Below are 144,179 nucleotides of genomic sequence, written 5' to 3' on the forward strand. Positions count from 1 at the left end.
TACCATTTCCCTGGATCAAGTAGTCTGGTACACACGAGTTCATAGCTGAAATACCAAAAGCACATACACGAGAGTCTAGTGCTAATTATTACATCATAAGCCCGCAGGCATTCTCTTAAATCATCGAACCAAGCGGTCCGGAATACATCCAAAAGCAGAAATAGATGAGGCAGCGGAATTCAGGCAGCGGCATGCCATTGCCACAGGCAACGACCGTAACTAAGACCTACTGAGCGCCATCGTCTTCATCTCCCTCCTGGTAGTAGGCATAGGGATCCTCCGAAGCTTCATCTCCCACTTCTGATTAATTTTATATTTGCAAGGGTGAGTACCAACCGTACTCAGCAAGCCACCACAGCAAGAAATGCACATGATAGGGGTATTCAAAGGATAGCTATGGTTCCTTTGCGCAAAGCCAGTTTTGTAATTCTTTTCGCAAGCCTAAGACCTAGCACAGACTAACCAAATTTTAGTACCAGCGTTCATATTAAACAATGACGGTTCTGTCCACCATCCATTGTGATCCCAAGGATAGCTTCCCGCCATCGAGTCGTTATGGTTTTCTGAGGACGTCCACATTCCCACCTCTCAGGAAGTGGCTCCATCAGCATAAAAATCATCATGCAATATCCCATCCCACACAGGTTAAGAATTTAGAGTCTAGCCAAGTGTAATACATGTCCCGGTGCTCAATAACCGCGAGCACGGCTATTCGAATAGATTTGGTTTACTCACACTGCAGTGGATGTACACTTTACCCGCACTCCGCAACTGCCCAACACATGAGCCTCGTCCCAACACATGAGACGCGTCACGGCAAAGCTTTTCGATAACCTCGCATTGGCAGTACCCGCTCCATGAACTTAAATCCTCATGCACTCTAGGCGTCCATGTTTCTAGCAGCGAGAGGAGTTCTGGCGCTCCCGGGAAAGAGAAGTCTCACACACATATTAAATTATAGTTCAAGTTAAGTTCTCTCTCTCACACACTCATGGCAGTCCTACCAATGGCGACACCGATGTAGGGCACGCCTCTCGGCCCTACCTCAACGGCTGTCCCATCGTAGCGCACCTGCCTCACTCAGGGGTGAACCATCTATGCAGGGATACTGCCTCCGCTCGGCTATCTAATCCGCTAGGTCTATACCCATTCGAGAAGTACGGTTGTACGGGGGTCGTTTCATGCTTAACTTCATGGCTCGGTCCTTAATTGACCGGGGACGGTACTAGCCTTTTCCAGATACCACCCAAATCCTCCGTCCGCCCCAGTCGAAAATAGTTGTTTTAGTTTTATTTTTTTTTCCTTTCACAAATCATGTCATCAATATCATGGCAATGTGGCGCTCATGTCTCCACATGCCGCATCTCAATTACCTTCCCAAAGGTAATTGCCCAAGCATATAGCATTTGATAAATATGAGTATGCATAATTCTAGAATAGCATTTCTAAGCAATTGTCATAATTGACGACTAGGGACTCATACGTAAACATGGTTACGAAGGAATAAGGGCAAACAATAATCAAGGCATGGCATAATCACAAGTAGGATGTTCATCATTGCATGCAATTTTATTTGTAAACAAAATAATTTCGCAATTGGGATCAACATGTTCAAGGAATAGTGATGACTTGCCTTGCTCAATGTTTTGCGGGTCTTGACCTTCGCTTGGATCCGCAACTCCCTCGGGCTCTATAGTTACGTGCGAAAATTGATTTGAATTCGGTTAGAATTCAAATTAAAATCCAAATAAATCCAAATAAAGGTCGAATGCGAAAGTCGATTTCTTTATATTAACTTTATTATTCGTGAACTAAGGCAAGCCCAATTTCGATTCAAACTATTTTGCGGGTATAAATATTTTGTTGTCATAAGTTTTTAATTTAATCTAACCGAGCATTATATCCATATAATAGGTTAGACATTTCTATTGCGAGCTAAACATCGGACGGAATCCTAAAATTATCTTATAATATTATACGATTTAATTTAGTCTATGGCTAAATGATTAAATATAATATACGTCTAAAATTCCTAGTGATTAAATCCGAATTTCTATCGTGAATCGATTTCTTATAGAGATTACCCAAATATAATTTATAATAGCCTATAAGAATTCATCTAATTAATTATATCTAAATTACTACCGCGAATTGATCATTTGTAGAGATCATTAAAAACAATCTACAATAATCTATATAATTCACCTAATTGTTTAGTTTTTAAATACATCTATGATTATAGCATTATTTTGCAAATACTATATTTTCGTTAATCCTATACTTAAATTCTAATATTTTTTTTTTTAAGTGTCCTAAATTTCTCCTAATTTTTCCTACTTATTTCCTTCTCTTTCCCCCTTTTTCTTTTCCTTTTCTTTTCTTTTCTTTTTCTCTTCCTTCTTTTCTTTTCTCCCTCTCTCTTCTCTCTTTTCCTTCCTTCTTCCTCTCTCTTCTCTCTTTTCTTTTCTTCTTCCTCCACCCGGCTCCTCCCTGTCTCTCTCTCTCTCGGCTCCCTCTCTCCCTACCCGAGCGGCGACGGCGGTGGACGCGAAGGGGGAAAGGCGGCTCACCGGCGGCGGCGGTGGCGGCGACGACGGCGACGGCGGCGCAAGGCGGCGACGCACGGCGCGGCGGCTCCGGGGCGACGGCGCGGCGGCTTCGAAGGTGGCGGCGCGGCGGCACGACAACGGCGGCGCGGCGGCGTGACGACGGCGGTGCGTGGAGAAGGGGAAGAGGGAGAGGAGGAGGGAATGGAGTGGGGTGGAGGAGAGGATGGAGTTTTATAGGGGAGAGGAGGGGAAGGAAAGAGAATGGAAGGGGCGACGCGACGGCGGCGCGGCGGCGCGGGGCGCGAGGCGGCGACGGGACGCACGGCGACGGGACGTCGACGGCGGCGGCGACAGCGGCGGCGCGCGGCTCGGGGCGGGACGCGACGGGCGGTGACGCGACGGTAGCGCGGCGCGGCGGCGACGGGGCGAGACGACGGGCGAGCGGCGATGGGACGGGCGGGCGGCTCGGGGCGCGAGGCAGCACGGCACGGGGCGGCGATGGGACGGCGCGACGGAATGGCGGCGAGCGACGCGTGACGGCACGGGCGCGGGGCGCGAGGCGGCGGCACGGTCCTCGGGATGACGCGACGGGCGGCAGCGGCGACGCGACGGCGGCGGCACGAGGCGCGGGACGATGGCGACCCACGGCGATGGCGACGGCGCGCGGCGCGACAGCGGCGACGCGATGGACGGGCGGCGATGGCGACGGCGCGACGACGTTGGCGCGGCACGGCAGGGGCGGCACGGCGCTCGAGGCGGCGCGCGGCGTGAGGCGGCGACGCGACACCAGCGCGGCGCGGCAGCGGCGACGCGACGGCGATGGGACGCGCGGGCGCGGGGCGCGAGGCCGACGGCGACGCGACGGCGACGATGGCGACGGCGGCGCGGCGGGCGGGCAGCGCGCGGGCGAGCAGCGCGAGCGGCAGGGGAGGGGTTAGGGCTAGGGACGCGATCGAACACCTTCGCCATAATGAACAGTGCATTTTCTTATTTATTCCACTTTTAGTCTATTTCCCCTATAAATTTGATTCTATAATTTCTAATCTTTGTATTCATGAATTTTACTCAACATTTGTGTTATTCCGACTAATGGATTCACTTAAAATTAATATTACCCATTTTTATTTTTATATGATTTATTTGAGTTTTTTTAATTAGGGTTAACTCTTATTCCATCGTATTTTAATTGATCCAAATACGGTCGCGATAATATTTTATTTATTCCTATCCACACCTAATCTTTATTTTAGTTTATATTTATTTTACCAACTTGTTTTTATGGTTTATTCCTAATTAACTATTCTTTACTCACGGTTAGTAAACTTCGAGATCAAATCCAAATAAAATAAGCGAATAGGATCGGCATGATGCAATTAATTTTTAAAGTTTTTGAAAATCCGTATTTTTAGAGTTTAGATTTTTGTCGGTCGAATTTTCAGGGTGTTACAAACCTACCCCCCTTAAATAAATCTCGTCCCGAGATTTCTTACCAGTTTTCGAATAGATGCGGGTATTCTGTCCTCAAGAATTCTTCGCTTTCCCAGGTGGCTTCGTCCTCGGTGTGATTACTCCATTGTACCTTGTACATACGCCACACTTTGCTCCTAGTCCTCTTTTCGGCTTCATCCAATATCCGGACCGGGTGTTCTGGATACGTAAGATCATTGCTAATGTGAATCTCTTCCAGCGGAGCTTGTTTTTCCGGCACTCGTAAGCATTTCTTTAATTGAGACACATGGAAGACTGGGTGCACATCAGCGATATTCTCTGGTAACTGTAACTGATAGGCAACTTCTCCTCGTCTTGCGACGATCTGAAAAGGTCCCACATATCTTGGTGCTAGTTTTCCTTTGACCTTAAACCTTTTTGTTCCCCTCATCGGAGAAACCTTTAAATAAACGTAATCTCCTTCCTTAAATTCCAGGTTTCTTCTTCGGGTGTCGGCATAACTCTTTTGTCGTGATTGTGCTACCTTTAAACGGTCACGGATCAAGCGAACCTTTTCTTCGGCTTCTTGGATAATGTCAGGTCCAAATACCGCCCGTTCTCCAGTCTCGGACCACATTAGCGGGGTACGACATCGTCGACCAAACAATGCCTCATTGGGTGACATCTTTAGGCTTGCTTGAAAGCTGTTGTTGTAGGAGAATTCGGCGTAGGGCAAACATCTCTCCCAGTCCTTGCTAAAATCCAGCGCACAAGCTCTCAGCATGTCCTCCAGGACCTGATTGGTTCTCTCCGTCTGGCCATCTGTCTGTGGATGATAAGCTATGCTAAACGCAAGGTAACTTCCTAGGGCTTCATGGACTTTCTCCCAGAATTGCGAGGTAAACTGTGTGCCTCGATCAGATATAATCCTCTTAGGTACACCATGAAGACATACTACCCTGGTCATGTATAACTCGGCTAGCTTGGCACTGCTGTAATTCGTCTTAACGGGGATGAACCTCGCCGTCTTGGTGAGTCGATCCACGATCACCCAAATGGAATCATATCCTGTTGCGGTCTTGGGCAATCCAACAATAAAATCCATACCTATCTCATCCCATTTCCACTCGGGAATCCTAAGGGGTTGCAGCAAGCCTGCCGGTCGCTGATGCTCAGCCTTCACCTTTTGGCACACGTCACAGAGTGCTACGTATTCCGCCACATCTCTCTTCATGTTGGGCCACCAGTATCCTTCCTTCAGATCTTGATACATCTTCGTACTTCCGGGGTGCAATGAATATGCCAATTCGTGAGCCTCCTTTAAAATTAATCCCCTCAGTTCACCCTGTTCGGGTACGTAAATTCTCTTTTTATACCATAGGATATCTTTTTCGTCGGTTGAAAATTCCTTTGCACGTCCTGCAGCTAAGCGTTCCTTCACCTCTCGGATTTCCTCGTTGTCCTTCTGAGATTCTTCTATTTGGGTTCTCAAAAGAGGTTGAATGTCCAGGGTGTTTATCTGTCCACGAGGTACTATATGTAGGTTCAGCTGAGCTATTTCCTCCCTAAGCTCAGGGACCATCCCTTCCATTCTCAGATGATTGCAATGGCTCTTACGACTCAGAGCGTCGGCCACAACGTTTGCTTTGCCTGGGTGATAGTGAACCTCTAGATCATAGTCCTTGATTAATTCTAACCATCGCCTTTGCCTCAAGTTGAGATCTGACTGGGTGAAGATATACTTCAGACTCTTGTGGTCAGTGTAGATATCGCAATGGTTTCCAATCAGATAATGTCTCCAAATCTTTAGCGCATGAACCACAGCTGCGAGTTCTAGGTCATGAGTAGGGTAGTTTTCCTCATGTGGTCGCAATTGTCGTGACGCATAGGCCACAACCTTTCCGTCCTGCATCAGTACTCCTCCTAGTCCTTGTCTCGATGCATCACAATATATAACAAAGTCTTTCCTATTGTCGGGAAGAACTAAAATAGGCGCCGAGGTCAGCTTTTCTTTGAGCTGCTCAAAGCTTTCCTGACACTGTTCTGACCACGCAAACTTCTTTTCCTTCTTGAGTAGTTGTGTCATTGGTCGGGCTATCTTAGAGAACCCTTCAATGAACCTTCGGTAGTATCCAGCCAAGCCTAGAAAACTTCGAATTTCAGTCCCAGATTTGGGTGCTTTCCATTCCGTAACAGCCTCCACTTTAGCAGGATCCACTGCTACTCCACTGGCCGAGATTACGTGGCCTAGAAAAGCGACTTCTTTTAACCAGAACTCACACTTGCTGAATTTTGCATATAACTTATGCTTCCGAAGTTTCTCGAGTACCAATCGCAAGTGTTCCGCATGTTCTTCCTCATCTTTGGAGTAGATTAGAATATCATCGATGAATACCACCACAAATTTGTCCAAGCAGTCCATGAACACTTTGTTCATAAGATTCATAAAGTATGCCGGGGCGTTGGTTAATCCAAACGACATTACGGTGAACTCGTATAATCCATAGCGTGTTGAGAACGCGGTTTTGGGTATATCCCCGGTCCTAATTTTCAATTGGTGGTATCCTGACCGAAGGTCAATCTTAGAGAACACCTTAGCTCCTTTGAGTTGATCAAAAAGATCATCAATCCGTGGTAATGGATACTTGTTTTTGATAGTTACTTCGTTCAGTGAGCGGTAGTCCACACACATTCTCATGCTACCATCTTTCTTCTTGACGAATAGCACTGGGGCTCCCCAAGGTGACGAACTGGGGCGTACAAAACCCTTTTCTTGCAACTCCCTGATTTGCCTTTTAAGTTCTTCTAACTCATTGACCGGCATCCGATATGGTCTCTTGGATATGGGGGCAGTTCCGGGTATCAGGTCAATAATGAACTCTATGTCACGATCTGGTGGCATTCCAGGTAAATCTTCTGGGAACACATCAGGAAATCGCTGCACTACGGGCATTCCCTTTAGGGGTAGCATGGTAAATATACCTCCAGCACGTTCGGTTAGCCTAGGATCTTGATCCATGGTTGCTCTCATATCTGATCCCCAGGGTGTGGTCAGGGTAACTTCTCTACGTCTACAGTCAATTACTCCTCTATGCTTTGCTAGCCAATCCATACCCAATATAACATCAAGGGTCTGTGGTATCAAAACCATAAGGTTGGAAGGAAACACCACATCCCTAAGGCGAATAGGTACGTCAATGCAAGCTGTGTCCACGGCTATTTCACCCCCAGGTGAATGTACTAACATTGGTTGCCTTAGTTTAACTCTGGTTAAATTGTGTTGTTGACTTGCTTTCAAAGATATAAATGAATGCGATGCTCCCGAATCGAAGAGAACTTTAACTGGAGTGGAGTTGAGTGAAAACATACCCATCAGTACGCCTTGGTCTTCCTGGGCCTCTTCAGCTCGAACGTGGTTCACTTGCCCGCGTCCAAATCCGGTAGCGGTCCTGTTAGTCTGCGGAGTCCTGAATAGACCTCGTCCAGCAGCAGGGGTAGCAGTCCCGTGAATAGCCGTTGCATTAGCTCCGGTGCGAATGGGTGTCTTGTTTGGATGAGGACATTTATTGGCGAAATGCCCATACTCTCCACAGTTGAAACAGCTTCCTGGCCTTACTGATCCAGTGGCGGCCTGATTCGGTGTAGGAGCTCGGTTCTGAATGGTAACCGGCCTATGGAAATTGCTGGAGGCGGCAGGTCGACTGGTTGTCACCACTGTTGGTCTCCATGCTGAGGAGGTTGTCCCTTTAGGACGCTGGGGTGCGGTCTGAGGCGGGCGGTTCATGGCAAGCCTCCTTTTACGATTGTGCTCCACGACCTTCCGGTCGTTTTCCAGCCTAACGACCTTATTAATTAAACTCTGGAAACTATCGTGGTCTTGTCCAATCATGGGCCCACGCAACTCGTCATTCAAGCCTTCAATGAATTTGTCGATCTTTTCCTCTTCGTCGGCAAGATCTCCAGTCGCGTAGCGTGCCAACTGAGTGAAACGGTTCAGGTACTCTTGTACTGTGGTATTCCCTTGCCGTAGTCTCCTGAACTCATTCTTCTTCATTCGCATCACTGCGGCAGGCACGAAGTTGTCGCGGAAGGCTGTGGTAAATTCTTCCCAGTTTGGTTCTCCAGCATCTTCTTCCCGAGCTTCTTTGTATGTGTCCCACCAGTCTCCGGCTGGTCCTTCCAATTGGTTTGCCGCAAAGATCACTTTATCGGCCTCCCGTACTCGAACAAGAGTTAGCTTCTTCTCAATGACCCTTAACCAATCTTCAGCATCCATAGGTTCTTCAGCTGTGGCGAATGTGGGTGGCTTGGTCCTCATAAATTCTCCAAAGCTTGATCCGCCGCGGTTGCCTTGGTTATTTGCGATGGCTTGCAGAAGTTGGGTTTGGGTGGCCATAATTCCGGCCAGAGTGGTTAAGTCAGGTGTCTGAGTTTCATCATTGCTAGTTGTTGCCCGACGTCGGCTTGCCATCTGTGCAGGTTGATTGATTGAGTAAGTATCCTAATTCTCTAGCTATCTTTTAAGGCTTTATCCCATTAAGGGGGGGGATTGTTTTGATGTGAACTTTGTTTTGCCAGCATGGTGGAATAAACTCATTTATAACACAACAACAATAGATATCATAAATAACATCACAGAGTTTCACAAATAGTACATAAATCATGATGCAATCGACTGCATACATACGCAGTCCAAATAAGATTCATCCAAAGATACATTGAACTATTCATCAAACTACTCGTCCATCTAGGTAGGGAGGGGGGGTGTCTCGCATACTATCCAAAAACTAACTGAGGCGAGATCGTAGCTGCAATAATCCTCCAGTCTAGTCTTCCAGCCATCCGCAGGATCCTGGGGCAGGTAGAGGGTGGTCGCTGGCACGCGCAAACCTGAGTCCCTACGGCTCAGAAGTAGTGGCCTCTGGATCTGGCTTGGGCCTCTTGCCCGGAGGTCGTGTGCTCTTGCGAGCAGTGCTGAGGGTGCGAGGGCCTCCGAGGAAGGTGATGCGGGGAACAGGGGTCTCATCCTCTGAAGGATCAGTGATGTCTGGCTCGATCTCTGGCTCGGTGTCGGTCCCCTCTGTCTTGAAGTCGACCTGGATCGGAGTCTCCAAACTAGAACCCAGCTGCGGAGAAGGTGTAGGGATCAGTGGAGTGTGCACAATCTCCGGGGCAGGTGGCTGTGTCACTGTCGGGTCCACCAGGTAAGGTGCTGACTCGGTAGCTAGCATACTAGCCTCTCCCAGAAGAGCGTGGAACGCTGGTGGGTATGGCGGGGTGAGGAAGAAGTAGCGGTCACGGCCTACTGCTGTGGAAGTAGAAGCCCCTGTGGTGCTGATCGTGGCTGCTCGAAGCTGCTCCTCCAGCTGGCTGACGTGCTCCTGACTCTCTCTCAGCTGCTCCTCCAGTGTATCCATCATCCCGCGGCGGTCGTTGTACTGGTCAGATAACTGCTGGAACTGGTCGCCGTGGACCTGGAGCTGTGCCTTCAGTGAGTCTATCTCACTGCCCCAAGCCTGGTGCTCCTCCTCCAGCTGAAGCTGCTGCACTGTGAGGTCGGTCACCTCAGTCACTAACTCTCCCATACGTCTCTGGTGGTCGTCAATCTCCAACAGAGCCTCCTCGTAGTAGTCATCTACTGCCTCAGCCCATCGTGACAACCGAGTCACCATTGGGTTGTAGCAGCAGGGCGTGTCCTGAACTGTGCAAACTGAGTTGCCCTCCTCCCGGAACGGGTGATGAGCAAACTCGGTACTCGCTAACTCAGCTCGGTGGATAGAGCTGAGTCGGAGGAAGGCCTCCCGGGCTGCATCCTGCATCGCGGTCTCTGGCAAGTCTCGGTAGTGACGTGTCTGAAAACTATAATCCAACTCGGAGGGGACTCGGGGGTGAACCTCGACCTGAGCCTCCCAAACTGAACCACACTGTCTCACTCGGTATGACGGGAACCCAGAGTATCGCAGACGCCTCAACATCCGATGCAGCTCAATGACATACCCCTCTGATTGAGGTAAGCTCAACTCCCAGGTAGCGGGTGAATCCTGGTCTGCCATCTAAGTTTTAAGAAAAATCCAAAGTCAGCTAAGAGTAAAACTTGTTTTATGAAGAAAATAGTTAAGAGTAAGATGAAAATCGTTCCGAGTTTTGTAAACATAGCGTTTTTATTTTTGAAAGTATTACTAAATGGGAATTTCTCCCTTGGCCAACTTAAAAAAAAAAGGGGTGGGGCGCTTTTTTGGTCTTTCCTACAGTCGTATGGCTCTGATACCAGCTCTGTGGACCCCCGTTTCTATAACAGGAATCATTCGTGTAAACAGTACCATTTCCCTGGATCAAGTAGTCTGGTACACACGAGTTCATAGCTGAAATACCAAAAGCACATACACGAGAGTCTAGTGCTAATTATTACATCGTAAGCCCGCAGGCATTCTCTTAAATCATCGAACCAAGCGGTCCGGAATACATCCAAAAGCAGAAATAGATGAGGCAGCGGAATTCAGGCAGCGGCATGCCATTGCCACAGGCAACGACCGTAACTAAGACCTACTGAGCGCCATCGTCTTCATCTCCCTCCTGGTAGTAGGCATAGGGATCCTCCGAAGCTTCATCTCCCACTTCTGATTAATTTTATATTTGCAAGGGTGAGTACCAACCGTACTCAGCAAGCCACCACAGCAAGAAATGCACATGATAGGGGTATTCAAAGGATAGCTATGGTTCCTTTGCGCAAAGCCAGTTTTGTAATTCTTTTCGCAAGCCTAAGACCTAGCACAGACTAACCAAATTTTAGTACCAGCGTTCATATTAAACAATGACGGTTCTGTCCACCATCCATTGTGATCCCAAGGATAGCTTCCCGCCATCGAGTCGTTATGGTTTTCTGAGGACGTCCACATTCCCACCTCTCAGGAAGTGGCTCCATCAGCATAAAAATCATCATGCAATATCCCATCCCACACAGGTTAAGAATTTAGAGTCTAGCCAAGTGTAATACATGTCCCGGTGCTCAATAACCGCGAGCACGGCTATTCGAATAGATTTGGTTTACTCACACTGCAGTGGATGTACACTTTACCCGCACTCCGCAACTGCCCAACACATGAGCCTCGTCCCAACACATGAGACGCGTCACGGCAAAGCTTTTCGATAACCTCGCATTGGCAGTACCCGCTCCATGAACTTAAATCCTCATGCACTCTAGGCGTCCATGTTTCTAGCAGCGAGAGGAGTTCTGGCGCTCCCGGGAAAGAGAAGTCTCACACACATATTAAATTATAGTTCAAGTTAAGTTCTCTCTCTCACACACTCATGGCAGTCCTACCAATGGCGACACCGATGTAGGGCACGCCTCTCGGCCCTACCTCAACGGCTGTCCCATCGTAGCGCACCTGCCTCACTCAGGGGTGAACCATCTATGCAGGGATACTGCCTCCGCTCGGCTATCTAATCCGCTAGGTCTATACCCATTCGAGAAGTACGGTTGTACGGGGGTCGTTTCATGCTTAACTTCATGGCTCGGTCCTTAATTGACCGGGGACGGTACTAGCCTTTTCCAGATACCACCCAAATCCTCCGTCCGCCCCAGTCGAAAATAGTTGTTTTAGTTTTATTTTTTTTTCCTTTCACAAATCATGTCATCAATATCATGGCAATGTGGCGCTCATGTCTCCACATGCCGCATCTCAATTACCTTCCCAAAGGTAATTGCCCAAGCATATAGCATTTGATAAATATGAGTATGCATAATTCTAGAATAGCATTTCTAAGCAATTGTCATAATTGACGACTAGGGACTCATACGTAAACATGGTTACGAAGGAATAAGGGCAAACAATAATCAAGGCATGGCATAATCACAAGTAGGATGTTCATCATTGCATGCAATTTTATTTGTAAACAAAATAATTTCGCAATTGGGATCAACATGTTCAAGGAATAGTGATGACTTGCCTTGCTCAATGTTTTGCGGGTCTTGACCTTCGCTTGGATCCGCAACTCCCTCGGGCTCTATAGTTACGTGCGAAAATTGATTTGAATTCGGTTAGAATTCAAATTAAAATCCAAATAAATCCAAATAAAGGTCGAATGCGAAAGTCGATTTCTTTATATTAACTTTATTATTCGTGAACTAAGGCAAGCCCAATTTCGATTCAAACTATTTTGCGGGTATAAATATTTTGTTGTCATAAGTTTTTAATTTAATCTAACCGAGCATTATATCCATATAATAGGTTAGACATTTCTATTGCGAGCTAAACATCGGACGGAATCCTAAAATTATCTTATAATATTATACGATTTAATTTAGTCTATGGCTAAATGATTAAATATAATATACGTCTAAAATTCCTAGTGATTAAATCCGAATTTCTATCGTGAATCGATTTCTTATAGAGATTACCCAAATATAATTTATAATAGCCTATAAGAATTCATCTAATTAATTATATCTAAATTACTACCGCGAATTGATCATTTGTAGAGATCATTAAAAACAATCTACAATAATCTATATAATTCACCTAATTGTTTAGTTTTTAAATACATCTATGATTATAGCATTATTTTGCAAATACTATATTTTCGTTAATCCTATACTTAAATTCTAATATTTTTTTTTTAAGTGTCCTAAATTTCTCCTAATTTTTCCTACTTATTTCCTTCTCTTTCCCCCTTTTTCTTTTCCTTTTCTTTTCTTTTCTTTTTCTCTTCCTTCTTTTCTTTTCTCCCTCTCTCTTCTCTCTTTTCCTTCCTTCTTCCTCTCTCTTCTCTCTTTTCTTTTCTTCTTCCTCCACCCGGCTCCTCCCTGTCTCTCTCTCTCTCGGCTCCCTCTCTCCCTACCCGAGCGGCGACGGCGGTGGACGCGAAGGGGGAAAGGCGGCTCACCGGCGGCGGCGGTGGCGGCGACGACGGCGACGGCGGCGCAAGGCGGCGACGCACGGCGCGGCGGCTCCGGGGCGACGGCGCGGCGGCTTCGAAGGTGGCGGCGCGGCGGCACGACAACGGCGGCGCGGCGGCGTGACGACGGCGGTGCGTGGAGAAGGGGAAGAGGGAGAGGAGGAGGGAATGGAGTGGGGTGGAGGAGAGGATGGAGTTTTATAGGGGAGAGGAGGGGAAGGAAAGAGAATGGAAGGGGCGACGCGACGGCGGCGCGGCGGCGCGGGGCGCGAGGCGGCGACGGGACGCACGGCGACGGGACGTCGACGGCGGCGGCGACAGCGGCGGCGCGCGGCTCGGGGCGGGACGCGACGGGCGGTGACGCGACGGTAGCGCGGCGCGGCGGCGACGGGGCGAGACGACGGGCGAGCGGCGATGGGACGGGCGGGCGGCTCGGGGCGCGAGGCAGCACGGCACGGGGCGGCGATGGGACGGCGCGACGGAATGGCGGCGAGCGACGCGTGACGGCACGGGCGCGGGGCGCGAGGCGGCGGCACGGTCCTCGGGATGACGCGACGGGCGGCAGCGGCGACGCGACGGCGGCGGCACGAGGCGCGGGACGATGGCGACCCATGGCGATGGCGACGGCGCGCGGCGCGACAGCGGCGACGCGATGGACGGGCGGCGATGGCGACGGCGCGGCGACGTTGGCGCGGCACGGCAGGGGCGGCACGGCGCTCGAGGCGGCGCGCGGCGTGAGGCGGCGACGCGACACCAGCGCGGCGCGGCAGCGGCGACGCGACGGCGATGGGACGCGCGGGCGCGGGGCGCGAGGCCGACGGCGACGCGACGGCGACGATGGCGACGGCGGCGCGGCGGGCGGGCAGCGCGCGGGCGAGCAGCGCGAGCGGCAGGGGAGGGGTTAGGGCTAGGGACGCGATCGAACACCTTCGCCATAATGAACAGTGCATTTTCTTATTTATTCCACTTTTAGTCTATTTCCCCTATAAATTTGATTCTATAATTTCTAATCTTTGTATTCATGAATTTTACTCAACATTTGTGTTATTCCGACTAATGGATTCACTTAAAATTAATATTACCCATTTTTATTTTTATATGATTTATTTGAGTTTTTTTAATTAGGGTTAACTCTTATTCCATCGTATTTTAATTGATCCAAATACGGTCGCGATAATATTTTATTTATTCCTATCCACACCTAATCTTTATTTTAGTTTATATTTATTTTACCAACTTGTTTTTATGGTTTATTCCTAATTAACTATTCTTTACTCACGGTTAGTAAACTTCGAGATCAAATCCAAATAAAATAAGCGAATAGGATCGGCATGATGCAATTAATTTTTAAAGTTTTTGAAAATCCGTATTTTTAGAGTTTAGATTTTTGTCGGTCGAATTTTCAGGGTGTTACAATGGGCCACATGCCAAAATGAATCTATTTTTGCTGGCCTCTTAAGTGATCCCTGTGCGAAAATACCCCTCTCCTTCACATATTTTTTTTCTCCCCTCCTTTCTCTTTTCCCTCTAGGCCACTTCATATTTTTTTTGTCACCTCCCATCCTCTCTCTCTTCCACTGCTCTCACCTCTTCTCTCTTTCTTTCTCCTCTCTCTCTCTCCCTCTCCTCTCCTCTCCTCTGCTCCAAGCGGCCAGGAGTAGGTGGCGGCTCAGGACCACTAACGACGATTGGCAGATCATATCCTATGATAAATCTATTATATAATTAAAGGAATAGAAAAAGGTGCCTCCACGTTCGCTCTCATGGCCTAGAAATTCTCACATTAATCGGAGAAAAAGAAAAGGCAGAGTCCATATAGAAATACAATTTAGAAATAGCTGAAATTCGAAATTAAAAAATAAGGAATATTAGAAGAGTAGACTAGAGTTCATATAGAAATACAATTTAGAAATAGTTGAAATTCGGAATTAAAAAATAAGCAATATTAGAAGAGGAGACTAGAGTCCATATAGAAATACAATTAGGAAATAACTAAAATTCAGAATTAAAAAATAAGGAATATTAGAAGAGGAGACTAGAGTCCATATAAAAATACAATTAGGAAATAACTGAAATTCGGAATTAAAAATAAGGAATATTAGAAGTAGAGTATAGAGTCCATATAGAAATACAATTAGGAAATAACTGAAATTCGTAACTAAAAATAAGGAATATTATAAGTAGAGTATAGAGTCCATATTGAAATACAATTAGAAAATAACTGAAATTTGGAATTGAAAAAAAGGAATATTAGAAGTAGAGTATAGAGTCCATATAGAAATACAATTAAGAAAAAAAAAGAAATTCGGAATTAAAAAATAAGGAATATTAAAAGTAAAGTATAGAGTCTATATAGGAATTTAAAACTAACTAAAATTTAGAATAAACATAATAAAATTAAAAGTAGAGTTTAGAGTACGTATAAAAATACAATTTACAAATAACTAAAATTCGAAATTAAGAAAAACATGGGAAGAAGAGTTTAAGGTCAATATAGGAATACAATTTAGAAGTAACTGAAATTCGAAATTAAAAATTAAAGGATATTGAAAAATGAGTTTAGAGTCCACGGAGAAATACAATTAGAAATAATAAAAATTCAGAAATAAAAATAAATAATATTGGAAGAAGAGCATAGAGTCTATATAGAAATACAATTTACAGAAAATTCAGAATTAAAAAAATATATTAAAAGACGAGTCTATAGTCCATATAGGAATATATATAATTTACAAATAACTAAAATTTGATATTAAAGATAATTAAAAACTAACATGTATATAAAATATAATATGAAAATTCAGAAATTAAAATAAATAATATTGGAAGAAGAGCATAGAGTTTATATAGAAATACAATTTACAGAAAATTCGGAATTAAAAAAAGAGTAAAATACACCAGCGGTCCTTAAACTTGTTGTGAGGTTTCACTTAGATCCACGAACTTGCAAAGCGCATATCGAGTTCCCTAAATTTGGTTTATTGTATCATCCCGGTCAAAAGTCGCGTTTAACTGTAGTCTTGCCTACGTGGCACGCCACGTGGACAATGACATGGAATTTTTTTTATTTTTTTCTCCCTTCTTCATTCTTTTCTCTCTTTCTTCCTTCTTTTTTCTCGGTTGTGAGAGGCGGCACGAGGGGAGGGGTTGTCGCAGTGGTGAAAAAAGAAGGAAGAAGGGAGAAAAAAATAAATAAATAAATCCATATCATCGTTCACATGGCGTGCCACGTAGGCAAGACCACGGTCAAACGTGGATTTGGACCGGAATGATACAATAAACTAAGTTTAGAGATCTCGATGTGTGCTTTGCAAGTTCGTGGACCTAAGTGAAACCTCACGGCAAGTTTAAGAACCGCTGGTGCATTTTACTCTTAAAAAAATATTAAAATATGAGTCTAGAGTCCATATAGGAATATATATATAATTTATAACTAACACGCATATAAAATATAATATGAATATTACACATTAGTAGTTTTCTAAAGTTATTGCAAAATTTAAAATTATGTTCTCATTTTAATATATTTGAATAATATAATGAGAAAACATATATACTATTATATGAGAGAAAATATAATGATGCTAGCCGCGCAATCTGCGCGGGCCACCATGCTAGTTTTTAAATATTACATAATACAACAACGAGTTTTTAACTATTTACTTGAATAGAAAATTTCACCCACCCAAAACTGATAGATCCATGCTTGGCTTGTCGACCTGGACACAAGTGGCACGAGCTAGTGCAGAAGATTTTTAAAAGATGGGCTCAATTCATTTCGATAGACAAGTTTAACAAAAACTGATAGATGCATTCTCAATCTCATTTGCCAAGCAAACACTTGCATAATGATTAATGAAATACTTAGTGGTTGACCTTGTGCAGTACGGCTTAATATAAGGCAATGGGGTGTAAAATGCTGCGTAGTGAAAAGCGATCCTCAAACTAAGCATGATACGTGTGGATGCCTGCAGTGCCATGGCTGCCGCCGTTGTCGAGGCCGGCGACGAAGCGATGCACGTCGCGTTGTTCCCGTTCCTTGCCTTCGGCCACATCAGCCCGTTCGCGCAGCTGGCCCGTAGCCTCGTCGCCGTCGGCGGGGTGCGCGTCACGTTCCTGTCGGCGGCGGCCAACGTGGCCCGCGTCGAGGCCATGCTGCCCGCGGACGGCACGGCCGTCGTCGCGGCGCTGCATCTGCCGCGCGTGCCGGGGCTCCCCGTGGGCGCCGAGAGCACGGCGGAGGTCGACGCGGACGGCGCCGAGCTGCTCAAGCTCGCCCTCGACGGCACACGGCCTCAGGTGGAGGCGCTGCTCGCGAGGCTCCGCCCGGACGTCGTGCTCTTCGACTTCGCCACGCCGTGGGTCGCCGACGTCGCCAGGCAGCTCGGCGCTAGGGCGGCGCACTTCTCCGTCTTCACCGCGGTCACCAGCGCGTACCTGACGGTCCCCGCGCGCCGTCGTCTCCACCACGGGGCGGCGTCGTGCCCGACAGTCGACGACCTCGCCACGGCGCCCGTGGGGTTCCCGCCGTCGTCGTCGCTCGCCACCGTGCCGACCTACCAGGCCGCCGACTTCACCTACATGTTCACGAGCTTCCACGGCATGCCCAGCGCGTACGACCGCGTCGCCGCCTGCGACAAGGCCAGCGACGTCCTCGTCTTCAAGACCTGCGCCGAGATGGAAGGCCCCTACATCGAATACATCGCCACGCAATACGACAAGCCCATTCTTGTCACGGGTCCCCTCGTGCCGGAGCCGCCGCATGGCGAGCTGGAGGAGCGGTGGGCGACATGGCTCTCCTCCTTCCCGGACAACGCCGTCGTCTTCGCCTCCTTCGGCAGCGAGACGTTCCTTCCAACCGCCGCCGCGACAGAGCTCCTCCTCGGACTGGAGGCCACCGGCCGGCCGTTCGTCGCCGTGCTCAACTTCCCTAGGAGCGTGGACGCCGAGGCGGAGCTGAAGAAGTGCATGGCGCCGGGGTTCGAGGAGAGGGTGAAGGGGAGGGGTGTCGTCCACTCGGGGTGGGTGCAGCAGCAGCACATCCTGCGGCACCGCAGCGTCGGCTGCTACGTCAACCACGCCGGTTTCAGCTCCGTCGTGGAGGGGCTCGTCGCCGGCTGCCGGCTGGTTCTGCTGCCGATGAAGAGCGACCAGTTCTTCAACGCCGCGCTGCTCGCGCGCGAGCTCCGCGTGGGTACCGAGGTTGCGCGGCGAGATGGCGACGGATGGTTTGGCCATGACGCGGTGCGTGACGCGGTGAACGCGGCGTTCGCCGGCGCCGGTGGAGGGGACGACGACGAGAGGAAGTGGCGGGAGTTCTTGACGGATGACGCCGTGCAAAGGAGATTCGTGGAGGAGTTCGTCAGGGAGCTGAGAAAACTCGTCCTCTGAAGAAAATCAACTTCTTACAAACTTTTTTTTAAACTTGTAACTTTCTATCAAATCAAAACTTTTCTACACACAAATTTTTAACTTTTCCATCGCATCATTCTAATTTTAACGTGAACTAAACACACCCAAAAGTCTATCGTGAAATAAGGTGTTGTTGTACCTCGCTGTAAAAATATGGTGTCATGTTATTGTTTGATTTTAGTCTCTTTTTTTTAAAAGTCTTTGTTGATACTTCGTATCAAAGTACTACTTGTCCTAAAATATAAGTATATTTAGTTATAAATATGGACACACAGCTTAAAACGTAAGTATTTTTAGCTATAAATCTTCATATAAAAAATATAAATATTTTTATATTTATAAGGTGAGTTCTGGTGTGGTGGCGGCGTGGCGTTCATGGGCGAGCCCTCGAGCACGGCCTTCAGTCGTGTATGTCAATGACCAGTGGTAGTGGTCCCAACGTGGAGTGGAGAAGAAGATAAGTCGTGTCATCACTTAAACGCGACGCGACGTGGCGCCACTTGTGCCGAAGGACACGGTGTCGATCGAGCAGGTTAATTATGGGCACGGGAGCAACGGGGGTGCAACGTGCACGCGTGGGCTGATTGACGATGGAAGGAAGCGGCGTCCACGGCTTTGGTCGCGCGCGTGAAGGATCGTCGGGAGAGCTCGGCATGTCCGTTAGGTACCGCATGGTAAACGGGGAATTTAACTATTTACCACTTTTAGGTTGGGCAATTATCCAAATGCTCCTTTTAGATTTGCACATAATTTTTTGCCACTTTTACGAGATGCCTTCTTAACTATTTGCCACTTTTGCCCACGTGGCATGCCAACATGGCAACGGAGGGTAGAAACCGGTGTGGGACCCACTAGTCAGCCTCTCCTCTCTCTCCTTCCTCTCTCCCTTCGGTCCGATGTGGCAACGGATGAGGCAGAGTGGCAGTGCCGGCGGAGGTCGAAGCAGAGCGGCGACGGACAGGCTCCTCGCGGAGGCGAGCGGCGGCGGCGGAAGAGGAGGTGTAGCGACGATGAACGGGCTTCTCGCGGAAACGGAGAAGGCGGAACGGCGGCGTCGGTGGAGAAGGAGTAGTAGCAGCGGCATTGGTGGAGGAGAAGGCATAGCGGCGGCGGACGGGCTCCTCACGACGGCCTAGGAGGCGTAGCGGCGGCGCCGACGGAGGAGCGCTGACGGAGGAGCGCCGCCGGAGGAGGAGGCGTGGTGGCGGCGCCGACGGAGGAGGAGGTGTGGCGGCGGTTAAATTTCCCCCACCACGGTGCTCGCCGACCATGCCCTCCATGACATCCTCTGCCGCCTCCCTCCGCCCAACCTCATCTGCGCCGCCCTCGTCTGCAACCGCAGGCGCTGTGCGCTGCTGCCTCCTCCTCCGCTCGCCCCCACTGCCCGTCCACGCCGCCGTCACACGCTCCCACCTCGTCGACGTCTTCACTCCCATGACGACCGGCGCATCTCGCCGGGGGCTCATCCTAGCTGGCGACTGCGAGGAGCCCGTCCGCCGCCGCTCTGCCTCGTTCTCCACCGGCGCCGTCGCTCTGCCTCGTCCTTCGCCACATCGGACCGGAGGGAGAGAAGAAGGAGAGAGAGGAGAGGCTGACAAGTGGGACCCAAACCGGTTTCTACCTTCCGTTGCTATGTTGGCATGCCACGTGAGTAAAAGTGGCAAATAGTTAAGAAGGCATCTCGTAAAAGTGGCAAAAAAAAATTATGTGCAAACCTAAAAGGGGCATTTGGATAATTGCCCAACCTAAAAGTGACAAATAGTTAAATTCCCCAATGGTAAACGGGCACAGGCGAAGTGGGCGCAAAATAATGTCGTCGGCACGTAAGTCTCCGTGTAGGCACACAGGGCGTGTACTTTTGATTCCCTCGTATTTGCGGTTGTGGCGACCCGGCGCGGTGTGAAGGGGTGATGACCCCTCCTGGCACGCACGATGCGTCGCGCGTGAGGTGCCATTGGAGGTGGTGGTGATGGTGGTGGTGGCCGGCTTGCTTGCTTGCTGAGCCCATCGTTTTGGTGGTATGGCACACGGCTTGCCTAAGTGTAGTGCTGCGGTTTCTTGGGCGGTGCGTGAGGCGTCGATGTGTTACCGCGCGGGAAGTCAAGCGCGGTCGTCGCGAATTGCAGCCACGAGTACGTGAACCCTTTGTTGCGCTGTGCAACGGTACGAGAAGACGATGAAGTCTTTGTGTGCGGCGGCGTCGCTGCAGCTCAGTGGGAGTAGGCAGTTGGGCATCGAGATGTACAGAGCGTTGCATGAAACGATGGCATGATGATCTTGCCGGTCATGTTTCAAGGATTGTGTGAAGCGGAGCGGCACACGAGTTGGCACAGCGCGACTCGCTTTGTCTTGGCGTGCTGGTGCCCGCGGCGTGGCGTGGCTCGCGATTGGGCTGCGCGAGCAGCGGGTGGGAGCAGGCGACGCGCATCGGCGCGTGCGTCCTGCCTGGTGGACTCGACCGCGATATCGGCCGATTGGCTGGTTGGGCCGCCTAGCCGAGGGAAGAAGAGGAGGAAAATTGGAAAAAGTACACCGAAGGTACCTCAACTTGTCATCGAGTTAAAGAATTGTCCCTCAACTGTAAAACCACATACAGCGTATCCCCCAACTTATAAAACCTATGCAAACTAGCTCCCTCAGCGGTTTTCACCTTGATTTTATCCGACGTGACGGCTGAGTCAGCGTGGGACCCACATTGGCCCCGCATGTTAGGATGCCACATCAGCACGCCGGCATATCCCTTCCTCTCCTTTTCTCCTCTCTCTCACACTCTTCTCTCTGGACGTAGGCCGGCCGGCGGTGGGGAGGCAGGGGCGAATCCCATGTGATTCATGGGTATTCACCTGAATACCCATAGAATTTTTTTTAAAAAATAACTATATATAGGTATGTCATGCATATATACATGAGAAATTATATGGAAGTGCAGCATGTATAGCCCAAATGAAAAGAAGCCCATTTATTCGCAGCAGACCATACATTCCTCCCCATCTTGGCCCAACGAATAGGCCCACTGGCCCAAAAACGAACAAAACCCTAGTCCCTATCCCCCGGTCAGCCAGTCCCCACCCCTTCTGTCATCCCAGCCCCAATCCGCCGCGCCCCCACTCATCCCCACCGACGGGCAACGGGGCATCGAGAGCTCGACGCTCGGCGGCGCCGGCCGCCGGCTCGGCGCGTCGCCAGAATCGCCACCAGCCTCATCTCTCTGGACCCTGGTCCCTGGGCCTGCTGCTGCGGAGGCAGCGCGGCCTGCGACGACGCTGCCGCCTCCTCGGGGACGGGCGACGCTGAGCAGCTGAGGTTCGCAAGGACGCGGCGCCGCTGCGGCGCATGGCGGCAGCCGGTTGCGGCGACGCACCCCCGCGTCGGCGCGTCCCCTTGGTCCCTAGACGGCTGGACAGTGGACTGGCACTGGTAAAATAAATCCTCTTGTCAAATTCCCCAAGCGATTGGCCATTGCTTAATTGCTATTGCTTAGAAGTTAAATTAGTCAGAAAATTGAACTGTAGGTCTTGAAATTTGAAAAATGAAGAAGAAGAAGACAATAGACCACAAAGGTCAACCAAGTCTCAGAAAGTAGCTTCCACCTCTGATCCAAAACCATTAACCAATGAGAGTGAAGTTCAGATCCCAGAAAATGCCCTTTCTAGTCCTATTCAGCTACTACTTGAAGCACCCAATGCCCATGATAGTGATATGTCCCCAAGTGTGCATTTGGAGATAGACATCTTGACTATTGTGCTACTATTTGTACCTTTAAGGCTTTAAACATGTCATTATCACTCCTGTATGATTTTCCCAGTCCAATTTTTTGAGTTCTGTATGATTTTTTTTCAACTTTGAATACCCTTTGCTCAAATCCTGGATCCGCCGCTGTGGAGAGGAGGTCACCGGCGTAAGGAGGTCCGACGGTCGGCAGGCGATGTGGCGGCGGCGCGCTCGTACTAGTCGTGCCCGGCGCCCATGAGCCCACCGCACCGCTCCAGGTCCCCAACAGCGAAGCCGCTGCTGTCCACCGCTGCGAGCTCCACGCCAATCGCCGCGTCCGTGCCGACCATCCAGATCCACCCGGTCTCCACGTACAGCGTGTACACGCACTCGTTCTTGTCGTTGTCCCCACCGGCAACCAGCTGGCCACGGCGCGGCAGCGCCGCCATGCCGTCCAGCGATCTCGATCCGGCGGCCTGCGCGCGCGTATGCAATTAACATGGTCAGATCAACTCACAGGTCACAGCAGAGCAGAGAGACGATACGAAAAGAAAATGCACGTACCAAGACCACCATGGAAACGAGCGAGGCGAAGTGCAAGAATCTGTCAGCAGCCATTGTCGTCAAAGACTTGAAGAACTCCATCTATTTGGACTTTTTTGGATTGGATGTGCCCTTTTGTGAGCTAAGCTGAAGAGTGTTGATATATTGGCAGTACCAGATCTAACAGTGACTTGTTAGATTTTCTTATAGAGATAACAGTTCGTGAACCTCAAGCTCCGCGCGCGTACGTGAACCTCGCCGGCAACCCGGGGATGAGGACCTCCTCGTCGTGGCCGTCGTCTTCTTCGCCCTGTTGGTCCTCGCTCACATACGACGCCTGCTGCGACGACAGCATCGGCAGCTTGAACCAGCTGCGGTTGCTGCCCAGCTGCAGCCGTGGCGCCGCCCTCCCCTTCTCCCGTGTCTCTGCCCCGCCGCGTCGCCGCCGCCGTATCGCCGGCTGGCCGTCGGACCTCCTCGCGCCGGCGACCTCCTCCCCACCGCGGGCTGGCCGGCCTGCCTAGTCTAGAGAGAAGAGTGTGTGAGAGAGAGTGGGGAGAAAGGAGAGGAACAGATAGGCCGGTGTGCTGACGTGGCATCCTGACATGTGAGGCCCACGTGGGTCCCATGCTGACTTAGCCATCACGTCGGATAAAACCGGAGTCAAAACCACTGAGGGACTTAGTTTGCATTGGTTTTGTAAGTTGTAGGATGCGCTGTATCGGTTTTATGGTTGGGGGACGATTTTGTAACTCGATGACAAGTTGAGGGACATTCGGTATACTGGGAGGCGATAGAAAATAAAAGAAAGGAATAAGTTTACCAGTAGTCCCTCAACTTTACATCGAGTTTGCATTATATCCCTAATCCCCTATACCAAAATCTTCACCCCTAACCTATATAAAACCGTGCAATTTTGGTCCCATGATAGTATGGATCTCTGCATTTGCTGACGTGGCATCGTAGTTAGTGAAAAAAATAAAAAAGTTGTGGGACCCAAATATAAGTGAAAAGAAAAAATGTGACACCCACATCTCTTCTTTCTTCTCTCCTCTCATCTCTTTTCCTCTTTTCTTCTCCTCTTCTCTTCAGCGATTTCAGAGAGGGGAGAGGCGGCTGGTGATCCCGACCGAGCTCCGCCGTCGCTGCCCTGAGCACATCATGATGGGAGGAGGGAAAGGGGGAGAGGTGGGGCAACCGGCATGAAATGGGGGAGGGGAGAGGCGTGGTGATGTGGACAGTGAGGCAATGGGGGATGTGGTGCGGAGCGGGCGGGCATTGCGAGTGGTGCCCCTGGTGGCGAGCTCCTGCGTGCTATGTACTTGCCGCATGGGTGGTGGCGTGGTAGGGAGCTGTTGATGCGAAAAACACACACTGGCCTTAGAGATTTGCATACTTTAGTGCAGGTCCTAAATCTTACTTTTAGGTTCAAGGCGTGCCAGTTGGTTTGATCCTACAACCAACAAGAAACATCGCAAACAAAGTTAAATCCATAAATGATAGCCGATCGGATGGGTTGCCGATAACGTATAGTTTATACTTTGGCGATGTGATATGGATCAGATCAGCAACGAAGTATGCAGCAAAGGAGGAGTTAAACCTGCTCTATCGGCTGTAGATATCAATAATATGTAATCTACACTTCGGAGTACGATTAAACCAAGTGATTGGGATAGATCAGTCAGGATACCAAGAGACATTATAAACCACTCAAGTTTAGAGATACTTCAAAGCGAAGATTATATATATTCACAGCATAGTCGATAGGCAAATCTGACGTGTAACTGCTAGTGCTCCGATACTACTTTATACTAATATATCAGTATATATCAAATATTCTAATCAAGAGTCAATCCAGTGTTAGGATAGCCTAACAGACTGACATCGAGCTTAATATATTTTATCCAAGTGAGATCCTAATATAAAAGGCAGATTCAGTATATCAAGAAAACAAGACAACTAAACCAAGTAAGATCGGCTGAAACCTCAATGCTATCCCTATTAGCTATCATGGAACAAGCTATATATTATGGTTCTAGATATTACTTAATAGATCAAACTCAACTGATTTAACATTAAGCATAAAGAGAAACACAAGATCTAAATAAGTTAATGAGAGCCTTTTCGGGATGGTAGGTATCCTATATAATCTAATTCAACGATGATATGAGGTCCCGTTGACTGTTTTCGATGATAGAGGCGGCTGACAATGTCACATAGAAAAGTCGATAAGCATACATGATAACTCGACGATTTGTGTAATCAGGACTAGAGTGTCGTAAAGATATAAGCACTAGTCCCGAGAACACAAGCCACCATAACAAGCTTTACCTCTTACCGGAGATCGAAACTAATGCAGCACAACTCGAAAGCAAGAACTCGTCAAAAACAAAGAAAAGAAAAGTAAATGGTGGCGATGCGCCGAGAGTGTACTGAACTTGATGTTTTTTGTTTACAGGGTCTCGGATCATATTTATACCCAAAATACATAGAATGTCCTTGCCGGAGATGACTCCACTTCTATTACAACTTGAAAATACGAACAAGTCCCTTAGGCAGACTCTTACTGAAAATATCTATAAGGAAACTACCAAAATATCCTAATTAATATATACAATTGCCTTCTTCGGACTCAATCCATACTTCGCAATACTTGTACAACACTTCGACCGATACCGACAATGATTCTATGATTATCTTGCCGAAATCGGCTACATCGGCTTCCCCGTATCCAATTCGGTGTCAGCCGATGCAGACAATAGCCGATGCGCACTCTGTTTCCGTGAATAACGATTTCCTCCCAAATCCGCTTTGGTTTTGACTTCAAATCTAATTTATGATTTACCAAACTTGGTCGTTAACAGGAGCCCAGCAAGCTCAAGCTCGCTCCACGTGCGCCACATCACCGGGGGCACGACGATGGGTGGGTGTGGGCGGTCCCGCTGCTGGACGCCAATGATAGCAACGATGGTCGAGATGAACACCTGGAAGCTCGTGGATGGCCGTGTCGCCCTGAGGCGGTCGTACTCGTCGCACATGTGGGCGAGCTCTTGCCGGAGGTGACCGACACTAGCAGGTCCTCGTCTAGGCCCTTGTCGACGAGGAGGTACCTGATCGCGGTGACGGCAATGGCAGAGACACTGGCTTTCTCTGCCTGTCGTGCCCTCAACTCGCGGAAGGGACCTCGTGCGGCACGACGAGGAAGGCGAGGGCGTCGGGAGGCGCCTCGTCGGGGCGGTCCAAGTCGTCATCCGGAGGCGGCAGGAGTGGCGGTGGATGCGCTCCCTATGCCGCAGACGCATAGGCCACGACGCCGATTGCGGCGCCGTCCCACGCCTCTCCCCTCCCCCATCTCCCGCTGGGCGCCTCTCTCCTCCCACTTTCTGTCACGTCCTGATAAATTCATCCCGAAATAAAAATCATTCTCTAAAAGGAATAATAGAATTAATTAAAATTCGAAAAGAAATTGGCAAACATTAACATGCGTACAAGAAAAATTCGAATGTGGCCCGAAGAATTTTTGTTAAATTCTCCTTGGTCTTAAAGGAGCACTCAAATTTTACTTGAATTTTCAGAACACTGGAAATAAATATTAAGCAACAACAACAATTATCAGAGTTTTAAAAAAAAGAAAACTAAAAATAATCCTCCTTCCTTCTTTAGGCCGAGTCTAGCCCAAAGTCTTCCCCTCTCTCTCTCTCCCTTAGCCCGCGGCCGAAGTCCCTCTCTCGTCCCTCCCTTTCCCCTCCTCTCCCGGGCCTCCCCTCCCCTCGGCCCAGCTCCCTCCTCTCCTCCTCCCGCCTGGGCCTGCCCCGGCCCAAGCCGAGCCACAGCCCTCCCGCGCACGCGCGCCGCACGCGCGTTGACCGTGCGCGTCCCGCGTGGGTCCCGCCTGTCAGGCATCCCTGACCTCCAGCCGCCGGCCTCCTTCCTCTCTCTCCTGTGAACCCTAGCACCGTTCCTCCCTCCAATCCGCTCGATTCAAATGGCTAATTCCAAAATTGATTAGGGGGAATTAAACCCCATTGATTCCTCTCTCTCTTTCCCCCTAATTTCCCCCTTGAATAGCACCATTAATCGCCCAGAACAGCCGCGCCATCCCCGGGCACCTTCCATGGCCGCCGGCCGCCATTCTCGGCGCCGTTCCGCCCTCTTCCGTGGCCGGCTCTCTTCCCTCCACTACAAAATGGAACCCCCTCTGTGCGTTCTCTCGTTTTTGCCTCTTCCTGAGCTCCCCCGTGGCCACCCCGCCTCTCCCCGCCGTCCACCTCTCTCTCCCGTGCCGCCGGCCACCTCCAGCCGCCTCTGCCGCCTCGCCCGTGTGCCGGCCGGCCGTGCCGTCGCCACCCGCAGCATCCCAGTCGCCTCCTCTCCCCCGGGCTGTCCTCCATTTAGCGCGGAGAGCACCGGAGGCGCGTTCCCGCTGCGTCCAGTGGCGTTGCCGCCACTGCACCATCTCCGGCCGGCTGCTGTTCATTGCCGGCACGCCGATCAACGTCGCTGTCCCCTTCGTCGACGTCGCAGCGTCGCCCTCCGCCCCGGCCTGCCCTCGGATTCACCGGAACACCGTCGTCCGCGCCGCCCCTCCTTCGGTCATGTCGGCACCCACTCCGGCAGCCCCTTCCGCCGTGCCAGTGCGCCAGCCGACGTCGCCGTCTCCACCTTCGGCATCGCAGCGGCAAGGTCGTCCTCGGCCTCGCCTCCCCTCCATCCGAACCCCGCCGGTCTTCGTCGTCGTCCTCCTGTCGTTCCCGGTAGTCGTGGTGTTCGTCCCTCCATCAAGCCGTGCTGTTCGTCGCCCGCCTTTCGTCAAGGTTGCTGCAGCCCCATCGTCGTCTTCGTCCTCAGCTCCGCATCGTCAAGCGTTGCGCCGGCCGCGTCTCGCCTTCGTCCAAGGATCGCCGCCGAAGTCGTTCCCTCGCCGTTTGCTTCCGTCGTCCCCGAGCCGTCTCCGTTCCCACACCTCGTCGCGTGGTGGTAAGGATCCCTCTCCCTCGCTGCCCCGTCCTCGTCCTTTCGGTGTCGCCCGTGCCCATTGTGCGGTTGTCGGCCCCCGGTACCCGTGTATCGGTGTCGGCAGTCGTTCATGTGTGCGTGTGGTGACCTGTTAGTGTGCCCACTCGGTAGCCGTGTGGTTTCCACGTGTGCAGCCCGCGTGGTGTCTACTGGAGTCCGTTTGTCGGCCACTTGCCTCGGTTGACACACGGGATCCGCTTCCGTCAACCCATGGACCGTCTCTGTGTACTCGGTCTACTGTGGTCCCTTAGGTTGACATGTGGGGTCAGCATGTCAACAGCGCAGCCTTCCTGTCTTTTCCGGGCTAGCGCTTACACATGTTTTATAGTTGCAAAGCCTAATTACAATAATCCGTAAATCTCCATGTAACAACATTAAACTTCGGATGACCATATCTTGGTCATACGAACTCTGAATCGAACCGTTCAAGTCTCTTAATGTTTGTTATAACCTAAAGAACCGTGTGCTTTCTTTTTATGTGTTGTTATTGCTTCTTTTTAGGCTTGTAGCTTTGCTTGTGTGCTTCGCGTAGCTTCTGTCGTTCTGGAGGTTCCCGAAGCGTGCTTCGCAGTCGTCGCCGAAGGTTCGGAAGGCTGTTCTCTCTGAGCAAGGCAAGTCGCATCACCCTTGAGCATATTGAATCCCAGTTTATAAAATTATTTTGATTTAAATTATTGCATTACCGCTTTACTTAAATTCCCGCGTTATCACTGTTTTATTTAGCCATGCCTATTTACCTTTGTTATGACCTTATTATTATTGCTATTGTTATTATTACCTTGTTCACCCTAGGATAAACAAAACCCCAACTAGTGGGTACTCTATTAATGGTTCCACTAGTATGAATTTAGGTAGATGCTTCGCTGATTAATTAGGCAACACTAGGTGGTTTTATAACTTTAGACTTTGGGAGTTCTCATATCATTTGGACACTATGGAATGGTTGGCTTGTGATGGAATTGAACACACACCTTCCCCCCCCCCCCCTCTATTCAAAACTCCCAAAATGATTTTAGGTTGGGCTCGAGGTGCATGGTTCTGCTAGTAGCACCTCGGCCACTATAAGGACCGGTCTTCGGGCCTCTGTTGCAAAGCACTACCGTACTAACCACATGTCTAATGGGTAAGGCTTAACTCAGTGCTAAGTCTAGTCCTGGCAAGAGTACACGGATGGAGATGGACGAAGTCAGGGCTCGATGGACATCTCTAGGGCAAATGAAGGCTACACGGACTGCGGCTCGGTAGTCGAGATGTCATGGCACAGGGCCGGTGTCCTGTTGCTAGGGGCTCAATCTTACCTACCTGTCTCGGGATTTCGGCCATAGGCGAGGTTGGGTCGGTGCTTTTGTCACGGCTAGGATGGGTAAAGGGGTTATATCACATCCTTTATGACGGGTTCCACGGCCGTGGAATGCGGAGTAAAGATATGTCTCGTGGGTAAAGATGTACACCTCTGATCAGAGTATAATCTATTCGAATAGCCGCGCCCTCAGTTGTGGGCAAGCCTAGCAATGTACCCAAGTTAGTGGTTTAATTCTTAAAACTTGCTTAACAACTAAAATGTGGAATGGTTGGCCTGGGTTGGCTTGGGATGAGCTGGGACCCAGGTCGGGTTGCCAGTTCGGTCTGAATCATCGTAGGCCTTGGGTTAAGGCAGGTCCGTGCGAGTTCACGGCCTTAATTAATAATACTGTGTAGCTCCGGATCGTCTTTATAAAATAGCTTTGGGCAACTAAGTGACTTTTAAATGCTGTTTACTGCAAAATTTAACCCCTATATTATTACCCCTTGTACCCCATTGCATTAATCATGCATCTCCCGGTGTGGCTTGCTGAGTACTGTGGTTGTACTCATTCTTGCTCTATCTCTCCCCCCTTCAGTAAGAGAAGCTTTGGAGAAGAAGTCCTAGGTGGAGTCCTGGCTTATACCTCAGTTGAGCGCCTGTGAAGATGGAGCCGTAGGCCCGCTAGTCTGCTGCTGTTTATTTTTGATTGTCAGGCCTGAAGCGCCTTTGTAATAATGTAAATATTATCGATATAATAAAGATGTGTCTTTTATATCATGTTTGTGTGGTGTACCCTGGCTTTTCCTGGGACGGGGATTAATACACTAGCGTTCGGGAAAATGCAAATTTTCTCGGTCGTGACACTTTCCCTCCTCCAGTTGCGAGGCACTCGAGACGGCGGTGGTGGCGGAGGCACTCCGTTTTCTTGTAGTGACCTCGGCCGGGCTTGCGGCCGCCTCTCCCCTCTGTGCCATCGCTAAAGAGAAGAGAAGAGAAGAGAAGAGAAGTAGAAAAGAGAATAGAGGAGAAAACAGGTAGTGGCGGCCTCTCCCCTCATTTGTTTGCCCTCAGGTACAAAATTGGAGTTCTCACAATTAGTTTTTTACACTTCTTCATTATTTTGATAAGGGAGTTTGAGTTCTTTTCCTTCATGTTTCTCTTTCGTTCTTTAGTCCATTTTTTCTCCATCCCTCATGATGTTGCTTCTCTTCCTTTTCCTAATCTTCCTCTAGCTCGCTGCTGCCCATTCCGATGACCATCCTCATGTCCTTCTAAGATGCATGTTTTCAACTGAAAAACATGTAATATCTTTTAGGTAAAGCATGGCACGCTAAATGAATCAATTTTTTTTCGAAACGCTAAATGAACTATAGTAGATTGAAGAGTACCGGAAACGCTAATTAGCGCAGACGCGCTAGCTAGCGATCTAGCGAGCGTTTTTGGCCCATGTTGTTCCGGCCCACCAGCGCACCAGCGAGGAAGCGGGTCTTTTTTTTCGCGGCACGTGCGCATGCATGATGACTAAGAGAAAAAAAATCGTGAAGAGGATTAAGAGAAAACGTGATTAGTTTAATTTTTACTTCCGATAATCACGCATTAGTTAACTTTTTTTCAGGAGGTTTTTTCTTCTTTTACTAAAAGTTTAAAAATCTCTACGTAAAATTTGAAACTTTCAACTTCAGTTTTGAAAACTTTCAACCCGAATTTCGAAAACTTTCAACCCGAATTTTTAAAACTTTCAAGTCAAAACTTTAAACTTTCAACTCAAATTTAAAAACTTCCAACTCAAACATGAAAGTTTTCAAATTTGACGTGAAAGTTTTAAAATTTTATGTTGAAAGTTTTCAAATCTGGGTTGAAAATTTTAAATTTGAATTGAAAGTTTCTATATCTAGGTTGAAAGTTTTCAAATCTGAGTTGAAAGTTTTTAAATCCGAGTTGAAAGTTTTGAAACCCGAGTTAAAAGTTTTCAAAATCTTGAGTTGAAAGTGTTCAAAATCTCGAATTGAAAGTTTTCAAACCCGAGTTAAAAGTTTTCAAAATCTCGAGTTGAAAGTTTTTAAACCATAGTGGAAAGTTTTTTCAAATTTGAGATGAAAAGTTGAAATTTTTCAAATTTTGGCTTCAAAAATTCAATTTTCGAGTTGAAAAGTTTTTAAATCTAGACTGAAAGTTTTCAAATTTTGACTTCACATATAGATTTGTTTTCAATCTGTTACTTAAAAATATGTTCTAGAAAAAAGTCTTATCTTAATTACCGTCGTTATCTAAAACTAACATGTTAGTTACGTTAGATATACTCGTCGAAAAAAATTCCACGGAAAAAAATCCACCGGCATACGCGATAAAAAAACCACGAAAAAAATGAAAATCCAAAAGTGAAAGAAAAGTAATAGAAAGAAAAAAAAAAAAGAAAACCTACCTAGGGCTGCGTGCGTGTTGCCGGCGCGCACGCGCCAACTAGGAAGCCCCGAAGAGTACCTATAGTTCAATCATCATCCGGTAAAGCATGGCACGCTACAGTTGGGACATACCATCAAAATGAGCATAGAGCTGAAGATACTAAAGAACCTGGACATTTTTGTTTACGAAAAATTGTAAAAACCACCCTACAAGTCACTTGAAGTTTCATATTTCATACTATAAGTCATTTTATTGTAAATACCTAGTTATCTACCTCAACTTAGTTTTGTTGAAAAACCGCACACATGCTTAACTGAATCAACCCGTTATCGTTGATGTAGAGTTATACCACTAGCTAAGTTAGTTGAGTTAATTTTGTCCAAGTGCTTGAATTAGATTTATTTTTCATGTTTGGTTGAACTTTATTTTTGCGCATATAGCGAAACTAAGTATCATAATGTTTAAGCTCTCACTGACAAAATGACTTATAAGGTGGAATATGAAACCTCAAGCGACTTATGAGGTGGTTTTCGTTTTTGTATTTTCCCTTGTTTTTTTTTAAAGTTGCAACTAAGCATAGGAAGAACTACAGGAAAAAATGTACAAAATTTTTGACAGGAGCAGAAGGCCTAATGCACATACGGCAAAATAATGAATTTTGACAGGATCTGGACCAAGAATTGTTAGACTACTCTACAGGGGACAAATAGTTAATACTCCTGCTTTTACCACGGTTTGCTATTCTACATTGTTCTATTATACTCCCTCCATCCCAAAAATAGAGCTATTTATGAAGTTCAAGTTTATTTCTCCATCCACCCCTCATCTCAACCAACGAGAGTCATCCACTAGTACAGAAAACATTTTCCTGTGCGATCAAAATCGATTTTTCCGTACGGAGGTAACGCCCGTCTGCACCTATGTGTCTGCGAAAATCAACTTTATTTTCTGCGAAAAATCAACTTTATCTCGTGCGGGCGGCCCAGCCGCGCAGGATCGGTCGGGTTAAGTGGACCACACGAGATATCTCCTATTTAATTCTTCACAGCTTTCTCATCTCAGTCATTCACAATCTTCCACCACCATTCAATTTTACCTGCTTGCTTAGTTCCAATGAAACCATCTAAAATCCATCTAAAATTTCTTACATTTTAGGATAGGGAGAATATGGTTTAAGTTTTTATATAAGACGTAGATAGTTTGTCGGTTGGTTAACAGACAGTCGTACAATCACTAAATGCAAACCTAAAACAAATAATTATACATACAACCTATTGCACTAGTTGTCATATATCATCTCAGAGTCTAATCATGACAAAAAACTATGAGCATCACTACGGTACTTTATTGGTAGTACTCTCTATCCTATATATATTATATTATAGGTCTAGTTATACTCGGCACGGTATCCAAAACTAATGGTTGACTTATAATTTTCCATATATAATAAGTTCTCTAACAACAAAACAACAACCATATGAAAATAAATTTAAATGTCAATCTAACTGATAGTTTTTTTAGCAAATATAAATTCAGCTTATATTATAATAAAATTTCATCAAATGTTTTCAAAGTTAAATCTAAAATACGCGCGTGTGCTACGTTATTGGATTGAGAGAGTATTATATTACCATTATAATCGATCTGAACCGATGTTTTGTAAGGGCATTTATTTTATTCATCTAGTGATTAGTGGTAAGGTTGGTATTTAGGATATTATACATCCTTAAGAAAAAGTTTTTATCTACTTAGATAGTATCGCTTGGGTACTCGCACTAGTAAAAAAATTATTTGTTCAGATGGGCCAAAATTAGTTTTCCCGTGCGGACCTCCGGCCCATCTACGAAAATCCAATTTTTTCATGCAGATGATTATGTCGTCCGCACGCGAAGACAAAAACCCAAAAAGAAATAAAAGTCGCATCCTCGCCACCGGATCCGGGTGACCCTGTCTGTCCGCCGCCGCCAGTCTCCACCCGTCGCAGCGGCCATTCTCCTCCTGCCACCGCCGGATCTGCATGGAGGATGGCTGTCGACTCCCGCCGGATTCGCTGCCGCCCACCTGCCACCGCACGTACGCCGCCGTGCTCCTCCCGCCACCGCCGCTGCCTTTGTTGCTTTCCAGTCGACTGCCGCCACTCGTCTAGGAGAGAGTTTGAGAGAGAGAGAGGAGTATGAGGAGAGGAGAGGAGATGAGATAACTAGATAAGTATGAGGTAAGGTGAGAGGGGATGATTGAAAAAATTGAATTGTTAAAGATGAAAAAAGGAGGAGGTAACTCAGACATCTGGATGGACCTTTAAGAGGCCCGTATGGAAAAATTACCCGGTTTTTGCATACAGCTCCCTAGGACGGCCGTCTGCGAAAATAGATTTTCGCGTGCAGTTCTCTCAAGGAGTCGTATGTGAAAATAGGGGACCGAATTTTTTCAAACGCGGGCACTTATGATCGGTCTGCAATCTATTGCGGCGGCTCCGGTGGTCACGCTCACACGGCCGTTCTTTTTCACTTCTTATCCTCCATTCGTTGCACCGTTTTAAATTGTTGGTCAGCAACTGTAGCCTAGTCGTTGGCTTAGTAAATTTCATGCATAATGTTCAGCCCTGATTCTTTCCGCAGGCAGGAGATTGCCGACCGTAGACATAAGCTACCATCGATAGGTGATCAGCCGCCGCCATCGCCCGCGTCTACGCCAGCATCATGTACGCTCGGACCAAAAATCCCAGGGTTTCTAACTGATATGCAAATTTACAAAATCATCATTCATGTTAATATGATAATAGTGTAAATAGAGAGCACAGTAATGTATGATTAATTGAGTATTAATTATTTCAGATTTTAAAAAGGATTAATATGACTTTTTTAAAAACAAATTTTATATAACATTTTTTTTCAAAAACATACAGTTTAGCAAGTCGGAAAGTGAGTGCGTAGAAAATAAGAAGTTTTTCTCCCAATGAGCTACTGCCGAATGCTAATGTTCGAACAGAACTAAAGTAGAAACTGAATTATCTGAATTTTCCTGGCATTTGAGACAGCAATCAAGCCTGTGTACAAGTCCTTTACACATGCCTGAAATTGTGAGACACTAACAACCCAGCCCATGAAGTCCACCAAAAATATGCATGAGTACTACTAAAACATTTGGACAGCAGTGACAAATATAAGAATTTGAACTTTGTCAGAACATACTACCGATGGCCAAGGCCAAATGTTTCAAGTTTTTCGGCTTTGTCATGTCTAAGGTCAGAATTAAAATCACATTTACAAAAATATAAACGGAGGAATCGCTTTTTAAAGACCACTTAGATAATTTGTACAGTAAGAGCAGAGAAATCGAGTGCACCAAATGCTTAGATCCCATTTGGAAGAGAACATTAAACTCTCACGTGAGCCTGTTGAAGTCCAATTCCAAACAAAACTTTAGTATTTTCATCGCAGTACATAAACAGAAGAGAAACAGACACCTATATATAACAGGAATGCAGAGCTAGCTGGAAACGCTCCGGATAGGCACGGCAAATATCATATGGACCTCTTTCTTCAGTTGGAGACAGTGTGACATATGCAAGTCTTCCCTCAAAACATAGGATTGGTAGGCACCGGGAACTCCTTGAGATCTCAAACACAGAACCTTAGCCATCTAGCTAGTATGATAGCAGCAACGCAGCACACAGTTTCCTGCCTCATGACTGTTTTCAGCTCCAGCGTGTGATCTCCATGGAGCACCTGGAGGAAACTTGGCTGCAGACCTACAATAAAAGACCAGTTAAAATTTAAAAAGTTCAGAGTACAGATAAACCTTTTTAGTCAATGTCATCTCCGTAGTATTTGCGGCGAATATTTGTTTTTTCATTATCTAAAGGAGCTGAAAATGCAACTGCAAGAAACTATTACATGGCCAGCAGCTTCTACAGCACTATGGCCGACATGTATCCGTGGATCCATAGTAAACTCCATTCATTTCATCAGAATCTAATCTCTCTACAAGAAAAATGTTCCTCCTCCTAATAGTAGCCAGGCACAAGAAGACACAGCCTCAACACCCTGATACCATAATTCAACTCTGGCAGCACATGGGCTGTTTGCAGATACCCGATCTCCAGCACAGGGGTGCAGCAATGTGTGGAGTAGTTAAGTAGTTAAATGATCCTACAAAGAGGACAATTTATTTATGTTGTCAAAGTTAGTACAAGAAGTAGCAATATAATGTGTGGAGCAGTTAAATGATCCTACAAAGAAAAAAAATTTATGTACATGTTGTCAACGTTTGAACCAATCATATAATATCCCAGCTACTTTTTCTGTTTTTTAGGAACACATAACAGTAACAGCCCCACTTAACAACTCCATTATGTATTTTTTCATAAATAACGACTCCATTATGTAGTAGTACCCCAAAAACAGTCAACAAATGGTCCCAACACTAATACCTTCATTAAGAAGCAAGAGGCATAGGAATTACGGTGTGACAAATGTTTACCACTGTTACCTAACAAGGACCAGGCTGGTGTTCACAGAACCCAAAGCAGAGCTTGAACAAAGAGCAATAGGTTAAACCAGAAGCATTCAGTGAGAATTCCAAAAAACTGCAAGCAGAGGGATGCAGCCAAGCATGCCCTACCATCTGAAAGTCCATGCACTGCTCACAGAGTCAAAGAAAGGATGATTAAGATCCCAGAATAGAATTTTACTCCATAAAACTTTACCTATACAAGCTAACCACTCCAAAGCAGAGGGTTGCTTAGTGCACATTACCTCTACTGTACCAGTCTACAGAAGCTGGATGCATGACAGACAACCATGCAGTCCTGCAATGCAAAACGCATTATCACAATCCATCTGCTCCCAACAACTCAGAAGATTCTTCATTCTTGTTCTCCTCCCCCTCTCCTAACCCCTGCTTCAGCAAGGAGATGCTCACCTTCTCCACTTCATCCTCATTGCATTCGCAACCACTCCACCATCTCTCGCCGATGGAGCAGGAACGCGTCGGCGCAGCCATGATCTTCCTAATCCTCGCTTTCCTGTCAGAGGTTTCTGCGTCCATGTCACAGCAGCAGCAGCAGCAATGTGGTGGCGCATCGTCTGCTGGAGTGAGAGCTGGCTACTGGCAGCCATCGGGGAGCCACTACTCGCCTCTCGGCAGCATCGACACCTCGCTGTACAGCCATCTCTACTACAGCTCGCTCTCCATCGACGAGACCCGCTGCTCCGTCGCGCTGCCGTCCTCCGGTGAAGAGAGCTCCATTCTCTCCAATTTCTCGAGCAGCATCAAGTCCTCCGGTGGGGGTTTCGTAGTCAAGACCATCCTGTCCATCGGCACGGACGAGTTCAGGGAGGATGTATCCAATGCCGCCTTCTCCAGGATGGCCTCGGAGAAGAACCTTCGGAGAGCGTTCATCAACTCGTCGATCGAATTGGCTCGTGCCAATGGCTTCGATGGCCTCGACCTCGCGTGGAGGTTTCCCGCGACGCAGCTGGACATGGAGAACCTCGGAGCCCTTCTCACGGAGTGGCGAGCCGAAATCATGGAGGATTCGACGAACAGATCGTCCGAGCCTCTCCTGCTGACGGCGACTGTTTACTTCTCGAACCACCTGTTCGACATGGCCGACACTAACCTCAACTACCCGATAGACGACATGTCGAGCAGCCTCGATTGGGTGAACATTATCACGTTCGGCATGCACAAGAACAGCAACGTCACCACGGCTGACGCGCCTCTCTACGACAAGGATTCTCACTTCTCGGCCAGCTATGGTGTCGTCTCGTGGCTGGATGCAGGGCTCCCTCCGTGCAAGCTTGTGATGGGGATACCTCTGTTTGGAAGGTCTTGGTTCCTCAGAAACAAGGACAAGAATGGGCTAGGAGCACCAACTGCAGCTGCTGGAACAAAGCAGAGAAAGAGCAACCAGATAGGCATAATCGCATACGCAGAGATCGAAGAGTACCTGAAGTCTCAGAGTGTTTTTGTTACTCATGACGACCAGTCAGTGGCAGACTACTTCTACAGCGGTGATCTCTGGGTCAGCTTCGACAGTGCCGTGGTTGTGCAGGAGAAGGTGGAGTTTGTGGCGAAGTCTCAGTTGCTTGGGTACTTCCTCTCGACCATCAGCTTTGATGACTCAAACTACACATTGTCCAAGCAAGGTTAGTGATTGTCAAATTCTCATCACAGATGTAATTAAATGCCTCAGCTAATCCTTCCAAATTTTGTAATGCAGCATCACAGTCCTGGAATCAATATCATGTTTCTTCATATGCGCAAGGTAGTTTTGGAATTATGCAAGAAGGAGCTATAATCCAAGATCTGCATGCATCAACAGGGTCACCAAGTAGTTGGTATTCAAAAACTCTCAGCTACTTGTTATTGTCAATAATACTTGTATTGGAGGTTCTATAATACCAAGAACAGCCGTAATTTGTAAACAGGCCAGATTGCACAAATAGTTTCAGATGATAAGGCTTATAACACTACATTTATGAACAGATGCTCTGTTTTATGCCTTCCATGTGGTTCAGAGACATTATCTGAAGTTCAAATAAACAGGTTGCACAGATCATGTACATTACCAGGACTATTCAAGTTTTACCAACAAGTGAGGTTTTGAAAAGAGCTATTTGATTTTACTTTCCTGCTTATGTTGTTGACTTCTTCTCATAAAAGTAAAATCAAAAAGTTTTTTCCCGAAACCCCACTTGTTGGTAAGACTTGAACAGCCCTGTTAATGTACATGTCCTGTGCAACCTGTTTAATGTCCTATGCTTTCATCCCTCATAGGGCGTTGATGGGCATTGATCAAAATTTGCAATACGATTTTTGATGGCTTATGTGGGTGGTCTTCGACAATCACAACCTCTGATCTCCGGAAGCTGAGCCAGCTTGTGTGGAAGAAGACCTTCTGACATTCTCGACTCCTAGTGCTTCAAGGTTGCATGTGAAGTAAATGGTATTAAGCTAGCGAGTTGGTTTAGTTCTCATTAGGAGTTTGGTTATGTGATCTTGTTGGTGGAAAACATCAGGCAACCCCCCCCCCTCTCTCTCTCATTTCTTTTAGGCCCCCTTTGATTCAAAGGAAATTCATATGAATTTTAGAGGATTTCATTCATATAGGAATTTTTCCTACAAAGCTCCTTGAATCAAAAGAATGAACCCTATGGAATTCTTTGAAATTCCTAGGAATGTCTCTTCCCATACAAGTTTTGGAGGAAATTTAACAAGAGGTAGAACCTCATGGAAAAAAATCCTTTGTCTTTATCTCTCCTCAAATTCCTGTGTTTTTCCAGTGGTCTAATCAAACAGTCATTCCTACGTTTTTCATGTCGGAATTCTATGTTTTTTTTATTTCTCTATTTTTTTTTCATTCCTGTGATTCATAGGGGCCCTTAGTGCCCTTGGGGGTGGTTGTGTTCCCCTTTTGGTTTCTCTTCATTGTATTCCCTCGGGTACTCACTCTCTTATTCTCCAAGGCTCCTACGCTTGCGCAGTCGGAGTTTTCCCCTATGTAAGTTCGTTTGATGCAATATATTCAGGTGGGCAATTCGCCCCTAGTGACCCGTCAAAAAAAATATTGTTGACTTTTTAGCAAGCACCAATTCCAAAAAATATATATATCTACAAAGCTATTGAAATGTGCAAGAGATTGTGGTCATAGATAGCCGAGATGGCCTAAAGCAAAAGATCATGGTGTTGATTGGTTAAGAAGATCCTCATCATGACACTGCTACTAGAACTCACCATGTCCCCTACTCTTTTTTCCAGTAGGGAATGAGCTGAAACTAGTAGGGAAACAAGCTCCCTAGGCTTTTTCATAGGGAAAACTTTCATGGGAAATTATTCCCCGGGAATTAGATGTACCCTACGATTTTAGTTGTGAAAGCGCAGGGAAAAAAGGTTCCCTGCGGTTTGAAATGGTAGAGAACTAGGCTTACATGGCATTATATTCAGTATGTAAAGTGATTCTGATTCCCCCAAGGTTTCTAAAACTGTAGGGTTCCAAAATAGAGAGCTTGCAGCTAGCAATATAACACAAAACTATCCAAGAACAAAAGAAGCTGCATTCAACACTTGCATCAAGGTTCACACTTCAGTGCAATTCTTCCAATCATTCTAAGATCAAAATGGGCCAAGCTCTTCCAAAAAATTTCAAAGGACACCTGCAGGCCGTTAGAGTATAAGTGTTTTAGATTATATGTTGAAGGGTATTTTAGTCGTTTCACTTTCTTCTTGTACACAATATATCGCTCTTTAGAGCTAACTCAATGCAAAGATTCATTCTCCAATTCCCTCTAAATTATGACATGGTATAAGAGCCTTACACCTAAATCTAGCCACCAAATCCCCATCGCCGGCGCGGCGGCTCGTCGTCGTCACTGGTCATCATTCGTCATCTTGGTTTCAGTAGCAACAGCAGTCAGTCGTCATCTTTGTCTTCAACCAGCAAAGCCTTTGGCGGCCATCGCCGACCAGCCTCCATTATCAGTCGTCGTCTTCGTATTTGAATCTTCAAGCAACAGCAGCCGCAACCGAATCAGTCGTCCCGCGCGGTCCTTGTCGCGCGCCCGTCGTGGCGCCACATCTCGTCAGTCGTCACTGCCAGTCGCCGTCCATTGCGGAACCCCCTCGAGGCTGCTCCATCATCGCCGGGCCATCCGTGCTGCCCCAAATCTGGGGCACTGCATCATCGATTGCTCATCTCTATGCCTGATCTGTTCCGCATTTGTTGTCGCCGGCTGTAGTCGTCAATCTGGGTCCTCCGTCGCCTGCGGTTTCATCTCGTCACCGCCTTCCTCGGGCTCCTGCGCTGAGCACGTCGGCCGGCCTGGGTACCACTCTGCTCTGCAACCTTTGCTCTTTTGTGTCTTTGTCGTCAGCTAGTCACATTTATCTTCAAGCAGCATCAATAGCAGCAGCCAGCAGGTCGATCCTCTGCTTGCTGTCTACAAGCACAGGCCCTCATCTGGCCATCTCATCTACTACTAGTCTACTACAGCTAGCATTCACAGCACCAGCCCTCATTATGTCATTCTTTGGCTGTGTTTAGATGGTGGGTGAAAAGTTTTAACGTGTCACATCGAATATACGGACACACATTTGAAGTATTAAACATAGACTAGTAATAAAACAAATTACAGATTCCGCTTGTAAACTGCGAGACAAATTTATTAAGTCTAATTAATCCCTCGTTAGCATATGTTTACTGTAGCACCACATTGTCAAATCAAGAAACAATTAGGCTTAAAAGATTCGTCTTGCAATTTACACACAATCTGTGTAATTAGTTATTTTTATTATATTTAATACTCCATGCATGTGTCCAAACATTTGATTTGACACGGTGAAAATTTTTACCAGAGGATCTAAACAGACCCTTCGCTTTAGTTCTTATGCTTGCTTGCCGCTGCTACGAATATGTCTACTAGTATCAGGTGCCTTTTGCTACTATGCTGATGTAATCAATTTCCTATGTGTTGAGGAGTGATCCTCTCTAGCGGGAGGTCGTGAGACCCCCCTTTGTGAGTTCGGCCGGGGAAGCGAGTGAGATCCGAGGTTCCTCGAGACAAAAGAGACATGAGGGATTTATACAGGTTCGGGCCGCTATGAAGCGTAATACCCTACTCCTATGTGTATGATGATTCTTCTATGCTTGCAAAGCCTCTGAATCTCTCATGTACAAGCTGGGTTAGAGAAGCTTTAGTTTGGGGATCCAGAGTCCGATCCCCTCTCTCGCTAGGCATGGTCCTCCTTTTATACTCTAAGCGTGTGTTTGGTTCTGGGACTAGGTGGGATGGGATGAAATCATCCCTGATTTTAGGATTGGGATGATTCCATTCGAGTGTTTGGTTTGTAGAATAGGACGATCCCAGTTTTTTTGTTCGGTTGAAGGAACGAGGGAGGGATGGGATGAGCACCGTTTGCAACCACCGACAACGCCGTTCGCAACAACCATGGTCGACGCCACCTCTGCTCATCTCCGGACGTGGTCGCCGCCGGCCTCCTTGATGGCGTCGATGAGCTTGGTCTGGTCGGGGATATGGGTCGCGCGCACCGTGGACATGACGGCATCGGCATCGCAGACGAGCGGGCGGAGGAGCGCGACGATGACGGACGGGATGACCCAACCGAGCGCTGGCGGCGGTGGTGTTGGCCTTCGCGCAGAGCAGCCGCGGCTCGGCGACGACGACGGCGGCGAGGTCCGCGCGGGAGAGGGAGAGGGAGAGGGAGAGGCCGGTGGAGAGGAGGGTGAGCGCGGCCACCATCACGGTCGGGCGGGTGGAGAAGCGCGACGACGCACGATCGGCCCGCCGCCGAGTTCCCCGGCTCCGGATCCATCGCCACAACCCTCCTCATCACCAGATCCGCTGCCGCCGCTTTCCCCACCACTGGATCCGCCGCCACCGAGCCCCCCGCCACCGCCGTCGCCGAGCCCACCGCCGCCGATGTCGCTCGAGCCCGCCGCCGCCGTTGTCGCCCAAGCCGTCTACCGCCGCTGTCGCCGAGCCTCCCCGCCACCGCTGTCGCCGAGCCTCCCCGCCACCGGATCCATCGCCGCAACCCTCCTCATCACCGGATCCGTCGCCGAGCCTACCGCCACCGACGTCGCCCGAGCCCACTGCCGCCGCTGTCGCCCGAGCCGTCTACCGACGCTGTCGCTGAGCCTCCCCGCCGCCGCCGTCGCCGAGCCCACCGCCGCCGCCGTCTCTCGAGGATGAGCGCGCGAGCAGGGCGGCGAGCGTGCTCGCTCGTTCACGCCGTTCGCTCGTCCCACCTGGGACGAGTTCGTTCGCCAGTTTTGGCCGGATCGGTTGGTCCCGGATCTGAGAGGAATATTCCTCTCTAGGGACCAACCCATCCCACTCACCCCTGAACCAAACACCCCTGAAAATGGGTTCATCCCATCCCAGCAACCAAATACTGATCCCACATATTCTGCGAGTGCTACCTAGGGAGAAGGGAAAATATTCTCTATATTAATTACATGTCTTGTGCCTTAGCCCAGAAGCTATCTGCGCGTCGGCTGCTGTGTGGGGCCCATTAGATCATGCGGGGCGCCCTTGTCATTCGTTGTTTAATCGTTGAGGACTTCCGAGTTCCCGTTCACATCAGGAAAAAGGTACCCGGGTCAGTTCAGAGTGGTTGGACCAGCTTTGATTGGGATAAGAGGCTGTGAAGCCCCTCATCATTATGATGGGACGGGATGGAGCACACCGCACGCCGCCTGACACACTGACAAGGCGAGGGTACACAATCGCTGTCCCATCGGTCATTCGACCGGTCAGATGCGTAGCACGCCGCATTAAATACGGCATGGCGCGGCTGCATAGACCGTTTTAAATGTGGTTAGGTGGGCGTTAGGCGTGCCCACCTAACCCTGTACACGTGGGCTGATACGTGGAGGGGGTCGGGAAAGCTCGACTCCAAGCTGGGACAGGGCAGCCGCCGTCACCCTAGGCTCGACCCCCCTCGGGGGGAGCCACGTGGGTTTGTGGGCGGCCTCCTCCCTCTAGCTGGGAGGGGACAGCCGCTGCTCCACCCCGGGCTCGACCCCCCTCGGGGGGAGCCACGTGGGTTTGTGGGCGGCCTCCTCCCTCTAGCTGGGAGGGGGTAGCCGCCGCTCCACCCCGGGCTCGACCCCCCCTGGGGGCAGTCATGTGGGTTTGAGGGCGGCCTCCTCTCTCTAGCTGGGAGGGGGCAGCCGCCGCTCCACTCCGGGCTCGATTCCCCTCGGGGGGAGCCACGTGGATTTGAGGGCGGCCTCCTCCCTCTAGACATGATACCCCCGGGCCCATATCACCGACACTATGTTTCCTATCTAGTCTACCAAAATCCATTACATCTCGTTGAATTCGTCCCGGAGCATGTTATTAGCAAAATTAATCTTCTTCTTAGCCTGGTTTAATTCTTCTTCTTGGCCTGGTTGCTGTACATGTCAGTATTTATTTTTGCTATATCATCAAGTCCATCAAAGTCCATCGGTTCGTCGAAGGTGGTGTTTGAATCTTTTGAAGATGAAGATGAAGATTAAGTGTTTCACGCAAAACGAGATGGTAGTAACGTGTGATTAATTGAGTTTTAATTATTACAAACTTAAAAAATGGATTAATCTGATATTTTAGAGCAATTTTCATATAGAAAGTCTTCGCACGAAATACACTGTTTAGTAGTTTGAAAAGCGTGCCACGAGAATCTAAAATTTCATCCAAGAATCGTTGGACATTCGAACGCAGCCGAAGTCATGCTTGTCAATCATTATCACTATCTCACTTGCTCCATGTCGGAGTTAGCCTTCTGTCATCATCAGTAGCTCCACGTCGGAGCTGATCTTTGTCATATCACCAGCTCCTAATCGGAGTTGACATCATCGTCAATCATTGAAGGGCCGAAGAACAGTTTGTGAAGGTCATTCATCTTGTCATCATCACCGTCTCTGAATTAGTGAAGAGTTGAAGAATAGTTTGTGAAGGCTTTTGGCACTAAGGGCTGAAGAACAGGTTGTAAAGGCACCGAAGTCCACTTCATTGATGAGGGGATGGATTTTTTCTTCTTCATCATTATTTATGATTTTTATGCTTTGACAACATTATCACGCATAGACTTTGGATTTAGTTTAGTATTTAGTTGTACCTTTCAAATGCAATATTATTACATACACATTGCATTTAATTAGGGGTGTTAGAGTATAAGTGTTTTAGATTACGTTGAAGGGTATTTTAGTCATTTCGCGTTCTTGTACACAATATATTGCTCTTCAGGGCTAACTCAATGCAAAGGTTCATTCTCCAAATTTCCTCCAAATTGTGACAGGGGAAAGTTGCATACATGGTGAAGAATTTCATTCAGCTGACGTTCTTTTCTCAGCAATTGGATTTTTCTCAGCAGTCGTACATTTATATTTTAAATTGATATTTGCTCTAATGCTTATGCTAGAAGATATCAGGGATAAATCCCCAGGTAGTTAATGATAAGGAAATACAGCTTGAATAACAGTAACAACACCCAGTTCATCTGAACCATCTGAACCCTAATTTGTTTACCAAGAGACCCCAATAAATCACCGAGAAAATGGACTAAATACAACTTTGTTCGTTGGGTTTTTGACAAAATGCCACCCTGTACGATTTAGGGTTCGTGTTGTCGAAACCCAACTAACAAAGTGACAAATCGTCCATTTTCTCATGAATCACTACCTCATCCACAAGAATCACGAGCATTAACCAAAACCAAAGCGAAATAATCCAATACTGAACGAAGCAGCAGGGAGGACCAGGCGATCTGATGGCCAATGGCTTAGATAGATGCCTATTAGAGCATATCACAGACGAAGCCCTCGGAACTAAGCACAGCGGATGACGACCGCGCGGAGAGCCGGAGACGGCCAATAACACTGCGGCGGCTATGCCGCCGGTGAACGAACTGCTGCGCCGGCCGGACTCGAGCGCGGCGGACACGGGGGGATAAATTTTCCCCAAATCCACTTTAGGCCTTAGTTCGGTTTGGAGAGAATTGAGGAGGATTGGAGAGGATTAAATTAAAATAAATTCCACGTCATAATAGATGTAGAATAAATTACTTTTAATCATTTTCTTCGGTTTTTACATTTTTACTGGTAGGTTAGATTGTCCGGTTCTTTTAATTTAATTTTGTTGTTTTATTATTTGTTACTCTTGTGAAAAACTTTATGGGCCGACCAGGCCGGCCCATCTCGTGCTCCCATCGAGCCCACTCAAACCCACAAGCCTCCTCGCTGTCCTCCTCTCCGTCGATTATCCTCGTGTCCACCGGAGAGAGAGCGGAGCAAACTGGCGGCGCGGGCGAGAGGCGGAGGGGGCCGTGTCTGTGTCCCGCCGGATCGCGCGCGGGAGCGGCGGAAAGGAGGCGTAGGGCGGCGCAGCACAGCGGCAAGCCGTACGGGCGACGCGGCGGCGGAAGACTGGCAAAGCTCGCTCAGCTTCGTCGTCTCGTCTACTCCTCCGGTAAACTTCTATCCCGGGAAAATTCGTAAAAAATAAACAAACTGATGTCTCTTTGTTCCGTTCGATTCTGCCAGTAATTTCGTTCACAGTGTTTAGAAACCAAATGTGGGGGGGGGGGGGGGGGGGGGATTCGAAACGAACTAACCCAGGATACGGAATTTCACCCCCCGGCTGTAGTAATTAGACGCCCAACCGTGGGTAGCTGCGGGCTCAATAACAACATACTTTGGGTACAATCATTGGATCTATATGGGACATTCAAGAGGTTAATCCATAATTTAGTGCACATTTAGCTGGCCTTCTTGAGGATAGTAGCCCTACATCCTTTTTCCTTTATAATATTGCACAATGGACTACTTACTTATACCTATGCTTTCTATCACATAAATCGTACATTAGTTAAGCAATTGATGGTCAAAGCCTTATCCTAACAAAATAAAATGCACCTTATATTTTTTAACAGAGTGAGTATTTACTTCCACTACTACAGATCCGAGCATCTGTGACGAGCCATTCGTGTCGGGCTAATGTGACTCATTTGGGATGACTCATCCCTAACAAGTTGAAAAGTATCCCGTTTAAGATATGACTATCAGGGATGAACCATCACCAATATGAGGTCATCTTTTTTGGGACGTAGTTGTAACAAGTCACGGATGACCTGTAAGGCTATAACGGGTCACAAAAATGCCCCGTCGTCACGGATAATATGTCATCCGTGATGGGTTTAATGGGATAACCTGTTTAAGATGAGAGCAGTCATCCAGGACAGGTTGTAACTACCACCTTTCACAGATAACGTTATCCGTGAAGGGTATTTACGACCCGTCACGGATGAGGGAAATTCAAAATTTTGAATTTTTTAAAGAACCTCGGATAGAGACATACCTTATATGAAAGTTGTAGATCTTGATGAGATTTATAACTTTAAAATTGACGACATTTGCATTTGACCGAATAAGGACTATAAGTGGTGAGATAAATTTTGGAAAACGTACTTTTGAATTTTTCAAATGATCTCGGATGGAGACATGCCCTATATCAAAGTGCAAGGATTCGATGAGATCTACAACTTTGTGATTGATAATATTTTCTTTTGAGATTGTTTACATCCCTGAATATGCTCTATAAGTGATGTTATCTATTTCTAAAATATTTTTTTGATTTTTCAAATCACCTTGGATGGAGACATGCCCTACGCTGAAGTTGTAGAACTCGATGAGATTTGCAACTTTGTAGTTGAAAGCGTTCTCATTTGAAGTCATCTAGAGTTTCAAATTTTTGTTTCATATTTGGACAAAATAATCAAAAGAATAATTAATATCTAAAGACTCATCAAGATGTGGTCTATAAATGAGATGGTACAATTAGTTTGCATGTGCTGAGAGGTCCTAGGTTCGAATCCAACTGTGGCGTGCATGTAAATGTCACTTGAAAAATCATGAATTTCTAGCTAGTGTTGTGTGACCATAGATGGAATGTCCTAGAGTGAAAGGGCATGTGGCCTAGTGGTTACAGTGACTTGAGTACCACCCCAAGGTCCTAAGGTCAAATCTCCATAGGAGCGAATTTCAGATTGGGTTATTTGAGGGCTAAGTTCCCTGTTTGATAGGCTAACTTACTAATTTAAAAAGGCTACATATATCCGGTTGGATGTAGAGGCCGGGTAAAAAAATACCCTTCTCTAAAATAAATAAATAAATAAATAGATAATGGAATGTCCTAGTAATATATAGAATATTTTTAGCGTTTTTTGTGCATTAAAATTCAAAAATCGTAAATTCTCATGTGTGAATGTTCGTAATTATGAATCGTCACGGATGACGGGTTGTAACTTACCACCCGACAAAGATGAGCTACGAATCGTCATGGATGACTCATCCGTGATGAGTGGTAACTTACCACTCGACAAAGATAAGTCATCGGATGTATGTTGCCACCCGTTATGAAAGAAGGGTTCTTTTGTAGTGTAGGTTACTAGTAATCCCTTATCATCTATCCCTCCTAGCTCATAACCGTGGGGTTGCGGGTTCGATTCCCACTACCCGCTGCATATTCCTTCTTTATGATATATGCATCATACATTTGTATATGTAACATATTCGTAAGGGCAAAGGCTCGTGGAAATCAATAATCACAATTGTCCTCCCAAGTAGGGTTTCACTCTTTATAGAAACAATTTTAACAACCGCTAGGAAATCGACAAATTTATGGATCAATACTGTCATTTGAATATGTAATTGTGATAACACTGAAATACACATGCTTGCTCTACTGATTATAATATGCAGCTAGTGCACAGTGTAGCAAGATATGAGCAGATAATAATGTTGAAACCGAAGTGCAGTCAAATTTGTAATCAACTACAGATTCTTGTATATCTGTACACCACTCTTTTGCTGTAACTTGGAAAGAGTGGTGTCACCATGATGCAGCTTGTGGTGAAGAGCGAGATAGAAAGAGAGTAACTGATGACGACAGTGAGCAGAGCCAGCCCAGAGGATGTTCTCGCTATCTAGCAGAAATGGTGACATTCATCATTCACAGGGTTCAGCTTGCCTGGTGAAGTCCCATTAGTTTTGAAGTATGGTTCAGTATTGCTGCAAGATTCCCTAGAGGTTTGGCCCATGGAACAGAGATCTAAGGTCCTTTCTTGATCTGCCTTTGGACGTCTAAAAACCGGAACCGGCCTTAGGGAGCCGGCAGCCAAAGCCAGTGCTGCAGCATCCTCTGTAGGCTGAGCAACCTCCATATTCTGCATCTGACCAACCTCTCCTGTATTAACAAATGAGACCTTGGGCCGTCTAGGATGGTTCTTCACTGTTTCCTTCCACTTCTTTTTTGTTTCTTCGCTAATTCTTTTGTCAAGAGCAACCTCCTTGAGGCATTCGGGGCCGATGTACTGGATGTTGATGCCACATAGCCCATTTAGATCCTTACAGAGCAGCTGGAATGACTCCAGATTTGGCAGAGCCCCCTGTTGGATTTCTGGCTCGGTCATGGTTTGCACCATGATGCACAAGCGTCGTAGGCTTTTGAGTGGACCCTGTCCTATGACAAACTTTTCCAGATTAGGTGTAATCAGTTTGAGGTAATGCAAACAGCGAACATTGCTTAGGGCAGCAAGAACATCCCTGTTGAGCTTATCAGAGGATGATAGACACAGCTCAGTAAGACCTTTCAGCAAGGTTACAAATGGAGGTAATATGTTTATTTTGCCTTTTAGCTTCAGAGAGCTTAAGTAGCAGGAATCTTCCAGGGAAAACTTCAGCATATTCTCTTGGTCTTGGAAGCACCCCCCAAAATTCAGAGAAAGCGAGCGGACATCGTTCATATTGGTGCCCCTCTGGATGAAAACTTGAATGGCCTTTGAAAGGTGAACAGTGTTGCTGCTAGAATTGGAAGGGGTCTCGCTCTCACACCATATTTTAACCTTGGCCAAGTTTTTCATATGATCAATGAGTTGAGGAAATCCTTGGTCATTATTGGCAAAAAATCCCGCTAGTGTCTCCAGCTTACTTTTCTCAGACAGATACTTCTGTAGCTTGCTAATTTTCTGGCCTACATCTTGAAGTTTGAAATTTCCAAATAGATGTGTCAAGCATGGCAGCTTGATGACTTGTATGGGCAGAACTTTTATCTTTGTTCTTCGTACATCGAGTGTCTCCAAAAATTTCAGTTTTGTGATCTCCTTTGGGAGCATTGTAACAGTGCCCCCAAGGCTTAAATACCTGAGCAGCAACAGCTTGCATATCTTCCTGAGATGTTCATCTTTCAAATTTTCACATTCTTCAAGATCCAAAACTCTCAGTAGTTCATAACTGGAGAATTCTAAAACAGAGTCTTCTGCCTCTCCGAAGATTGTCAAAGACCGAACATGAGATAAATCAATGTCTGAGTTCATTCTGCCCCTTCTGGTGCTGTTATGTTGCACAGTAAGGCAACGTATTTTGTCAGGCAGGCAAGCTTGATCATATAGCAACGTAATGAAGTCATCGCACATGGACTTATGCAGGATGAACTCAAGCATCATGCCGTGAGTTTGGCATGTCTTCACCTCAGTGTTACTGCTCGTAGCAACAGGCTGAATGATGCTCCGGTTGATCAGCTCGTTGAAGTAGTCCGTAGCAACATCCAGAGAACTTCGGAGAGGGTCTGCCTCAACAAGCCCTTCAGCTGACCATCGCCTTATCAGTTTTCCTCTCCTGACCGGATGGCCACTGGGGAAAATACCAAAATAGAGCAAGCAGGCCTTGATAACATGGCCAGGAAGGCTGGTATAGTTGTGAACAAGTACATGCTTCATTCTTTCTAAAGTATCCTCTCTTTCCAGATGCATACCCAGATTGCCACACAACTTTGCATATTCTTGTGGTAGCTGTTGACCTTTACTTTTCAAGAATTGGGCTGTTGATACAAGGGCAAGTGGTAAACCATCACATTTAGTACTCAGCACTGTTTCTGAACCAGGTGGGTAGTCACCCCATGATGCTTCTCTTAAGAATAGTTTTCTTGAGTATTTTTTGTCAAGAGTGCTCATCATATATACATGACCATTACCAGAGCTGCAGGCATTTGCTATGGAATGGATGGCCGTCGTCACCAGCACTATGCTGCTTGATCCTGTATCTACAGGGAAAGCATCTTTTATAGTACTGTTCCAATATTCCCTCTGGATGTCATCAATTACAATGAAGAACCTATAGAGATGTATTGAGAAATAAGGTAAATGGATCAGTGCTTAGTAGACATGGTAATAGCAGTTTTTTTCTTATTATTATTAGTCATGTAAACTTACATAATCCATAGCTTAAACTTACCACACATGTAGGCTGCATTTGCAACTTTTGGTTTGTCCCTTTTCTTTTGTCTTACATGTGTTCATCTAGGTTATTTACTCTAGATGGTTAGGCATATTCTTTTCTATTAGTTCTCGGAACCATGAAATAGTGTTACTAATAATTGTCTAATAAGGCAAGACATTCTTGTGCTGATTGCACCAAATATTCTTACATTGTTAATTTGTCCTTTTCCCTATGCTTAATTATTTAATCTTCACTCTCGATGTGCAATATTCATGTCATCTTAGGTACCTTGGAATTAGTCCATGAGCAGATTCAACTTTAATTTGTTTTTTTGCCATCGATAAGTCATTTCTGCAGATTGCAACCTTAATTTGTGTTTTAGCCACTGATAAGTCATTTCAGCAGATTGCTTCTTAATTTGATTTGTGTTTTGCCATTATGAGTCCCTTTTTTTTTTTTTTTTTTTTTTTTTTTTTGCATACTGGTTTTCAAGCATTGATGTTGTAAGTTGTAACTAGTAGCACAGACAGTGGTCTGAGTAAGATATGCATCGAAAACGGATGCAAGTCACAAAGAAGTGAATAGCCTAATTTGTAGAGCTCTTTACTGCTCTTTAGGAGCTGTGACATTGTCTATTGTTCACAGGGAGATAGTGTTAAAACAATCTCCTTAAGGACCATGAAAACACTCTAATTTTTATGGTTGTCGCTTGATGAAGCTGTGTAAGGGAAACAAATAACAGTAGTTGTAACAATAGAATGAGAAATTTAATATACTGAGCTATATGTATAATATTGGATTGTATATGTTATTCTCAATTCTCTACCAGGATGGGAAAGTGTCCTGAACATTATGGAGTATTTTAGAAACCAAAGAGACGTTTCCGTGTGCAGAATGCTATACACGGGATGGATAGACTTCCCGAGTGTATATTTGTGACATGAAAAGATGGGTGGCAACGGACACACTTCGGCAGGAACATGAACTTTCCCGTGTTTGTCCCATTTACCATTAGTTTTGGGCACTCGGGAAACTTTCCATCTTGTGGTAGTGACTTTTTCATTCCTGTGTAATTTGCAGCAGCATCAGATTATCATATTGAAGAGGTGGTATTTGCCCTATGTTAAAATGCAGACAAACGCTTTGGTAGTAATGTTGAGTCATGTTATAATGACAACATGAGAAGAAAGTGAGCACGTGGATTTTTTGATTATATAGTTAATGGTACTCGTCGAGTAAAATGTAGTCAATTTTTATTTGATTTTTTGGCTATGAATAATTTATCAGATGCCTGGTTTGTAAAGAAACGTTATGCATATATCCGCCTTCAAAAAGTACCATCATAATTAGATTTTATAAATCTGTTCTAGTAAAAATATTATAACCAAAGTTTTAAAGTTTGACTAAATGTTGTCCTAAACCTTCACATATTCATTACAGGAGAGAATACCCTCCCAAGAATATGAATAATGAATTCTCATTTCTTACCTCTTGGAGTGGAGGCATTTTTTCAGACTTGTGATGAGCTTGCTGACATCCCGGTGATCGTCCTCCTGTGCTTGTGATTGGAAGCCAAGCTGGCATAGTATCTCCTTGAGGACGTCCCTCGCACTCTTCCCTGCTGCGGAAACCCAGGCCTGTGGTTCGAATTGTGTGCAAATGGTGGTGTTCTCATAGATTTGCTTGGCGAGGAGGGTTTTACCTAACCCGCCAAACCCGACAAGGGAGATGACCTTGAGCTGATTGGGTTGGCTTTGCGTTTCCATGATCAGCTCAAGAATCTCATCCCTCGGCCCGTCCATTCCCACGGGGACGGTGTCACTTGTGGGGACATGTGTCGTCTCAGATGACGACATGGTCCCGGAGGTGCTTGCTTGGCAGTCACCATTGCCGTTGCCAACAGTTGTGTAGTTTGCTCTCAGCTTAGACAGATCCTCCGATTTCTTCCGGAGCTTCTGGATCACGGTGGCAAACTTGGTGCGGATGGCCATTGTGGCGAGCCTGTGGCCACTTGTCATACGGTGCATGAAGCGGTCGATGCAGTCCTCCATGTCGTAGGCCAGCTCACGCGCACCATGGATCCAAGCCCCCTGCACGGGGCCACCGTGGTTCATCTGCCCGCGTTCGTGCTCATCGATCACCGCGCCGATCATCCGGAGCTCGTTCCGGATGTACCGGATATCGTGTTCCAGGTTCCGCCGCAGCTCATGGTTCTCTTGCAAGAAGGTGTAGAGCTTCGGCCCTAGCATGCTGAGAACAGTGCTCAGCACTGCAGTCTCCATCCCCACACTTCACACCTCTGCTCTGCCTAGCTTGCACTTGATTGATGGATATTGCTAATTCTTCTCATGCTTGATTCTTCTCTCCCCGCTTCTGATTAATTTTTCTCTCCTTGCGGAAATTGGTGGATATGAGAAAGAGAACACAGAAAAATAGCTGGCATGGAACCATGGAGTAGAAGAGATCAGGGTTAGTTCGGGTGATAGATGAACTGTGGAGAGCAGTTATGGTTATTTTTAAGAAAAATAAAAAGAGAAAGAACCATAGATCCCTTTCTTGGCTAGCAAGGGGATATATATATTATTAGCGTTGACTTCGTATTTCGTATTTCAATTTGTCAGCTGGATTAATTACTCGTGGTTAGCTAGGCTTGTTATCAGTGGGCCGTTAGTAGTTTCAAACCAATTGGACCTTTTTAAGTGAGGAAGACTAAATAAATCATTTATAAAAGTCCATTTATAAAAATTACTTGTGGTTATGCAGCTAGCTAGTTATAGGTGGGCCGCTAGTAGTTTCACAGCAATTTGCAATTATTTTTTAGTGTGGAACTGTGGATATCTCGATGAATTGAATCACTTTTTATCCCTTTTTGCAATCTGCTCCCATTAAAATTTTGATCCACCCTAATGCAATAAATATTCTGTAGTGAGACTGTTAGAGCATACGTGCTTGCTTATCAATATTATTGTTCCTATTAACTCTTTTTATGGATTGTTTACGTTAACTTACTTAGCAATATAACGGCTTCCCATTTTGTAAATATATATACATGGTTTATTGAAAAGACGCAGTAAGCTGAAACTATATCCATCAAAAAGTAAGCTGAAAAATTAAATTACATATGGACTACTAGAAAGTTTTCCATGATTTACTCCTTAATTTTAGAGGCATAACTAATGGTTTATATTTGGTAAACTAGAAAATATAATGACCCATAAAAATACATACGCATTCAGATAACTAGATAAATTAATTTTCTGCGTAACTGCACAGAGATAGGTTATAGTTTATTAGATTATTAGAATTGTGTGTACTGCCAACTCTTCTTTCTACTTATAAAAGACTGAAGGCTATATCATAGAATTGGGTATGCACTTGCTATATAGTTTTGTTAGTTCACTATACATTCAAGCAATCTGCACACAGTTATAATCTTGACTCACCAGATAATAGGCATTATAGATTTCCATAAAAAAAATTGGTATAGACAACATGGATGCTTTTTTGCACATATTTAATATATAATGCACTGAGGACTACTTATGCATTTCTTATTTTTGCTGTTATCCTTTTGAAATTGGAGTCCCTATATGCAAAATTTGTAAGGGTTAATCACTATGCATGCAATTGCTCAAGGCGTTACAACTTACAATATAGTACACCAATTCAAAAAATTTATAATAATACAGTACAGATCGAGATTGATGCCAATCAGCATGCGTGTGTTTATACAATAGCTAAATCATCCTTTCACGCATCCATCAGTTAGCTTCGTCTGTCTGACCTACAACAAAACTGTGAGCTTCTATATCTTTACTATTTCAGCTGAAGAAGATAGAACCTTCTGATTCTATTCACAAGCAAAAGTAAATTAAGGATCGATGAAATTGCATATGGTGGTTTGCTGTTAGCTTGGTGAGTAGTGTTCATCCATTTTTTTCCCCCATTCCACATAGCTACCTCTCTTTATGAATTTCACTTCCTTAAATGCCTTTCATCTGTAATTCTGTAGATATTGGAGAAATATTGGCGACAGAACGGTGAGAGGAGATAAGCGATAACTCATCCAAGTAACCAACAATTAATCAACTCAACCAACTGCCGTGTGTGTCAAGAAGGGGATCGATCGAGCATGGAGCTAGCAACCGCGACGATGGGCAGCCTGCTCTCTAGGCTGGCCGAGCTGCTCAGTTTGGAGGAGAACCAGCTGCAGGAGGGCGTAAGGAACCGGGTCAGGCAGTTCTCTAGGGGTCTCAAGACCATGGACACCACCCTACGCTTGGTGGCCAACATTCCACGGGATCAGCTGGACGAGCAGGTCAGGCTCTGGGCTCACAATGTGCGCATGCTGTCCTACGACCTGGAGGACGTCGTTGATACCGTCCTCATCTCCCTGCGTGTCGGCTCTGACCCCGAGCAAGCCGACCTTGAGATGCTGATGCGGCTCGTGGCTAAGATGAACGATCAGCTGTTCAATGGGAGCGTGGAGTACAGTCAGATGTTTTCCGACGCCGTCGCGAAGCAGCAACTCCGATATGTGGCTACCAAGCATGGCGCAGGCAATTACACTGCTGTTGGTCATCCTACCCATGATCCATACACAAAGGCAATGTCAAAAAGGCTTATTGGCATTGACGGACCAAGGGATGAGGTGATAGAGATGCTGTCCATGGGGGATCAGAGCAAGTTGAAGATCGTCTCCATTTTTGGATTGGGAGGATTGGGCAAGACCACTTTAGCCAAAGCAGTATATGACAAGCCTAAACAAGGTTTCCAATGCCGGGCTTTTGTTACTGTTGGTCGGAATCCTGACATGAATAGAGTCTTAAGGAATATTCTCTATTATCTTGACAAGAGAACTTTCACCAACTCAAACACGGTTACTTTAGATGAAAAGCAGCTTATCAACAAACTACAGGAATTACTCCAGAAAAAGAGGTACAACATACGCACGCTTCAGTGCATTAAATATACAGTCATCAATCAGCTTATTAGCGCAATACTAGCGGTTAAGCCATGCATTTCAGTGGGTTATTCATGTCATAGTTTATTGCATAAATTTTAGAATACATTGCAGATCAGATCAGAGATAGTCGTTTTCTAAAAACCCTTATCTGACAACACTCATTAGAGGGGGTCTCTAGTTATCTGAAATGGCGACAGTACTAAACTCCTGCCCCTGATATTCTTTTGTCAGAGACGGGTTATTTTGTGTCTGTTAGCCAATCCACGACCACGATGAACTTCTATGCAATAGTGGTTTATGATACATACTGTATCAAAACAAACTAAACTACTTGGTCTTTTTAATATAGTTGCCACCTTAATTTTAACTTAAGCCTTTTTCTCTTCTAGCCATGTTGTTGATAATGTCACTTTGAATCTCGGTATTGGCATTCTTCCTGGCTTTGCAGACGCTTTCACTGACAATGGCTGTTCTGTTGTCATGCGCACATGTAGGTATTTTATCGTCATTGATGACTTGTGGGATATGAATTCATGGAACATAATAAGATTTGCTTTACCAGACGATGACTATGGAAGCAAAGTGGTCACAACTACCCATCTTTCTAACATTGCCAGAGGTATAGGTGTTGTTTACACTCTGCAACCACTTTCTCGTGGTAACTCTAGAAAATTGTTATTTACAAGACTATTTGACGATGAAGGCAAATGTCTGGAGAGACAATCAGCTGAGGCAACTGAAATGTTTTTGAAAAAATGTGGTGGTGTCCCATTATTTATCATCATGATGGCTAGTTTGTTGGCCACTAAACCTGAAGATGGCTGGTTTGAGATGTACAACTCTTTTGGTTTTGGGAATGGAATTGATGATTACATAGAGAACACAAGAAGGATATTTTCTTTTTGCTACTATAATATGCCTTCTCATCTAAGGATCTGCTTATTGTATCTAAGCATTTTTAAAGAAGGCTATGAGATCAACAAATGTCTTTTGATATGGAAGTGGATAGCTGAAGGCTTCATCCATGAAGAACAACAGATAGGGTTATTTGAGCTTGCTGAGGGGTACTTCAATGAGCTGATAAACAGAAATATGATCCAACCTGTGGAGGATCGAGGCACTGGACATGTAATTGGTTGCCGAGTTCATGAAGTTGTATTGCATCTTGTCCGTTCAATGTCGAGTGAAGAAAACTTTGTCACCATATTATTGGATAGTGGCGAGAAACTTCCATCAACCAATGCAAACAGATTAGCCCTGCAATCCACAATTGTCGAAAAACACCACCCTTGGCTGGCTAATGTGGACATGGAACCAGTGAGGTCATTTGTTGCCATTTTATCCAGCATCCATGTGGTATTTCCAAGCTTTCGAGTTTTGCGTGTACTTGCTCTAGAAGATTGCAAACTCACAGAAGATTACACGAGCAGCGGCCTAGAGCATCTTGGGAAATTGCTGCACCTGAGGTACCTTGGGCTAACAGGGACACGCGGTTTTCATCAGCTCCCAGAAGAAATAGGACAGGACCTAAAGTTTCTGCAAACACTGGACTTGTATGAAACTGACTTAGAAGAGTTGCCATTCAATGTGGGCTTACTGACACAGCTTTTGTGCCTGCGTGTTGATGTGCGTACAAGGGTGCCTACCGGTTTGATCGGGCATCTAACATCACTGCAGGAACTGTGGATTTACCCCGCTGTGAAGGACTACAGTATGGGGGCTGCCACTGCAAAGCAGTTTGTGAAGGATTTGGGTAATCTGAGGGAACTAAGGGTGCTCAGGACAAGGATTATTGGGTGGAATGACAGCATGGAAATAGCTCTGGTGGAATCTCTACAAAATTTTCAGAGGATCCAGCTCTTGGAGCTTGATGGTGAATCGTATTTGGGAAAGGGTATAACATGGGAAGCAGGATTTGCCTCCTCTCACCACCTCAGATACCTGTCTTTAGCATGCATGCAACTAACTAGGCTGCCAGCTTGGATGAACTCGTCACTTCTACCAAACCTCAGCTATTTAGTTGTGAATGTGCAGTTTTGGCAAGAGAAAGACATGGAAACTCTTGGGAGATTGCCAGAACTCTGTAGTCTCAAACTCCAGTCGTGCAACATAAGAGTTGTAAACATTAGGGATGTTCGTGGGGATATAGAATACTTTCCAAAATTGAGATCTCTCACTACATATAATATATTGATCATGTTTGATATCTATAGCGGCAAGCCTAGTAGCAGCAGCGTAGGCATAGATGCCGCTACTATTATGCCAAGCCTTGAATATCTTAATGTTATGGTCCAAGTGAGGTTCCTCAAGGATGGCGACCTTGGTTTCGACAAGCTTGTCTCCGTGAACCTCCCTTCGCTTCAGACAGTCATGGTTCGCATCGACTGTTCAGATGCCTGTCTGGCAGAGGTTAAGGAAGCAGAAGCAGCGTTGACTTACGCAGTGAACTTCCATCCTAATCATCCTACACTTGAAATGATAAGATACAGTGAATATAAGATGGTGTCATCTGATCAAACCCAACAGGTATACCTCTATAGACCTAATACCCATTACCATCCATTAATTGTAGACCTCCTGCTTGACATACAACAAAACTGTCTTACCCGGTTTCCCCAAAAGATGAAAGGAAAAATGTTTTTATGCCTTTATTTGCCTGTGGGTGTTCATCCATTTCCCTTTCACATAGTATCCCTTTTATATTTACAGGTATATGCAATAATACCAATTACCTCTACAACTTCGTGTGTTAGACAATTTGGAGGCGAAGGTAGAGCAATGCACCCAATCAGTTCATCACTGGGCGCTATGCCATCCCTCCTCACAAAGCTAGGCATGCTGCTAGATCAAGGATGCAGGCTGCCGAAGAGGGTCAAGGACAGGATGCAGCTCCTTAAGGGTGATCTTGAAGAAGTAGGCACGTACCTTGAGTACCTCTCCAAGGTGGACAATCCTCATCTGATAGCTAAGTGCTGGATGAAGGAGGTGCGCGAGCTGTCCTTTGATATTGAGGATTACATTTACGATATTGAAGACAAAATTAAATTTGTGAGGCATGTCCATCAGAACAGTAAGACAAAATTTGTCTGCAAAATCAACCCTCTGAAGATTGATGGTGTTCCTAGAAGACTCAAGTGGAACCAACAGATCGCAAACATGATATCAGAATTTAGAATTTATGTCCAGGAGGCAATTGAACGGTACAAACGATATGATCTCCACCTTTGCTCCTCTAGACACAGTTATGTGCCAGGTGGCTGTGTGCTGCCAGCAGCATATGAACTAACTGCCAACCTAGTGATTGATGGGCGGACGAACAAGTTTATCAAATGGCTGGCCAACGACAGGGATCAGAGGCTCAAGGTGGTATCTATTGTTGGATCTGGTGGTGTTGGTAAAACTACAATTGCCAAGCTTTTCTACACCAAATTTGGTGGACAATTTGACTGTCGAGCCTTCATCCAGGTGCCGCAAAGGCCCAATGTGAAGAGGCTTTTCTATGACATAATCTCCCAAGTCCAGCAGAACAACCCCTATGATGATTGTAATGTGCTTGATCTAATTGACAATACCAGGCGGCATTTAAAAGATAAAAGGTACTGTTGTTTTCTCAAATATATACAATATATTGCATTCAAAATTAAATATAATCTTTATTAAATTGTATGCACCAACCAATTCCACCCAAAAACCTAAGTTGATGAGGAAAGACGGGTAATTCACTTTATATTCAAACACTCCCCTCACCCGAGGCCCCCTCAAGCCTCCAACGTGGAATAGAAGTAGGCTGTAATTTTTCATTTAATTGTGTGCCAGTCAAAATTCAAACTCAAGACCTCTTGACAACAATGAAGAAAAGAACCCGAGGTGATCGATTTCTCCTGGGCTGACGAGTTTATGACGATGAGAAGGAAACGATGGCCGCCCATGGAGTGAGATCGCTCCTCCCGAGGGCGATGGATGCAGAAGGTTAGATACGGTGCTAGAATGTAGTACACTCTGATACCATGTTGAATAGTAGAGGAAGAGAGATTATTATAAATATTGGACACAGTCTATTAAGCCTCATGGAACCGGTATATATGAGATATACATAAGTAGAGATAAGTAAGGATTACAGATATGGAATGAGTCAATATAAATCAATCATATCCTAATATGACTCTAACTATATATACTGTAACAATCTTTCACAGAAGTTAGTGTTACAACTTACACACACAAGATACATCAGGTCCGCAGGTCTGCTGGTTACTTAGATTGCCTCATTAGTTCATAAAATAGATGTAGTCCGTAGGTATTACAGGAATTTTTTTGACGGAAACACCGTCGAAGTGATGATTGGATCGGACAATTTGGGAACAGAGAAGTACTTGTTGTTAACATTTGTACAGCTTTTTAGTTGCAGATTCCACTAGTAAATTCCACTCTTAAGTCAGAAGATGTTTATATTATCTTTCTTCCAGTAAAACTTGTTCCTTAAAATTTTTAGTTTAGTTTAGCCCCCTTCTGATCAATTTTATTAGTGGACTGGAAAATGTATTTGACATGGCTATATTATTGGCAGGTATTTAATTATAATTGACAATTTATCTGCTGCATCTGTGTGGGATATTTTAAATCAAGCTTTTCCGGAGTGTACCCAGAGGAGCAGAATAATAACAACTACACGGATTAAAGATGTTGCATTAACTTGTTGCCTTCATCGCTTGGAGTGTATTTTTGAGATGAAACCTCTGGAAGACGATTACTCAAGAAAGCTATTTTTTAACATAATTTTTGGCTCTGAAAGTGGTTGTCCTCATAGATTCAACAAAGTTTCAAATAAAATTGTTCAAATATGTGGTGGTATGCCGCTAGCAATAATCATCATAGCTAGCCTTTTGGCAAGCCAGCCAGTCGTATCGATGGAGCTATGGATAAACATTTGCGATTCTTTAAGCCCAGATTTGTGGACAGAATCTACTTCAGATGGAATGAGACAAGTACTAAACCTCTGCTACGATAATCTTCCTCATTATTTGAAGACATGCTTGCTCTATCTTAATATGTACCCAGAGGGCTACAAAATCTGCAAGGATGCTTTGGTTAAGACATGGGTGGCTGAAGGTTTTATTGATGCACCAAAGGGCATTGACAGGGAGAAAGTTGCAGAAAGCTATTTTGATGAACTTGTTAGTAGAAGGTTCATCCAACCTATAGAGATCATCTACAATGATGTGGTGTCATCCTGTATACTTCATGATTTGGTACGTGATCTTATTGCATACAAGTCTGTAGAGGAGAATTTCATAGTGGTAGTAGATTGTTATCGAAAGAATATGGTGCTCATTGATAAGGTTCGTCGACTTTCTCTCCATTTTTCCGATTCAAAATATATAAAGGTGCCTGGAAATATCAAAAGATCACAAGTTCGGTCACTTAACTTCTTTGGATTGTTTGAGTGCATGCCTTCTATTACAGACTTTAAGCGTCTCCGCGTTCTAAATCTTCAATTATTCGGTCGTCCTGGTGACATCACGTTAGACTTCACTGGGATTTCCAAACTGTTTCAACTGACATATTTGAAGATTGTGTGCGATATCTGCATCGAATTACCACACCAAATGCGAGGGCTGCAAATATTGGAAACACTGGACATGGATACAAAACTTTCTGCTGTTCCATGGGATGTTTTCAACCTCTCAGGTTTGTTACATCTCCATCTTCTCTTAGAGCCAAGTCTGCTGGACTGGATTGGACAGATGAAAACAGCCATTAAACTAGGCAGCCTTAACCCTAGAAGTAACTCATCACAGGGCACTCTGAACAACCTGCAGGATATTCATCTCAGCTGTTCTACATTGCCTCCCAAGAATCTACAAAGAAACATGGAAGCACTGGGATCTTTACTTGGGGCAGTCGGCAATCTGAAAACACTTGCTATTGGTTCCAGTTATCAAAAAGTTGATATGGTTTCTGGAACCTCAGATGCAACTATTGATTGGGATATCTTGGCTCCTCCTCGTTTTCTCCAGAGATTTGAGTGGCTGCTGCATGATTGCATCTTTTCCAAAGTTCCCAAATGGATAGGAGAACTTGATAACCTCTGTATTTTAAATATTGCAGTAAGGGAACTTGTCAAGAATGGCATTGATATTCTCAGGAGATTGCCTGCCCTCACATCTTTGTCACTGAATGTGCATACAGCATCCATTGAAAAAGTCATCTTTGACAAGGGGGGATTCTCAATTCTTGAGTACTTAGAGTTCAGCTGCAGTGCACCTTGGCTGAAATTTGAGTCAGATGCAATACCCAATCTCAGGAAGCTCAAATTAGGCTTTAAGGCCCTCAGTGAAAATATACATGGCACTGTACCTATCATCATCGAACACTTGCCAGGCCTCAAGGAGATCTCTGTAAAAATTAGCGGGGGTGGGGGTGGGGGTGGTGATGGTGGCTGCGCAGAGTTTGCATTAACATCTGCTGTTAGAAATCATCCAAGCAATCCTAAAATTAACGTACAGTTGGTGGATTGGATTTTTTACAGTGACCAAGACAAAGAGCACGCTACTCCGGCCATGGGGATAACGGTAAGCAGCGATAGCCATGAAACGGGAAGGTGTGCGCCACCAAGCCGTGTGCTTGATAACGCATTGCTGGAGAGCATTCTCCAGTACCTCACGACGGCGCGTGATCGGAACACAGCATCACTTGTTTGCCGCTACTGGTACCACGCTGAGGCGGATACACGTCGCAAGCTCTCCATTGGTAACTGTTACGCCATCTCACCAAGCCATGTCATCGAGCGTTTCCAGGGGCTGAGATCCATCACCCTGAAGGGAAAGCCACGCTTAGCGAACTTCATTTACTTGCCAAAAGGCTGGGGTGCATATGCATCGCCTTGGGTGGCCGCTTTTGGGCCTGCATACCCGCACCTTGAGTGCATCTTCCTCAAGAGGATGACAGTCTTGGACAACGACCTCAGGCTTATTGCACAGTCATTCCCGCAGTTGAAGGAGCTCTCACTGATGAACTGCAACAAGTTCACTGCCACCGGCCTCGCTATCATTGCGGAGCAGTGCAAGCATCTCCACGTTCTTGATCTGATTAATGACCAAATTGAGGACACAGCAGACGAGCAAGTGGACTGGATCTCTATGTTTCCCCAGCCCAACACACTACTAGAGTCTCTTGTATTCAGTTGTGTTGACAAGCCCTGCAACTTTGAGTCACTGGAGGCCCTTGTTGCGCGCTCACCGGGTCTATGCCGGCTGCGTGTGAATCATCATGTGACAGTGGAGCAGCTGCGCCGCCTCATAGCAATCGCTCCCAATCTCACGCACCTTGGCACCGGAGTGTTCCGGTCCAAGACTGGTTACCAGACAGGTGAGGCCCCTCCAACGGTGTTTGAACTTGCGACATCTTTCGCAGCATGCAAGTCACTCATCTCCCTCTCGGGTTTCCAGGATGCCAATCCAGAGTACCTACCTGCGATTTACCCAGTTTGTGCCAATCTCACATCCCTCAACTTAGGATCTGTGAACATAACAGAGCAACAGCTCACGCCCATCATTCGCCGGTGCAGGAATCTTCGGACATTTTGTGTTTGCGGCACCGTTGGTGACGATGGCCTTTGTGCTGTGGCTGAGACGTGCTCGGATCTCAGGCAGCTAAAAGTGTATCCTTTGTTTACTGGGAGTGACTCTGATCTCTCAGTATCAGATGTTGGCCTTGAAGCGATCTCGAAAGGCTGCCAGAAGCTTGAAACCCTAATATACTATTGTGGAAGCATGACAAATGAGGCAATGATCATTATGTCCAACAACTGCCCACACCTTAGAGTCTTCCGCCTCTGCATTTTGAGAACCCACCTCCCAGATAGGATCACCGGGGAACCGATGGATGAAGGTTTTGGAGCAATTGTGATGAATTGTAAGAAGCTTTCTAGGCTTTCGACCTCTGGTCTGGTCACTGACAAGGCATTTGCGTACATTGGACAATACGGGAAATCGATCAAAACTCTGTCTGTTGCCTTCTCTGGAAATACTGACATGTCACTCAGATATGTGTTTGAAGGATGCACTCAGTTGCAGAAACTTGAGGTCCAGGAATGCCCTTTTGGTGATGAAGGATTGCTGTCTGGTTTAAGCCATTTTTGCAACATGAGGTTCTTGTGGATGAGCTCTTGCAGAGTAACCATGACAGGCTGTAAATATGTAGCTCAGCAAATGCCAAATTTGGTGGCTGAAGTGATTAGTGGCCATTCCGGTAATGAAGATGTGACTGCCGATACTGTGGACCATCTGTATTTATATCGATCTCTTGCAGGACCAAGGGATGACGCCCCTTCATTTGTCAAAATCTTGTAGAGTATACAACTTTTCGAAGAAGAACCTTTACTTAGTCCATCACCGTATTAATCATTCCATTATTCCTGATCACCCGTGTCTTAAGAGAATTGAATTCCTCTTTGGTCAATCAGGCTGTAAATTATTCTTGGTTGTTTTTTTTTTCTGTAGCATATATGGTAACAGCAGGTTCCTGCTTATCCCATGAGATTGTAAATAAACTTGTAATCTCAAGCTGGTCATAAATACAGGTCCAGAACGGCTGTTTATGGTGCAAAAACTAAAATCATTCTTTGAGAGCTAGAGATAACATATTCTTTGAAGATTTTCAGAATTCCACAGCAATAATTCATGAATGATTATATCAAATGGAGCAAATTCCTTTTCACAAGTTCTGTGATCCTTGTCTGCTGGTAATGGGATGGCCTAAAGAATCAACCACTGATCAACAGTTGTAAGCTGCAATTCCAGTTTTCTACACACGCTCCCTTGGAAAATGATACAAATTGCAGCCTCCATTCATTTTCAGACGAATAATTTCGTTATAGGCAACATATCCTATGCACACAGGCCCTCACGTGTACACACGTGCACACCAACTAAAAAATGTCACCAAAAAATCTAGAAAAAATCATACACATACTTTCAATTGTATTACACCTAGGGTTAAAATCTTAACGTCAAATTAATTATATTTTAGCCATAACAAAAAAAACAAAAAATCTGACAGTTTTAAGGTTGCAATTTTGTCAGAATTTTATCTTTTTTGTTATTCTCTATGTAGAATGAATTTGAATATGCGACTTTGCATGTAGATGTAATACTATTAAAAGTACATGTATGAATTTTCCTAGAATTTTTTGTGAAAATTTTTAGTTGGTGTACACGGTGTGTACACGCGAGGGCCTATGTGCATAGGATACGCTCCCTTCGTTATAAGGTATCTAATGCGAACGAGAATTTTTGGGCAGGGTTTGAAGTCAGCATCGATTTAGATGCGTCACAGAACTTGTCTGGCATACAGACATTTGTTATTGTTGCAAAATAGCTTGAATTTTCTGTGCACTATTATTGCACGGCTCTATTTGAAGTAGAATCGTAGTTTCTATATAGTTTGTTCTTTCTTTCTCTCTCTAAAAATAAAAAACACAATACAATTTTTTTTTCATGTATAACACTATACGAGCAGGTCCAAGCTAACTGTTTCTGAAGTCTGAACAGGAGATGTCAGTTGCTCACCAAATCGAAGTACTTTGGGTTGGGGAAAATTCAAAGGTTTCACTACCGAATAAAGCCGAGCAAACAACTGGCCATGAAATCTAAGTGTTGACGCTTTTTTGCTGTCAACACAAGATCACCTAACAATTTATGGTGTAATCAACGAGGTCGCCAAAATCGATAGATCGAAACCGGCTAGCAACCGATTTTAAGATTAAATCACTTTCGCAGAATCACACAACTAATTTACAAGCAAATTAGTAAAGAAGATAAATATCATACTTACGTGACGACGAACGATTAGTTTCCGAGCAAACTAGCAAAGGATAATCTTCTCGCTTTCGTGGAGAAGCACGACCTTTTTTAACGCAAAACGGCAAAGATTAACTGAATTCTAGGGTTGCCAGAACTCAGCCATCACTACACTGGATCAGGTCAGCACTGACGGGCTCAAACCCTCAACTTTGACGGGTTCAGCTCCCAGTCAGAGATTAGTGGTCACTAATGAGCTCCCAGTCAGAGATTAGTGGTCACTAATGACTTGAGTCACCTGTGACGGGTGAAGACCCATCAAAAATAAGAGCCACCTCAAACGGCCCCCATCTAAAACCCGTCACAGGTGAGAGTCATCTCTGACTGGTCCCAAACAAAAGCCGTCATAGGTGAGAGTAACCTCAAACGGCCCAACTAATTGGGACCGTCATTGGTGTGAAAAAAGGGGAAAAAAAAGAGAAACACCGTGCTCCTAGGTTACCATCACATTCATTTCGACCGATTGCATTTGGCATTCACAAATCAAAAAAATCATCACAATTCTTCTTTATTCCATCGCAGTTGTCCCAATCACAAAACAAAATCACAAGAATCTCAATCACCATAGGACTCAGAATCATCAAACACAGTAGCAACAATTGGAACAATATGAACAGCACAAGACAAAATACATGGGTGAAAGAGGACTTGCTGGCAATGGATCTGAGCTCGTACATGGATGGAGGCGGCGGATCTGGCGTCAAGAAGGTGAAGGAGGCGGCGACCGGCGAAGGAGCTCGGACGGTGAAGGAGGCGGCGACCGGCAACCTTGGTGAAGTGTGAAGGAGGCAGCGGTCGGAGCCCGGGGGTTCCAGATTCGGTGGTCCCCAACCACCTGGAGACTGGATCTGGCACCCACCACCTCGAGGCGACCACCGGCGACCACCACCGATCCTTGGTAGCGCGGAGACCGCCGACGGCGGGAGGGGAGGCGTCGGTGGCGTTGGCGGCCGGGAGGCGGGGGGAGGCGCCAACGGAGGTGGAGGTGTAGGTGGCGGCCGGCTCACGCGGGCGGAGGCGGAGGCGTGGCTGGAGGCGTCGCCGGCAGAGGCGGCAGAGGTGGAGACCGCTGCCGCCGTCGGGCCTCGGCCGCCAACGCGCCACGGCTCCAGATCCATCGTCCGCCACCGCGCCTCCCCTCGTCCCTGCCGGATCTGGCGGCCGGGCCGCCGCCGCCGCCCCCGCCGGCTTGGCACCGCCGCGCCTCCCCTCCCGCCCCTGCCGGATCTGGCGGCCGGGCTGCCACCGCCGCCGCGCCTCCCCTCCCGCCCCTGCCGGATCTAGCGGCCAGGCTGCTGCCGCCACAGCTGGCCCGGTGCCGCCGCACCTCCCCTCGCCACGGCACAGAGAAAGAGAGAAGAGATAGAGAAGAAGTGGAAGAGATAGAGAAGAAGTGGAGAAGAGGGAGCCGGCCTTATCTCCTCATGTGGGCCCCGCTGGGAGACGAGACATATATATACAGTGGCAGAAGTCATCTCAAACGAGCTGGGACTTAAAGCCGTTTGAGGTGAGTAAACCTCACCTCTGACGGGCTGTCCGGCTTAAGTCCTAACCCGTCACAGGTGACTAGTTACCTGTGACGGGTCACAGCCGGACGCCTCACGGATGACGGCATCCCGTATGACCCGTCAGAGGTGACGGTCATCAGTGACCATTTCGTTTGCCCGTCACAGGTATCCCGTCAGAGATGTGAGGATCTGGTGTAGTGCATGAAAGCAAAATAGAAAATAACGAAAAGTAAAGAACAGGAAAAACAGTAGATTGATAATTGTTTGGGGTTTTCTCTAATCATCCGTGACCAGCATATATATGACATCGTACACATAAATTAACCGGTCCCACACACAAAAATAGGAAAGTTGAACCGAAAGGAAACAAACTAATAAAACAGAAAAAATATCTCTATCTTCCCAATCACCCGCGCTAATCATGCCTTGTCATCTGTGAACCGCCGCCTCAGCCGCACACCAACGCAAGCTAACACGGCTCCCGTGCATGAGGAGTAAGAGAGTAATGCATCACACCGAATTTCTTCTCCACTGCATGTATGTGATCAAATCAATCCAGCATGTATACAATGCACAGCAGGAACTCCTCGGTCGTAGCAGCACATGCATCATCATGCCGATCCAAACGCTGCAGCTCCCCCGCAACTCGTACACCTCCAGGTGCATCCTAAATTCCTGCACATATATCAAGCTAACCAATTCTTAAGGGAACCACCTAACAATTGCACCAACTATTCTAAATAATCTGTCCCGCTCAAATGAAGTCAACCATGAGCCAAATTATGGCGTAAACACTAAGCACGCAACAGATCAAGAAAAATTTATCAAATGGTTGACTCGTAGATTGGAGATCAGGAGGGAGCGGTGCGGGAGGTCTCTGACCTTGCAAATGCCGACGGAGATGGCGCGGCGGCGGCTGCACTAGGGCGGTGGGGAGGCCAGCCATGGCCGCGCCCGCGCCGCGCGGAATCACCACGCCGATGCGCCGCCGCGGCCGCGGTGGCGAAATCGCGTAGAGGAGGTGTACTACTAGGCTAGGTTAGAGTAAAACCTTAATGGGCCGAGCAGGCCCGCCCAGTGGCTTAAAAATGTTGCTAGTATTCTTGGAAAGAGATTTTTGATAGTTTAACACTTTTTAAAATGGGCTCGGTATTTCTAGAGAGGAACTTGTAAAATTATGTCCACAAATCGCAACCAAAACATCTAGGAAAAATATAAGTATGTGACCAATCCAAAGTTTACATAACTCCAATCAAACAAGATAAAAATGCAAAAGAAAACTTGTATGCGCAAGCAACTGGCGCTAGGTTCACGACCCATAACTCGTTGGCTTCGATAGCTTCCCACTCTGGCATGGAGGTGGAAAGAAGGTAATATGGTCTCATAATAAATTAACATATTTGAAACGTTTGTGCTCATTTCTCCATGGCATGAATTGGTGTTTTTTCCCAACATTCTGCAAAAGAAAATACACGATCAAGAAAACCCGCCAAAAAGAGTAAATGTACAAAGAAATAAAACAGTGCTACTATGCACACATCATGGTATGAACTCAATGCTAGTACTAATACTGCAAAAGCAAAAAAGTATAACAAACATGTGGTCAACATACAACATGCATAGGTCTAGACAAATTGTGTAGCAAACAATAGAAAATATTTCTGTTAAGTCCAAAACAATTAAACTGTTCTCATTGGGAGAAGTGTGTGCAAGTAAACTCGAAATATGTTAGTCATTACTAGAAGATAGAAGTATGATAATTAGCAACAAGATACTGCACACTTAATTATTTGAACACAACACTTACTAACAATCACAATAATAATAATAGTACGAAGTTACCTCCAACCAGTAGAAAAGCCCGCGCAATAGCGCCAACCGATTGGGATTGCTAGTTTCTTCAACTTGTTCCGCGAGATCTAGAGTCAAAGAAAGCATGCAAATAAGAAAAGTGAGAAAAAACAATAATATTTTTCAAATGCTCCCAAATTTCATTAATTCAAACATTACATTCAAGAAGGATGCCAACTTGGACAATGACATTACCTACAGTGCACATGTTTTATTATTACATTCTCAAACTACAGTTCTATATAAATTAGTAGAGACATAACTATATGAGAGTTTGTTCTTGTCAAATCTAATAATATAAGTTTCACATTTTGAACATTGATATTATTTCATCTATTAATGATTTAACATGTCGCGGTTTGACTAAACTCATTCTAGGACATCATCCTTTTGTGAACGGAGGTAGTACATTTGCGCATACCTGGGTAGCAATCAAAATATGATTTCCCCATCGAATGAGAAGAGTAGTAAGTCTTTGAACCACTGCGTGTCCGGCGTTCCTTCTTTAATGGCTCACGAGTACTAGCCATGCCATAAAGCTTATCATACTCTCCCTGGCAAAATGGTTTGCTAAGAGCTTCAACCAACCCTATCTTGAAATTAGATTCTTTCCTATCATTTATATGTGTAGGCCATATAATACCATGTGACTGCTACAAGAACAAGATAAATGTGTCACAACAAAAAAAAAACTACATTATAACATCTAGTAACTATGATATAGTGATATTAAAAGGACCACATTTTTCAAGATTATGAAAAATAAACAAAATCTAGGACAAGATGAATTAGAAATGGGAGAAACATATATCAGAAAAATAAATGGGAGACACACAAAATATTCATATAATCAAACAAACACAGGAAAAAAACTACAAATGGGAGAAACATTTATCAGAAAAAGAAATGGGAGAAACACAAAATATTCATATAATCAAACAAACACAAGGAAAAAAAACTATGTCATTTGATATAGATTCGACGCAACAAGCAACAAGGAACATAGTGCAAAAAGAGATGGATTGCATGCAAAGTTAATAAGAATGCTACAGAAATATACATGATAATATTTTATGGTTCATTCAAGCACTAACCATCAACCCCGTTCTCACCATATAGTCACAACTACTTCCCCCATCACAAAATATAGCAATCTAGTACTAGATTGGACATAACATAGTATTAAGAATCTAGATAATAGTCCAGTATTCTGATAATAATGTTGTCCAATAAGTGTAATTACAATTCAAATTTTGCCGCATGTCATTAAAGAGGTCCTACGAGCGGTCAAAGGGGCTAGTGGGCATGGGGATGGTTGTAGAAGGGAGAACGATGGCAATATTGCTTACAAGGAAGTGCATGGGAATGTAAGAAAAAATTGCATGAGCCATAATTTATTATGCATGCTGAAAGTAGATGACGATAGCGAATGTGTTTCTATTTTTAACAATAATATACCAATTTCAATTTATTTAGAACTATTTGTCGATGGGTTAGACCGCAAAACGAAGACAAGGATTTATACTTGCTTAGGCCCCTCGTAAGGTAATAGCCCTAATCCAATTTATATGGGATTATATTTAAAATACCTGAAAGATTAATCTGGAATTAGATCAACTACGCTAATCCGCCAAGAATGACTTGGCTAGATCTAGTCGACGAATATGGCTCCAATTTCCTCTAGATGTATCTTGATCTGGCTAGTGGCTATGGTTTGTCTTGGTCTGTTCCTCCTTGATCTAGGGGTCCTTCTATTTATAGTGCAGACTGCCCCCTTCTTCGAGTAGAACTCGGGGTACCACAACTGAACCCAGGATAAGGAGACCTTGTCCCCTCCGAGTTAGACTCTGACACCTTCTACTCAGGGAGATAATTTCCTTTCATACCACCATATTTATTTTTTACTAAATTACCTTCCCGTGCACGTATAGGTATATGGTATCCATATATTACCATAAATCTTCATATAGGAGGTATGTCTTATCCATTTCCCTGACAGTAGGCCTCAACTTCAATGCAAATGAGTTCGTCATGTCCTTGACCAAAACCTCTTCATGGCATTCGATGCCGTACTCATCTTATAGTTCTTGTATCGACAACAAGGTACAGAGTCTACGACCCAGTTCCATGTTAGATCATGTCCGAGAACCATAACACGAATTTGCATTGAAGTCAAAATGCCATGAAACAGCTATAAAAGAATCTGAGGAAATCGCGATGGCAATCTCTCACTTCCTTGAAATTCGAAACGGCGAATGTGACCTATAAAATCCATCTTTGAGATCCATTTGGGTTCTACTTATCCAAATGTTCATGTGCTTGGCCAACTCACTTGAGAACCGGGAATGCTCTCTCCCAAGCACTCAAGTTCTTAGCCAATCCAGAGGTGCTGACCATGTTGCTACCCATGGGGAAATCATTGTCCTTCATCTTTTGTGCAGTGTGGTTTTTTTCATTTCCCCTTCCGAGTTTCGGCTGCTTCTTCTTATCTTTTACGACATCTAGCTCTACACTTGAACCCTAACTCCATTTGCTTCCTTAGTATCTTTGTCCATCTATGCGAGGCGTACCATGGGGTTATGCCTTTCCTAGATATACTTAGACACTTTTATGAGCTTAGATGGATGGAGTCCTCTAGGATCTCTGGATGTTGCGGACTTCGTCTAAGAGATGGGATGAGATTGTGTACATCCCTTTCAACTGCCCGTCCTTGAGAAAGGACCGGAGGTCTAGCTGGTTCCATCTTCTCACTGATAAAACCCCTTCAAACCTCGTCATTCCTGACTAGAAACGAAATCTGCACATTCTCACGCTCGGACCTCCAATCCAGTTTTGGCTCCCAACTTGAAATCCTTGGTCAACAAAATCCGTGAGCTTCGAGAACGTGGTCTGATTGGTTATGAAGTCATCCAAGACTTCATCCGTCATCTGATCACGCCTCTTCAAGCCCTCACTCACCTCGTGTACAAATATACTGGGAAACCGACAAGACACGGATCTCGCCATGGGGTACTGCTCCTTTGAAGTCTTTCCCGAGTTGATATTTTCCTTTGACGTTTTGATGCAATTCTCTGGAAAACAACGATGGATAGGCGCGTCAAGCAAGTGGTGGTCCATTCTGTCTCCACAATCGACGATGCACCTATCCCGGTGTGCGACCGCCTGGCGCAGGAACGGGACAACATCGTGAACGTAAGTGCTCTGTGTGCTTGTCGATCACTAGGTGTCTGTTGCCCTCAAAGAGCAGACGAGGTCGAATCAAGGAGCCGCCAACATCGCTGGGGGTAGCTGCCTGAAGAGGAAATGCTAGCCCCTCCTAGCAAAGACCAGCGGATCCGGGACGTTCGCACAGACCAGCGGCTCTAGGGTGAGTTTTCAGCCTTGGCTCATCCGATTACAGCGTTTGCTCTACTTCTGTTCTCGGCTCTTACTCAGGCAACCTTGGACTTTGTCCTGCCTCCGGCAAAGAAGGTGGCCTTGCCCAAGGGGAAAAGATGAGACGATCATGACTTTGTGAACCTGAAAATAGTGGTGTAGCTTCTGAGATGTCATGACCACAGCGCAGAGCAGCTTTTGGATTTGCGTTATCAGAATTTTTTGTCGTGGAGGCCTCGTTGGCATAGTATGCGAGATGTTGCACTTTGTCCCTCTCGACGATGATTAGTGTGTTAACGGAATAAGGTGTTGTGGCGATATATAGAAAAAGCTATTCGTTAGCTTGTGGGGCAACGAGTACATGTGAGTTGGTTAGGTACCGCTTGAGCACAATGAACGCATTCTCTGCTTCTACTGCCCACTTGAATCTATCTTGCTTCTTGAGCAAACCAAAGAAAGGTTGTCCTTGTTCTCCCATCACGGCAACGAATCGGCTAAGTGCTGCCATACACCATGTGAGCTTATGCACATCCTTAAGCCTTGTCAGAGACTTTATGTTCTCGACGGCCTTGATTTTTCTAGGATTTGCTTCAATACCTCGTCTGGATAAGAGGAATCCGAGCAGTTCTTATGATGGTACTATGAATGTGCTCTTCTCCGGCTTAAGTTTGAGCCAATATCGCCGGAGATTGTCGAACGTTTCTCTCAAGTCATCGATTAGATCGCCCTTCGTCTTTGTCTTGACAACGACGTCATCGACGTAGGCCACCAATATTTTTCCAATATGGGTTTCGAAAGCCCCATGGATCTCTCAAATGAACATGATAAACATCGTTTTCTTGTCCTCTTTGGCCATACTAATCTAGTGGTAGCCAGAGTACGCATTGAGAAATCTCAACAGTTCACATCCAGCTGTGCACTCCACCAATTGGTCAATGCGAGGTTAGGGGAAATGGTCCTTGGGGCACACCTTGTTGAGGATGGTGGAGTCGACGCACGTCCTCCACTTGCTCTTGGCCTTGCGCACCATTACTAGCTTGGCAAGCCATTCAGGTTGAAGGACTTCTCGAATGGAGCCAACCTTGAGAAGTTTGTCGAGTTCTTCTCGGATGGCTTCCTTTCGGTCCTAGGCAAATCGACGCAGCTTTTGCTTGACCGGCTCTGCATCTTGTCACACCATCTGTTTGTGCTCAATCACCTCCCTAGGGACTCCGGGCATGTCGGAGGAAGGTGATGAGCTCGAGTTCCCACTTGATATCAAGTATTGCCCCAATCTTTACTGTCTTGTTGGGGGTATCACTAAATAGTGGGATGACCTTGTTGGCACTACCTGGTTTTGTTGTCATATTGGGCATGTTCAATTTGGTTTGTGGTTCCATAGAGGAGGGTTGGGTGGGAGTTTGCTCGACCATGTCGAGGCTCCGCTTGTCACATTATACCGCTACTTTGGTGTTCCCCAAAATGGTGATTGCCCCTTTTGGGCCAGGTGTCTTGATCAATTGGTACGCGTAGTGTGACGCCACCATGAACTTTGTAAGGGCAGTTCTCCCGAGGATAGCATTGTAGGCTGTGTCAAACTCTACTACGTCGAAAGTGATATGTTATGTTCAAAGTTGGCTGCCTGGCTGAACGTCGCTCCTAATGTGATTTTGCTCAGTGGTCTTCATGATGATTCAGGTATGATTCCGTGGAAGGGTTGTTTAGAGGGTACAAGATCGCTTCGAGGGATACCCGTTGCATCAAGAGTACTGGCGGAGAGAAGGTTAATGGAACGGCCGCCGTCGATGAGTACCCTAGCATTCTTGATGTTCCGAATAGTAGGCTTGACTGCTATCAGGAATCTACCTGGTACGATTATCATCGTCGGGTGATCCGGTGAAGAGAACTCGATGTTGTGATCCGACCACTTTATTCGAGTGCTAGCTCCTCGGGATGTTGAGCGGACTTCGCGTTCTATCCTCTTGTATTCCCTTTTCGAGGAATATGTGGCCGATCCTCCGAATATGTGCACTACGTGCTAGTTGAATGCTGGGAAGATGAATTCGTTATTTGATGAGAGGTCATCGGAGCCCTTCTCGACCACATAAACTCGTTTTTCTTTTTCAAGGGCTAGCTATTTTGTCAAGGCTTGTTGGCAGACTTGGCACTCCTCCAACATGCGGGTGGTGGTATTATGTATTGGACACCATTGACGCATAGGTTCATCGCCTTGTGGAGCAGCACATCTTGGCGGTGGGTTCACTTGTTCGGCAACAAGGACCTTCTTACGATTCTGGCCCCACTTCTTGCCAGATTCTGATGCATCCTTCTTCGTTTGCTGCTTCTCGGCCAACACCTTGGCATTTCCTTCTTTCCTTCTCAGGGCATCGTCTGCGTGTGCATATCTATCGATGATCTCGAGCAGTTTTCTAGTAGAAGTAATGTGCCCCGTTGCCAATTCCTGAGTAGTGTATCAATCTCGAACTCCTGACTTGAACGTGTGTATCATGGAGGCATAGGTGATTTCAGGGATCGTATATTGTCCCTTATAGATTCACCCGGATTCTACCTGATGGCATGCAAGTCATCCTTGACCGCGTGCCTCTTGTATGTGCCTTGGAAGTCAGCAATGGACCGTTGCCACAAGTCAGCCCAAGAGGAGATTGAACGCTGGGGGAAGATGCATCATCCATGATCGAGCCAATCCTTTTAGCACCGCTAACACATAGTTTGCCAAGACGTTGTCTTTGGCACCGACTGCATAGAGTACTGTGGAGTAGATATGTAGGAACTCCTTTGGATCCGTGTTGCCGTCATACATCTCGACCGGAGTAGGGCGGAATTTGTTTGGCCATCGGACCTCTTGAAAACGGACGTGTTCGCCCTCATGGTCTACATGATCCGCCTTGGAACAATGAAGACGAGAATGAAGGGTCTCCATAGTCGGGGGTGCGATCCTTCATTCTGCGAGTCCCGACTTCGGTTCCTCCTTGAAGTAGAGGATCGTGATTTCCATCGCCTGTTGTCGTCTCGAGCTCCTCGGCTGCGATCGTTGTCGTCCCAAGCTCTTCGTCCGCGATCATTGTCGTCCTGATGGTTTTGGCAATCCTGTTGATCTTGGTAGTTATCACGATCTCTATGATTGTGACAGTCGCCCCATCGTCTGTTCTCGGCACGGTTTGCGCGAGGCTAATGGTTGTCGATGTTGGCATCTTCTTGCGCTTGGCGCTCATTCCTTCGATCGTTCAGATGGTTGCCAACATCTTGGCCATCGGGACGAGGAGGTGTTCGTAGAGCGGCCCTTCTCAGTGATGCGTTATGATGGTGACGTCAACCGTCATCACTAGGACGAGGACTAGGAACCTCGTCAACCGCTGGGACTTCATCGTTCTACTGGGGGTCTTGAGGGGGCGGCTCCGTGGCTGCCGTGAAAGTCGAGTTCAGATTTGCGACCATGGACTCAATTCGCCTTAACCACGTGTCCGCATACGGATGGGTTACTGGGTCGAACAGAGCGTGTCGCAACAGATTGCCTACCGCGGCTAAATGCTCGGCTGGGTTGCGAGTCATCTTGTGATTTTGAGGAGGTTCACGAGGTTCATCTTCGGACCGGACCTCGTCATCTTCTCTTATGTCCTCGACAACTCCCTCGATAACGTTCACCTCCCATGTGAATGCCTATTCATGTCGTAGGCGACGAGTGGTTCGAGGGGGTCCCTTCTGATATAGCTGACCATCCGGTCCTGAGATTCCGAGGAGCTATCATGCATTGATGGAGTGCGAGGCCGATCTCGCCATCTGTGAATTGGATAGCAGGTAACATGAACCATGGATTTGGTGGTATCCAAGAATATTTTACAAGCTACAAGGGGTGAATGTTTCGATCTGTGGACTGGGCACCATGCCTTAATAGGGGAAGTATGATCCGGCATCCAATCAATGAGTGCGCAGATGTCTTGTGGATCGGGCACTAGGATGTGAAGTCCTTTCGTCGAGTTGCTCTTGTCAGCGTCTGATCCTTGGAGGTTGATTGAGAGTTCGCCGCTCTGGGAGGTCCTCAGGAAGTTCATCTCGTCATTGTCTCTCTCTTAGATTGATCGTGAGAGGCAATTGACGAAGTGTTGCTTTCTGCTTGCCTGGTCACGGCAATCTCGGATCCCGAAGTTGTTTGGGAAGGCGAGATCGGCATGACTGTGTAGACGGGAAAGACAATGGATTGGACTTGCATCCATGTGAACGCCTATCGAGTTGGATCTCCCAAGCTTGGGCGGTTGCGGATGCTCTCGCCGGAAGATCATGAGGTTGAAGTCATCTTGTAAGAACCTTTTGCACCAAAGCCCCCTTCCTAGTGCACCACTGTCGACGAGTTAGACCGTGACTACGATATTTGGAAGTATCGGGGTACAATGGTTGCTAAGGCTATACGAAACTGCATCAAGCAAAACAAAGACAAGGATTTAAACTGGTTCGGGCCGCTCGTAAGTTAATAGCCCTAATCCAGTTTATATGGGATTATATGTGGAATACCAAAAAGATTACACTAGGATTAGATTGACTACCCTAATCCACCTACTAGGATCCGCCAAGAAAGACTTGGCTAGATCTAGTCGACGAATATGGCTCCGACTTGCTCTGGATGTATCTCGTTTAGGCTAGTGACTACGGTTTGTACTGGTGTGTCCCTCCTTGATCCAGGGGTCCTTGTATTTATAGTGCAAACTGCCCCCCTTCTTCAAGCAGAACTCAGGGAACCATAATTGAACCTAAGATAAGGAGACCTTGCCCCTCTAAGTTGGACTCTGACACTTTCTATTCAGGGAGATAATTTCCTTTATTACAAAGTCACCTTCCCTTATATGGTATCTGTATATTACCATAAACCTTCGTTTATGAAGGTATACCTTATACATTACCATGACACTATCAAGGTCAAGTATTATTTTCAATCACCTTGTAGAAGACATATACGGGGGTTTCTAGTTAGCGCATTTGTGCTAACGATGCAAGTCACACAAGGCCGTGCTCACAGTGATGGTTTTGATTTTTCTTTCATGAGGCATCTTGTGCTAGCACCAAGGAGCCAGCCTTTGACTCAAGGATCGCCATGTATTCAAAACTTTCGATTTGCCTCAAACTTCCATCTCAAAAATCACAAAACTTTCATTTGAAACATATGAAAACATTTATCTAAAAATCATAAAACTTTCAATTCGTATATGAAACTTCCATCAGAAAAATCGCAAAAACTTTCAATTCAAATAAAAACTTCCATTCAAAAACCACAAAATTTTCAAATGAAAAATCCAAAAACTTTCATGTCATACTCAAAATCCCTCGTTTTCTTCCTAAAGGTCAACGTCTTCTCGATCACGGCCGGAGCTACGACCACATCGTTGGTGCCAGCTACTGCTCCTGTGCGGCATGTGGCAGTGGGGGTGGCTTGCGGGCATATCACTACCCCTGGTGGTTAGGTTTGAGAAGCCAGGACACGGGGATGCAACATAGCCATAGGAGTTCAGCTAGGGATGGAGAGGGAGATAGGAGATGGAGGGCGGCTAGGAACGGAGACAGTGATGGGGACAAGGATTATGGTCGGACACATGCACAGATCGATGGGTGAAGGCTCTGCCAATCCTATTGATCTGGAACAAAGAAAAGATGATGGGACGAGTGAACCAAGGAACGAGAAGAGAAATCAAACTCCTCTACCTCCCAGGCTGATGGGCCTGATGGGCTCTAAGCGTGCGCCTATAGAGTATTTGCACCATACAGGAATGCTAGACATTAACACCCTTGAGACAAGTTGAAAGGACTTAACTACAAAGCAGATTTGACATAACCACGATACTAGGCACCGATAACAGGCCCATGAGAACTGACCTTTTCAACATCCTCTATGGGACCACCTTCCCCTTTAAGACGAAGGGCAGCCTCATTCTTCTCATTCATCTTCTCCTGGTCATCCACCACCATTTCCACCTAGGCGCAACATTTGTGTGAGAGGCATAGCAACACTAAACAAACAAAGAAACAAAAGATGGCAAGTACAGAAACAGTATAGTAACCTTTTGCCCAGAGGAATCGCTCTCATAGACTCTTCGTAGACTCGTCGGAGACTCATCGTCCGAAGAGATCACCAAAGCCTTCAACACCTCCTCCTTCTCCTTCATCGGAACCTCTATACAACTATCATCATCATCCATCTCTTCTCCCCCATACCTAATCACCTTGCCGTCATACTCCAGCACAAAGTCCTCATTCTCGTGGACACGCACGTTCTCTAAGAATAAGCGGTACTCCTCTTCGATGTTGGCGTTGACATCATACACTGCGGGTACTGTAGATGAGCCCTTCTCCTTGCCTTTCTTGATCTTGGTTTTACTCTTGTGTCCTAACCCACCCTGGTAGGACGCAGTGGAGTCCATCGGGTCGCCGCTTGCAGCAGAGGCGGAGGTGGCTAAAGCATGGTGGTTCGGCTTCGGCATCACTGGGGAAGGGATCTTGGGTAGAGGGAATTCGTGCCTGTAACACCCCAGGAATCACAACAATCCTGAGATGCCACTAAACATCCAAACAACCATGCCAAAAAAAGAAAAAGAAATTTCAGTACCATCTCCTTTAAAACAAAGAAAACTTGCAGAAGTATCCACTTAGAGATATATATGATCGAACAACATACTACCATACAAGAACAACCCTAGTCCGAGGGAAAACTCGGTTAATATCCAACTTAATCACCTATAACACCTAATCTAAACTACTCCCTAGAACACAACCAAGACAGGAGAAAAACCTTACATATGTCCCCTTGTTGAAGCCCCTCACTTTTCCCCTTCTCCTCGCTTCTTCCCTTCTCCCTAATCCTCGATTTCTCCTCTTTTTTTGATGCAAAGGCAACAAGATGGGATGGGGGTAGGAGAGAGATTGACCAGGGGTGATGGTGGGGGCAAAAGGCGGCCAAGTGGATGGAGCACGCCCACCCTAGGGTTTTGGGGAGAAAGGTGAGTTGGTTGGGCCTTGGGTTAACCCCTTAACCGGCCCACCTAGCCCTCCCACGCTAATTTTAAGTTTTCCTCTTATTTTTTCAAGAAGAAACACATAGAAACATCCAAAATAAGTTTCTAGGGCGGTCTATACTTTTTCGTGGTATCACAGTGTCAAGTTCTTGATTAATGGGTTGTTTCTAATCACGCTTGGGCTTCAACATCATCCATCGTCATTCTGCTTTGGAATTAGTGCTAGGTAGAACTAGATGTCACATCAAATTAACGGGCTATACATGACAAGAAATAATTCAGATCTGGTTGTTTTTCACCAATCCATTTTTAAATTACACATCATTTCCATATAGGATCACTTTGAAAAGAATGTGATTGAGTTTTCCATCTTTGATCGCATAGAAAGTAGCCAGTTAATTATGTGGAAATGTGGAATTGATTTATTTCTATGTAAATGGTTTTGCACTTTCCATTTTTATGTATATAAGAACCAGCTGATGGTTTTTTTCCACAAGCTTCGTCGCAACACCGTTACACCACGGGTCATCGTCGAGGTTCATCACAGAACTGTTACGCCGATGGTCGTCGGCGAGGTTCATGGCCTGCGCGTTATAGATTAGTATATATGAGAAGATGTTATTGCAGCAAGCAATAAATAATAGTTGCCATATATTTGCAGGATAATGTTTTCCATCATGAGTGCACATGCATAGAGAACATCAGGATGCCTGCAGTTCTGTATTGAGGATGCAGATGCAGGGGTGCTGCAGGACCATGTTGAGGATCACGATGATGCTCTTCCACCTGATCTCTCAGGGTAAATCGTGGACGAGCAAGAGTAATCCGGTTGAAGAGGCATTGCAAAAACAACAGATGTGTTTATTTTGCAACCAGAAGGGACAGTACAGCACCAGCTATAGATGCCCAAATGGGCCGCCCGAATGGCACGGCCCAAGCACGGTTGGGCTAGGGCTGAGGGAAGTTGGGTCGGCATGGCACGATTGGCACTTCGTGCCGTGCCGTGCCGTGCCAGCCCACGAGCTGCACGTCAGGCCCAGGCACGGCCCACTAGCACTCCGGCCGTGCCATGCCGGCCCGAAGGCACGATAGCCTGTCGTGTTTCTCTATTAAATAAGTCTATTTTTACCCCCTCATCTCTCTGGGATGTGTCTTATATGGCTGGAATAAGTCTATTTTTTACTCCCTCATCTCTTTGGGTTGTGTCTTATATTGCTGGAATAAGTCTATTTTGTATACCTCATGTCTTTGGGCTGTATCTCAAATGGCTGAATTAAGTCTATAATAGGCCCTCAACTAGTTTTCTTTGGTCGTGCCAGGCCGTGCCGGCCCACCGTGCCGAGGGAGCAACCTAGGCACGTCATGGCTATCGGGCCTGGCCGGCATAGGCATGACCTAGTCGGGCCATGCCGTGCTTGGGCCGGGCCAAATTGCCTGTGCCTTGGGTGGGCTGCAGGCCTCAAGCCATATGGCCATCTATAGCACCAACTGCCCTTCTAATCTTGAGAATGCGTCAAAGGCCAAAATTTAGTAGATGTGCATGCTAGTGATTCCAATTGCCAGATCATTATGCATTGTATTGTGTTGTTATTTTGTAATCTCCTGTCTGGCTCAGGCCTTATCACTTTGATAAATTATTTGTACTTGTTGATATTTTAATTCCTAAATTAATGTTATTAAACTCCTCTGTAAAAAAAATCGGATGCTAGATACTCACTCCGTCCCAATATATAAGGGATTTCGGACGGATGTGACATTTACTAGTAATATGAATCTGGACAGGCTCCGCCATATTGCACCATATTGCCATGCCATGAGGTACTACCATGGTACCGCAAAGCCAGAAATCGTGATAGAACCCTTCGCATATCTCTCCCTAATCAAGCGCACCACACTGCAGGTTTTGCCTCCACCCCTAAAAATAAAGTGGGAAGCCCCTCTATTAGGGGTGGCAATTTCCCCGTTGGGCCCGGGGATCCAGCGGGGGCCCGCCTCTATGGGGACGGGGGCAGGGGAGAATTCTGACCCGCGGGTGAGTGGGGACAGGGCCCCACAAACTTCTCGGGATGGGGGCAGGGATCGGAATTAAACCACAGGTGATCCGGAGGGGCCCCAGATGTGAGGTACTTCTCTAAAAGTAGCTCATTGCAATAATATAGACCCAACAAACCCATTCAAAATTGACATAAAAGCTCAACACCCTAGTTCCCCTCAACCATAATCCCTTTCCTTCCTTCAACCAACCCACACAACCGGGAGCTATTGAAATTTTATCATAATATTATTCAGTGTATTGCAATATTTTATGAAGTATTAGCTTCATCCAGGTAACGCGGGGTCACGACCACCCGCCAGGTCCCTTGTGGGGGCAAGGACGGCTGATGTTTTTCACCCGATTTCCTTTGTGGGGCTGGGGACGGGGATACCCGCATGAGGGCAGGGGCAGGAGTATTCCGACCCAACCCGGCCCCGCCCAGCCCCGCCCTGTCCCGTTGCCACCCCTACCCTCTGTGCCACGATGAATCCAACAACTGCTTAGCCCTTAAAACCGGGGATAACCAAACTCCATCAGCCCATGATCACCTAGGTACATTGGAAAAGGAAAAGATATACTACAAGTCCAGTAGTGGACTTGTAGTTGCCCACACTAGCTTGTGGTAAGCACGACAAGTCTTTCAAGGATTTCCTGTGAACCGGTCTTTAATTGCCATGGTGTGATAATCAAAACCATGCACCCACATCCCACCATTAAACCATATTTTAGTTGAAGAACTACAACCAATGAAACATGGCCAAGTGTGTTGAGCTCACAGCTCGTCAATATGCTAGATGTAAAGAATGTGATTATCCCAGTAGTAATTAAGCATGGCTAAGCATAACATAATTCTAGCTAGGTCAACACAAGTGACACAAGCGAGTTAAATTATCATCCAAGTTATCAAGGAATGAATATCCAGTAAACATGGTCACAAGCAAGCAATCCATACCCCATGTAATTAGCAAAACATGTATTTTTTTGTAAAAAATAAAACCTTTTATAAAGTAGGCTCATTATGCTCAAAGTGGAACGCATGACTTGCCTTGCTTCTTCAAGTTGGCATGCAAAACAGGGAAACACACTAATAAAACCAAGTAAATAGTACATGGAAAGTAAACAAACATGTATAGCTCGATTTTAAAAGAATTTTGCAAGTTGAATAGCCCAATTTGGAGTTCGTATGAATTAGATATGAATTTTAGAAGTCTTGAGCCATTTAAATGTGTTTATAGAAATAAACTCCATTTATCGTGTAATTATTATTTATTTCTCTAAAGTAAAACAAGAAGGATTATTGCGTGAGCAGAGGACGGGCGTGGACCGAGTCCACAAAAAGTGGGCCCCACGAATCAGCAGCTCAAACGGAGTTGATCCACCGTGGACTAAGACCACGAGGTGGTCCATGGGACTGCCATGCGGGCCCGCCATGTCGATGGTTAGGGCGACCACAGGCATGCGTAGGCACAACAGATTGGCAGCTAGCGCCGGCCTAATGGTCACCGCAGGCGACCACTCGACACGACGGCGGCATAAGAGGCGGCGGAAGGGACAGGGAAAAGGGAAGGGGCCTCATCGAGCACCCAAACAAGGAAGGCTGCGGCGCGCGGGGCTCGGCGACGGGGAGATGGCGGCTACTCCGCTTGTGGTAGCGGTGCGGACGAAGATTCGGGGCTCCCGGCGTAGACAGAGGGGCAGCCGCGGTGCATCGGTCCCTGGGGAACAATGGAGAATGGGCTGGGCGGACTTGGTGAGAAGGGATGGCGAGAGGCCAGGAAGAATGGGCGAACTCATCTGACGTGGTGTCAAAGGGATTCTGGTGACGAGGAGCTTCGAGGAATAGGGTGCCCGGTTTCCTATCGCCACTGCGAAGCCAGTGAGGAGGACGCAATGCTGGAGGTGGCCTGGAGGCTGGAGCAGCAGCGAGTGCTGACCAAAGGAGGAGAAAGCGGCAGCGGCTTCGGGTTGCAGGACGAGGTGGCGCTCCGGTGGTGTTCGGGAAGGCGGAGCGGAGGCCGAGTTGCCTCTTGCAGTGGCGGAGCTAATGGTGGCGGCGGCAACTCCAACAGCGGGAAATTGGAGATGGGACGATAGTGAAGCTCTATATAGCTCGAGGAAGCAGCTCTAAGGCCGGGACGAGGCGGATAGGAGGAGCCGGACGTCCACGGGGAGTGGGGGAACGCGGGCGGCGATTGCATTGGTGTGGTTCGAAATGCGAGGGCGGGAACAGGGAGGCGCGCGAGACGTGTGCGCTGACATGGGGGCGTAGCCGGTTCTCCCGACCTGAGGTTGGAGAAGAAATTGACAGGTGGGTCCTGGTGCCACCAGTTAGTCAGAGAGGGAGCGAAATAGACCTCGCGGGAAGTAGGGGGCATGTGTGGGCCTTCAGAAGGAGTAGGCCCACCATCTCCAGCAGGGAGGAGGGAGAGAGGGCTTCGGCCCGCGGGGAGGAAGGAAGGGAAATAAACTTGGGCTGGAAACGGCCCAGGACAGAGAGGGGGATTTTAATTTTTTTTCCCATTTTTAATTAATTGATGAAATGAACTTTGTGTTATTAAAATTAGTTAGTGACCTCTAAAAATGCAATAGAAATTCTAAAGAGTAGGAGAATATTAAAAAAATATTCCCAGTTATAATTTCTAAAAGAAACTTTATTTCCCACATTAAAATCACTTGATAAATTGACGGAGGCGGATGCGGAGGATTTACGACGCAAATCAACAAAGATGGACGAACTAGGCTAGAACTAGGTAAAAAGTAGATACAATATTGGAAAAAAGTGATTCAATTGGTTAAATTGGATTGAGATTAGATTGTTGTTTCAATTGAACCGGCCTTGTCCCATATACAGGAGCTAGTCTTCCCTCCTATAGGTCCTCCTCTGTGTCAAACTTGGGATAGAAACCAATGGCAACCCAAAACATGCCCTCTCAAGCAAGGGATCCCGAGATCTGACAAAAATATCTCTGAATCGAACTCTACCGGTCTGACCGGCCACACTCCGCTGGTTAGACCAGCTCATCACGCTGGTCAAACAGGCCCATATACGGTGGTCAGACCGGCTCCGTGAAGGAAACCGACGCCTTTCAAATTTTGGTAATGTTTTTCTATTTCGAACCTAGGTGTCGAATTTGGGTGTAAACACTATTTTCACTGCTAGTTCTAGTCAAGTGATTGTTATTTTTCCTTGATAAAAGGGAGTACCTTTTGTATATCTGAGTCGCCTTGGTTGATTTCAATCTTCATCGTCATCAGCTACAATACTAAAACATCTGTGCATACTCGATAGAAAAACATCTGTGCATACTCGATAGAAATTGCAGATTAATGTAGCTGCAGCTATGCGGAGTCTTGAACATTTGCTTTTCTTGTAGGATGCCATTTTTACGTCTGGAAATTTTAAATTTATTTGAATTGTGTTGTTCGAAATTTCGAATTTGATATGGTTGCACTCTATACTTTAGAAATATTAATGTTTGAATTTGTGCAGAGTTAAACTAGACGTAGATATAGAGTGTACATTGCTGGAGATGAAATCATTTTTTTTTTTGGTCCTGAAGAAATGGAGGTAGCCCCATTTAGCTCGTAGGAAGTTTAAATACGGGCATACCAAAGAAGCTGCATAATAAAATCATGCTATATGTGGCCATGTATATTCAAAAATTTCCCAAAATACAATTTAACAAGGCCGATGCAGCATACGAAATCACCAATCTTGATGTGGCACATTGTAATGTTTCAGTGAAAATTTACCATCCTTTTAATTACGCACCTACAATGATGTCTCCAGATCTAGCTGAGGTATTTATGAAAGACATGATGATGCCTAAGATATCAGGGTAGTGCACGCAACAATGTATTGCCATCAATGTGATTTGAAAAAAAAAACACAAAAATAAAAGTTATCACCAAGATAGACGGATACACACAGTAAGGGGGCATAGCTAGGCGATACCCATGCTATGTTGACATGGTATATCTAGGTGGGCCCAGCCAGCGAACATGCGTAGTAACAAAGGGTTGTAGGTGCACTTTTAGCATCACCTATAAGAGAATAATAGGTATCAGATAAAAGTGTCACGTTACAAGAGTTGTGTGTGAGGTCGACGTGAAGGCATGATAAAAAGGCGTACTTGCCGAGGTTTGTATTGCGTGGAATTAAGACTACAATTGCACTACACCATGGTCCACTTTTGCCAACACAAGATTATGTTGACAAAAGGCATATTCAGCAACTACACAACTGTCGGCAAATCCTTTGCCGACAATTTTCACCACAGTCGGCGTTGAAGCAGCTGGCAAAAGTTTTGCCGACAGTTTTAACATTTGCCAACACATAACCTGAAGGCTATGATAGCTATCTTTGCCAACAGATAAACCTTTTGCCAACACTTCATGTTTAGGGGCACAATACTTTTGCCAACAGACTTTTGGTTTTGCAATATGTAACATAGAGCCAAAAGTATTTCAAATAAATTAATTTCATCGAGTTACAAATTAATATTCGTCATAGCCCATTATAGCATCATCACGACCATACATCCACAAGCATTGTACATATTTCAAGAATACATTTCAAATATCCCAAGGTTACATTCGTTCAATTATGCTTTTCAAATGCTCACCACCTTTTCAATTATGAGAAGGCTAAATTTGTTTTTCAAAAATAATCTTTGCTATATAGTTAGTTTTAGATTTTTTTTTACCAATGTTTAATGAGTAATCCAACAACTATCTCACTGACCATATCAATGTTTAAAATGACACACTGGAGGAACTATATGATGATGATTTTGCACATTTATGTCCTTCCATCCATACCTTAAGAAAGAACCGAATTTTTTTCTTGTGTAACAAAATCATGTGATTTGCGGCCGTGTGTATTCAAAATTTTTCGGAAATGCAATTTTAGAAGACACACTCTAATTTCCTTTAGGTTGCATTCCTAGTTACGTTTTTTTGAGTAGATTGGGAGAAATTTTACTCGTTTTTCACACACATGCTTTCTGAACTCTCCTAAACGATGTGTTGATTGCAAAAAAATTACTTTAAAAGTGCAAATTAATATATTTTTAAATTTAAAATAATTAACACTCAGTTAATCACAACCTAACAATAACTCTTCTCGTTTTACGTGTCATCCCAATCTTTTTCATTTTCCCCTTCCAAACTCCACCTCTACCCACACTGCAAAGTGCAAACGATTTTGAACATATATATTAAAATATATCTAATTTGTATACAAATCGGATGGGTTTGATTGTGTGACATACACATTGGACATATATATTAAAATCTCTAATTAAATATTTCTTTTTACCACTTGTTAGATCTGACTTACAAATAAGTATCAACATAATAATAGTATAGTATGGTATCACTCTTATCCTTATCCTCTCCTTCCTATCGGCGAGAGCAAGCAAGTGAGGCTGGCGGAGGGCCTGCTCGCGCCGGAGCCGGGAGGGCAGGCAGCCGGGTGGGGGCGGCGGGCGGCGGTGGGGCCGCGTGGAGCCACGCGCGGCTAGCGGTGGCCGGCGGAGGGAGGCGACCGGCGGCGTGGCCATGCGGCAGGCGGCGTCCTGCGACTCTGCCGGAGGGGAGGCGGCAGGCGGCAGCGACATGGATTTTTTTTTTTGAGAATTTGTGATTCATTGCATGGATCTGAGATGTATTTGATTTGTGTGTGATGTAAATATGTGATGCATTTGTGATGATTTTTTTAGAACTTGTGATGCATTTTTTTTAGAATTTATGATGTATTTGGAGATGATCGATTTGAGGATTTGGAGATATCCTTTTGTTCTGTGATCTGTGATGATTGATTTGGGGATGGAGTGAAATCAATATTCAAACAATAAAAAAAGAAAAAATAGCAACCGGACCTGGCCTGACTCCATCTTTAGTCCTAACCAACTAGGACTAAAAATGAGATTTTAATCCCGGTTATTTTACCCGGGACTAAATATGGGTATCTTTAGTCTCAAATTCGTGGTCCCAGTTACATAACCGGGACTATAGGGGGTTACCAACCGGGCCTGATGCCCCTTTCTCCAGCAGTGTACAGAACAAACCTGCACCCTCTCCACCCGACGAATGATAGTTTTGCCCGTTAAGAGACCTATGAGGATAAAAATTGAATCATACATTGCTCCTAATTAATAAGGTAAATACTCGTCAGGTTCCGGGTTTCAGGGCCCCATTGTCATCTCTAGGTTGGTCTATCCTGCTAACATGTGTGGGAGGGGAGGGCTAACACGTGTGGGGGGAGGGTGGGTGTGCATTGGGCATCTGAGCATCATGCACCAAAGGACTTGGGGTGGGTGCAGAGGCATGACATAGGTGCATTCATAAAGAGTTTGGATTGGATTGCGTGGAGATGAATCGAGGATGGACGATTGTTGTGAGACCGCGCATATGGTGCAGGACATTTGTTCACATCACAAACAAGTGATATTTTGAATACGTGCAGTTTGCAATGATATTTTTTTTATATTTCTAATTCAACTTTTAAAAATGGGAAGACTAGATTTGTCTTCAAAATAGTTTCAAAGTGTTATAATTTTTTAGGTTTTATACTAATATTACTAATTAATAATATCCAACAAGTATCTTGGTGACCATATAAATATATATATATATATATATATATATCTAGATATATATATATATATATATATATACACACACACACATGAGAAAAATATATGATGGTGGTTTGGCATATTTTTGCGCTTCCATGTGGCCATGTATATTCGAAAATTTCCCAAAATACAATTTAACAAGGCCGATGCAGCATTCTGAATTACGAATCTTGATGCAGCACATTATAATGTTTTGGTGAAAATTGAGCATCCTTTTAATTACACAGGTACAATGATGTCTCCAAATATCGCTGAGATATTTGTGAAAGACATGATGTTGGCTTGATACACATACCAATATATGCCAACAATGTGATTTGAAAAAAAACCACAAAATAAAAGTTATCACCAAGATAGACCGATACATGTAGCAAAAGTGTATAACTAGGCGTGACCCATACTATGTAGATATGGTATGTCTAGGTGGACCCAACCTGCTAACATGCATAGGAGCATAGGCCTATAGATGCCCCTTGAGCAACACGTATAAAAGGAGCCGAGCAAGAGTGCCCCGTGTTGCAAGAGTTGTGTATGAGGTGGGCATGGAGGCATGACAAAGGCATTGGATTGCGTGGAGATAAGATCATAAGACTATACAATTGGGCATTCGTTCAAGTAACAAACAAAAGATGCTTTTTAAATACTCACCACCTTTTCGATTATGAGAAGGCTAAATTTATTTTTCAAAAATAATCTTTGCTATGTAGTTTTAGAATTCTTTTCACCGATACTATATTAGTAATCCAACAAACTATCTCGCTGACCGTATAAATGTTTAAAATGACACATTGGAGAAAGTATATGACGATGATTTTGCATACTTATGTTCTTCCATTCATACCTTAAGAAACAACGGTATTTTTTTTGTAGTGTAATAAAATGTGGCCGTGTGTATTCAAAAATTTTCCAAAATGAAATTCTAAAAGGCACACTTTAATTTCCTTTAGGCTGCCATCCTAGTGTCTTTCATTTCAAGTTGACCCAGAGAAAATTTACTCGTTTTTTACGCGCACACTTTCTAAACTCTCCTAAATGATGTATTGTTTGCAAAAAGATTTTACTTTAAAAATTTATATTCTAATACCCAATTATTCATATTCTAATAATAATAATTTTTATCGTTTTACGTGTGATCGCAATCTTTTCACTTTCCCCCTCCCAAACTCCACCTTTACCCACACTCCAAACAGTTTTGCTAGTCCCACTCCAAAACCATATTGCCCTAGCGAAACAATCAAACGGTCCAAACCCATTGGGCCCCCACCAACCAACCCCCCTTCCCTCCGACCCCCATGGGCAACTCCCGCCGCCCCGCCGCCGCGGCCGCGCCGTCGCCGTCGCCGCCGGCGTCGGACCTGGAGGTGGGGTTCGCCAAGCTTCAGGGGGAGGACTTCGAGTACTACATGCAGACCTACTCCATCGTCCTCGGCCGCCACAGCCGCAGGAGGAACCTGCCCGGCGTCGGCGGCGGCGGAGGCGGAGGCGGAGGCGATGCCGCGGACGACGTGGACGTCGACCTCGGGATCCTCGGCGGCGGGATGAACGTGTCGCGCCGCCACGCCCGCATCTTCTACGACTTCCCGCGCCGCCGCTTCGCGCTCGAGGTGCTCGGCAAGAACGGGTGCCTCGTCGAGGGCGTCCTCCACGAGCCCGGCGGCGAGCCCGTCAAGCTCGACTCCCAGGACCTCCTCCAGATGGGGGACGCCCAGTTCTACTTCCTCCTCCCCACCCGCTCCGTCTTCGCCACCGACGCCGCGCGCCGCGCCTCCGCCTCCGCCGCCGCCCCCGCCCCGCGCGTTGTCCCGCCGCCTCCCTCCGACGACGACGACGAGGATGATGGGGAGGAAGAACGCGAAGAGGCGGTGGCGAAGCGGCCGAGGAACGGAGACGCTGGGGTTCTCGCTGGTCGGTATCATAATCTCGCTATTCTTCATTTCTATCGGATTATTGTTACAGAAATCCTCTTTTTTATTATTTATTGCTGTTGGATTGTGCGACCTAACATATCTTATCAAATACCAGCAAAATTGTTTACATATCTTATCCTCATAGGCTTACTTGCAAGCGTCAATTCTAGTATAAATAAGATAGAAATACATTTGGGGATACAGGGGAGCTGCTTGAGTGTTACTGTGGCAATTCGGTGGTTTCTGGGTGGAACTTTGCTTCCTGTTTGATTTGATTGGATCATACGAATGACTGCTTCTGGTTTCAGGTGAAAAATGAAAAAGGTTAATGGACACGGTTTTGAATGTGTGGTGATGCAAAACAAGAAATCAGGGTGGTCGTTCTGTTTTTGCTAATAATCTAATTTGCTTTTTTTTCTTTGCCCGCAAATTCAGTTTGCTGTGGGCATTATGTTTCTTTTATGGTCTTTGTAAGAACCTATTTGCTTGCGTGCTGCATATTGAGTTTGCAGTTTCTGATGCTGTGCCTTGTGTTGCTAATGAGTTCTTTATGTCTTATCAACATTTAGGACTTACAAGACGTGAGCGGTGAAAATTAGCGACTTATGCAAGTGATTTGTTCACTAAACTGCAGTTTACATGTCATTAGAAATTTATAATATGTATGTTGAGCAATCTAAGTTTGTTGGACTGTCTTTTGCTTCCTTTATGGATACATAAAAGTGATATGCAATATGAAAGTTGCAGGGGATATTTGGATTATTCATGCAAATTTTGGTTACTTCGTTATGATAATTTGCATATGAGATCATTTGTCAATTTTTCCTCTTACCATTTCTTTACAATATTGGCATGTGTAGCTTGACTAGCATGTCTATCTATAAGCTATTTCCATCATGTTGCTTTTGTCACTTCATTTTTCTTTGAATTACGCAGCAATCCTCTCATCAGAAATCTTACATTGATTCATTCTTTCCTATTTTTTGAATAGCCCATTGTGTTGATTTTGCGACATTTATCTGTTAAAGTTTCCAGGAAAATTTGGTTCTATCTTATATTGATTTGTAAGTTATGTTCTTACCTGAGCAATGCAAACTCTATGAAATCTGATCTTAGTAATTACTGTGACAACCTTTAGACGTTCCTGTGCCTGTTAATTTTTATCCTAGGTTTTTGAATGCAATCTACTAAAGGAACCACATACAGTTTTCTATATTTTTGGTTTTGAAATAATCTCAACATTGCTATTTCCTTTAGTTTTAGTAGATTTGTGAAGGAATAGTTCACAGGCTTAGTGTATCAGTCTTCTGAAAGGGTGGCAATTCATCTAACTAATGCATTTGGATAGGAGTGTTTGAATAGTAGCTAATGTTACCAATTTGGCATCGATAAAAGTTCTATCATCATTATACATAGTACTACAGGACATATGCTGATATCCTTTATATATAAGTTCATATTACCCTCAAATTACTTTGAGCATGTTGAAAACAATTCATCTATTTGGGTATTTTGTACAGGAAGGAAGTCTGAGAAGGGATCAAAAGGTTACAGACAATCAGATGACCTACAACTCTTGCAGTTGGAAGAGAAAGATGTTATCTCATCAACAGCTACTGTCTTATCTGATCTCTGTGGACCTCAGGAATGGGCACCTATGGACAGGCTTCATGAAGTGGTAACTTTCTCAATCTTTTCTTCATTCCTCTTGACGAAATGATCACATGTCTAAACATAACATTTGGGTTTTTTTTTCTGTTTGTTACTTAACACTGCATGAATTGATAACAACATGCCTGCTCCTGCATTTTGTTTATTCGACTCATTTATGAAAATGATAATACATTTTTCTAGCATCCTTGCAAGGTAATAAACTGAACTTACAAGATAAAAATATGATCATTCTGTTTTTAACATTCTATCAGAGCTAAACAAACGGTGGAAACTGGTGCTTTTTCAGAAGAATAAATATTTGTAAAATTTGTGCTCTGCTGCTATCCTTTCATCCTTTATCCAGGAAGGCCCTGTGCTATAGCCTATGGCATCACCTTACTTGTCCGCTGTCCATATTAGCTTATTTATGTTCTACTGGTGGCAAGTTTTGAAAGGGATAAGTCCTTATTAGCCCCCTTATCTGTCACGTTTGTCTAAAGAGCAACCCTAACTCCAACATTGGGTATTAGCGAGAGAAAAGAAAGAGGGAACGGAAAGAGGTGGAGGAAGAAGATGAAGAAGGTTGTCAATGACATGTGGGCCCTACTGTTTGTTTTAGACTTATTGGCTGACACTGACAGTAATGTCACGTTAGTGTCATGTAGGCAAAAATCCACTCTGGTGACTGAGTGTAAAGTAAACAGTTTATGGAATTATCTTTCTTTTGACCTTAATTGAGGCTGCCTAAATGTTCAGTGATAGTCTTTCTGACCTGAATTGAGGCTGCCGCAGTCAATGTAAATTGCAGCCAACAGTGAAGGAAAAATACTTCTCGGGCTATGCTACTCTGCTAAGCCTGGTTTTCAGAATATGGCACTTTCATATTTTTTTACACATGAATCCGGGACCACATGTCTGTAAGGCACTAAGGCATAGGGCAACATATCCTGAAACTTGAATTGTGTTACATATATCCTGTAATTTCACAGTCAAACAAGTATGAATCAATTGAGTTGTCTGCACCCTATCATAATGCAACTGATGTTTCAAATTTTGGGACACAAATTTGGCCATTTTGTTTGTATATAATTCTCCCTCAGTTCACAATATTGGTCAAATTATCCTACTTAGAGATTTATTTGTTTGTTGCACTACACGATTGCCTTGACTAACATAGCATCAAAATATCGTATGGACTAGGGATGGGCATAAAATCAGTGAAAACCGAAGGCCGCACCGAACCAAACCGAACTATCGGTTTTTTTGGTAGTCGGTTCCTCCTTCGGTTTATTTCTCCCGTAGATCGGTCTTCGGCTTTTCCATCGGTTTCTCATCTCTAACAACCGACGAATCCGTACAAACCGATCAATCTCTATGATTCTGTTCCCCTACGTGAAAACCACATTGTCCAGGCCTTTGACCAATGGAAAAGTCCATTAATACCATCCAGCTCTCATTAACCCCTACAGCCCATAGCCTATCCAGCCCATCTTACTACCACCGTGGCCCAATATGTTTCTACGCTGCTTGCAGGACTTCAGCCTGCGGCATGGCAGAACAGGTACGTACTTTTTTCGGCTTACTCAGTAAACCAACGAACTAAATCGAATAAGTTCGATTTATTCGGCGTGGTTTATTGTTTTTGTTACAAGCTCTTCGGCTTGCTTTTGTCGAGAACCGAATTTCTAAAAAACCGAAGAAACCGAACCGTAACATCCGAGGAAACCGAACACCCACCCCTCGTATGGAGTATTACTTCACAATTCTTATTTTTATTCCGGCAATCCATAAGAATGAATTTTGTAAAGATCGTGCTACCCGCCACATGATGTAGCTTCTTAGTAGTAGTGACCAGATTCAATTGATACTCATCTAGAATCATCCCTTAAAATGGTGGGTTACCAACAATTCTTCTGATCGCAAATTACCAGTGTAAAATCATTTCTCACTGCCTTCTTAATGACATGGCTGCATAAATTGTAGAAATGTGTTCCAATTGGTATTTTCGGTTTCAGCTGGTTGAACAGTGCAGGCTTTTAGTTTTTGTTTTCATCTGATGATTATAGCATAAACAATCATTTTGAAAGAAATTGGGCTCTGCTAGAAACTGTATACTTGGTAGTTCAAGTTCTTTGGTTCTTAACCAGTACTCTCTTGGTTTTTAGTTCTTTGGTTGAATTTTGTTTCAGGGATAGTTTGTGTTCGTCTTGCACCTGTGCTAATGAGTTTGTCATAATGCAATTTCCTGCAATATGAACATCGTGATTATGTTGTACAAACTTGTTAGATTGTTCATATATGCTTTGTCCATTTTGTTCCATCCTGACGATCATACTCCTTTTTTCAGATGTTTGAGAAATATGGCGACTTGTGGCACCACAGCAGGGTGCGCAAATATTTGACATCAGAAGACTGGCCCAAGAGCGAAACTGATGGTAGACCGTGGCACGGGCTCTCTCTGCTGCTAAGGAAGTACCCTGAGCATTTTGTGATAAACATAAGAATGTCAGGGGGGCGGAGCATTGAGTTTGTCTCTCTGGTTTCGCTGCAACGCTGACTAGTTCATAGTGAGTCACATCCTGTGTGGGACAAGCTTTGGAGCGTATGTTGCGCTGCTCTTGTAAACAGCAAAACTGAAGTTAGCAACAGGGTAGGAAAGAATCCTACAAAGGTTTTGTTTTTGTTTTCTCGGCGGTTAAATTGGTAGATACATAGAGTGTAGGGCAATTTTACCTGTGCATTATCAGAGTGCGAAAGTTTACCTTTCATTTCTCTCTTTTGTTGTTGTTGTTGTCTTGGTGTTTAATCGCTCGGTGCCTGGTACATGCTGAGCTGAGATGGAGGGTGTTTTCCTGTTCCAGTTGGTCTCTGAGGGTCAGATCGCAGTGTTGCATGTGAAGTGTTCAGCAAATGGGGCCTAATTTGGCACCATTCACCCTTGCTCTGCTAACCATGCGCTACAATCTTTTTTATTGTTTTTGGAATTCAATTGTAGCAGTAGCATGACGGCTAGATTGAGACATAGGAAGTGGATGTCAAAATAATCACCTAATGTCTGCACACTGATTCAGGATAAGTAAAAGTTCCAGCTTCTCAACAACAAGAAGAAAAAAAAGATTTCACATGCCTGATTTTTTTTTATTTTGTAGTCACATAAATTCCACTACAGTAAGATATTTTTTGCAGTGTTATGTAGTCTGCTATTTCAATTAATTTTACTGCAATCTTGTTTTTGTATATGTATTTGAATTTTGTAATCTTTATCAATTGAAGATTTATTTTAAGCATAGGTTTGTTGTTTGACCTTTTATCTAATAGAAAAGGAATTTTAATTAGGGAACGGGGGAGTGATGAAAGTGGCTAGATTGGCATCCAAGTTACAATTTCTTTTAGTCACATAAATTCCACTTTACTAATCTAAAGCTATCTTCGGAAGGTGAGATTAGGAACTCACCTTCCGCACACGCAAAACGGAGCTACGTATTTTCTTATAATCAATTAATTATTCCTTACACTTCTATTCCGGTTAGAATCTCGTGTTTTTCCTATTTCTTCGTTTTTTCATTCCTATGATTAAAAGACCATAAAGGTGCAACTTTATGTAGTCTGCAATTTTAGTTAATTTTACTGCAATTTTGTTTATGTATATGTATTTATTTTTTTATAAATCTTTGTCAGTTAGAGATATATTTTAAGTATAGGTTTGTTGTTTCAACTTTTCGTAATAAAGAAGGAATTTTAATTAGGGTTAGGAGCGGGAAGGCACGACAACCGCCATGCCAAATCCTCCGGGTGGATGAGACCATCCAATTTTTCTTAACATCACTACGCAGGCCAGACTGCGAGTCTAACCAAAATTATTCCAACAAAATATCGTACAGACGCGGGCTTAATTATTGGCACCAGGATTACTCAATCAGTGGAGTCACAGAACACCAAACGTTGGTACGATATTTTCAGAATGATGCTAGACCAAACAATATGTTGGTCATTAATTATGTACGTTTATCAATTTTTCATTGAATTACTGGAACAAGAAGAGAAGTTTAGCAATCTTTAATTATTTATTTAATTGTATTTAATTGTTTTTTTACTTATGCTGTCTTTATATAAAAATCACTTTTTTTCTATATTTACATGGTTACTGTTTTTAGTAGCAAAATTATATTTTCTACCATTAACATTCCGGAGTTGCATTTTATTTATTTATTATGCACCAAAATAGGGAGTCTTTTCGAATCCCAAATTTCTATTTCCTATTAGTTTTAATCCAAAATTATACATTATATGTTGTACATAAATAGTGTCCTTTCAAAATTAATTTTGTTTCTAAATTAATACGGAATGTTTTTAAATATAAATATCAATTTTAATATGAATGGCTATATTTATTCAGGAATTTCTCTTTCTATCTGTTCTTTCACTAATTTTAGAGCATTGAGCATACTTAAGGCAATTTTAAATTCGCCTTAAAGTCATCAACATAACAAAGTAAAGAGTCACAAATAACAATTGCACAACTAGCAGGAATATATCTAACCGCAAAACATGTAAAAAAATGGTAAATTTTATAGGGAAAATTTTCTGGAATACTTTTGACTAGTGAGCATTGAAGGGGGCAATACTGCTACTACTAGTGGCTAAGCAAATGCAAAATCAGTTGGAAGAGGCACTGGCACTAGGCCATGCTTAAATGAGCAGCCAGCTTTCACATTGGTCCCTTGATTATTGGTGCCAACAACATTAATTGGTGGTTTTCAATGCACACCCATCTACAACCTCCAACTACCTTCCCAAGTTCTGGTTGGCTGGATAATGACCAGCAAAATTTAGTAATTTACATAGGCAAGTTTTTAGTAAGAATGATTCACATGGTAACAGTACTCCTGCTAACTGTACTAGGTGTTACAGGTGTTTTGGTGGTTTGGGCTGTTTAATTAGCGTAGCTTTAGGGAGTGGGATGATCTTGAGGTACTTGTAGTACATTGTTTTTTTTTTAGTAAACCATTTTTTTCGATGTTTTATCTCTCTTTATCAATGAAACGAGACATGACTTATGTCTTTCTTCTAAAAATTCCAACAGGGAGAAGCATAAGAAATGGCCTTTTGACGTCTCATAGGATTTTTTTTTCTTTTTTTACATTGAATGTATCTAACTGATTAGACCGAGAAGCGAGGTTCAAGTTCAAGTTTGGTTTCCTCCAAACTCTGGGCATGTTTAGATCCCCTGACAAAATTTTACACCCTGTCACATCGAATGTTTGGACATATATATGGAGTATTAAATATAAACGAAAAAAATAACTAATTACACAGATTGCGTGTAAATTGCGAGACGGATCTTTTAAGCCTAATTGCACCATGATTTGACAATGTGGTGCTTAAGTAAACATTTGCTAATGATAGATTAATTAGGCTTAATAAATTCGTCTCGCGGTTTACAGGCGGATTCTATAATTTGTTTTGTTATTAGACTATGTTTAATACTTTAAATGTATGTCCGTATATCCGATGTGACACGCCAAAACTTTACACCCATGGATCTAAACACTGCCTAAGTTTAAAAAGAAAATAAATAGAATCTCTAGTAATTTTTCATATGGATTAGTCATCTTATCATATGGATCTTGTTAATTCATACTAGTATGGAGTAGTCATCTTATCTAAATTAAATAGAATCTCTAGTAATTTTACACCCATGGATCTTGTTAATTCATATGGAGTAGTCATCTTATCTAAATTAAATAGAATCTTAGTAATTTTTCTATGAATTTAAAATCCTCTGAAGTGTATAAGTAAACAAATATTGTTCAACATACTCAACATACACAAAAAACAACTATTCCAGAAAAAGGGGCAATTTTTGCTAGAGTACACCCAAAATATGTGCAATTTGTTGATAGACGTCGAAAAAATATGTCACGGCTGAAGCACATCCTAAAAAACTGGTAATCTGCTAGAGAACACTTTCGGTTTAATTAGATTGATAAATTCTTAAGAAAGAAGAGAATGCCCCTAAGATCACATGTTTCAAACATGATGTTCGAGTAAAATTTTAGAAAGCATGCAACTCTAATTTTGCCGTCACCCCAAGTATATTACTAGTATAAATTATATTCCATCTTCGCTCCAGTTTCAGCCCAAAGGCTTTTGACCCTATGGGCATTCTTGTCTTTTTGAAAAATTTCTCTCTAATTGAGCCAAAAGTGTCATTTGGAAAGTTATCAGTTTTTTATAGTCTCTCAACAATGACACGTTTTTACGATATCTACCAGTAAATTACATAATTTTTTATTGTCCTATAGCAAAATTTGCCAAAAAAAAAATCAAGAAACAACTAAAACTATGAAACACAATGAGTAATTCTTTTCCTTTATTTTTCTATATAGCTTAGTGGTATCTCACTTCTCTTTTTATTTTAAGGATCACTTGGAAGTATGACAATATAGGTGAAATTTTGACTCTTATTATTATTATCACTTCTTTTGATGTGATTATTCGTATTGTTATTATTGCATCTTGCATGCGAATGTCTTCAGGAAAGTTTCAAAGTTTGATGGGGACTCTACGCTAACGAGTTCCAAAGTTTGATGGGGACTCTACGCTAACGAGCACGAATACATACTAGGGCCGAGTTTAGTTTCAAACTTTTTTTTTTTGAAACTTCCAACTTTTCCATCACATCAAAACTTTCCTACACACACAAACTTCCAACTTTTTCGTCACATCGTTTCAATTTCAACCGAACTTCCAATTTTGGCGTGAACTAAACACAACCTACCTCTGTTTCGCGCGTGCGCGCGGGGGGGGGGGGGGGGGGGGGGTTAGTTTTTTCTGAGCGCATTGCTTCACAAAACCCCATATTTCAAACGATGTATTTTGACTGGTGACATATAACCTCATATATTATGATCCTAAAGTACCGCTATGCATGTTGAGTATAGATTTACTTCAAATTTTAAAACGCAGAGTGTATATGAATTTTTAAATTATTGAGTTCTTGACTAACGTTAACCATTTAACTTTTTACTACTTTTAAAAATATTGTTTTAGATATGCTCAAATTACTCGAGATTTGAATAAATGGGGGGTTTTATAAAATGTTTAGGCCACAACAATTATAGTTATATGCCACAAGTAAAAATGTGGGATTTTCTAAAAATTACTCTATTTGTTTACATGGATAAATACATATTAGCTCGGTTTGGTTCTTTGGCACAACATTATCATAAAATCCAAAACTAATTTTGAATTTTAGTTCTAAAGAATAATTTCAGGTATATTTTTAGTTGTCTTCTTATCAATCATTAAAAGAGAGATGGACAACGAAAGTGGCAAATGAACCTCCTAAAATCCATCCAAAATGGAACTCATAAAATTTAGAATCAGTTGCAAACACTATCAGGCACCCACTAGATAGTAGAAACACACAACCATCAAAGGGTAAATACAACACTCGTGCCTGCCCTTTGGTCATGTGACAATATCTTCCTCACCAAGGACAAATTGTCTCCCATGAGGAGTCATATAGCTGTAAGAACCATGTGGCATGGGAGACTTGAATCTCTAGCTGCACCAAGGACAAAAGTTGGGTTTGAATTGTACTCGGCATTATTGACTGTTTGAGGTGCTAAAAAAAAACTCATTCATATATACATATGGAAATATGATGTTTTTTTTGCGGAATACGCACATAACTCCCGTGAAATTACCGTGTTCTGAATATCGCAAGAGTGACAAATGGTTGAGGGTTAAAGGGTTTTACACGACAATAAGATAGGGTGGGACAGGCCTGGAGCTCCAGCTAGACTCAGATCAGATGTGGTTGTGCAGGAGCTCATGTGCATTGCCTGATGACCACAAGAGCACAAATCAATGGTCGAGGTCTCAATTTAATACCGAACTAATTTTTTTGGTCCATGATGCCGCCCAGTACTGTTGCAGTGTCCTGAAGAAGCTGGCTTAGAAATGACATCACAACGTGAAAAAACCATATCCTGTAGGGCACGCTCTTTTTGGACCATCTATCCGACCCGACGCTCAATCTGATAATTTTGCTGGTATTTTGTTTCTCTCTCAGTGATTTGCACTCTGTTCACCCCCTGAGGTTATTTTCCTATAATTAGTTGGAGTTTTCGATTTTTTCAGCAAATTCGAGCATTGGAAATGGCTCTAAACTGCAACAGAAACTTATGATGTCGATGACCAAATCACCATGCTCATTTTTGTTTATTCACCGAATTATTGGTGCGGATTATTTAGTACATGCTTTGAAAAATATGATTTTTGAAAGAAAAATAATTTCTACTGCATTGCTTAAACCACTTGTGGCAAGCTATTTATCAGATTTATAACATATAATAATTAATCCATCAACATTAATTTATCTGCGAATAATCTAAATAGAAAATCTGCAGAAGGCAACTATGGGTGGTTTAGGAGCCAAATGAAGTGTGGACAAGTCCTACCCTAATATACTTATTTTCCTTTCTATGTCTCAATGACATTGCCATAGTGGCATGGACTGTCAACAAAGACAGCAAACAATATAAAAAACATACTAAAATGGACAGCCACTAACCACAACATTTACTTTCATTGAAGACGGTAGTTAATAGTTATTGTGTAGTACTGCACAGGAGAATTAAAGAAGGAATGCATCCCTCAGGACAGCTGATTAAAAAATTTGATAGAAAAGGCAAAAATTAGCTGATGTGCAATATCAAAGTGTAAAGTGCAAACCTTCAAAATCAGATAGGAGGACATATGCTAAGGCAGAGCTTGAAATGTAGTATTCAAAAGGAATTTCAGCTGGATTGAAAACGAGTCAAGCCAGATGCCAATATCATCTAATACGAACTGGCCCTTAATTACTTCAGTACATCTGCTTGTCCTAGTCTTATACTTTATAATAGGAACTACTTAGACTAAAACTTACTCAAATGCATCAATCTAAAAAGTTTCCTACACAAAAAACATACTTCTACAAGAACTGATCAGAGCTAACTTTAGTTTTTTTTTTTTGAAACCTTGCACACAAATTCATCAGATTCTTCTCCAACAGTCAGAGTCAGAATAATATTCAGTTAATTGTGCTAATAGAATCAGGTGGACATCGCATCAACAAGGCATTAGAACTGCAAACCAAAAACTGTGCAACAGAATGAATGCTAGATTGCATCAATTAAAAGCATAACAAGAAAGGAAACAGAACTTGACATTGTAGATGATATTATGATTGATAAGAGTCGTGCTGCATGTACCCTGTATCTATCGCTGCCGCATTCCACGCATCACCACATATTAAACATCAGTTGTACACATGCTAGATTCAATCACAACAAAACCAAATCAGGAAAACAATTTTTTTCTCTGGTACTGAACAGAAATCCACCAAGTCACCCATTGTCACTGAGAAGAACCATACTAGCTCTGCAATATGAATTTGAAGACAGTAAACTAAAGCGGTATATATTACACGACCACTAGGAAGAATATGCGTAACAATACAGAACAAATTCAATTTTGTTTCAAATATACCAAGATACTAATTAATTATATCCACAATTCAATAGGCACCACATTAACCAGTCACCCCCCAAAATGGGGAAAAAAAAACTAACCAAAAAACATCCATCCATCCATCCATCACAAAGCTACTCATAGCTACCAATATTTCCACTCACTACAACTACTAACTATATGATCCAAGTGTTCTTCCAATCCCAAACAAATTTCTTCTTAGCATTTCTCGATTTGGCACCAACCAAAGAAAAATCAAAAAGAGAAAAAAAACAAAGAGATTAAAAGCAGCATTAAGCATTACTGTTTTTTTTTCTTTTACTTGGGGTTTCTTGCCTGATTTTCTTGGCTGATGTGATGTGCTGCATCTGCTAGAGATGGCAGTTGAGGCAGTTGCAGGTTCGCGGGGTGAAGGAGCAGACGCCGAAGGGGCGGTTGGGGATGTTGCAGTTGATGGCGTAGCAGCAGGGCGCCGGGATGCACACCCCGTGCGGGCCCCCGCAGCAGGTGCACACCGCGCATATCTGGAACCTCCCCACCAGCCTCCGCCGCCGCGGCACCATCCCGGCGGCGCCGCCCTCCACGTACGTCTTCCTCAGCCTCGGCCTCCACCCCTCCCCCGCCGCCGCCGTCGCATTTCCCTACGAAACCGAACACGAACACGGTCAGTACAGTTCTTGGTTTCTTGAAATGCAAAGAGACAGAGAGAGTGGAGATGGGAGTGGTACTTGGGGTTGGTGTTGGGCGAGAGCTTGCGCCGCGAGGAAGGTGGCGGCGACGGCGGCGAGGAGGGAGACGAGGAGGAGGAGTGGAGGTGAGGAGGAGGATGCCATCCTGTGGTGGCTGGGTGGCAGAGGGAGCCAGAGGAGAGGAGGGGGGGTTTTGTGGGACTCCCACAGTGGGAGTGTGCTGAAGAGAAGAGAGGGTGCAATTATGTTGTACAGGAGGATTATTTATGGGAGGGTATGAACAATCTAATATTGCATTTTCTTTTTTAGAGGTTTAGAAATGTAAAATCTGTTTATTGTGCGGATTGAAGCTTGAGCTGCAATCAATCATTCAATTGTGTGGATATTCTAGGGTTTTTTTTTCTGTTGTGGCATTGATTGGGATCCAAAAGGTTGGTGCTGGGGTTGTGAGATCTTGCGACGTAGATTCCATTTTTTTTATTGGGATATATATTTTATCTTGATTTTTTAGCATAATTAATTTTCACTATTTCGTACGAAAATTTTATATTATTCTATTTTTTAAGTTTGAAATAATTAAAGCTTATTTAATCATATATTAATGGCTTTCTCGTTTTACGTGTCTGTATTTAATCTTTATCTTTTCTGCAAGATTTATTGATACACGTTTGGACGATATACAAGAATTTATAAACATTGAGTGTCAATTTATCTTTCGTAAAAATACATTTATATTGTACACGGTAAAATCAGGCATATACAATAGTCTTGAACTCCAATATCATAACTTAATAATTTATAGAATTTCTGAATATATCTCAATCAATATTGGCGGCACAAGTCGCAAAATTTGTGACTCCACAAAACTTCACATTTCCATAATAGATTTCACCTGGTGTTGAGAATAATACTCACTCCGTCTCAAAATATAGCAACTTTTCTAGTTTAAACTTTGTCCAAATATTAGCAACCTAGTATTGGTAAAATGAGACTATTAGCACTAAACTACTTATATAAGTTTACTACCACTTGATTTTATTGTAGCCCCAATTAGTCCAGACCTATGTCTTATATATTTTGAAGAGGTAACTGAGAATGTGTCGAATGAAAACTTAGTGTATTTTAGGTCTGGTTTAGTTCCCCAAATTTTTTTTCCAAAAACATCAGATCGAATCTTTGGACACATGTATGGAGCATTAAATATAGATTAAAAAAACTAATTGCACAGTTAGAGGGGAAATCGCGAGATAAATCTTTTGAGCCTAATTAGTTCATGATTATCTATTAGTGCTACGATAACCCACATGTGCTAATGACGGATTAATTAGGCTCAAGATTATCTCGTAGTTTCCAGACGAGTTATAAAATTAGTTTTTTTTATTCGTGTCTAAAAACCCCTTCCGACATCCGGTTAAACATCTGATGTGGCACAAAATTTTTTATTTTTCACGAACTAAACATGCCTTTAGGATGGAGCGAGTAACAAAAACCCATCAAGCTGGCAGAGCTAACAATTAAGCACAGCCCTCGTCTAAACGCAATCACCAACTCACCAGCATCCTACAAACAGAGAAAACCGTAGATAGGATAGGAGTACAATAATACTATGTGAATACGTCAGTGAGCCAACCCCAACGCAGCAGCAGCTAGCTTCACTACTGCAGAAGATCTCCTTCCGTGTAGATGGGGACATCGACGGATAGTTGGCCGGCGTTGGGCAGCCATTAAATCTGGAGCAGTTGCATCCTGCATGTTACTATCCAGCTAGCCTGCCTCCTGTGCTTGGATGCCCAGTTAGCTGCATACAATTAAGAGCCATCCACCCATGCATTTTACATATTTTTTCCCCTAAAACCTATAGGGCATGCTTGTTAATTTTGAATTTTTGCAACTTAAATTTTCCAATCTATGGTTTTTCTCGTCGTTTTTGTTCCTTAGCCAGTTTTCGACCGCGAAGAGCATAGGTAGGAAAGTCTTACCTAAAATTATAATTAGTCTTATTCCTCGTTATTGTGTCTTCGCGGCATATAATTAGACTAGCTTATAATTAGACTGCATTGCCTTTTAAGCAAGCCCTACGTTACTGCACTATTAAGAGCATATGGTACGGATGTTATGGAAACTTCTACAAGATTATTGCATCTCTATACATTGAAGACAATCAAACACAAAGGATTACAAGAAGTTTGATGGGTAAATTCAGAACTTGTGTAAATATGTGTTGGAGGAGTGTGTGTGTGAGAGAGAGTGTGGTCCTTTAAATTCCTGAAGCCCCACATGGCAGGCTACAAGGTGGCAGAAACCAGAAATGGCTGCCTGCCTTGTTACTGTGTGATAACAGCTACATTGCTTGGCTTATGTGTGTTTGAGAGGGTACAACAATTTCGATGGCTGCCTTTGGTTGCTACGTTTGGTTCATGGGCATTTGTTGGCCTCATCCCAAATGGCATTTGCAGCCTTGGCAGGGGTATCTGATGCTGAAGGGCTGCCTTCATTGGCCCCCCTTTTGTGTCATGGGCAAGGCATTGGTGAAGATCTGATTACATTGTTGATTGTTGGCTGTCTTCTCTATGTGGGGAATTGTGAAATGGTGAAAGTTGCAACATGGACAGCTTGCAAATAAGGTGAAAATAACACTCACTGCATGTCTGTACTCAGGCAAGATAAGGAGTGACACTTGCCGTGAAGGTGACACGACACAACAAAATTTCATGTTTTTAGTAAGCTCGATCGGTGAGCAACTTTTATTGGTGGCATATGCATAAATGACCAAGGGAACATGGTACTGTCATCTTGATTCGTCAGACACGACGTGTCATGGAAATTGGGACAATTCCAGCCAAGATTTTAAATGTGGGGTTTACTTTTTGGGAGAGGAGGGACTTATTTTAGTCTCTCTCACAAAAGCACAAGTCCCTTACTAAACAACGCCTTAGACCCTGGCCTCGTATTCCAGCCAAGTTCGGCTTCGTGTGTGATTGAGATGGACGAAGGCCATGAAACAGAGGGTGAGTTGTAGTTGTGACTCCACTAATAGACTCATTTTGGTTCCATATCTGACAAAATTTGTTACAGGATATTTAAAATTTGTATAATTTACTGTTAGACATCGTAAAAACGTGCCAGACATTGTTAAAAACTAGTAATCTACTAGAGAACACTTTTGGCTTAGTTGGGAGAGAAATTTTTCAAGAAAATGAAAATGCCATCCAGTAAATTACTATGATGGAATATGATGTACGTTAGTGGTGTACTTGGGTTGATAGTAAATTTAGATTTGCATAATTTCTAAATTTTACTCTCACGCCATATTTGAAGCATGTGGTCTTGGGGCAATCTCCTCTTTTTTAATAATTTATCTTTCCAATTGAGCCGAAAGTGTCCTCTAACAAATTACTGATTTTTAAGTGACTTTCAGCCATGACACGTTTTTTTATGTCTATAAGCAAATTACACAAATTTTGGGTATTCTGTAGCGAATACAAATGCTCATATGCACACGAGTTTAGTTCTATGTACACATGCACACTGTACTCTCAATGTATCAAAAAGGGTACAATATTGTCAACTAAATATATATAATATATTTGATTCTCACAGACAGAATTGTGATGAAACTAAATATATATTTGATTTTTTATTGTGTGCGTAACGTGAATTAATTCTGTGACCATTTTATTTCGTACAAATATATTTGAGTGTGTGTACTCTAGGTCCTTTTATTGAGTTCCGGATGCAGCTTGTTCTGATTTGTTGCGATTGTACTGTACAAACCCAGAAACCCTGCGCTGGCATGTATATACGTCGCTTCAAGTTTTGGTAAATGAATGATGTACATACAATTTGCCTGTTGCATTAAGTTTGGTGAATGTACGGGGTGAAATAAACTGGGGATTGTATTTGACACAATATTTTTGGAGCGGATGTAAATGCTAAATATAAATATAAAGTAAATTTCACAAAAGCTGAGACTATCTCTTTGCTACAACTTTAAGGGAGTATTTCATAAAACGGTAACAAATAGCAAACGGTTTTACGAGAAAATTAATTTTATCCTCAATGCATATGGAATGTGGAACAACTCTTATTAAGAGAGTGCGAGTATTATCCACGTACTAGTACCTGTGTGATAAGTAGGCTAAATTCGTAAGGCAAATAAATAATGTTGTAGTTCTCTGAAATATTTAGCTAAAGCTAGAACATAATTCTGACTATTTACCTTTTTTAAAAATTGCTCTTAAATATATGTCGGTATATTGAGCAGTAATCATATATATAGAAATTGTGATATAAATTAGGCATATGCTCAATTTTTATTCCGTCGTGGGTACAGTGACAACCTGACCCTCTCTGTGTGAAAGAGTAGCTTTTTCAGCGTATGTGGGCCTTGCTGACAGATTCATAGGGAATGGTGTAGTGATTTGCAGGTGCGAATACCTATTCGATCTGGTGGATTTCGACACGATATATCTTTTCTTTTTCCATTTGTAAATGATATTATACATATCCCCGTAAAAAAAAATTATACATATATACTCTACTCCAATTTCCTCAGAACTTCTCCTAAATGCATAAGGTTGAAGCACTGTACATTATATCATTTGGGGCTTGTTCGGTATTTTCTATGGATGAAAATGGTCGGAAAAACCCTATACCATTTTTATTTTCGTATTTTTTTTCTCAAAAATGGAATCGGAACAATAGACTCGGAAACTGTAACGATATTGGTAATATCGGTATATCAGAAACGGGACCATCGGAACGGAATATACCGATATTGGTCGGAAGTCAAAAATTAATGTCGGAATCAGCGGAGTGTGGCATAGCACGCATTTAACTATGCACGTAGATGACTTTTTAACTTAATTTTTGCACCATCACACTCCACATAACACCGTTATATGATAATTGGTGATATGATAATAAGTTTGACAAACAATATAAAGAAAGTTTAACAATACTTCATACTTCAACATCGATAAGTTGAGGAGACTAAAGTTCAGCAAAATCCACATGCCATGTCATAGGGTTAACAATATTTTCCCTGGTCACTTCCCCTTTTATTATGGGCTGCAAGCCTACCGGGTTTCTTTCATTCATGGGCTTCCGATAAGTTGAGGTGGCTGAGCCGCTGGGGAACTTTCGGAATTTTGATGGAAATTACCGTACAAATACGGTTACCGACAAAACGGTCGGAAAAATCTCCATCCCATTTCCACTACCATTTCCAGAAGATATTACTGTTTCCATTTCCACCACAGTCGGTTACCGATACCGACTAAAACGGTCGGTGAAAACTGGAAACGGCAGCCAGAAATCTTAGAAATTTCCATACCATTTTCATCCCTAGTATTTTCTACGCACCTTAATGGATGCTGAATTAACCTCCTCCAATACCTATGGAAAGGAACTAGCCCAACAAGGCCTTTGGATGGGAGCAACATGTTTTTCAGTTAATTTGGAGAGTGGAGACAATCTTTATATTCAGTTACTTTTTTTTTCGATGGGAATACATGCAATTAATTTCAAGCATATTTTTTGATTCATTATCTTTGGATGGGAGCAACATGTTTTTCTTTGATAATAAAAATTCAGCAAAATTTGCTACATGACACTCAAAAAACTTGTAATTGGCTAAGACATCACAACAACGTGACATAGCTGATGGACACTATCAAAATTGTGTAATTAGCTGTAGGACACCGGATACAATATTTTATAATTTTCGGGTCAAAAGAGGTGATAAAATTTTCAAAATGGCGAGATTGCCCTTGGCGCCGCTCCTCTCCAGCTCACTGGCCCTATCACATAGCGCCGCCGCCGCTTCGCACGCGACCGCCTCCGCCTCGCGCGCCCTGAGCTCCCGTAACCGCCTACTGCTCTAGCACCACCGGGACCGGCGAGTGGCGGCGTCTGAGCTGCTGTTGAGGAGCTTGGAAGCGACGCCCTCGAACCAGCCCCGCTCGGCGATGCGCACGGCGATGGGTAGCTTGCCGCTGAGCTCCTAGTTCTAGTCCAGGCTAAGGAACTGCACGAGGTAGGTGGGGCAGCCGATGGCGATGGGCATCACAGCAGCTAATGCCGGAGCAGGTGAATCCATCGGTAGTGTTGTCGCCGCCGGCGCCGAGCACAGGGGTGGTCGCCACCACGCTGGTGAACATCTCGCTGACCGGGCAGAAGGAGCAGGTGCCGATGATGTTGGAGTTCTCCCTGGCGAGCGTGGCCTGGACGTTGCAACGGGCGATGGGCGTCGGGCAGCGGATGGGTTCGCCGTCAAGATCAATGAGGTACCCGTCATGGAGGGCGAATCATGGCAGCCGTGGGTGCCGACCTTGCGTGCGCTAGGAGCAGGACACGGTCTGCGGGAGGAGGGGGGGGGGGGGGGGGGGGGGGGGGTGGGGGGGAGGGAGGGGGATGAGAGGTGGAGGAGCACGAGCCAAAGATAGGCTGCGGGAGCACGAGGCAGCCGCGCTCCGTGACAGGCGAGCGAGCTGGAGAGGAGAGGTGCCAGGGGCAATCTCGCTATTTTGAAAAAAATCTCACCTCTTTTAACCTAGAAATTATAAAATATTGCATCTGGTGTCCTGTAGCTAATCACACAATTTTTTAATGTCCATCAGCCGTATCACTTTTTGCGATATCTCACAGCCAATTACAAGTTTTTTAATTGTTCTGTAGCAATTTTTTCCTAAAAATACCATGCAAAACATGTGGCTTTTGTGCCTTTCCTGGCACAGAAAGCTCTAATCCAAATATAGGAAGAATAGATTAATTATACGACATGCTTCTATAGTTTATAAACAGTATGTTTTTCATAAAAAGCATTATAGTAAATTTCTTTAAAAAATTAAATTCGTTTTAAACTTTATAATAGATTAATTTTTCGATTGTACCCTAGATTACAAAATCATTCAGCTATTAAAAACAAGGAAAGAGTACGAATTACCCCCCGAACTATCGCGGTCATCTGAATTACCCCCCTGAACCACCAAACCGGATATTCTTCACCCCGAACTATGTAAACCAGACGAATTACCCCCCTCGACCCAATCTGCGGTAGTTTTGGTCTACGTGGCAGTCCAGTCAGCATTTTATTTATTAAAAAAATATGGGACCCATCTGTCATACTCCTATCCAACTATTCCTCTCTCTCTTCTCTCATTCTCTCTCACTCACGCGCACGGAGGCAGGCGGGCAACAGGGAGTGGCGGCGGCGGTGGAGGCGAGCGGCGGGGGATGAGGCGGCGAGCGGCGGCGGGGTGCGGCGGAGGAGACGAGCGGCGGCGGGGTGCGGCGAAGGAGACGAGCAGCGGCGGGGTGCAGCGGCGGCATTGCGGGCCGCACGGAGCCGCCTCGCCTCGACGAGCGCTGCCACGACCATGGTGAGGCAGGCCGTTGCCGCGTCCGGCCGGTCGACCAGGCCGGCGTCGCGGGCCACGCGGAGCCACCTCGCCTCGATGAGCGCCGCCACGACCATTGCGAGATAGGCCGTCGCCATGCGGGCGCCGATGCGTTGGAGCATCGTGATGCCGCCACCGCCTCGCCTCCTTCGCCCCCGCCGCCGCCGCCGCCGTCTCGCCGCGCTCCTGCCTCGCCGCCGCCGTCTAAAGGAGAAGAGAGAGAGTGAGAGATAGGAGAGAGAAACTGATAGGTGGGGCCCACATATTTTTTAATAAATAAATTGTTGACTGGACTGCCACATAGACCAAAACCACCGTGGATTGGATCGAGGGAGGTAATTTGTCCGGTTTACATTGTTCGGGGTGAAGAATGTCCGGTTTTGTGGTTCAGGGGGTAATTCAGACGACCGCGACAGTTCAGGGGAGGGTAATTCGTACTTTTTCCAAAAATAACAATAAACTCTATACGAATGAGGATCCCCTGACTTTGTGCAGTTTGTAGTTGTGCCACTGACATGTGGGCCATACCAAAGTAGGACCCACATGTCAGTGGCACAACTACAAACTAAACAAAGTCAGGGGATCTGTTTCCACCCTATACCCATTGCTTATTTTGAGACCGTGTCGAAGGTGGGGACAAGTGTCAGAACCCTCCAGCAGTGACGGCTTCTATTGGAACAGATGTGGCGCCTCCTCCCCCAAGATTTTTTTGCATGAAAATATTTCTCTTGTAAAATTCTCCGGTATCCTTTCTATTAGTTAACCGTTAGTTGACGACTAAATTCTTATTAAAAAATCTATTTTGGCCTACAATATAAAAACATATAAATTTTGAAGTATAGAAATTTGTTGTACGAGACTTTTATATCTATGAGTTTCTAATGCAAGATATTAGCTAGGTGCCAGTTGCACCTAATAGACACTACTGAATAGATATCATTACTATTGAATACACATTCTCGCAGATTATGCAATAGGTGGCAGTTTCAAACCCGATATAGGTACAGGTTTTGGAACCGTCACCAATCATCCAGCGGCAATGTCCCAGCATCACTGGCCGTAATAAAACCAACACCTATGTACTCTTTCCAATTAAAAAAAAAAGGAGACGTTGGTATGCTTCGAGTGGCCCCCTTCAGACAGCTCGTAATCCCAATCCACAACACAAATCAAGAACTCCAAGTTGATTGGCAACCAACACACCCAAGCCCTGTGCTTCGTGAGTTCCAAATTGACAGCATTGGAAATGAGGTTAAATAAATGTACGTGAGGAACCAACATACTAACATAGGGCAGAAGGTGTTTTAAGACAACTCACTTAACAGTGACAGAAAATTTCCCGGACGCCTTCCAATCCTAGAGGAAACATCGGTGCTGATAATCTCGATAGATACTACTGGCAATATTGTTTTCAAGGACGACTTGCTCTTTATGAGGAAAACACAAAGCAACTATATAGCATTCATTCCTACGAGCCTAATATATACTCCGTTCATCCCATTAGTTACGGCTTAACTACCCTGGACGCAGAGACCAGGGAAGCAGTTCGACGTGTATCTGGTTTATACATGGCCAACTGGGCCGCCCGGCAAGGCACGTCTCCATATTTCTAATACAAATATTTCTAGTATCTATTCTAGGAAAAATTTTATGAAAGCGTTTCATTTGCTATGTCTTAAATGCGTGCATATGTATGCAAGGGAACTGAAGAGAGCATCAATGCTTGCATGTGTATAAATCGGAGCCAAGCAGGTGCCGCCCTATATTCTGGGATTTGAGCCAAATTCAGTTACGCCTATATAATGGGATAGAGGCACTAGCATTCTCGAAAGCTATTTCATCGGAGACTTCAGCACCAACATTTGTATTTATTTACTGTCGGCATGGGAGGCACTAGGAATACAAGCATGCCGTGCTTTAAATTTACGGTTCGTTAGATGGTCTGCATCTCCATTTTCACCACAATTGCGCTTGCAAGTTATGCAAGTTCTGGCCACTGATTGCAAGTGTGAGACGACATACCAGAAGTTAGAAGTATATCTTTATGTGAGGAATTAAGATTGGTGAAAAAAATCCGAAGAAAAGGTTATAATCCTGAGCAAATATTTGTCCTGAGCCTTTTAGTAGTGCAGGACGGCTTGTACGTACCAGAACAGAAGTACGGTGTCTTCTCCAAATAGACACTTTTCTCTGTCCAGTTGTAAAAGCTTCAAAAATATGTGTGAACTTATTTAGATTGGTGGTCCATCAACTCAATGATGATTTATAGTTTGTTCTAAAAATAAATTTGGGAGCCAAATTTTAGTATGGATTTGCTGGGCTGAGAATTTAGCATTCCAAGTTACTCCCTCCGTCCCATAATATAAGGGATTTTGACTTTTTGCTTGCACTGTTTGACCACTCGTCTTATTAAAAAAATTGTGCAAATATAAAAAACGAAAAGTTGTGCTTAAAGTACTTTGTATAATAAAGTAAGTCACAAATAAAATAAATAATAATTCCATTTTTTTAAAAATAAGACGAATGATCAAACAGTGTAAACAAAAAGTCAAAATCCCTTATATTATGGGATGGAGGGAGTAATATTTTGAATAGACAGGAACTACTTTTCTTGGCTGCGTATATCAGTGTAAGCTATAATGTATATTTGTGGAAAACAAATTACACTACTATAGAAATCTTTGTACACGGCTGGAACTAGTTTTCGCGGGTGGGTGCTCCACCAGCCTGGCACCAAGTGTATGCGAAAATTGGCATTTCCATGTGAGGCCACCACAACGGCATACAAAAAATCATTTTCGAGAAGGCCGCTTGCAAAGATCCTTTTTTTTTTTGCTAGCGCCCAATAAGGATACCCGACTAAACGATTTAAAATAATAAAAAAACAAAAGAAGTTAAAAACCCTAGCAAGGTCCTCACCGGGCAGTGCAACCGCAAAGTGCGCTCTTCGGCTCTTTCGCTTCCCCTGTTGCTGGCGGTGGATCCACCATTCTGGAGCCTACCGGTGGCGGATCCGCTGCTCCTGAGTCCGCATGTTGCCACCGTGGTTGTGGTCGCCGTGCCGCCTTTCGCCTCATCTCCACCACACGTGAGGGAGGATCCATTGGTCACAAGCCCGTCAGCGGCGGATATGCCACTCCTGTGCATGCACGCCGCCGCCACCATGGTCATGGTTGCTGCTCTGGTGCCGCCGTCACCACGGCACCCCCCCACCTCCTCTCCGCCAAGCGTGAGGGCGGATTAACCGCTCCCGAGCCCACCGATAGTAGATCTGCCCTTCCCAAGCCTGCCGGTGGCGGATCCATGACTCCCATACTAGCATGTCGCCACCATGGTCGTGGTCACCGCTCCCGCTCCCATGGGCTCCAGAGGCTACCTCTGCTCCAATTCTGAAGCCCACCGTCACCGCCCGGACAAGTGAGGATGCTGGCCGGCCGTTTGGGAGTGAGAGGGGAAGTAAGGTGGAAGAGTGGGGAAAGGAGTAGTGAGTGAGGCAAGTGGGAGGAGGAGGGGAAGTGAAATAAAAGAGGGAATCAGAGGAAAATAAAAAGGAGAGGATGGGGGAGTGTGTGACTAGGTGGCGGAGGAGTCTTAACCAAACACTACCCAAATCTTTTTACATGGGGACGTTATTTTAGTCTGCCAACGATAAACTAAGGGGCGTGTATGTAAAAGTCGTTTTTTTATAGTGTTTTACCATCGTTGGGATTAATTTTCAACAAATTAGAGCAATTCATCAATCTATATACCCAATTATCCATCCATTCCGTCTGGGTGATTTGCATCTCACCTATGCTGATTCCGTAGAGCGTTTTGTAACTGGTTGATAGCGAATTTCTATAACGTTTTATTTTCTTCGTAAGATTTTAGTGGTGGGGTGCTAGCATCGGCAAACACCACCATGGCTTGCTTTAAAAGGAGTACAAAAGCACAAAAACCTCGCGGCTCACTGCCAAGGACCCCGACTTGCCCTTAATTTTTGCTGTCATAGTTTTTGAATGGAAGGAGATGCAAACTATCAAAGTAACAACTTGAACTAAATTTTACATTCTTAGCTAAGAGTCCATGTAGGATTGAGAAGCATTATGTATGCGTCAACTACTATTTTGTTGTATAATTCATATATTCTACTCTAGGCATGTAGGCGGACTAGCGTTCATATGTGCCATCATTGTAATGTCTTACGTCCAAATACTCTTATGTTTTCTCTAGTAGGGCTAGTTTAGCGATGTTCAAATTAAACCTAATAAGTAGAAGAACAATGGATCGCTTATATACTGCTCGTGACAAGTTCTAGAATTATTCCAACTATCTCCGAATAAAAATAGAGACGGTGCAAAGTTTTTGGTGCAACAAAACCAGGTATAGGAGTAAGTGTCCATCTAGTAAATGCGATATTAAGTCTGAAAAAAGTGGTTGGTCGTTCATCATTGGCGTATAAAAACCATGGACGTTTGCAACTGATAGATAGCTAGCTGTTGCTAAGTGAAAGCTGCTATGCAGATGCAGATGCATCTTCTGCCAAGCCATATGACTGGGAGTGGGAGTCGTCAGGAATTTCGATAATTGTGAAATTGTGCTACCTATGACATCGGGTACTTCATTTGGGACAAATAGGAGAATTGTCTCATGAAGAGTAATTAATTGTAAGGTCTACCATCGGGTTTCCTTTGTGATGCATGAGTTACAAGGGTAGAGTTGAGAGTGCGAGGACAGGAGAGCTGTATGTATATGATCTGGTTGTCCGTTTCAATGTAAACAGGTTGGAAACTAAATTGCATTGTTAAAGCTGGCCCATTGAAAATCCTTTAATCTATTTCTTTGTAAACATTTCTATTTTCTTATAAATAAAATTATAACGTAACGGGCTTCCCTGCTTTTATTTTTAGGGATGTGGAAAAGAAATAATGCAGTCAGGCTTGCTTGTAATGAGATCATGAGATAAATGTGTTATTTACGGCTAAACTTGCTTTGAAAAATATGCATTGTAAAGTGAACTGTAGACACATATAAATATAAATAAGGAAGATCACTCATTGTCCTTCCATCTCCCGTTGAACTGCTTGCAAAGATGACTAGGTTAGAAAATGGTGCTCTTGATTCATGGCAGATATTTCTGCCAAAATGTTTCATCAGAGTTCAGACTTCGAAGGTAGTAGAAAAACAAGACGTACGCCATCCTTGTTTTGATTCGCTTGATTGATTTGGCATCTCCATCTCCACCATAACTATGATTGCAGTTACATCTAATCATGTTGGATTTTGTTCCACAACGGATTACTGTGAGCCAATTATGCAAGCTAGCAGCATGTCTCTTCACCGTTCATGTTGGAGAATACAACGTGATCAATATTCAGCTAGAACAATAATTTTTACGTTCAACTTTACAATATTAGTATAAGTAATGCAAAGGGCAATATCACATAGTCCAATAGGGAAACTAATATTTGACAACATTCGTAAGACAAAAAAAACCCGACACATATTAGAGCACATAATGCAATAGAAGAACTAATGAATTACTATTCAATTACTATTTCTCTAAAAAAAATACAATTCTAAACCAAACTGAATGAAGAATAAGAAATATAGGATTTGATATTTGATAGAAATATGTTGAAATATTATGAAAATAATTTAAGGACGATTTGTTATGCTTGCTTGTAATAAATTGCAGATTTGCATGTTAAAATTAATGTATCAGTTGCTAATAAATGATGATGTGTCATGTTTTTATGTAAATATATTGAATGTATAGATTTGAGTAACTTTTTTGAGTGTGTATGCACGTACGCTATTTAACCGAGAGTAACTACCTGTATTAATTAGTACTCCAATTTGCAACTTGATCTTAGAAATTACTCCCTCCATTCCATAATATATGGCACAACCACTTTTTTTAGATGTTCCATAATACTATAAGGCATGCATGCAAGCATGCAATTAACTATAACATCTTCTCCATTAAATTATTACTTTTTTAAATCCTCCACTCCCATGTTATCTAATTCTATTGGATGCGTGCATTATATTTATTAGGATGATCCAAACTACAATATAATAATAATTATTTCTTGGTCTTTGGGTTAAGGGTGGTTGTGCCTTATATCTTAGAATAGAGGGAGTATCTGGTAATCTCAGTACGTATATAACTTGCACTTAATCTAAGAAATTTATATAGAATCCCATAAATCCAATGGACCCCATAATATAATAAGTGTTTATGCAATGAAATTCATTTGCTTGATGTCCTTCTCTTAGGCATATATATAAAACCGGCCATGGCATTTTCTCTAGCAAAACTAGTTGTGCCTCGAGGAGCCACGCAGGAACAGCAAAGGTGGCAGCTATAGGACTTGCTTGGACTAGGAGGCATATTGGGAAGTTCTCATGTGTGATAGCTGGGGAAATGTGCTAGCAACTGTCCCTATATATAGCTTTGATCAGCCACTGCTGTTGATGGCGAAGTAACGAGGGCGGTAGTTGTCATCATGCAGCAAGTAATCGATCGGTACAAAGGGTGGGTGTGTTTAGTTCACGTTAAAATTAGAAGTTTGGTTAAAATTGAAACGATGTGGCTGAAAAGTTGAAAGTTTATGTGTGTATGAAAGTTTTAATGTGATGAAAAAGTTAAAAGTTTGAAAAAAAAATTTGAAACTAAACTCGGCCAAATATGGACTGGGCGTAATAATAAATGGGCTTGCAGCCTGCTGATGGGATTTCTCCATGAGAGTACACATACTCATCAACACGGATGGAAATACAAACGTAACAGAGCTCATGTCAAAATATGTCTAAAAGGTTGATAAGCAGTTGCCAAAGGTAAAACACAGGAAGTTTTTTTCGAACCCGTAACAGCTTTGCACGTTAATCTATATCTATCTATATCTATATCTATATCTATACCTAATATAAAAATACGCAAGGTTTCCGTGTTTTTTTCGTCCGTTTTTTATGTCGTGTTCTTTAACATGCGTAAGAGTACGTGCGCAAGCGGTAAGGATTTGTTCTTTATTTGCACGAATTTTCTATCGTCAGGCTGGTAGGGATTGTTTTTTATCTGCTCAGTTTTTTCGTCATAGGACGAAACCCTGACAACGCCGCTAAGTCGATCTACCTCCTCATACGTTCTTTCCTCCAATTGATTGCAAAAGTCGATTCCCCACTACTCCCATATCATTTCCCCACATGATTTTCCCTTTCAATTCCGCTTTAATTTATTGGATTTAATCACCATTTAAAAGTCACCATTCTATCCTAGTTTTCCAGATTCGTTTCGATTTTGATAAAAACGGAAAGAGGAGATTGAGTGTATCAAAATCCCTCAACCAATTGCAGATCCGTTTCGATTTTGATAAAAACAAAAGGAGGAGATTGAGTGCATCAAAAGCCTTAACCAATTTTGGGAAATCGAGAAAGATTCAACCGGATTTGATAGGAATGATCAGTTCTGGCATCGTACGGACACAGAACTGTCTTCCGGAGGTTGGATATGACAGTCGACCATGCAAGCGGAGCCTACAGCTCCCCTTGTGGGCTACATCAAAGAGAGGCAAGCCAAGTAGAGGAAGATAGCGGGGTGGGTTGGGACTGAAAAGTGTATAGCGATAAAAAATGAAAATGTTTTACCGTTGCAACGCATAGGTATTTTTTCTAGTTATATTAGGAAGATAAAATTTGTCATCTAGGATATGGCTGTAGCGGATTTCCGTGATGCGGTGGCCTAGCTGCAAATAAACCTTTATCAGCTAGAAATTGAAATAGTTGTGATGAAGTAAAGCGAAGAACAAGTGGCCTTCCTAGCCACGCAAGATAATAATCAAAGAGTAGTACTTTTAGCCCTAACTTACATAGAATAGATTTTCTAAGTTTCTCTGATGGCTCTTGTATAATAAGTCTGCGGAACTATTTTTCTCTTATGCAGAACTTCTGCCTTTTGTTAAAAGTATAACGAGATACAGTGCAAGAAAAGCTTCTCTGCAGAGGGCTCTTGTTCTTGTACGATCTACAATAATTATGTTAGAGCAATTTCTTAGGAACTAATTAATTTATCGTTCTGCATGCTAAAACAAGTGACTATTTCTAGCAACAAGTGTCAGTATCAGTGCAAAATCAGAAAAAAAGCCTCGTACCAAATCATCCCCACTGATTAATACAATATTTTCTACTTCCTCCGTTTTATATTATAAGACTTTCTAGCATTGCCCACATTCATATATATGTTAATGAATCTAGACATATATGTGTGCCTAAATTCATTTACATCTATATGAATGTGGGCAATGCTAGAAAGTCTTATAACCTGAAACAGAGGTAGTACAAATCAATCACAAAATGGGTGCAAAATTGAATGGAGGGAGTTGGGGGTACAACACTTTCTACAAATCAATCACAAAACAGGTGCAAAATTGAAGGGACAGAGTGTGGAGGAGTTCTAGGGTCTTCAATGGTGATTCAACCGAAGAGAAGTTTCTGCTGGCGTTCTTCATCTCTGGATCTACCGCCCGCCGCTAATACCTCTGAGTCCGCTCGCCACCGCCGCTAGATCTACCGCCATTCGGGGCAGGTGTGGAGAAGGAGATGCAAGAGGAGGGGAGGATGCACCGCCACTGGGAACTCTTTCACGGGCGCCGCCAACCCTATCACCAAGCCGGCCTGTCGAGAGGAGTCGCTACTCACCAATTGTGGTGTTGAGGACGAAGGGGCATGATCCAATGGCATTGGCGGATAATTACGGTGCAAAGTTTTGTAAAAATGCTAGAGCCGGAGTTGCAGAGCGACCTTAAGGCCACTCCATCCAGTTAATTATATTTTCTGCAGCAATCTGGTTGGCTCTGCTCTATTTTTTGGTAGAGCTGGACCGTTTGATTGGACTCCAGCTCCAACAAAGGTGAATCTAGGAGCTAGGATCCTACCAAACAGGCTCTTACTCCATCCGGGTTAATAATAGTTGTCATTTTTGAAGGATATGGTTAAGGAAAAAACAATTTTAACCACTATTTTCTATTATAATATATAGAAATACCAATAAATGTATAATTTTATTAAAGTATTATCTTAATACTAATCTATAGATATGGTCTCCATATATTTCTAATACAAATATTTCAAGTATTTATTCTAGGAGAAATTTTATGAAAGCGTTTCATTTGCTGATGTCTTCAATGCGTGCATATGTCTACAAGGGAATTGAAGGGAGCATCAATGTTTGCATGTGTATAAATCGGAGCCTAGCAGGTGCTGCCCTATATTCTGGGATTTGAGCCAAAATCAGTTACGCCTATATAATGGGATAGAGGCAGTAGCATTCCAAGTCGAAAGCTATTTCATCCGAGACTTGAGCACCAACATTTGTATTTATTTACTGTCGGCATGGGAGGCACTAGGAATACAAGCATGCTGTGCTTTTAATTTCCGGTTCGTTAGATGGTCTGCATCTCCGTTTTCACCATAATTGCGCTTGCAAGTTATGCAAGTTCTGGCCACTGATTGCAAGTGTGAGACGACATACCAGAAGTTAGAAGTATATCTTCACAATTCGTGCTGGAGATCAGCGTGATCGATCAGCTCGAACGAACGGTTAATTTAATTTTCATCGTGTGTTTGTTTTAGGTTCAGAAACAGATGAGCATCTTCTCATCTATGCTACTGCCATGTATATAGTAGGTTCAGTTGAAACCCACTTTTTGTGAGGAATTAAGATTGGTGAAAAAATCTGAAGAAAAGGTTACAATCCTGAGCAAATATTTGTCCTGAACCTTTTAGTAGTGCAGGACGGCATGTACCAGAACAGAAGTACGGTGCCTCCTCTGTCCAGTTGTAAAAGCATGAAAAATATGTGTGAACTTATTTAGATTGGTGGACCATCAACTCGATGATTTATAGTTTGTCTTAAAAATAAAAACCCTAGCAATGTCCTCACCGGGCAGTGCAACCGCAAAGTGCGCTCTTCGGCTCTTTCGCTTCCCCTGTTGCTGGCGGTGGATCCACCATTCTGGAGCCTACCGGTGGCGGATCCGCTGCTCCTGAGTCCGCACGTTGCCACCGTGGTTGTGGTCACCGTGCCGCCTTTCGCCTCATCTCCACCGCACGTGAGGGAGGATCCATTGGTCACAAGCACGTCAGCGGCGGATATGCCACTCCTGCGCATGCACGCTGCCACCACCATGGTCATGGTTGCTGCTTCGGTGACGCCGTCACCACGGTACCACCCGCCTCCTCTCCACCAAACGTGAGGGCGGATTAACTGCTCTCGAGCCCACCGACAGGATATCTGCCCTTCCCAAGCCTGCTGGCGGCGCATCCGCTGCTTCTGTGCTAGCACATCACCACCATCGTTGTGGTCACCGCTCCCGCTCCCATGGGCTCCAGAGGCTACCTCTGCTTCAATTCTGAAGCCCGCCGTCACCGCCCGAAGAAGTGAGGACGCTGGCCGGCTGTTTGGGAGAGAGAGGGGAAGTAAGGTGGAAGAGTGGGGAAAGGAGTAGTGAGTGACGAGAGTGGGAGGCGGAGGGGAAGTGGAATAAAAGAGGGAAGCGGAGGAAAATAAAAAGGACTGGACGGGGGAGCGCGTGACTAGGAGGCGGAGGAGTCTTAACCAAACAATTCCAAATCTTTTTACATGGGGACGTTATTTTAGCCCGCCAACGATAAACTAGGGGGTGTATATGCAACAATCATCTTTTTGAGGTGTGGTGCTAGCATCGGCAAACACCACCACCACGGATTGCTTTAAAAGGAGTACAAAAGCACAAAAACCTCGCGGTTGACTGCCAAGGACCCCGACTTGCCCTTAATTTTTGCTGTCATAGTTTTTGAATGGATGGAGATGCAAACTATCAAAGTAACAATTTGAACTAAATTTTACAGTCTTAGCTAAGGGTCCGTGTAGGATTGAGAAGTATTATGTATGCGTCAACTACTATTTTGTTGTATAATTCATATATTCTACTCAAGGCATGTAGGCGGACTAGAGTTCATATGTGCCATCGTTGTAATGTCTTACGTCCAAATACTCTTATGTTTTCTCTAGTAGCGCTAGTTTAGCGATGTTCAAAACTAAAACTAATAAGTAGAAGAATAATGGACCGCTTATATACTGCTCGTGACAAGTTCTAGAATTATTCTAACTATCTGTAAATAAAAATAGATAAGGTGAATGGTTTTTGGTGCAAAAAAGCCAAGTATAGAAGTAAGTGTCCATATAGTAAATGCGATATTAAGTCTGAAAAAAGTGGTTGGTCGTCCATCATTGGCGTATAAAAACCATGGACGTTTGCAACTGATAGATAGCTAACCGTTGCTAAGTGAGAGCTGCCATGCAGATGCAGATGCATGTTCTGCCAAGCCATATGACTGGGAGTGGGAGTCGTCTGGAATTTCGATAATTGTGAAATTGTGCTACCTATGACACCGGATACTTTATTTGGGATAGATAGGAGAGTTCTCACAAAGAGTAATTAATTGTAAGGTCTACCATCGGGCTTCCTTTGTGATGTATGAGTCACAGGTGTAGAGTTGAGAGTGCGAGAACATGAGAGCTATATGTATATGATCCGGTTGTCCGTTTCAATGTAAATAGGTTGGAAACTAAATTGCATTGTTAAAGCTGGCCCATTGTAAATCCTTTAATCTATTTCTTTGTAAACATTTCTGTTTTCTTATAAATAAAATTATAAAGGAACGGGCTTCCCTCCTTTTTATTTGTTAGGGACGTGGAAAAAAAAATAATGCAGTTAGGCCTGCTTGGAATTAGATCATGAGATAAATGTGTTATTTACAGCTAAACTTGCTTTGAAAAATATGCATTGTAAAGTGAACTGTAGGCACATATAAATAAGGAAGATCACTCATTGTCCTTCCATCTCCCGTTGAACTGCTTGCAAAGATGACAAGGGTAGAAACTGGTGCTCTTGATTCATGGCAGATATTTCTTCCAAAATGTTTCATCAGAGTGCAGACTCAAGGTGAATGAGTTTTTTTTTCAAACTTTCCACCGGAGGGGAGGGTTTCCCCACCTGAATTTCATTAGAGGAGGAAAGTACAGTGAGTTTAGGATACATTAGATCAGAGGGGGAGAGAAAGAGCCCTTTTCCAGGAGTCGACAATGATTCTGTCTTCACTACGGAGGCGTTCCGTCCAGAGCGCAGCGTCCTCAATTGATCTAGTGGCCAACCCGGACAAGAAACAGGGCAAACTAAGAAAATCAACATTGTGCCTATGATTCCAAATACCCCAAAAACAACATCGTGAATGAGTACATTGAAGCTTTATTTTGTTTTGGATTGTTGAACTCTGCCTTTTTACTCCATGATAAATAACATGCGAGTTTTTCTCTGATTCGTGCGAGGCTGAACACATGGAGGAAAAATGCGTGTGAAACTGACAGGTTTGATATGGTCCATAGGGCCATATGAATGTGTTTTACTATATTCAGTAATTCAAAGCACTCGCCATTTCAACTCTAGTATTAGTGCGCAAAAGATTGTTTTTCTGAACATTTTTGCTTACAGTGAAAAAATTTGCTTTTGAAAGACTACGACCAGTTCTGAACACCTTGCTAGGTCCAAAAGAAATAAAGATTGTTCTGAAAGCTTGCCATCGTCATGTACTAGAATTTTTCATTCAGTATTTGCAATTTGCACATGGAACTGAAAACGGTGACATCGTAGATCGAAAACCAGCACACCGATGCCCTGTGCTACATGAAATCCAATTTAGCAGCATTGCAGACGTGGATAGATATCATTACGTGAGGAACCAACGTACGGCAGGGCGTGTACTACGACACGTTTGGTTAACAATGACAGAATATCCCGTATGCCTCCAAACCCTAAAGGAAACATCGGTGCTCACAGTCTCGATAGATAGTACTATGAGGAAAACACAAAGCAGCTATATAGCACTCCTTTCTATGGGCCTAATATATAGCAGCTACTCCGTTGGGGTGGTTTATACAATTTTGCTTAGCTTTGAGTTAACATCGGTAAACATTTTCAGACGTGCAGTCTTATGGCTTATTTGAATCTCCATATTGGAGGAGCATATTAGCAGCACGTAAAACATGATGGCTCATGAAAACATCATTAATTAGGTATTGACTATTATAAATTTGAAAAATATATTTGTTGATTTTCTAGAAAAACTTCTATATAGAAAATTTTTGCGCAAAGCACATTGTTTACTAGTTAGAAAAAAACGTGTTAACGAAAATCGAGGAAGCTGCAGTTTGGAGTTGGAGTTTAGAACTTAGCCTTAATCACAACAAACTTCTAGCTATAGGCACAGTGGTACAGCAGGTTAATCAGTAATAAGGTCAAGTAACATTACCAAATGCACATGGACACATTATTTTTCGGAAGAAGAATGGTACTGTTAGTATGTCATGTGTATATTTACAGCAGTAATGATAACATTAATAGTAATAGTAGAGACAGATTAGACTAGTTGATATCCATTGTTTAATCGAGAAAAGACTTAATCTTATCCTTTCTCTAACTAATAATCCTATCTCAAATTTAACTAGGATGGGCTGCCTATGGGCCTAGCCTTATGGGTTCATGACACATTTTTATATAGTCTAGAGTCCCGGATGTATGTACATGGCTATTCATGCTTATTCTTTCTTTTTCCTCAAATTTGTTTATAGGAGAATGAGCACGGAATCGAATTAGTCAACACTTTTAAAATGCGAAGGATGCAATCATATAGTTGTGACCGTAAAAAATTAACTCATCTTACAATCGTAGGCATTTAGCCAATACTAACGTGGACCTACAGAGTTTTGGTAACGAAGATCTATTTTATTCCAAATGTTTGTAATTAAACACAAATAGAGAAGGTGTAAATGTCTCTTGCAACAAAATAAATAAGGAGTAAGTATCCAACTAGTAAATGCAATATCTACCAAGTATAAAAAAAGTGACATGTCATTCATCAGTGGCATATATACAAAAACAATGGCCGCTTGCGACCAGGAGATAGCTAGCTGTTGCCAAGTGAGAACTGCCATGCATATGCATTTTAGTGGCATACTGGCACTGGTCGAGAAACGCTTTGTAGTCCCGGTTGGTAACCCTTTGTAATCCTGATTTTCCAACCGGGACTACGAATCCGGGACTAAAGATCACAATCTTTAGTCCCGGATCAATTTTTAGTCCTGGTTGGTGTTATCTTTAGTCCCGGTTTAAATAACCGGAACTAAAGATCGATATATAGTCCTGGTTGGTAACACCAACCGGGACTAAAAATATGGTCCCGGTTGTTGTTACCAATCGGGACTAAAAAGTTTTGGTTTTCTTTTTTTTTCTTTTCCTTTCATCCGGTTGGCCTTTTTTCTTTTTTTGATTGTTCTTTAGCTTTCACTCGTGGATCGAATGAATAAAATCAACAACAAAGCCTAAATCATAGATCAAATGAATAAAATCAAACAACAAAGCATCCATATTCTTTACACTTGTTCAGATCTACAACATCTTCAGAACAATGAGCATTCATCACAGAGAAAAGAGAGAGCATTTATCACAGAGAAAAGAGAAAGGAAAAAGAAAGTTCACATCTACAACATCTTCAGCATTCATCAGATAGCACAGAGATGAGAAAAAAAAATTCTCCGCCTGCCGGTGCCGGTCCGCCTCCCGACCGGCGCCGGCCGCCCCCGACGCAGCTGGCCGCCGCCTCCCGCCCGGTGCCGGCCGCCGCCCTCTCGACCATCGCCAGCCGCCCCCATCTCGCCGCCCTGCGCCCGACGTAGCCGGCCGCCGCCCTCCCGACCGGCGCCGGCCGCCGCCTCCTGCCCGACGCAGCCAGCCGCCGCCGCCCCCGACGCAGCCCGCCGTTGCCTCCATCTCGCCGCCCCGCGCCGGGCCGCCGGCGGCGGCCTCCATCCCGTCGCCCCGCCCAGGGCCGCCGCGGCCGGCCTCCATTCTGCGCCCTGCCGGAAGGGAAGGGAGGGGAGGAGGGGGAGGAATGGGGAGGAGATGGGGTGAGAGAAGAAGGAAGAGAAGGATGGGAGGAGAGGAGGAGAGAAGAAGATAAGATGGAGAGGATGGCTGGATGGGAGAGGAGGAGATAAGGATGGAATTAATAGGCGACTTGCATACGCACCCGTGGATAGAGGCTTTGTTTTACCGGTTGTTTAACAACCGGGACTAAAAATCCTAACTTTAGTCCCGGTTGGTAACACCAACCGGGAGTAATCTTTACTCCCGGTTGGTGGACTAAAGATCACGGGAGGGCCTGATAGCCCCTGACAACATACGAACCGGGACTAAAGATGATCTATTACCAATTGGGACTAAAGATCAAATATACCCACTGTAGCCACCAACCGGGACTAAAGATGATCTTTAGTCCCGGCTTTTAGTGGAACCGGGACTATTGTGGATTTTGGTCGACCGACCAAAGATGGTTTCTCCACCAGTGTGGCATGTATGACTGGGAGTTGGAGGCATCTGGAGTTCCTTGAGTGAAAATTGTGAAATGGAGCTAAATGTTGTCTCCACTTTCACCTTATTAGGGATAAGTAGAGCAAGCTCGGATGTCTGATGCAGACTTGCTTGTGTGTGTCATGCAGGTGGCTACCAAGAAAGCCCTGTCATGTCTAGAAATACTGCCATGCATGTATGGCATGCTCCAGGGATGACCAGGTCAACATGTTTCTGGTCATATTACTTCAGTAGTTTGAAATGGATTGTATTATTGGGCAAATTTTTCCACAAGAAAAAAAAACGTGTGCGCAAAAGATTGTTTATGTGAATAGTTTTGGTTGAAGTGATCAGAATCACAGAACTATAAATTCCAAAAACTACACAGTGTTAAATATCCTGCTATATATTTTTTAATAAGGGATTAAAACCTGGCCTCTAGATCCATCATCAATATGTACACGGCCGAGGAACGACCAAGTATACTACTAGTTCCATCTTCCAAATAAAATAGTGATTGTGTTGAAGGTTGTTGACATATTTTGGAGTTGTACTATTCTTCATTCTTTATTAGCAATTGGCATAGCAGGGAGCTGGTAAGGACGCTACCATATATAGGCACCCAGCACGCCTTGAATCCTATAATATTATACAAGTGATCCCCACTTAGTCCAGTTATTATCAATTTACTGAGCTGTGGATAAGCCACACCATCTACTTGATTTACAGCCGTTTGATCAGCTCTGGATGGTCATCCATGTTGCCTATCGTACCAACGCTGAAGCGACACGGAGCGAAACGATAGAGCCATCCCGGAGAGACCCATATCCATGTGCCAAAAGCCCATTAGATTGTTTTTCTCCCTGTCACTACTCCAAGCCAGAGCATCGATCGTTTTCTCTGAGCCAACGCGTCACACTGCACGCCGAACGCAGGCGCACGTCTCGGCCACGCCGCATGCCCACGCGCATGCACGGGGTGGCCCTCCTCTTGCACCACTTCTCGCTGCCATCCCACCGCCTTTCGCCCACCCCCTTCACAGACCTCCCGACGCGTGCGCGTGCGCCGCAAGGCCCGTTTCAGCCACGCCGTCTCCCCTGCCCAGCGATTCCTCAACCTCCTCCCCCGACGATTCCTTGCCTGGCCGCTCCGCTCCCTCTCCTTGGCTCGGCACTACCTCCTAGGCTGCTCGCCTTTTGAGAGCAAGTTTAATAGTATAGCCAATTGATGGCTCCAAATCATCTATAGCTAATCTTGTCGATGTTTGATGTCACGACTACGGTATTTGGATAGTATGGGGATCGTTGGTGCTAGGATATACACGAGACTAAGGTAAAAGAGATGGAAACAGGGATTTTTATACAGGTTCAGGCCCCTGAATTGTCAGGTAATAACCCTATATCCTGTTGGCCGGAGCCGGTATTGCTTTTATTCACCATAATCACACCAGTACAATATGTGGGGTAGCCTATCTAACTGTTGTTGACATGGCGGTATGAAGTTTTGACTCGTAGTCGACAACAAGGTAGCCCTCCTCCTCGAATCCGTGTCCAGCGAGATTAGAGATAGCGCTTTTGTCTCTCCTGACGGTATCCGGAGACACCGTAGGGGAATAGCCATGCCTATCCCTAAAGTTGATATCCGGCGTCTTGTCTTGGAGTATGTTGGCTTGTATGTTGTGGCTTCTGTTGTTCCGTATATTGTGGTAGGTGTGTTGATTGAGGTGGTCGTCTGTGTTGTCCGTGTTGATCGTGTTGATCGTCGATTGTTCGTTTCCCTCTCCTCCTAGGGGGGCTTGTATTTATACCCATAGGTGTCCCTTTGTTCAAGTAGAACTAGGGAAACTAATATGGATATAATCCGAGTAGTCCTTGTTGTTTCCATGTAGAACTATGGTTGTCTTTCCTTATCCGGAACTCCCTCGAGATCAGTTTCTGTATAAGACATGGTATGTGGTGGATCCTGCCGAGATTTAGTTAACTACTATTAGGTATGTGGTATCCATAACCCTGACAGTAGCCCCCGACTTCGATGCAAATGAACGAGTTCATATTCTGAATCCGCAGACTTTGGAGGAACTGTTATCGAGCTCACGTGACCGTTCTCGGTGAGTTTAGAGATATCGTTAGACTTCCTTTATCAGCCTCGTGCGGGCACCGAAAGGGTTTGTCTAAGTCAATCTCTGATGTCGACCGAGAAAGTACAGAGCGTATGACTAAGTCTCCCGTCTTGCTGTAATCGAGAATTTGGATTGAAGTCAAGAAATTTTATCTCGGCAGGTACACCATTTCTTCATTCCGTATTCCTTGTCGAGATCCAGCAACCATTCTCGAGCGATCGAGAAGGCGTAGAGTCTGCGATGGAGCTTTGTCGACATTTGTCGTACTCGCCTTGGTCGATCTTGGTGTAGAACCATAGAGACATGGAGTCTTCCACAATGTTGAATAGAATTTTCCTGAAATCAACGCTTAGAAAAGAATATCAAATAGAAATAGCCCCTGAGCGAACGCTCAAAGGGTGACAATGTTATAATATGTATGGTAAATTGAAAATGAATTAAATTTACCGACCAATGTTTTGTGTATGAGCGTCTTCTCTCTTACCGACTTCGATCAGTCAGTTTGTAGAGTCATACACTCTCCCTAGCCCCCAGCCTTGTCATCGGAGAATCGTTCTCAGGGGATAAGGCTCTTGGACCCTTGACCTGCCTTGGTTGAATAAGCACTGATCCTAGCCCCCAGCCATGAAGTTGGAAAGCTCAGTTTCCGATTACACGGCTTGGTTAATACGCACGGCGAGAACTCTTACACGACCAGATCTTACATGGTATTTTGTCTCTACAGGATCTGACAAGGCCTTATCGGCTCTGGGCATCCCCAGCCGAAGATCCCTTAGGTTCCTCGGAGGCCTTATCAAGACGGCGTAAAGGGACAGTAGGATAGGTTTCAACGCTAGGTGTCGTCGTGGTAAGGGATCTCTGGGTAAAACACTTGGCGATATTGTGTACCTGTTATCAACTTTGCTGAAATAGAGGTAGTAGGAGAGTCGCTACACCGCTGGTCGAGGACCAGGTAGTAGTCGTAACTCGACCACTTAAAGTGAAAATAGTGGGAGAAACGCTACATCGCTGGTCGAGGACCAGGCAGTAGTCGTAACTCGACCACTTAAAGTGGAAGTAGTGGGAGAGACGCTACATCGCTGGTCGAGGACCATGCAGTAGTCGTAACTCGACCACTTAAAGTGGAAATAGTGGGAGAGGCGCTACATCGCTGGTCGAGGACTAGGCAGTAGTCGTAACTCGACCACTTAAAGTGGAAGTAATGGGAGAAACGCTACATCGCTGGTCGAGGATCAGGCAGTAGTCGTAACTCGACCACTTAAAGTTGAAGTAGTGGGAGAGACGTTACATCGCTGGTCGAGGACCAGGCAGTAGTCGTAACTCGACCACTAGAAGCAAATGTACGAGAGATCACTACGATCAACTGGTCGAGAACCGGTGAGTAGGTGTCTCTCGATCATTTGGAGTCGTGGCACGAGGACCGTTACGCTGCCGGTCGAAGACCAGTCGTAGCTGTTCCTCAACCATCTGAAGTCATGGTGCGAGGACCGCTACGCCACCGTAGTCGTACCTTGACCATCTGAAGTTAAGGCCCGAGAGATTGCTATGTACTGGTTCGAGAACCAGCGAGTGAGTAGAATTATCTCTCGAGCACTAATGGAAGTTGTGGTGTGAGAGATTGCTACGTACTGGTGTGAAAACCAGCGAGCGAGTAGAATTATCTCTCGAGCACCAATGGAAGTTGCGGTGCGAGAGATTGCTATGTCCTGGTGCGAGAACCAGCGAGCGAGCGAGTAGAATTATCTCTCGAGCACCAATGGAAGTTGTGGTGTGAGAGATTGCTACGTACTGGTGTGAGAACCAGCGAGCGAGTAGAATTATCTCTCGAGCACCAATGGAAGTTGCGGTGCGAGAGATTGCTACGTCTTGGTACGAGAACCGGCGAGCGAGTAGGATTATCTCTCGAGCACCAATGGAAGTGCTAGAGTTGGTTTATTACATGTGCGTCTCATGTGGCCAGCATGACTCACACACCCAACTCGTGGTATAACCGGATGTCCGTTCGCAATCATGTCGGGTGATCAAGCCGACGGCGTTCGCGAGGATTTATCCGTTAACAACCTTTTCTCGAGTAGTTCAGTGATGGCCGGTGCTATGAGATAGGTCGTCGGTCTTCGTTGGTAAGTTGGGTGCGACGACTCCGCATTTGTCGAGAATGTTCTCGATAGTGGGGTGTACTCGACTACAATCTACTCGAGTGCTCAAATGTTCCTGAAAAATATTTTCTAGAAGGCAAGACATATAGTAGAGAATATTGAGTATGTACTAAAAAACTGCATGGATCTTCTAGTACTATCAGGATATAACGAGCAGATGTAAGTATCAGGCACTATGTAAACCGTAAACGAGCATAATTTATACAGAAGAAAATAGAGCGAGCCCCCAGCGTTAGACCATAGTCGGCTTAACATCGGAAACACTCACACAATAGATATTGTATAAAAAACATGCTCTAGGTAAACATAATAAATTATAGATCTGATAATGCTGTATGATTTGAATAGGTACGATAAATTGCATATACAATATTGCGTACCTTTGTAGATACATGCTGGATGTATCTACGAAATTAGTAGACCGATTTTTAAAAAATCAATCTACTAAATTCCTGATCACGGGCGGCCGTTGATTTATCTGAATAGTCAACACGTTGCAACTTAGACAGCCATGTTGGTCTTCTTTGCAGGTACACGTCGGCCAACTAATGCATGCATGCCTAAGCACGTACTGAGTCCATGCATATGCATGTGTACACGTCAGGAGCAAGCATATTAGTTGGATCTTTGTCTTGTTGTTCTCTCGATACCTTGGATGACATCCGTGATCAATAATCCCTGGAACACATGATGTCGGGATGGATGTTCTCAGTATGCGTCAGGGGTCAAAAATTTGGATCCTAATCGGGGTGTGAGAACGATCCGAGTCCCAAAAATCCAGTGAATAGATCGAGATGTTGATTTTGGTTCCTCGATGGCCGGTGTTCTGAGCAGGCAGCGGCATTACCGAGGTTACAAAAAATCAATTGATGATGTCGCTTCCGAAGAGATGGAGATCGGAGACCTCCTAGTTGATAATATCAAGTCACTGTTCTCCGCTGTGGCGACGTCTTGAAGTTTGGTCGATCTCGCCGGATCGAATAGTCGATGGTGATGATTTCAATCTCTCCACAGCCGAAATCGTCGAGTAGCTTGTTGTCAGAGAGTCCATCTCTTGAACCAATCTCGTTGAAATCCTGAAGCACCAAAATCCCCCTACCTGGCACGCCACTGTGGACGTTTGATGTCACGACTACGGTATTTGGACAGTATGGGGATCGTTGGTGCTAGGATATACGCGAGACTAAGGTAAAAGAGATGGAGACAGGGATTTTTATACAGGTTCAGGCCCCTGAATTGTCAGGTAATAACCCTACATCCTGTTGGCCGGAGCCGGTATTGCTTTTATTCACCATAATCACACCAGTACAATATGTGGGATAGCCTATCTAACTGTTGTCGACATGGCGGTCTAAAGTTCTGACTCGTAGTCGACAACAGGGTAGCCCTCCTCCTCGAATCCGTGTCCGGCGAGATTAGAGATAGCGCTTTTGTCTCTGCTGACAGTATCCGGAGACACCGTAGGGGAATAGCCATGGCTATCCCTGAAGTCGATATCCGGCGTCTTGTCTTGGAGTATGTTGGCTTGTATGTTGTGGCTTCTGTTGTTCCGTATATTGTGGTAGGTGTGTTGATTGAGGTGGTCGTCTGTGTTGTCCGTGTTGATCGTGTTGATCGTCGATTGTTCGTCTCCCCTCTCCTCCTAGGGGGGCTTGTATTTATACCCATAGGTGTCCCCTTGTCCAAGTAGAACTAGGGAAACTAATATGGATACAATCCGAGTAGTCCTTGTCGTTTCCATGTAGAACTCTGGTTGTCTTTCCTTATCCGAAACTCCCTCGAGGTCAGTTTCCGTATAAGACATGGTATGTGGTGGATCCTACCGAGATTTAGTCAACTACTATTAGGTATGTGGTATCCATAACCCTGACAAATCTAATAGCTCATTCATACAATAGTTAACTATAAAAATATACTACACCATTAAGACCTGGTCCCACCTCTCATACACACTTAACGTCTTGGAGTCTGTGTTGCAACCGGCTACAAATTTATGGCCGCTTTCTTCTCTCTCTTCTATTTTCTTCTCGATATGTGATTATAGTTGGCTTATAGCTTGCTATTGTACCTGCTCTCAAGGGCAGGAAACGGAATCCGCCGACATCCACCAACAAGCAGCCTAGATGGCTGACATGAAGACAATAAGGGCAGTCCCAACCCTCCACCTAGTATGGTGTCTATGGCATTAACTACATTGCCATGTAGGACTTTTAGCTTATGTGGCACTATATTAATTAAGAGAGAGAGTGAAGAGAGGAAGAAACTGAGTCTCATGCAAGACACAGCTTCAACACGAGAACCTATGCACTAGACACTATCAAGTTTTGCATTGGGAGAGAATAATGTCTTCATAATAGATGAAGAATAAATATGATTGGTAGAGAAGAGGGATGATATATTTATTAATGGCCCACTTTAAGAAAACCATGGGTTGTAGAGTGTAGTTTCTATTGTGATGTCTTGTTGATATGGCACCATAGAAATTACTTATAGACAATATGGGTTGGGACAGCCCTAATGAGGACAACTCTCCTCAGCTTCTTTCTCCGCAAATCCACATCAAGCTCCATCGTGTTGGTGCTGCAATATTTGTTCAGCACGTTCTGAAGCAGAGGAAGCACTGGAAGAGGAGCAAATGTGATGCAAGATTGGACAGCTCTTTACTACTAGCTTGCTTGTTTTGCTTTCCTCAAGTGATGGATGGACAGGGGCGAAGCCAGGATTTGAGATTAGGGGGGTGTGGGGTGAAGATAAACCATGAGACCGAATAAATAGTCCTTTAAGAATAGTCACCGTCAATAACAAGCAATGCGTAAATTAGTCCTTTAAGAAAAACTTGAATTTTAGCTCTTTAATAATATCATTGGAAATTTAAAACTAGTCTTTATTGCTAAATTCTTTTAATGTAAACTATTAAATAATCTCACAAATAAGTATCATCTATTTTACTTTGAAAAAGATGAGAAATCACAAACTAATTTTGTAGATCATGTTTCTTGCTAATATTTTTAGACTTGCTAACTAATTAAACTGATAATACTTTCAAGCTACACAAAATAAACTAGATAAATACTTATCTTAGCTAACTTAATATAGAGTAAAAACATGAGGGTGTAGTGGTGGTAGTGTTTGGATAGGGGGGTGTTGGCACCCTTTGGCACCCCCCTTACCTTCGCCACTATGGATGGATACATCAGTCGATACGCATACACTGGCTTCCTATTTATAGGCTTGATAAACCGACATGCAGGAAGCTTCAGGACCTAGTTAGAGGCTAGTACACTACTACAATACCCATTTTTCTATGCGGGCGTTTTGCTTATCCCGTGCGGTAGTCTGGCCCGTCTGTAACCGGGTGTTTGGGAAAATCGGCATTTTCTCGTGCGGGCGGGTCGACCGTACGGGATAATCGATTATCCTGTGCGGTCGTGTTATACCGCCCGCACGGAACCAAAAAAAACTAAAAAAAATGCGAAAATCGCCGCCGGCCGGATCCGGGCGGGGGCCCGCCCGCTCGCCGCCGCACAGGAAGGGAAGCAGCGGTTGATGTGCATGACAAGGACGACCACCAGGAGGAGGGCCGCCGTCTCGCCCGGCCACCGCCTTGCTCGCTCGCTCGCCGCCGCGCCCGCCTCGTCGCCGCACGGGATGGGAGGAAGCGGTCGACGTGCACGTCAAGGACAACCACCAGGAGGAGGTCTGCCGCCGCGCCCGGCTCGCCGCCTCGCCCGCTTGCCTCCGTGCCCGGCCGTCGCCGAGCCCGGCTCGCCGCTGCGCCCGCTCGCTGCCTCGCCCAGCTTCCGCCTCGCCAGCTCGCTGCCGCGCCCGGCCGCCGCCTCGCTCGGCCGTAACCTCGCCCACTCGCCGCCTCGCCCAGCCGCTGCCTCGCCCGGCCGTCGCCGCAGTCCGCTCGATGTCTCGCCGGCCCGACAGAGAGGAAGGGGAGGAGGGGATGGTGTGGAGGGAGTTAAGTGGCGGAAGAGATAAGGTAGAGAAAGGAAGAGATAAGGTAGATAGAAAGGGGGGTAGTTGAGGGAGACTAAAAGGGAAAAAGTAAGAGAGAGGATAGGAAAAATTTGAAATGGATGGGAGGGAAACGAGGGTGGTATTTTCCTGTGCGGTTCACTTAAAAAGCCCACACGGGAAAATCGATTTTTCCGTACGGTCCACTTAGATCGACCGCATGGGATAATGATGATTATCTCGTGCGGTCGGATTAGGAGGCCCGCACGGGAAAATCGATTTTCCCTTGCGGGCGACCGCCCCGCGCCGGTCCCCTTATTTTTCCGTACGGTTCCACTTATGAACTGCATGGAAACAAAAGGGGGCGGCGTCCAGAAAAATCTATCATGTAGTAGAGGTAGTACTACTACATTTTGTCAAACTTCATTGCTACTACTCCATCCATCCCAGAATATTAGGATTTTTAGAGTTGGACACGGTTATTAAGAAAGTAGGTAGAAGTGAATGGTGGAGGGTTGTGATTGGTTGAGTAGTTGAGATAGGTGGGAAAAGTGAGTGGTTGAGAGTTGTGATTGGTTGTGAAGAGAATGTTGGTGAAGAAGTTGTTATATTTTGGGACAAATTTTAAGAGCTAAAAAGTTATATTTTGGGACGAAGGGAGTACTACTGCAAAATTACCTCATGCATGTCTACTCTCTACGCTATTCTAGAAATTTACAGAGCAATGACTTGCTCCTTGACTTTTGTTTCATGAGCGTTAGAGAGGGAGTAGGCTGGTAACTTCTATAAATAAATTAGAGTAAAGTGCACGGGCGGTCCTTAAAACTTATAGCGGTGTGTCATTTAGGTCCTTAAACTCTCAAAATACATATCCAAGTACTAGAACTTATCATAGTGTGTCATCTAGGTCCCAAATCGCCATAGCCCCTTCAGGATCCTATGTGGTGTTGATGTGGCATGTCACACGGACATGACGTGGCATAATTTTGACTAACAAATGGGACCCATTTAAAAATTTTCTTTTTTTTTCTTGTATTGTATTTTCCTTTCTTCTCCTTTCTCTGTGACCCGAGCAGAAGAAAGGAAAAAAAAAGAAGAATAAGAAGAAAACGAAAACGGAAAAGAAAAAGATAAGAAGAAAAAAAAGGACACGTCATGTCCATGTGGCATGTCACATCAGCGCCACATAGGATCCAAGAGGGGTTGTGTCGATTTGGGACCTAAATAATACACTTTGACAAGTTTTAGAACCTGGATATGCATTTTGAGAGTTTGAGGACCTAGATGACACACCGCTACAAGTTTAAGGACCGCCCGTGTATTTTACTCCAACACATCGAACCCCTTGCCTTCTTTAATTTGCTTCTTATCATGTCTCGATCACCGGAAACTGTCGTTTGATTCGTTCTCCCTGCCTCTCCCTCCCCTCAAACCTTCACCTGCTTCCTCACCTCCAACAAATCTCATGTGTATATATTCCTAGGTATGCTTCTTACTCTTGTTAAACCGTATATGTTCATTCAATCTATTGGCCTCTATGTTTCGTTTTTTTTGAGAGGACCTCTGTGTTTCGTTAGTCATGCTAGATTGATGATAAATTGATCTGTTCCTGTTGTCCCAAGATTATTGAGGAGATTTGATTTGGGTTCTTCTTCAGGTATTTACTGTCCCTGTTCAAACAGATTGAAATTCATTCGATCTTTAAATTTTGTTAGATGAGCCAATATGGCATCAGAACACTAAGATCACATGTATGCATACCAATTTTATATCATTGCTGCACCTATAATTTGTTTTATTTTTTGTTTTATTTCTGAATTCCGGTTGCAAATCATTGCTATTAGTAGATTGCCTATTATCATTGTAGCAGCAGCTATGGGCTACCGCTGAGGTCAATCCCCAGGGCATTCATTCCCACCCAAATCAGCAACTACAACATGTACTTCCACCAATATGACACCTCTGTCAAGAAAATATCAACAATATATTCAGTAATGCATAATTGCCTCACATTGGTTCATGGTCACTAGCTTTTCCAGATATTAGTCATGTTTGGAGAACTAGCCAAGAGTTATTTTGAGAGCTATTTTTTAGTACAAGGAAATAGCCCTTTAATAAAATAGCTCTAAGTTGTTTGGATCCAAGGGCTATTTTAAGAGCTATTTGGCTTTTAATGTACCTTTTTATGGAGAGAGATAGGGAGAAAAGACACTTTTTCAGTAGGCCCCACCTGAAATAGCCCCAATTAGCACTCTTTGGGTGGGATAGCTTTTTTGGGTCGGCTATTTCCAAATAGCCCTCAAATAGCTCACCCATTTGGATCTTTTTGAGCTATTTGGGCTATTTGAGGGAGGCCTAAAAAATATCCCTTGGATCTAAACAAGGCCATTGTTATATATGCCTATCCTAGGATACCTGCTTTGTAAGTAATTTCTTCCATAACAAAACTATCAGATTTTCACCAATTGACTATGATTGATTGAAAGGTCAATACAATTGACTATGATTGATTGAAAGGTCAATACCGTGATTATTTCAGAAGTGAACCTAATTCAGGTACATATTGTTCCCTCGATCTGTCCATGCTAATTATTGTTTGCTATATGATGTTCATACTTTAATTCAGGTTTATAAGATACAATTTTGTGGTTGACGTAACTTAATTCTTCAAATTTCTTTTTTTTTCTAATTAACTAAAGTATAAAGGATGTTCTTTGTCACAGCACAATTAAACATTCTCCGAAACATTGGGAGATTCATCAGGTTAGTGCAACTATTTATCTTCAGTTCTATGAATTCTTTCAGTCCAGAATTATACAAGTTATTTTGTTTCCATCATTACAATATTTCCACTCTAACAAGTGGTTAGTATTCTCAGGAAAGAGAATGTTATTATGAGATAGGGAAATTTCTTATGGTTTATTTAGACATGGCAACTATATTTTGTTACAAGATAAATAAAATTATTTTATGGTAAAGGGATTGCACAATGTTAATCTTATATTCAGTTTAGGGGAAGAGGAATCATAAAGTTAGCCAAAGGCCACCTAGATCATTAGCATGAATGCAAAACTTGTCACGGTAAAGGATTTTGTGGACAAGAATCGGGATGAATGGAGATAGATTGGATTATAGTAGATAAAATATCGAGGAACGGTCCTGAACCTAAACGGCGTGACGCTCTCCGTCGCACTGAGAAGACAGGCCGATGGGCACTAAGATAAATCTTGATCTAATGCCTAATTGACCTGGGATAGGATCCCTCCTTATATAGATAGAGGACTACTTAATCTAATCCTAACAAACCTCATCAAATCCTAACAAACCCTAACTATCCAATGAGCCTAGGACGCCCGGCCCAAAGACCATGACAAAACTTTTAACCTCTTTAGATTAATTTTTTTTTGCAACAAAGTTGAAGTTCAACTGATACGAATCAAAACGAGACAAAATATTTTTGTCTTTTAGTAGGTTACACAAAATTACTTAGCTCGACCAACAACCTCTCCTACACAAATTAAGCTACTGTATACATGAAAAATTTCTACAGCCACTAATCTTCTCAGTTCTGTTTTGTTGCCTACCATTCATTTGGAACCATTGCTCTAGCCCATACCTATATTCGTTCAATTTTACAAATTTTCATTAGGGTCCCAGTTCCATTTAAAACACTCATGCTCCTACCAGCAGTCATGACTAGCATGTCTTACATAAAAAAAAAAAGAGTCTCTTGCATTGCTATTACTATTTGAGATATTCTGTACCTAACTATACTAATGTTGATTATGTTCATAGATTTCATCCTATGAATTAATAATGGCTACTTTTTGCTGAAATAAAATATAATTTCCTATGTGCTTTCTATTACATCTATCTGCCACCTCCACATGTAATATCCTCCATTTCTAACTACGAAGTTTCGCAGCAATGCGCAGGGTATCATCTAGTTCCTTATATTTTTTACACCAATATGGCCCTTTGCAGGATAAATTCCAAATTGGTAGCATTACTACTTGCTATATTGGTTTCAAGGACTTGATCTCTGTGAGGAAAAGACAAAAGTGGCTACGTAGCTGGTAGCGGAGCCAGGATTAATTTTCGTCATGGGGTTCAGACTCTGAATTAGATGGGATGATTAGAAAAATAATGATATTTATCAATAAATTATCAAACTAGTTTAATTTGTATGGTATAGATTTGTGGAAGTTTAAATCTAATAATACAAATGAGTTTCTAACTTTCTTGAACAGCTTTCTTGTTTGTGTTTGAATTGTTTTTATTTTTGTAGTATTAAAATTATATGTTTGGTATTGTGTAAAAACCACTTTTGGGGTACAGACGTGCCCTACCTAGCTGCCCTCCGCCACTGTATGTAGCCTTCCTTTCTATGAATCTAGTCTCTACTATTATAAAAATTAAAGATGTTTTTACCGATATTTTGGTACGTCATCCGTGTATGAATAGGTTTTTAACCATATTGGAAAATACAGTTCGTTTGCTTTTGGAAATACAGATCAGTATTTGAGTCGGGTTTTAAGTTCGTCCGCTTTTGAAAATATAGAAGGAGTCAGTATAAGAAATCTCTTAAAAAAAACTCGCATGCTAACTAACATGATTTTCTAGAAAAATATATATCGAAGCAAATTTTCATAGTGAATTTCACGGTGAACAATAATAAGATTAAAATAGCCTTCACCCGTTGCAACGCATGCACGGGTATTTTTTCTAGTGTATATATATATATATATATATATATATATATATATATATATATATATAACATCTAAGTATATAAACATATTGCATCCAACAATTGAACACCTACGGTGTATTTACTAAAACTCTTATAAACTAGTTCTTCATCAATTCATGACAAGAGTCAGCTTGGAAGGTATAGAGAAACACAAGCACGTACGCCACCCTTATTTTGATTCGCTTGATTGATTTCGCATCTCCGTCTCCACCATGACTACAATTGCAGCTTCATCTAATCATGTTGGATTTTGTTCCACAACGGATTACATGTGTGAGCCAATTGTGCCAGCTAGCAGCATGCATGTCTCTTCACCGTTCATGTTGGAGAATACAACGTGATCAATCAGCTCGAACACAAATGGTTTGTATTACGTATTTGTGTTTGTTTTGGGTGGTAAACCTGATTCATTTTCTTCTCGTCTGTACCACTGCCGTGTCTATACTTAGCAAAGTTGAAGCCCTGGCCCCATTTTCATGATAAACATTGGTATATAATTAAAATATGTGGAAGAAAAGGCTACGCTCATGAGCAAATACTACATGATATCCCACGCGTTGTTGTGGGATTTTATTGATTGAATTAGACATCTAACACACGAGACATATGATGTGTTACAAATTCTAGTTTAATTTTAGTGTAGTATAAATTACATATATTTCTATGACAAAAATTTGAAGGTAGAACAGCAGTTTTTGCGTTCAACTTTATAAGATTAGTAGAAGTAATGCAAAGGGCAATATCACATAGTCCAATAGGGAAACTAATATATGACAACATTTGTAAGAGGAAAAAAAATAAACCGACAGATATTAGAGCACAAAATGCAATAAAAGAACTAATGAATTACTATTCAATTAATATTTTTCTAAAAAAAATACAATTCTAAATCAAACTGAATGAAGAAGAAGAGATATAAGATTTGATATTTGATAGATATATGTTGAAATATTGTGTCGATGTATCTAGCTTTAATTAACAATGGTTATAGTGAGAGAAATAAGATTATTTAGAAGCTTAAGATGCCACTTAAGATTAAGATTTTTATGTGGTACTTGCTTAAAGAGATTGTGCTAACCAAGGATAATTTGGTAAGACAAAATTGGAATGGCAGTTTAAAATGTTATTTTTTATGAAAAATGAGACTATTCAACATCTTTTTTTTAGAGTGTCATTATGCAAAATTTGTTTGGAGAGCAGTACAGTTCTCTCTTGATTTATACCTTCCTACTACCATATCTAATATGTTTGATGGTTGGCTTTTGGGGATAGACAAGAAGCATAGTAAACTATTTGTAAGAGCTTCTGTCATATATTGGGCTCTGTGATTGACTAGGAATGATATGGTTTTTGACAAATCACCATCTATCTCATATATGCAGGTAATTTTCAGGGCAATATATTGGCTCCGATTTTGGGCACAACTGCAAATGTGTGAAGATGATCGAGAGCTTATGAAGGTTGCATGTCGTAGGCTTGAGACAACGGTCATGCAGCTCTTTGCAAATTATGGATGGAGATTCATAAATAGACTAGAATAAATATGCTCTCCTTATCTTAGTTTGATCTTTTATTTTGTTGGGTGTGTTTAATTCATTTGAACTACACTCAGTGTTTGGGTGTTACTTCTATAATAATTGGCTATACCTCTGATGAGCAAAGGCCGGGATGTTTTATTCCATTATCTAAAAAAAATAATCGGTACATATATGAACTGGGCATAACAACAAGGCTGATGGGATTTCTCCATGAGAGTACACATACTCAATGGATGCGAATACAAACGTATATACGGCTCATGTCAAGATATATTTCTCAAAGGTTGATAAGCATTTGTCAAAGGTAAAACACCGAGTTTTTTTCGAACCCGTAACAGCTTTGCACATTAATTATATTAGAAGAAGATAAAATTTGTACAAATGTAATCAAAGGTAAATTACGGGAGTGTTTTTTTTTCACGGTAGAGCCATTAACATATGATTAATCGAGTATTTAATTATTATAAAATTGAAAAAAAAGATCGACTTAAATTTTTCAAAGAAATTTATATATAGAAAATTTTTATATGAAACACACCGTTTAGAGATTTGGGAAACGTACTCACGTAGAACGAGAAAGTTGTCGTTGTAAACTTCTCCCTACGACTCGGCCTTAGTCTAGGAGCATTGAGTCGTCACCACTCAATTCTGTCACAACACACAATCACCTTACTATAGACAATAAAAAAAACTTATGCCGAAAGTAAATCTATGAGTTTTAATAAAAAATTGCACCAACGAGAGAAAAAAAAGAAGAAACATCCGTACCAATCTTATAAAAGGGAAACAGTTCTTAAAAGAGTCTCGTTGCAACTAGTACCGGTTTTTATTTTTAAAAGCCAGTACCTATAATAAGAACCGGTACCTATAAAAAAAAGTGCCGGTTATTATTTTTCCACCGTGTGAAGATGGGAAAAGGCATATATATGTCGGTTTTAAATAAACCGACACCTATAAAACAGGTCTCTATGAGGGCTTATTACTAGTGAACCCATTGTAATAATTATGTGTTTAAGTGCTAAACAACATGAATACATGATATCCATAATATAAAAATACAGCTACGCAAGTGTGACATGAGACGGTAAAAGCCTCATACTAAGAAATATAGGTTAATTAAATGATGAATTAGGCCATTAGATAGACCAACTTTTGTTATATGCAATAGATAGGTCACATGTGTTGGCTATTTTGGATTATCTGGAAAACGGCCTATCGGATAATCCAACAAAAATGTCGGATATTCCGTATCCATCGGATTTTAGAGATACCATATCCTATACTATATACGTTGGATTTCTAAAATCCTATACTATATCCTCGATTCAGACGAATTCGGAGCGGATCGGACAGGATATTATCCGATCCGTTTTCACCCCTACCATGAGGAGCACAATATGTCCAATGTCCCCATCAACAAGAAAAAAGGACCAATCTGATTTTATTTCATTCGTACATTCGTACGACAGTAGCTGCATCCATATCATCTGGTCCCTCTGCAATTAGTGGTACTGAAATTTCACTTGTAAAGCTAGGCAAAGCCCTCGCAGTATGTTCTCTCGGAAAAAAAAATCACGTGTAAAATACTCCTTCCGTGCTATACTAGAAGTTGTTTTAAGTTTTCTTTAAGTGAAACTTCTTAACGTTTGATCAAATTTATAGAAAAATTTAGCAATATCTACAACACTAAATTAGATTCATTAAATATATAAACTTTAATATATTTCAATATTATGTTTGTTTTATTTGAAATATTGCTATATTTTTTATGAACTTGATCAAACATTAAAAATACTTAACTAGAAAAAAATCAAAATGACTTATGATATGAAACGGATGTACACTGGTGGAGAAACCCTTTTTCCTCCCGGTTCGTAACCCCCCTTTAGTCCCGGTTGTCCAACCGGGACTAAAGATCGCTATCTTTAGTCCCGGGTGAAATAACCAGGACTAAAGATTGATCTTTAGTCCCGGTTGGTAACACTAATTTATGGGCCTCCTTTTCACTTTCGCAGTCCTCCTTGGCGTCCTGCAACATCTGACCAAGATCATCCACAATGTCATTACCATCAGCATCCCTTTCCTCCTCATCCATTTGATTTCCTTCAAATCCAGCGTACTGAGCAAAGTCCGTAATATTGTCGTCTTCCACTTCATCTTCTTCCATTTCAACCCCTTGCTCTCCGTGGGATGTCCAATAGTTATAGCTTGGCATGAACCCCGACTCAAACAAGTGGAAATGAATAATCCTGGATGCAGAATACTCCTTCTGATTCTTACATTTATTGTATGGACAACAAATAAAACCCTTATGCCTGTTAGCTTCGGCCACTCTCAAAAAATAATGCACGCCGTCAATAAACTCTTTGGACCGCCGGTTAGCGTACATCCATTGCCGATCCATCTACATGAAATGAAAAAAAATCGTACACAAATAATTATTCATACAATAATGACAGTCATACAATAATGATAAAACAATTACAAACTCTTTCAACACTCGTACAGTATTGGCATATCATTATTCATACAAAAATTATAAAATATTACACCAAATAATTCTTATTTACTATTTCTAAAGTTTTAAACTAATATTAATGTGTTGTACTTCTTTTAGTTTTCATTTTAGTTTGTTTTCTATTATTTAAGAATAACTTTCACTAAATTAATATATTCTTTCTTCCCCACACAAATTTTCTCTCTCATCAACTTACAACAAAATTTTGGAGACAAAAAAGTGTGCAAAACATAGCTCCAAATGTAATCTGACAAAAAAAACATTGGAGTATGAAGTTGCTAACCTTTTACGCACCTCCAATTTGTATATAATCACCAAAATAAATTCACTAGAAATTTTGGCATGACCTCCCCTCTTTTTTGAAGAAATTTTGAAGCTTGCTCGGATTGAAGGAGGAAGAAGACATATATATAGGGGTGGGACTTACCAACCGGGACTAAAGATCTCGGGGGGGCCTAACAAGTGCATTTGAACCGATACTAAAGATCATCTTTAGTCCTGGTTTTAATTGCAACCGGGACTATTATGGAATTCGGCCGACCGACGAAAGATGGTTTCTCCAGCAATGGTAGTAGCATCCATATGATAAACAATCTAGCTAACTGGTGATGAGTTTCTCTGACACAATCTAGGAGCCGACCAGCCAATACTTTTCCAGTGTTTGCTTCACAACCATAACCTACCAATCGATGCCACTTCGATCTTCCTCCTTTTTCACAGTTTGCCCATCCAGAGTCAAACCATTGTATCTGTGCCGATCAACCCTAATCTGTGCCCATCAAACCTACCACCTGTGGTCACTTGCTTCCACTACACGGCCATATGGATCATCAGCCTGTTCTCACAAAAAGAAAGAACACCAGCCTTTGAGGCCGATTGAGCGATCGCCGCTTGCCACATGCCGCTTTCCATTGCACGCTGAGTGCTCATGCCACCACTATATGTAGCTCATGAGCTCCACTTGAATCACACACTCCAAGTGATACTCGCAAGTCACAAGATATAGAAAGAACCTAGCTTCCACACACTAATTAAGCACAACAATGGAAGCCAAGGGAGTAGTGGTGATCACCCTTGTGCTCTCCCTTGCAGCGGCTGCAGGTGCGGCCCGCCCGAAAGAAACCACGATGGGTTTGACCCGCCGTGGATTGGCGTCTGAGCCGATGACGCACCTACACTTCTACTTCCACGACAAGGTGAGCAAGCCGTCCCCAACATCTGTAAGGGTGGTGGACTCGGTGGATTCAGAGTCATTATTTGGGTCGTTGTATGTCATGGATGACGCGCTGACCGAGGGGCCTGAACCTGAGTCCCAGCCCGTGGGCTGGGCCCAAGGGATGTACATGAGCACGGGCCTCGCCAAGCTTGGCTTGCTTCAGGTCATGAACCTGGTGTTCACCCATGGCCCCTACAACGGCAGCGTGGTCACCGTGCTCGGCCGCAATGGCCCCTTTGGCAATGTCCGGGAGATGCCAGTGATCGGCGGCACCGGCACTTTCCGTTTCTCCCGAGGCTACGCCCAGTTGAAGACGCACACCTTAGACCTCAAGAAAAACGACGCCATCGTCGAGTATAACGTCTACATCATGCACTGATCACAACAAAGTGAACCAAGATGAAACCATGCACCAACACTCAAGTGCCTAAACTGTGCAATATAAAGATTGTAAAGTACGTATAGAAGCGAAAGATAAGGCTAAATATGCTCCACCACTGCATGATCTTAAACTGTAGGCCGACAAAAAGCCGTACACATGCATATATATATATATATATATATATATATATATATATATATATATATATATATATATATATATATATATATATATGTATGTATATATGTATATATATATATATATGTATGTATATATATATATAGGACACCCATATGGGGCATACACAAATTCATACTCATTTGAATTTGGTATATACTCAATTTCGATTATGGTGTCCGGGCACCATGGAGTACCAAACAAATTTACTATATATATGTATATATATATACATATATATATACATATATGTATATATATACATATGTATATATACTATAAAAGATGCCCATGCGTTGCAACGGGTAGAACCAATTTAAAAAATTGAAAATATTTTCGCCAGAATTTTGGTACATCATCTATGTTTGAATCGGTTTTAATTTTATGTTTTTGTCAAATTCTTTTCTTTTTTCTTACGCCAGAGTGTCCCTCTTATCCAAGACATGCACACATTAATTAGGCCCATTCTTTTTCACGCGCCTCTTGCCGCACGCAATGATTGGGCCCATACCTGAGTATGTTTTCCACACGCGCCTTGACGCGCCACCGCGATTGGGCCCACAACGCTCTCGCGCGTGCGATTTTCTACATGCCCGATTGGGCCTGCGACGCCCTCGCGCGGGCGATTTGCCCTTGCCGCATGTCTGATTCGGACTACGTTGCCCTCGTCCGCGATTTACAAATTGAAGATGTTTTTATTAAAGCTATTGTACGTCGTCCGTATCCGATTTTCGTCACGCGTAACATTCATTGAGAAGTCATGACTCGCAAGCGGACTGCGCGATTTAATTGGGCCCGTTCCTTTTTCACGCATCCCTTGCCGCACGCAGCAATCAGGCCTTTACGCGCCGTGCAGCGTTGAGAGGGTGACGGAGCTATGGCGCGGGCTACATCTGTAGCCGTCAGATCAATGAAAGACGGAGATGGAAGAAACATATATATATCACAGAAATAGCTAGCTAGCGTGATTCGCGTGTCTCCTCTCCCATACAAATAGTTGTTACGGAAACAAGATCAAAAGAAAGTCAATCAACAGAAATAGTAATTTTTTGCTCACTGAAACAAATAGTAGAGAAGAGAAGAGATAGAAATACTCATGTATAATCAAAATAGGAGAAATTATCAACTCAACAACATCTCATCAACTTGCACTTGCTCGATTTGGAGACAATAGACCGATCCAACCCAGGTGGGGCATGATCGTCCGAGGCAACCAGGAGGCCCAGCCATACGGGCAGCAGGCATTCAGGAGGCATGCAGGAGGCCCAGCCGGCCCACGGAAATCCGACGTCCCACGCTCGTTCCACGATACGACGTAGCGTGTGCGGAATACCAAACCGACTTGATATGGGTGACTTACGAAATTCCTGGGCAAAACATCTTAAACTTATATTTATATATATATATATATATATATATATATATATATATATATATATATATATATATATATATATATATATATATATATATATATATATATATATATGTGCGCGCGCGTGCG

The 144,179-nt window shown here is 43.9% G+C and overlaps 9 protein-coding genes and 1 pseudogene across 11 annotated transcripts; 6 read left to right on the plus strand and 4 right to left on the minus strand.

The window, feature by feature from the left end:
- Positions 1 to 16,889: 16,889 nt before the first annotated feature.
- On the plus strand, positions 16,890 to 18,513 carry LOC127755228 (anthocyanidin-3-O-glucoside rhamnosyltransferase-like). The gene has a single exon (XM_052280884.1). The coding sequence runs from the start codon at positions 16,890 to 16,892 to the stop codon at positions 18,264 to 18,266; it is 1,377 nt and encodes a 458-aa protein (XP_052136844.1). The 3' UTR covers positions 18,267 to 18,513.
- A 3,664-nt stretch (positions 18,514 to 22,177) lies between these two features.
- On the minus strand, positions 22,178 to 22,616 carry LOC127755705 (PLAT domain-containing protein 1-like; annotated as a pseudogene).
- A 13,275-nt stretch (positions 22,617 to 35,891) lies between these two features.
- On the plus strand, positions 35,892 to 38,707 carry LOC127754005 (nod factor hydrolase protein 1-like). 2 transcript variants are annotated; one of them, XM_052279460.1, is made up of 3 exons: positions 35,892 to 37,397; positions 37,472 to 37,589; positions 38,029 to 38,707. In XM_052279460.1, exons 1-3 carry the CDS (start codon positions 36,035 to 36,037, stop codon positions 38,069 to 38,071), a joined length of 1,524 nt encoding a protein of 507 aa, XP_052135420.1. In that variant the 5' UTR covers positions 35,892 to 36,034; the 3' UTR covers positions 38,072 to 38,707. The 2 variants fall into 2 exon arrangements, with proteins under 2 accessions (XP_052135420.1, XP_052135419.1); XM_052279459.1 differs by lacking the exon at positions 38,029 to 38,707 and having other exon boundaries at positions 37,472 to 38,013.
- Positions 38,708 to 47,736: 9,029 nt separating this feature from the next.
- On the minus strand, positions 47,737 to 52,308 carry LOC127755706 (disease resistance protein RGA4-like). Its single transcript, XM_052281381.1, has 2 exons — positions 51,515 to 52,308; positions 47,737 to 49,921 (listed from the first exon to the last, which is right to left on the minus strand). The coding sequence occupies exons 1-2, from the start codon at positions 52,306 to 52,308 to the stop codon at positions 47,737 to 47,739; spliced, it is 2,979 nt and encodes a 992-aa protein (XP_052137341.1).
- Positions 52,309 to 54,179: 1,871 nt separating this feature from the next.
- LOC127755707 (uncharacterized) lies at positions 54,180 to 61,796 on the plus strand. Its single transcript, XM_052281382.1, has 6 exons — positions 54,180 to 54,964; positions 55,487 to 57,518; positions 57,702 to 58,588; positions 59,560 to 61,564; positions 61,649 to 61,701; positions 61,790 to 61,796. The coding sequence occupies exons 1-6, from the start codon at positions 54,180 to 54,182 to the stop codon at positions 61,794 to 61,796; spliced, it is 5,769 nt and encodes a 1,922-aa protein (XP_052137342.1).
- Positions 61,595 to 63,343, plus strand: LOC127753659 (F-box protein FBX14-like). Its single transcript, XM_052279074.1, has one exon. The coding sequence runs from the start codon at positions 61,934 to 61,936 to the stop codon at positions 63,341 to 63,343; it is 1,410 nt and encodes a 469-aa protein (XP_052135034.1). The 5' UTR covers positions 61,595 to 61,933.
- A 4,398-nt stretch (positions 63,344 to 67,741) lies between these two features.
- On the minus strand, positions 67,742 to 78,779 carry LOC127755708 (uncharacterized). The gene is made up of 6 exons (XM_052281383.1): positions 78,757 to 78,779; positions 77,631 to 78,087; positions 77,446 to 77,544; positions 68,633 to 68,861; positions 68,203 to 68,279; positions 67,742 to 67,816 (listed from the first exon to the last, which is right to left on the minus strand). Exons 1-6 carry the CDS (start codon positions 78,777 to 78,779, stop codon positions 67,742 to 67,744), a joined length of 960 nt encoding a protein of 319 aa, XP_052137343.1.
- A 9,654-nt stretch (positions 78,780 to 88,433) lies between these two features.
- On the plus strand, positions 88,434 to 93,600 carry LOC127753829 (FHA domain-containing protein FHA2-like). The gene is made up of 3 exons (XM_052279279.1): positions 88,434 to 89,162; positions 90,685 to 90,842; positions 93,165 to 93,600. The coding sequence occupies exons 1-3, from the start codon at positions 88,550 to 88,552 to the stop codon at positions 93,372 to 93,374; spliced, it is 981 nt and encodes a 326-aa protein (XP_052135239.1). The 5' UTR covers positions 88,434 to 88,549; the 3' UTR covers positions 93,375 to 93,600.
- Positions 93,601 to 97,717: 4,117 nt separating this feature from the next.
- LOC127753898 (uncharacterized) lies at positions 97,718 to 101,255 on the minus strand. Of its 2 annotated transcripts, XM_052279347.1 has the most exons (3): positions 101,068 to 101,255; positions 100,676 to 100,980; positions 97,718 to 100,249 (listed from the first exon to the last, which is right to left on the minus strand). In XM_052279347.1, the coding sequence occupies exons 1-2, from the start codon at positions 101,170 to 101,172 to the stop codon at positions 100,711 to 100,713; spliced, it is 375 nt and encodes a 124-aa protein (XP_052135307.1). In that variant the 5' UTR covers positions 101,173 to 101,255; the 3' UTR covers positions 97,718 to 100,249; positions 100,676 to 100,710. The 2 variants fall into 2 exon arrangements, with proteins under 2 accessions (XP_052135307.1, XP_052135306.1); XM_052279346.1 differs by lacking the exon at positions 97,718 to 100,249 and having other exon boundaries at positions 100,341 to 100,980.
- A 40,688-nt stretch (positions 101,256 to 141,943) lies between these two features.
- LOC127753631 (dirigent protein 21-like) lies at positions 141,944 to 142,505 on the plus strand. The gene has a single exon (XM_052279041.1). The coding sequence runs from the start codon at positions 141,944 to 141,946 to the stop codon at positions 142,493 to 142,495; it is 552 nt and encodes a 183-aa protein (XP_052135001.1). The 3' UTR covers positions 142,496 to 142,505.
- Positions 142,506 to 144,179: the final 1,674 nt, after the last annotated feature.

The sequence above is a fragment of the Oryza glaberrima genome, chromosome 11 (genome assembly GCF_000147395.1).
Source record: "Oryza glaberrima chromosome 11, OglaRS2, whole genome shotgun sequence".
Taxonomy (NCBI): Eukaryota; Viridiplantae; Streptophyta; class Magnoliopsida; order Poales; family Poaceae; genus Oryza; species Oryza glaberrima.

What these genes read in the sequence shown, in the direction of transcription:
- LOC127755708 (XM_052281383.1), bottom strand. Translation starts at nt 78,779, where the DNA reads ATGGATGATGTTGAAGCCCAAGC. An exon ending in GATGATGTTGAAGCCCAAGC is followed by an intron (nt 78,088 to 78,756) that starts GTGATTAGAAAC and finishes GGGGTGTTACAG; the next exon opens with GCACGAATTCCCTCTACCCA. An exon ending in GGCTTTTCTACTGGTTGGAG is followed by an intron (nt 67,817 to 68,202) that starts GTAACTTCGTAC and finishes TTTCTTTTGCAG; the next exon opens with AATGTTGGGAAAAAACACCA.
- LOC127755228 (XM_052280884.1), top strand. Translation starts at nt 16,890, where the DNA reads ATGCACGTCGCGTTGTTCCCGTTCCTTGCCTTCGGCCACATCAGCCCG.
- LOC127753898 (XM_052279347.1), bottom strand. Translation starts at nt 101,172, where the DNA reads ATGGCATCCTCCTCCTCACCTCCACTCCTCCTCCTCGTCTCCCTCCTC. An exon ending in TCGCCCAACACCAACCCCAA is followed by an intron (nt 100,981 to 101,067) that starts GTACCACTCCCA and finishes TCGGTTTCGTAG; the next exon opens with GGAAATGCGACGGCGGCGGC.
- LOC127753631 (XM_052279041.1), top strand. Translation starts at nt 141,944, where the DNA reads ATGGAAGCCAAGGGAGTAGTGGTGATCACCCTTGTGCTCTCCCTTGCA.
- LOC127754005 (XM_052279459.1), top strand. Translation starts at nt 36,035, where the DNA reads ATGACAGACAACCATGCAGTCCTGCAATGCAAAACGCATTATCACAAT. An exon ending in CTACACATTGTCCAAGCAAG is followed by an intron (nt 37,398 to 37,471) that starts GTTAGTGATTGT and finishes TTTGTAATGCAG; the next exon opens with CATCACAGTCCTGGAATCAA.
- LOC127755707 (XM_052281382.1), top strand. Translation starts at nt 54,180, where the DNA reads ATGGGCAGCCTGCTCTCTAGGCTGGCCGAGCTGCTCAGTTTGGAGGAG. An exon ending in GAATTACTCCAGAAAAAGAG is followed by an intron (nt 54,965 to 55,486) that starts GTACAACATACG and finishes GCGCACATGTAG; the next exon opens with GTATTTTATCGTCATTGATG. An exon ending in CTCCGGCCATGGGGATAACG is followed by an intron (nt 61,565 to 61,648) that starts GTAAGCAGCGAT and finishes AGCATTCTCCAG; the next exon opens with TACCTCACGACGGCGCGTGA.
- LOC127755706 (XM_052281381.1), bottom strand. Translation starts at nt 52,308, where the DNA reads ATGGAGACTGCAGTGCTGAGCACTGTTCTCAGCATGCTAGGGCCGAAG. An exon ending in AAATGCCTCCACTCCAAGAG is followed by an intron (nt 49,922 to 51,514) that starts GTAAGAAATGAG and finishes ACATCTCTATAG; the next exon opens with GTTCTTCATTGTAATTGATG.
- LOC127753659 (XM_052279074.1), top strand. Translation starts at nt 61,934, where the DNA reads ATGACAGTCTTGGACAACGACCTCAGGCTTATTGCACAGTCATTCCCG.
- LOC127753829 (XM_052279279.1), top strand. Translation starts at nt 88,550, where the DNA reads ATGGGCAACTCCCGCCGCCCCGCCGCCGCGGCCGCGCCGTCGCCGTCG. An exon ending in AGACGCTGGGGTTCTCGCTG is followed by an intron (nt 89,163 to 90,684) that starts GTCGGTATCATA and finishes TATTTTGTACAG; the next exon opens with GAAGGAAGTCTGAGAAGGGA. An exon ending in TGGACAGGCTTCATGAAGTG is followed by an intron (nt 90,843 to 93,164) that starts GTAACTTTCTCA and finishes TCCTTTTTTCAG; the next exon opens with ATGTTTGAGAAATATGGCGA.